Genomic DNA, 106935 nt, shown 5'->3' with positions numbered 1-106935 from the left:
AGACTCACTAGTCTGTGAAAAGTAAATATTGTTTGTTTATTGAACATGTAGCTAAATAACCGATCCTGGACTCCGGTCCTGGAGGGCCGCAGTCCTGTAGGTTTTGGAGGTTTTCCCTCTTCCAATCAGCAGGATCCTTATTAGGCTTATACAGAGCTTGCTGATGAGCTAATCGTATATCAGCTGTGTTGGAGAAGGGAAACATCCAAAGGCCGCAGGACTCCGACCCTCCAGGACCGGAGTTTGACACCTATGAGATAGACCGTATAGAGGATCATCATTGACATGTTCAAAAGAGAATATGAAGAAGTCAAAAAGTTATTCAGTACTACTCGGCGGTCCTCGTATATTTGGACTATTGTGTGCAACGTGGTCTGCTTTGACGAGCCCCTTTTTGGTCTTGGATGACGCATCGGCCTTGCCATTGGCAGATATGAGCTTCTCTTCTTTCAAAGTGGTGACAACTTGCTGCAGATCTGTTACTTTTCTTCTCAACCTGCGTGACTGTTGCTGCAACATCTTGACTTTTTTCTGCAAGTTCTGGATTTGTCCGAAAGCTACGTCAAGTTTCCTTTTGACCGTTCCGGGGCTGTCGGGTGTCGCGTAGCAGTGATCATCAAGGATGACGGATGGCTTGGGCGTATTTTGGGCGGCTGCGCTGCTCTTTGCTGCCTCCTCATCACGTTTATCGAATGTTGCTTGTGCAGACGTCTGTTCCTTTGGTGCTTTTTGGGAGGCTTTTGTTTTCTAGACAGCAAAGAAAGGAGGGGAAGGGGAAAGGGTATGGTTATTTATGGTGGTGGAGGGGTTAATGTTCAAGATTTGATGGCGTCAAGAAAAACTCTTTGCTACATTTATCGGACCGTGGATAAATGTTGAAAAAGGTTCAGGTAGGGGTGGATACCTTTCGCATTTGAACCGGTTTGGTTCCAGTTGTCGGTGCTCGATACCGGTACTGGACAATACCAATTTTCATTACTTTTCTTCTGTTTTTTTTTGTGGTAATTAATGTTCATTTATTTAACAATAAAATAATGATAATTAAAAAAACATTGACTTTAACAGTCACTTTTCATTAAATAAAATCAAAGTCAGATTCATGATGTTTTACTTCATGTCAGATTTTCTGACGAATAATAAAACATAATGAATTTAAAACGCATGAGCCAGAGAAGATGGAATAAAAAAAACAACAACATATAAGATTCATGAAGGTGAACATTATGAATGAATGAACATTAACTCTTTGACCGCCAGACGTTTTCAGAAACGGGTTGTTCCCAGTGCCAGCCGATTTAAGCATTTTGAGTGATCTTTCAAGGTCCACAGAAAATGTTGTGTTTGGACTATGGAAACACACATCCGACCAAATGAAAGATTGGACTCTCATCTTTCATCAGAAAAAAAAGTTTGTTTCTACCTTATTCCGTTCTTCAGTAATCAACAATAGAAAATGGTTACTTTCACCGAAATGCTGTTTTGAAACAAAAAGCGGAGAAAAAGAGCTTTTTGTGAAACAATGTTATTTCATGCACTCTAGTGAATTGTACACTTCTTTTTGTCCATGAATGATGCCACAAACACCTAAATAGTGCTTTACTTCTGTAAAACGCTTTCACCAACAATGAAAAAGTGTTTTTAGTTTGCAAAATACGTTTATTTCCATTCAACAGTGTAACAATTTGACAAAACAATTTCACAAACTATTTACAAATGTGTGCAACTGTGGTACTACTTACAATTATGTGGATGTTTCAAATACAGTTTTTCTTTTTGTAACGCTCTCCTGCGTGCAAGGAGACGCTGGACTCGCACAACAGATTACTTTCACTTTCGATTGTCCGTTTCGCGTGCAGACGTTCCACTTTCTTGACGGCCTTTTTTTCCGGGGAATAAATAGCAAGTAGCAGACTGTACACACTTCCTCCGATGAATATGCATTGGACTCGGGGCACTCTCCGTCGTCCGATCGAACGTCCGCCTGAATGTGCTCGGTTGTGCTTTGCGTTATGACGTCGTCATAGCCGCCGCGTCAACGCTTCCAACTTCGCCGTCAACCTCGGATTCACCATCATCATCATCGATGATGATCATCGTCGTCATCAATGTGCTCTTTTAGCGTTGGTCGATGCCTTTCGTCTTGTAAGTGTAGAGCTGCTTGCAAACGGTCACCACTTCCTCCTCAGCCATCTAGCTCCCCCCACGTCTCCTACTGCCTACTGTCAATGCTTTCCAACCACGGAGTCATCATCATCATCGATGATGATCATCGTTGTCATCAATGTGCTCTTTAGCGTTGGTCGATGCTTTTGATCTTTGAAAAAAAACGGCTCGGGCGTAAGCTGCTCGGAACCGGTCGCCATTTTTCCTTTGTCTTCCATTCTCATCTCCTGCTCGACGCTCTAGCTCCGCCTCTACTGACGCCCACCCGATCTTGTCAAAAGAGAGTCATCGCTGCCCTCTAGGGGCCAAAAATAGTCATTAGGCACAACAGACCTATTTGAAACTTTCAACACAGCTCCGGAAGGCTTGCCAGCACCCGTTTAAAAAAAAATAAAAATAAAAATTGGATGACGTCATTTAACGTCATTGGCAGCCCTCCGTATGTTTTTACTTGACGTCTTTTAACGTCAGTGGCAGTGAAAGAGTTAATGAAACATTAATAATACCATAAATTAATATTACAAATAAAGTGAGAAGCAAAGGTCTTTACAATGAACAACATAAAGAACAAAATTAAGCAATAATACAATAACAGACGATAAATAAATGTTTTAGTCTTATTTTGGTTCCTTGTGCAGTTGTTTTTCAAGAACGTGCATGCGCAATAAATTCGATCCCAACTTGGAGTGAAATCTTGCACACAAAAAATGACCGTTGGAAAAAGACATGAACGACAATGAAGAGAATAATTGGGACTCGGGAGCAAACTCAACGTAGCCTGTATCCAACTCTGCCCCCCCCACCAAAAAAAAAATTCTCATCGGATATGCGCGATTCGCGTAGGTGACCTATTTTGGATTCAACACATTTTCGCCGAAAGGTGAGGGATTTTCATGCCTGAACATATCGCCAATTTAACGTAATATTATCTCAATTATTTGCTTCCATACGGCAGACATATCCTGCAATTGTCATGAAAATCTATTGTTGAGTTATTCCGATTTAAAACAAAATGACCCGTTTTGGATTTTTGTTACGAAATTTAACCAGATGATCAATTCAAAAGTCAGAAAAGCTAAAGATGGAGTTCCCAACGAGCGAGATGAGTGTAATGCTTACCTTTTGCAAATGCTTGGGAAACTGGAAGATGGTGGGAACGGCATCTTCCCTGAGACGTGTTGTTTGGCCAGTTCGGTCGAAGCTTTTCGCATCAAAGTGGTCACTGCAAAGAACTGACCTACGTGTTGGTGTCCACTTATCTCGCCTCATGTTGACCATCCATAATGTAAGTTTCTGTGGACGGCTTAACGGGAATCTGCGCAGGTACAGAGTGAAAAAAAGAACAAGGAAAAATGATGACAACACATTTATTCATAGGTTCAACAAACAAGTATTAACCCCTGGGCGTTATTTGACCATTTTCTGGCTTTTTTCTGTTTTTCATCAAAGAAAAAGCATTTGAAAAAAATACACTAGGGACCTGACATTTTACCAGGATTGTTTAAAAATGTAGAAGTTCAAATTGGCGCCATGCTGTAACTTATAATTATTACCAAACAGGAGGGAGAGATTCACACGGAGTTGTTGTAATAATGCCCGATTTTGGCTCATTGATTCCCATTATAAATCACAGTTTTTGATATGCTGTAAACCTGATGTGTTATAATGCATTTTCCGTGATTACTGATGCAATCGCTTCTTTGACGAGTTATAAACATGAAAATAGAGGAATTTGTGTGTTGAGAGTGTTAACACAAAAATCCACTAGGTGGCGCCAAAGGCTAATGAATACAAAATGCATGCATAAAAAAATTATATTGTTATAACTTATGGACTTGTTTGAGCATCTAACTATGTCATATGAAATATATAAATTTGTATTTTATTTTTTATATATATATATATATATACACCATAGTTAGTCTTGCTATTAGCATAATACTGCTATTGTTGTCTATAGGGAGCATTAAAAAAATATATAAAAATAAAACTATATATGTGTAGATAGGTCTGATGCCATTGAACATTTTGAGTGGTTGAAAGTGAAAAAAATATTCATAAATGACTAAGTTATCTCACTTCAAAGGAAATGCCAGATTTTGGCAAAATTACAAGAGTTTTGTGCTATTCGGAAAAATGCCATTGTGTGAAAACTGGGCATGCAGAAAAAATTCTATTGTTATGACTTATGGACTTATTCAAGCCTCTAAATATGTCATATGAAATATTCAAATTAGTCTTTTATTTTATAGATATATATACAGCATAGTTAGTCTTGCTATTAGCATAACACCGCTATTATTGTCCATAGGGGGCATTAAAAAAATTTAATTAAATAAAAACTATATATGTATAGATAGGTCTGATGCCACTGAACATTTTGAGCATTTGAAAGTGAAAAAAATATTCATAAATGACAAAGTTATCTCACTTCAAAGGAAATGACTGATTTTAGCAAAATTACAAGAGTTTTGTGCTATTCAGAAAAATGCCATTGTGAAAAACTGGGCATGCATAAAAAAATTATATTGTTATGACTTATGGACTTATTCAAGCCTCTAAATATGTCATATGAAAGATTCAAATTAGACCTTTATTTTTTCCTTTATACAGCATAGTTATTTTTGCTGTTAGCATAATACTGCTATTATTGTCCATAGAGGGCATTTAAAAAAAACTTCTTCTTTTTTAAACTATATATGAATAGATAGGTCTGATGCCAGTGAACATTTATCACACTTCAAATGAAATGAAGATTTGTGGGGAAATGCCAGATTTTGGCAAAAAATACAAGAATTTAATCAAACTATAATAACGCCCAGGGGTTAAAAATGAATTTTATATCCAATGAATGAAAATGATTAACATTGACATACACTCTAAAAAGAGAATTGTTGAACCATTTTAAGATTTCAGATTGAATTGTTGACTTATTTAAACAAATTGCTTCAATTGGTAACACGATTGAAGTTGATCCAAAGTTAAAGCCAAACTTTACTGTCAATTTCTTTATATGCACTAGACATAGAAAGCAATCAAAATTTCGTTTCTTGCAAATATATTAAGTTTAATTAATTATGAGTTCAATAAACTTAATGCATTCACTTTGGATGAACTTAATTAAATTGTATTCTTAAATTGGTTCAACAATTCTCTTTTTAGAGGGTTTATACAGAATGCAAAGTCATATTTCAATTTTGATCTTATGAAATGAAAACGGTTTATAAACTCTAAAATAAATCACAGACCGAAGTAGTACTTATACTTGTACCTCAAAATCACTTCTAGTGGTATATTCTGCATTCTGTGTATTGACCTTAAACTGTAGGAAACAATGTGTACACTGTACATATAAGGAGCACTTTATTCATGAAGATAAAAACAAAAACAAGACTTGTTGTCCGGGGGCCAGTTGTCGATAGATTTGCAATTTTTTACAGAGGTAATTTACATTTACAGCTGAGGCGAGGCCGACCCACCCCCTAGCACAGGGGTGTCAAACATACGGCTCGCGGGCCGGATCAGGCCCACGGAGAGGTTTAATCCGGCCCGCGAGACCATTTTGGAAAGTAGGAAAAAAATGGTAACGTCGGACCATTTCATCAGCCGGCCACAATCAAAACATACAAATTTGTAATTTCACAAGCAGTCCTCAACTGAGCAATGCAACTTGCACACAGAATTGCGTTGGATGTCATTATTTTACACACAACCTGAAGCCACGGTTTGTTTACAAATGTTTTTTTTTTTAATCATTGAGCGACATAAACGTGTTAAATATGACACAAATTCAATTACTGGGAGCACAAATACGTACATATGACAAGGATTAACATCCTTATAACTTCATTAACTGCGTCCCACAATTCATTCTGAGAACAATATATATGCAAAACAGGTAGATTAAACACATCCGGAACTCAAACAGGCAAAGTGTTGCCGCGTTTTATTTGCATTTGTGTTATTTTAATTTAGGACTGGCCCACAAATAACAAAAATCTGCGTATAAGTGACGGCAATTGTTCTTAAATTATATACCATTTTTTTACCGATCCGGCCCACTTTGTAATATATTTTCCTCCATACGGCCCCTGAGCTAATATGAGTTTGACACCCGTGCCCTAGTTGGACCGACTCAAATTCATAAATAATGATAGAGGTCTCCACAAACTCTGTTTAAACAGTCTTGGTATAAACACAATCAACATTGTTGAAAAAAAATACATCTTCAAGGTTTATTTCACCTCTTGATTTAAATGATCTATACAAACAGTATTTATCCATTCATCCATTTTGCGAACCGCTTATTCCTCACAAGGGTCGCGAGCGTGCTGGAGCCTATCCCAGCTGGCTTCAAGCAGTAGGCGGGGTACACCCTCAACTGGTTGACAGCCAATCCATTTATTCTCACTTAATTCTAACTCGATTATCTAATAGATAATTTGCAGAAGCCTGATGACAATCTTAATCAAGAATCAGGTGTGTTAGTGGAGAGAATCATGCAAACCAGGCTGGATTGGGGCTCTCGAGGACCCAACTTGGCCACCCCCTGAACTAGAGTCACGAAGCAGGCAATAATGAACTTGTCAACAACTTTAGGAAATGAACCATTATTAACACAAAATGCAATATTTGGGCGCACACAATAATGGCAAAAAAAGCTATCTAATATTCGATATAAATCCACTCCACTCTCCTAAAATGGAATTCTTACATCTTTCAATTTATTTCCATTTCAATCATACTTACTGGTGAAATGTTCGTCCACAGCCTTTGAACTGGCGATTTTTGCAGTTTACCGCTACACATGCAGGCATTTTGCAGCCAATTTTGTGTCAAATGTTCTCCAATCTCGATACTGTAACGTGTCTTGCGAGTGCTAATATGGCGGCCAGTGACGAAAGCTCAGAGCTCAACTTTGACCCGGACAAAGAACGTAAGCAGTGCGCAGGTTTTCAAAATAAAGCGTAAACGAAAGAAGAAGAAAAAGTCATAATGAGCAAATCATGGAGTAGTGGAGGAAAGAAAGTCAAGTTGACAAAAAAAGCTGCCATGCCTGCATTTGTCGCCGCTTCGTTGCGCGATCAACTCATACGCAATGTTCATGTGCAGGCCGTCACGGCACGTCACGCTCTTGTTGTGAAGTGCTTCCGGTCAGTTCAGTCACCTTCCCGGAAGTCGGACGTGAAGCAAAATCTGCTCGGCCATCGACCTCAACGTTCATCTGCTGCGATGGACTCCTCTACTGTTATGGAAAGTTCCCATTCGGAACCAAAACTCATTTTGGTTTTCAGCGGCAAACGGAAGTCGGGAAAAGATTACGTCACCGATGTCCTCGTCGATCGGTAAAGTTTACTGTGGCGGGTCTCCAGGTGGCGGAGTGGCACCGTCACCTGACTGTGATGCAGCTTGGCGCGGGTTCGCTTCCCCGCCTGGCTGACCATGTTTGTTTGTTTGTATGTGTGTGGAAAAAAATAAAAAGTTCACCGTGGCCGTTTCTCAACATTAAGAACACAGCGTACGTTCTTGCGACGCAACGAGTCGGGGCTCGGTAAGCCCGGTCTCAAGAACGTACTTCCCACGCACGCGTATTTCCATAATTCATCGCAGTTTTATCATGTGACGAGCTTTCAATGAATGTATACTACTATTTTGGTTAAAAACCTTACTTAGGTCTTTGTGATTTTGTGAGACGTCATCAGTGGCGGCCCAATGGAAAGTATGCATAAAGCAAGAGCACACGGAGTTCCCGGATGTCGTTCTTTTTAGGTCGCTTCAACCAAGGATGCATCAGTTGTTGCTTGGTGAAGGCTTGGCTGGGAAAATATCCTTTTGCTCTTCTTTCATTTCCGGCAGACTAAGCACGACATGTGCTTTGCTGCCTCCCACCAGCATCACGTTTGTAAGTATTCCTCCCCTTTTATGAGTGTAAATAATAATAAATTATTAACGTGTAAAGTACAACTTTATTAAATCTAGTCCTTTTCTACCCAATTTAGTGTATGTAACAACTGCAATTTAAAATATTATATATGAATATATCTTCAATATGATTTAATATATACTGTACTATACACGCATTCAAAGTTATTTTTTATAGAAGTACCACAGTTTTAGGAGAATCAGAACAAAACCTGAAACTCACATCGGTTTATTTCCAGACCCTCCCCTCCCCCCAATATAACATCTAGTCACGTGGTACACAGTTACGGCAACGCGTCAGAACCAGGAAGCTCGCAGTAAGAATAGCATCCGGGTATTCCGTCCGTTCTTTGCGACCCTTATGGCTTTTTGTGTACTTTTTTTTTTTTTTTTTTAATGAAGCAGTAAGACATACAAACTTGCAATTAGCAATCAACTTTTTCATACAAATCAACAATAACTGCTAAAGGAACGGTAGGTCACAGAAAAACAACAACATACATGCAATTGGAATAGTATTTGGACCCTGACTAATGACGTTTCAAGACATCACAAGGATGTAAGGACGGACAAGAATGCATATTGACAAACGGCCCTGTTCCCTCTATCGATTACCCATCGAGACGCTCATCGATCATGTGTTGTTGTGCCGCAGTTTAGGAGAAGACGTCTGCGGCGTCGTTCGTCTTTCTGCGCCGCTCAAACAAGCCTACGCTCAGGTCAGTGACATCACTACGCTAAGCATAGGCTAGAAGTGAATCTTATTAAGTAATAAATATTAGTTAACGATTGAAGTCATGCGATTAATTACAATTAAAAAATGTAATCGTCTGACGCCCCCCAAATTTTTTATATTTTCTTTTTTGTTTGATTACTTATTTAAACTCAAGATTAATCACAAATTTGGTATCTGTTCTATATGTACAATACATTTTTTCTAGGTTTTCATACTCTTGTTAACAAAAGTGGAAAAAACTAATCGAAATAGTTCAAATGAATTTTTGACGTCTATAGCCGTCAATGGCAGTGAATGAGTTAAGAAGCACGCTCACGCCCGAGCTTCAGCGTTCCCCTCCGATATGGTGCGACCGCTCAGCCTCCGCCTCCCCAAGCCCATCGCGCGCTTATGTTGTCGTCAAATGCGCTGTGCAGGAACACGGCCTGGACGCGGAGCAGCTGGCGGGTTCCGGCGCTTACAAGGAGATCTACCGGGCCGACATGATCAGCTGGGGCCAAGCTCGGAGACGGGGAGATCCCGGGTTCTTCTGCCGCCTGGCCACCAGAGGGACGCGCCAACCCGTTTGGGTACGTCACTTATCTGCTCCGGTGTAGCCATAGCAACCGGCTGTGCTCTGCGACGGCGCAGGTGGTGAGCGACGCGCGGCGGATGTCGGACCTTCGCTGGTTTTGGGCCGAATTTCCTCGGCAGACTCGCTGCATCCGCGTGGAAAGTGGAGAAGAAACACGCAAGCAGAGGGGCTGGATCTTCACCCCGGGTACGAGCGGCCACTTGCCCGTTTCGTGCCCTGGCTGTCCGCTGACCTTTGACCTCCGTTTTTGTGTGCGCGCATCAGGCGTGGACGACGCAGAGTCTGAGTGCGGCTTGGACACCGGGGTGGACTTCCATTGGACCATCACGAACGAGGCCGACGCCCCCTCGTTAGATGAGCAGCTGCGGCCAATCATAGCGCTGGCGGCCGAAGCTGCCCGTCGCTGATCGTGCGAGGCCAGCCAAGCCGCATTCAAGGAAGCCTGGACGGCGACGGGGGCCGCATTGTTACCCGCCAATTTGAACGCTTCCAAATGTTTGCACTTCATCCGAGATCCGCCTCGGTCTATTTTCCAAAAATACCATCTTTGAAATCAAATAGTCTTCATGTCATGAAGTCAAATAGGGGGGTCGCCGACCTGGGGCAGTGGCGCCGCTCATTGCCAGACATGCACGAGGAGGATTCGCTCCTTTGTCCAGGTGTACTTAAAAAATATTTTGAGTCGTAGTGGTGAGTTTGGGAGAGTAAAAATAATATATAAATATTTTCCAGGGTTCCTAACTTTAAGGAAAATGACATATAAGACTTAATTCCATTTGAAAATGAAAGCTACTCAACACCATATCATTTTTTAAAATTGCCAATAAATTGAATAAATGGTTGTACATGTTCTGCTCATTGTTTAGACATTTTATTTTGAATGTTTGTTGAAAGTTTGAATTTGGGGCAAAAAGCGTGTGTGTGACGCCATCTTCAGGTTAAACTTTGGGATCGACGCCATTTGGCTGTTTGTCCCGCCCCTTCCCTTGAAACTGAGCTCCCACCGGCTCAATCTTGTACACGCCTTGTAAGCAAGTTGGAATTGGAGCGTTTCCAAACATCTTGATATCAATTTCCAGGGTTACGGATTTATTAGCATGTGATTTGGTTGGTTTATTGAACATAGCTTGTTGTACCGAAATGATTTACTGCTGCTGTCAATCACAGCCAGAACCCGCCCATCCTCCAGGCAGAGCACCGTTTTCAAATATTAGTGAGGGGCGGAGCAAGAGTCTGCTTGGGCTGGGGGTGAGTGGCACTTGCCGTCCCCATCGGTTCTTAATAAGCGCATCATTCATATACATTTTGATATCGTTATCCATCAATCCCAGGATTATGTCATTTCTTCGCTCAATAAAATGAAAAAAAAAAATCACATTATTTGCAGTCACAAGACAATCTTCATCCACAACAGCCTTGCGTGTTACATCAAATGTCCAAACAGAATTTAAGCCAGGCAAAGTTTACATTGCGGAACAGCATGTTATCAATGCAGATGTCGAAACAAGAGTTTACGTTGGCAGCATCAGCAAGTAATCATATCGGTGTTTACATTATTCACATAACGCTACTCCAGTTTTGAGTTAATTAGTAATATGTTACAATGATTTGATTTTTGTAAAATAAAACATAATCCACAATTTAATGATGTGCCGTGAATACTGACTTAGTGATTTGAGTCCATTTTATCTCTCAAACGCCGCCAATTCTTCCACTCTCTTGACGAGTTTCCCTTAGTTTTGATGAAAACTCGACAGTGTTTTGTCCACGTGTTCTCAAAAGGTCTAAATGCCACGGAGGAGAAGGGACTTCCGACTTCCAGGTTTTTACCCATCAACTTTGCTTCCGTTTCCGGTTATGACGTAATTGGCCGCGTCCCAATACGCGCACGAATGGTTTGATGTCGCCTTTTCTACCGCAATGACATTTGTGCCGACGGGCGGGTGAAATTATTGTCGGCGCATTTGTTGCGCGGCGCAATGATGTGCGTGCAGTAATTGTCCCCATTAGTTGTCATGAATATGATTTATTGCATGAGGCTTTTTCAAGAGAGAAAACGAGCGTTTAAAATGTTTAATTGAATAGTTTGGAAGATGACGTGGTTGAATGTGCTTTTATTATTTGACTTGCGTCTGCTATATGTAATATAGCTAGTAAAGTACTGGCATTAGCTAGTAGAAAACATTTGATTCAGTATATATGATTTGATATATGCAATATTTGTACTTTTGGCCAGTTTTGTCATCTTTGGATGTCACAATTTCCTGCAGCAAAGTTTGGATGCAACATTTACCTTCCAATAAAGGTTCGTGATGACACGCCATTGAAGTTGGACTTGAGCACACTTCTTTTAGTGCTCAAAAGTACAAATGTATTGCAAAATATTTTTAAAACACACACAAAAAGACCACAGACCACACATGTTCGAACATGGCCATACTGTACATGCAGTTGAAACAGGTAACCTTCAAGAAAACATTTGATTTTAATATCACATACTAATCATTATGTCATTGAGAAGAAGTTTTGTTGCTGTTAAATTTTGGGTTCTGGGGGGCTCCATGCAAGATATCACCTCGTGGGGTCTCAATGAATACGAAAAAGAGCGAGATCAGCGAACGACGACACGGGAGGAGCTGGCTAATGATCTCCCTCAACAAAATGCCCCCCCCCCCCCCATGCCATTCTTTCCATTTTTTCTGATATTTTGTCTATCACTGTTAAAATAAAGATGCCATAAAAAATTGACATTGAACATTTTTTAAATAAGCGGGATCACTATTTTATTCAAAATTATTTACACTTTTACAGCGCACCAGACTCACTCCCTTCATTTTTAAGCCCCAAAGATCATTGCTATTCTCACCAGCACACTTGTGTCTGTCAGCAAGATTTTTACAAGATATTTTTTTTAGAACAAACACTGCAACTGAATGGTTGCTTCCCAGAGTGTGTTCTTGTGTGTCTTCTTAAATCTGCCTTATTAGAGAAGATTTTCCCACAGTCTGGGCAGGAATACAGTTTCTCTCCCGTGTGTTCTTGTGTGTCTTGTTAAATCGGACTTATTCGAGAAGCTTTTGCCACAGTTTCAGCAGGAAAAAGGTTTCCCTACAATGTGTGTTCTTTTGTGTTTTGTTAAATCTGACTTATTCGAGAAGCTTTTGCCACAGTCTGGGCAGGAATACGGTTTCTCTCCCGTGTGTGTTCTTGCATGCACTGTTAAATGTGACTTCCGAGAGAAGCTTTTTCCACAATCAGAGCAAGAAAAATGTTTCTCTCCAGTATGAGTTATTGTGTGCCTTGTTAAAGTTGATTTTTCAGAGAAAAACGTTTTTCTCCAGAGTGTGTCCTCATGTGGATTGTTGCGCGTGACTTCTGAGAGAAGCGTTTTCCACAGTCTGGGCAGGAATACGGTTTCTCTCCAGTGTGTGTTCTCATGTGGATTTTTAAATCTGACTTCCATGAGAAGCTTTTTCCACAATCTGAGCAAGAAAAACGTTTCTCGCCACGGTGTATTCTTGTATGTGTTGCTAATCGTGATTTCTGAGAGTAGCTTTTGCCGCAGTCTGTACAGGGAAAAGGTTTCTCTCCAGTGTGTATTCTTGTATGTGTTCCTAAATCTGACTTGTTCTAGAAGCTTTTGCCACAATCTAAGCAGGAATACGGTTTCTCTCCAGTGTGTGTTCTCATGTGGATTGTTAAATCTAACTTCCAAGAAAAGCTTTTTCCACAATCTGAGCAAGAAAAAGGTTTCTCCCCAGTGTGTTCTTGTATGTGTTGTTAAATTTGACTTCTGAGAGAAGCTTTTGCCACACTCTAAGCAGGAAAAAGGTTTCTCCCCAGTGTGCGTTCTTGTATGTTTTTTTAAACGTGAATTCTGAGAAAAGCTTTTGCCACATTCTGAGCAGGCAAAAGGTTTCTCTCCAGTGTGTGTTCTTTTGTGCATTGCTAAATGTGACTTTTGAAAAAAGCTTTTTCCACAATCTGAGCAGGAAAACGTTTTTTCTCCAGTGTGTGTTCTTTTGTGGCTTGTTAAATCTGACTTCTTAGAGAAGTTTTTCCCACAGTCTGAGCAGGAAAAAGGTTTATCTCCAGTGTGTGTTCTTTCATGTGATGCTAAAGAGAACTTGTGAGAGAAGCTTTTGCCACAGTTTGTACAGGAAAAAGGTTTCTCCCCAGTGTGTTTTCTAAAGTGAACTTTCAAATTCCCTTTTGAACTGAATGTTTTCCCACACTGAGAACATTCCCAGCATTTGTTGTCGGTATGACACGAGCTATCACCCTCAGTGTGTTCATCATTTCCATCTAGATTATCATCATCATGAGAAGAATGGGCCCTTATGTCATCACTTTGTGCTGGTGATGGTTCCCATTGGTCTGCATCACTTTCTGTCATGTTTTGAGGAGTTGAGCTGCTGTTTGGAGGCTCCGCCCCTCTGTCCTCCTCGCTCTCACCCTTGACTTCATTTTTACTTTTTAAAGGGGCCAAGATCAGTGGTGACTTGGTGACATCATCCTCAAACTCCTCCTCTTTGACGAAAAGGGGCTTTTCCTTTGTAAGGATGCTCTTCTTCCTCCTGTTTCACATGAGGAGACTTCACCACCTGTTCCTCAGGACGAAGATATTTCTCACAGACATCTGCAGGACACAAGAAGACAGGAAAAGGGGTTTTCCCCAATGTGTTGTATGCGCTTTCAAACTCCATCTTGAGCTCAATGTTTTCCCACACTGAGAACATTCCAAACAGTTGTTGTTAGAATGACATGCCCTATCACCGTTAGCATATTCATTATCATCATCATCATCATCATTATGGTTAGGGTTACCCTAACCCTATGTGTTTTTGTTTGACATCAAAACAAATACCCCTCTGTGAGTAATTACCTTATCATGCTGGAAGGGTTGGTGTGCCGAAAAGATCCTAGAAGCTATGTTGTCTGGGGCTTCATGCCCCTGGCAGGGTCACCCATGGCAAACAGGTCTTAGGTGAGGGACCAGACAAAACATGGCTCACTGACTTCTTATGATGAGTACAAATATTGGATCGTGGTTTCCTTTGCCCAGACGCGGGTCACCGGGGCCCCCCCTCTGGAGCCAGGCCTGGAGGTGGGGCTCGAAGGCGAGCGTCTGGTGGCCGGGCCTTCACTCATGGGGCCCGGCTGGGCATAGCCCGAGAAGGCAAGTGGGTCCCCCTTCCTATGGGCTTACCACCTGCAGGAGGGGCCAAAGAGGTCGGGTGCGTAGTGAGGAGGAATAATTGAATTTTGTCCTCTTTGCGTGTTCCAAAAATGAAGATAGATTTAATGTAAGAAAAATACACCTTTGCAAAAATGATTTTTAATCAATCAGAGATCTCTGGACAGATAACAGCCTCTATCATCACTTAAACATCGTGGGATTCAGAGCGTCAAATGTGTCTCTTCCGGGTGTCGAACGGCTTTTATAATTTTAGGACCTCCTCTTTTATTTGTAGACAAAACATATCTCTGAGTACTTTTCCATGAGCAGATGGCGTAAACAAGGTCAGTTGGGTGTTTTTGAGACAAATTCTAGTTCAAGGGCTAAATGTGTTTTCGCACAAAATGCTGAGAAGGAACTTTTTTAGACTAAATAGTATGTCCCAGCTTAAGGTCAAATTATACCGAGATCAACACCTTCTGCTCTACTAAGGACACAAAACATTTCGACAAGGTTAATATAAAGAATTGGAATGTTAATAATGGTTAATAAAATAAAATGAAGTATTAAAAATGATATAATATCTAACAGTAGCGAGCTGGGTGGCAGCCAAAGGCGGGAACTTTGGCGGTCCGATGCTCGGCTACAGAAGCTCTTGGGACGTGGAATGTCACCTCTCTGGCGGGGAAGGAGCCCGAGCTGGTGTGCGAGGCTGAGAAGTTCCAACTAGATATAGTGGGACTCTCCTCCACACACGGCTTGGGTTCTGGTACCAATCCTCTTGAGAGGGGCTGGACTCTCTTCCACTATGGAGTTGCCCACGGTGAGAGGCGCAGAGCAGGCGTGGGCATACTGATTCCCCCCCGGCTTGGTGCTTGTACGTTGGGGTTCACCCCGGTAGACGTGAGGGTAGCCTCCCTCCGCCTTCGGGTATGGGGGACGGGTCCTGACTGTTGTTTGTACATATGCACCAAACAGCACCCATCCTTTTTGGAGTCCTCGGAGGGTGTACTGGAGAGCGCTCCCTATGGAGACTCCCTCGTTCTGCTGGGGGACATCAACGCTCACGTGGGCAATGACAGTGAGACCAGGAGGTGCGTGATTGGGAGGAACGCCCCCCCCCCCCCCCCAAATCAGAACCCGGAGTGGTGTTTTGTTATTGGACTTCTGTGCTCGTCCATAACGAACCAAACACCACGTTCAAACATAGGGGTATCCATATGTGCATTTGGCACTAGGTCACCCTAGGCCGCAGTCCGATGATCGACTTTGTAGTCATGTCATCGGATTTGCGGCCGCAATTCTGGTCCACCATCCGGTGTCTCAGGAGAGGAAAGCAGTACACCATGTTTTGAAGAGATGGGTGCTGCTGACTTCCACTTGGGACATCGTGAGTCGGTGGAGAGAATACTTCGAAGTCCTCCTCAATTCAACTGACACGTCTTGCTTTGAGGAAGCAGAGTCTGGAGACTCTGAGGTGGGCTCCACTATCTTTGGGGGTCGAAGTCACTGAGATAGTTGGAAAGCTTCTCGGTGGCAGGGTGCCGGGGGTGGATGAGAGTTCCTAAAGGCTTTGGATGTTGTGGGGCTGTCGTGGTTGACCCGCCTCTACAACATGACGTGGACATCGGGGGCAGTGCCCCTGGATTGGCAGACCGGGGTGGTGGTCCCCCTTTTTAAGAAGGGGGACCGGAGGGTGTGTTCCAATTATAGAGGGATCACACTCCTCAGCCACCCTGGCAAGGTTTATTCAGGGGTGCTGGAGAGGAGGGTCCGTCTGGAAGTTGAATATCGGATTCAGGAGGAGCAGTGTGGTTTTCGTCCCGGCTATGGAACTGTAGAACCAGCTCTACACCCTCGGCAGAGTCCTTGAGGGTGCATGGGAGTTCTTCCAACCAGTCTACATGTTTTTTTAAGGATTTTGAGTCCGCCGGGGCTGCCCATTATCACCAATTCTGTTCATAACTTTTCGAGACAGAATTTCAAGGCGCAGCAGTGGCGTTGAGGGGGTCCAGTTTGGTGGCCTCAGCATTGCATTTCTGCTTTTTGCAGATGATGTGGTGCTGTTGGCTTCATCAAACTGTGATCTCCAACTTTCACTGGAGCGGTTTGCAGCCGAGTGTGAAGCAGTTAGGATGAAGCTCAGCTCTGTTAAAACACAATTAACTACTTCTAAAAGTGTACTTGGAACGGGGCAAAAAAACCTAAAAAACACCTAACGTATATTTACCATGAAAAATATAAGGCACCAATGTGGCTTTGAAATCAGCAAGGAGGATACATCCAACTATATTCAAAAACAGGACGTGTTTTGTCTAATTAAAAAATTAAATCCTTACAAAATGTTACCTGAAATGATCCTTCAATATGACCAGAGAAATGCAAAGTGTCCAAGGACAAAATGTGGATGGCATGAGATCATCAGTGTCCAGCGCCAAAGTTCTCTTCAATCTCCCTTGAAGATCTTCGCCTCCTCCAGTGTGTTGGATGTAGTTGCCATCGGTAACCCGAAGACGAGCAGGGTAGATAAAAAAAACATCCCATTACCTGCAGCCTTCAATTTCTTCCTTGTGTCCTCGAAAAGTTGACGACGTCTCACGATCTCAACAGGGAAATCCGTGAAAATGTGAATTTGGTGTCCCTTGTACATGAACCCATTAAGGCCTAAAGCGCCTGACAAAACATGCATCTAAAACCTAAGGTTGACTTTTGAGTCACTCCCGAAAACCTGAAGTTTTCCTGGAAATTCAACAATATTAAAAAAGAAGCAGATAGAAACATAATTCCCCCAAAATGTCAGAGCTTACACCTGTGGCGTTCACACAAACATAAGTTTATTATTAAAAATATTTTAAAAAAATCAACAAACAAATGTCACATCTGCGTGTATATAACTCCAAATATATTTATTTACCTTCCACACTGGAGCGCAGTTGTAATAACATCGCTAGATCAAGTGGTAATTATTTGTCGTCCATTCCGTTACAAAGCCGTCAACATTTTCAACATCCTCATTTTATACAAACATATTTCTTAACATTAAGTCACCGTCACCTCGTTACACTGATTCGAATTCCTCCCACGCCGTCTTCAATCGCGTGACTTATTTAATAATTCCCGCAAATCTGCATCAACCATAAAGGCTCAAATAAAATTCCAGGACGTGCTACGAGGCACACGTCACCCTCTCGTGTATATTCCGATACATTTAATCGGCTAATAGACCAAGAACTGGTCAAAACAAAAATAAAATGACATATCCGCTCTCCCGGCTTTAACAGGAGAAGCGCAGTCACGCGCTCCCGACCTTAATGGGTTAAAGGAAGGTGTTCCATTGCCAAGCGCAAAATGAGGTCCTTGACGCGGTATCTGTGCATCCTCGCTATCAAAACACAAGGCTTGTTAGCAGACGTAGCTGGCTGGCTACCTATCCTGTAAGCTCGATCCACTTCAACAGGCTTCGGAAAGACCAAAAAGTGAGGGCATCAACTTTGACGCAAAGTCCACTGGATTCCCAGATTCGGTATTTTCTGGCAGATTCACAAATTGAATGTTCTGTCGTCTGGAACGAGCCTCCAAGCCGGTGACTTTTTCCTGCAAGGCCTTGCTAGCTTCTTCCAGCCGCGCAGCCTGTTGCACCAGTTTAGCCAACCTGCAGTCATGATCACTGGTTGCTTCTTCCGCCGCTGACAAACATGGCCTTCATGTTTTCCTCCAGAGACGACAGCAAAGCATTAACTCTTTGACTGCCAAAAACGTTAAATAACGTTTAGTAAAATCCTATGGAGGAGTGCCAAAGACGTTAAAAGACGTTTTTTTCAAAACAGAGATGAAACTAACCATTTTCTATTGTTGATTACTGAAAAACGGAATACGGTAGAAACAAACTTTTTTTTCTGATGAAAGATGAGAGTCCAATCTTTCATTTGGTATTATGTGTGTTTCCATAGTCCAAACACGTAATTTTCTGTGAACCTTGAAAGATCAGTCAAAATGCTTAAATCGGCTGGCACCCACGGCATCCCTTTTCTGAAAACGTCTGGCAGTCAAAGAGTTAAATCTCTCGTCCATTTTCCGGCTCATTTCCCCGATAGCGGCGAGCACGGCCGCGGTATCGGCTGAGGGCCCAACAGTTAGCCCGGTTAGCATAGCGTGCCCTTCATCGGCATCTTCCGTGGGTTTTTTAGTTGGACACTGTTTCTTCAGTAGCCAAACTTTTAATCCACGTTAAGCATTAAATGCCTTCACATTTAAGGTGTTTTAAGCATATAAAACTCACATTTCCAGAAGAGCACACTACAAACACGTCTAGTCACACATGCGCGTCGTGTCGACCCGCTCACACTCACCCTGGTCTTCATCTTCACTCTTTAAAGGGGCAAAGGTCAGCGGTGACTTGGTGACATCATCCTCAACCTCCTCCTTTTTGAAACAAAGGGGCTTTTCCTCTTCTTTAATGTAAGGATGCTCTTCCTCCTCCTTTTCAACATGAGGAAATTTCAGCTCCTGTTCGTCGGGACGAAGATATTTCTCATCGACGTCTGCAGGACACAAGAAGACAAACACACATTTGGTTTGTCAAGTCAAAATTCAAGCGTGCGTTGATGTGTATTATTGTTTCTGCAGCGGCACCTTGACTCGGGCCCATCGCACACGGTGCGTCAAAAACCAAACTTGGATCGGGCCATTGGGTAAAAGAAAAAAAAGGATGGTTGGCAAATCAACCCCGCACGTGGCGTGATTAGATCTATGGACACCCTCCGAGCTGAATCGGCTTTTAAGGCGCGCCAATCTCATCTCTCCAAGCCCAGCGAGTCAATTTGCTTCCGCAACGTCAAGCCTGCGCTACGGACGCCACTGCAATTGGTCGCCAGTTGGGTATATTGCATCTCCTAACGGCGCACAATCCCGCTCACACTTCTTTTGTATGGAGGACCAAAACTGACAAAATTAAAATAAATAAATAAATGAATACACAAATAAATAAATGCATAAAAGCAAAAATAAGAACAGATAAAAAATATTTAACATTTCAAAAATTTATTACAAAAGATAAATATAAATGGAAATAAAAACAGAAATATATCCATTACATAATTTAAAATCAGCATCCAAAAAGACAAGTATTTAAACTTTAGCTGCAGCTGTCTGGGTGCTGTCCCATGTGGGCCGGGTGAAGGTTGGGCCTTCCATCCATACCTCCGCCCTAGTGGTTATGAGTGGTGTGCTGCTCTCGGTCCCCTAGTGATGTCTCCTCTCCTGATCTGAAGCCAGCCATTTATGCATTCATATATTCTATTGTGTGTGCGTGTGTTATAAATAAAGTTTTGATTGATTGATCGATATATCATATTCTGTATATAACAAATGTAACTTTCAGGCACGAAATGTGTGGTGCATTAACATGGCTTTGTGGCTACAAGATTCTACTTTTAAACTTAGCACATAGAGTCAAGTTAACGTATTCAAATTTTATTTAATTTATTTTGTTTGTAAAACTCACCTCAAAGAGTTATTCACCTTTGATCATATGTTAACAATTGAAAACGTATTGATGTGTGAAAACGTAGTATGCACTTAAGTTACAATAACATAATGGCTGGAATTATTTTACTGTATACAGTAATGAGGACTGCATTTTGATATTTTTAACGCTATATAGTAGTACTAGTGCTAAGCAAGGGAGAGTAAGAAGTGTACAAACCTGCTGTGTGTAGCACAACTCGAGGCTCCTCGCAAACATCGTCCAGCTTTTGAAAATGTTGCTCGTTCTCTTCTTTTACTCCAAAGAATTCCTCCTCGTACTTTGGTGTCGTTCTTGCAAACATTTTAGCACAATAACGCCAACAAAGTCACACTTGATCTCTTGTTGACGACGTGTTACGTGCTTCTCTTTGCTAGCGAGCTAAGCTAAGCTAAGCTAATTAGGCCGAGAAACAACAACGCGCACCGAGACGAATTTATCCACACGCTGATATTTAATAAATTATGTTGCAGTCCTTCAAAGTAGTGATAGACGTCCTGAGTGGAGGCTGCATTTAGTTCAGCACCAAATCGGGAAGAATGATTTAGTGGAGGATGCCTGATTACGTGAAAAAGCAAAAGTAGTAGACGAGCGTCTGAAGTCAGGCAAGACACGCCCCCGCTGCAACATGATTGGCTGCTGGAAATTGTGGCTTCAGCGCAAGCACTGTCATCAAATCAATCGACAGATGTCGCCATTTTCGCTGCAGTTGAAGTAAAACTGTTAGGGGATCTCATCATTCTCATTTTCAGTGTTTTATTTCCGATATGTAAAGTTTAAATGCCTGTTTAAATTGGACTTATTGAAAAGAGCTCCAGTTTATTGTGGTAAATGTGCAGTTTAAAAAAATGCCATTAAGATGAACAAGCATTTTGAGGTCAAATAAAGTTTATTATCAGGGATGAGATTTAGATCCGCACACTATCATACACATGAAAACTAGTAAAAACTGACTATAAAAATGAAAAAAAAAAAAAAAAAAACAACGTCAATAAAATAGTAAAATACAATATGTAAAATAAAGAATTAAATACATTAAAATAATTTTAAAAACAAATAAAATAACAAAAACTCCAAAACACGCAGGGGACCACACAATTCATGCTGAACTAAAAGCCAAGGAATAAAAGTGGGATTAGTTCGAACATGGCCATACTGTACATGCAGTTGAAACAGGTAGCCTTCAATAAAACATTTGATTTTAATACCACATACTAATCATTATGTCCTTGAGAAGATCATTTTTTTGAGGGAGGGAAGGTGGGGTAGTACACGATTCTGAGCTTATGTCACAAGTCAAAAGGACTCAGTAAAAACAAGCTCTCCGCTCATGGACGTTGGACTCTGGATCATTGCAATTTGTGAGGATTATTTTCAATTCAAAATGTGATGAAACGTCATTTGACTACTATAACAAACTGCCTGCAGAGGCAAAAGTGCCATATGAACAGTAATTGGATGTGAAGGGGTAGATGCCTTGGACTTCCGGGTTTCACACATCAGCGCCATTTCCGGCCACTGCTGGCCGCGGTGCAACACTCACACCCTCACCCTCACCCCTGCGGCCCCCGACCGCGTGCTCCCGACGGCGCAGGGCGTCTCAGCTCTCACTCTAAAAACGGTTTAGTCAAATTCCCCCTTAAGACAACCACTCTAGAATGGCAGGTGTTTTCAACCAATATATATATTGGTGATTGGACCAACCGATACAAATTGGTCATTCTGACCAAGATATTGGTTGATTTGTGTTAGACGCTGACATTTTTTGACAAAAAAAAATGATTGTCACACCCACCTAAGTGGGGCAAAATTCATTCTCCACATTTGACCCATTCCCTGAGGGAGCGGTGAGAAGCAGCAAGGGCCGCGGCAAACGGGAACCGGAAACAGTGCTAATGTGTGAAACCCGGAAGTCGGAAGTCCCGCCTCCTCTGTGGCAAAAACCCCATTGATCTAACATTAGATGAATGTCCTTACAAGCAGCCAAGAGGCACTTGTACATTATTACATGAAAAATGAAAGAATCCAAACCAGGTATGGATACAATTTAGTTCTTATGTCATCGGAATATTGTACATCACGCTAATAATGTAAAAACGGTTACATAGAAAATTTGAATGTGTGAAAATCACATGTCCAAAGACTAGCATATTATGCACGTTAGCTAGTACGCAGCTGTGGTGGTTTGATTTCGGGTTGAGTTAGCCTGGCCAGCCAGTCGACACTCTTTTAATATTGTATACAAAAGAGTAGGACATTTGCGTCAATCATTTCCGTGACGACTGTTCAACAGCCAATTTCAATCCCAGATGGCTTTGTGTGTCCCTGAAGGTATCTTTCACGCTGATTTGGGAAAATGGCAAGGCAAAGCAAGGTGGCTTTTTTCTACATTTAATTTAATTAATCAATTTATTTCATACACAAGGCAACTCAATGTGCTCCACACAAGCAAATACGTAACACCAAAAACATCAACAAACACAAGCGACATTCGGAAGCAAAGCAGAGAAAACAAAAGTAGCTTACAATATTACTAAAAGAACACACGCTGACCAACTTTTAAACACATTGACAGAAAACTTTAAAAAACATTTAATATTTATAGTTAGAGTAGTTTTTAAAGCATTACATTTACAGTTTTAAGTAAAAAGCTGGAGTTGATTCTTAAGTCTTCTGAAATCCTAATTTCTATACTTTTACTTGAATAATGAACGTGAATACTTTTGAAAAGGCCAGGCAGCTTTGAATAGTGTTTGGTCTTTAAAAAATAAAATCTCCACCAAAAAATAACTGCATTGTATGTTTTATTTGTTAGATGATTTTAACTCATTCACTGCCGTTGACAGCTATAGACGAAAAAAAAAAAATAAAAATCATTTCAACTATTTTATTGGTTTAACTTTATTTGTTCATTTTTGTTAACAAGAGTATGAAAACCTATAAAAATGTTTTTGTATATTTAGAACAGATATAAAATTTGTGATTAATCGTGAGTTAAGGAAGTCATGCGGTTAATTACAATTACAAATTGTAATCACCTGATGCCTGATGAATTTTTAATTATCTTTTTTTTTTAAAAAACACACAAAAAAAACAAATAATTCTAAAAAATATATATATATTAAAAAAAAAAAGATACAAAATTAGGGGCGTCGGCCGATTACAATTTTTAACCGTTATTAATGGCATGACCTCACTAGTTAACTCACGATTAATCTGTTCTACTACAATAAAATAAAATAAAAATCTAGGTTTTCATACTCTTGTTAACAAAAGTGGGAACAAATTTTTAATGAATAGAAATAGTTCAAATGAATTTTTGTCGTCTATAGCCATCAATGGCAGTGAATGAATTAAACATTCAAGTGGGCAAACTGTCCAATAAAAGTGAGAATTTGAGGAGGGGATGGAAATACTTTTTCACAACACTGTACACGGCAGCAGATATCAGAGGTCGTAGCCGCTGACACCTGAATGCCGTCTTTAGACTAGTGGAGGCACATACAACATATTGTTAAGAACATTTTGGGTTGACTTCCCCTTTAAGTTTTGTTGCTGCTAAATTTTGGGTTCTGGGGGGCTCCATGCAAGATATCAGCTCGTGGGGTCTCAATCAATATGAAAAAGGTCGAGATCAGCGAAGGACTACACGAGAGGAGCTGGTTAATGATCTCCCTCAACAAAATGCAAATTAATTTAGATTTTTTATTTCACGTCAGACTTTCCATTTTTCTGATATTCTGTCTATCACTGTTAAAATAAAGCTGCCATAAAAATCAGAGACTCTTCATTATTTTCTTAGTATGAAACCTTTCAAAATCAGCAGGGATCAAATACTTATTTCCTCCCTCTCTATTTTATTCAAAATAATTCACACTTTTACAGCACACCAGACTCACTCCCTTCCTTTTTTAAGCTTCAAAGATGGCTGCTTTTCTCACCAGCACACTCGTGTGTCTCAACAAGCTTTTTACTAGAGAATCTTTTAGCACAAACACTGCAACTAAATGGTTTCTTCCCAGCGTGTGTTCTTGTGTGTCTTGTTAAATCTGACTTATTAGAGAAGCTTTTGCCACAGTCTGAGCAGGCAAATGGTTTCTCTCCAGTGTGTGTTCTTGTGTGTCTTGTTAAAGCCGACTTGTTCGAGAAACTTTTGCCACAATTTGAGCAGGAAAAGGGTTTCTCTCCAGTGTGTTTTCTTTTGTGGACTGCTAAAGTTATCTTTTGATTGAAGCTTTTTCCACAGACTGAGCAAGAAAAAGGTGTTTCTCCAGTGTGTGTTCTTATATGTGTTGTTAAGCTTGATTTTTCAGAGAAACTTTTGCCACAGTCTGAGCAGGCAAAAAGTTTTTCTCCAGTGTGTGTTCTTGTGTGTCTTGTTAAATGTGATTTTTCAGAGAACCTTTTGCCACAGCCTGAGCAGGCAAAAAGTTTTTCTCCAGTGTGTGTTCTTATATGTGTTGTTAAGCTTGATTTTTCAGAGAAGCTCTTGCCACAGTCTGAACAGGCAAATTTTTCTCCTGTGTGTGTTCTTGTGTGTCTTGTTAAATGTGATTTTTCAGAGAAGCTTTTGCTGCAGTATGAGCAGGAAAAAGGTTTCTCTCCAGTGTGTGTTCTTGTGTGTTTTGTTAAATGTGATTTTTCAGAGAAGCTTTTTCCACAGTCTGAGCAGGAAAAAGGTTTTTCTCCAGTGTGCGTTCTTGTGTGTTTTGTTAAACATGACTTCTGAGCGAAGCCTTTGCCACAGTCTGTACAGGCAAAAGGTTTCTCCCCAGTGTGTTTTCTCAAGTGAACTTTCAAATTTTGTTTTGAACACAATGTTTTCCCACACTGAGAACATTTCCAGCATTTGTTGTCAGTGTGACACGACTTTTCACCATCAGCGTGTTCATCATCACCACCATCATCCTCATCGTCGTCAGAATGGAACCATATGTCATCACTCTGTGCTTGTGGGGGGCCCCAGTGGTCTACATCACTTTCTGTCATCATGTTTTGAGGAGTTGAGCTGCTGTTTGGAAGCTCTGCCCCTCTTTCCTCCTCACTCTCACCCTTGGCTTCATCTTCACTCTTGAAAGGGGCAAAGGTCATTGGTGACTTGGTGATATCATCCTCAGCCTCCTCCTTTTTTACACGAGGGGGCTTTTTCTCTTCTTTAAAATAAGAATGTTTATCTTCTTCCTCCTTTTTCACATGAAGAGACTTCACCTCCTGTCGCTCAGGACGAAGATATTTCTCACTGACGTCTGCAGGAAACAAAAAGACAAACACACATTTGGTTTGGTCAACTTAAAATCTCAAGCGTGACCCAGCCTATAAACCGACTAAAGCCGCGTTTCCACCGCAGGAACTTCGGGGTAAATTTACGAGGCCAGCCGCGTATGTGCACTGGGAGTGTTCCCAACCGGGCAATATTTACAGGAACTTACGGGGACGAGCGACGGTCCTACTCGAGGGTAGGTACTCCGCCGGCACGATAAACTCCCGATCGAGCTTTCGTGCTGATTGGCTAAAAAATATTTTGTATAAAAAATGATCTTGTCTTCATGCGCAACGATGATGCATTCTCGGCTTAAGTCTCTTCCACCAAAACAATTCTCTTAATCCTTTGCCTGTTTTTGTTCCACTCTATTGTTAGCCTTTTCAAATTCTTCATCTAAACGCCGTCTCCTCACACCATCCAGCCATGCCAAGTAGATAAAAAAAAAAGCAGAAAAAAACAGCAACCGCCACAAGTTTTTCTCTTTCCTCGTTTTCGTCGCGCGGTGCTTGGGTGACGTCACGGGAGGAAGCGTCGCACGGCGTTTACGTGTCGATCGAAACTCGTGACGTCGCCAAATGGATTGTCCTCCGCAGTGGAGAGACAGCCACAAGCGGGGCCGGCTGAGAGGACGTTTCCTGTGAAAGTCCCCCCCCTTACCCGAACGTGCTGCGGTGGAAACGCGGCTTAAGCAGCTGCTTAGGGCCCCTGGCTACAAGGGGGCCCCCAATCTGGCAACCCCATTTTATATCTTGTTGGCGGTGTTGTTGAGAATCGATTGGAATCGGATCTAACATTCTGATTATCCTGGTGTAGTGATAATTGAGTGGTCGTTTGCGACTGATTGATAATTGGAACGGCACTTGAGGAAGTCATAATTCCCTCAGTCGCCTGTAGGGGCACCAGACAAAATCCAAATCCTCATTTACTTACTCATAATCTGAAGTCACAAAACTCAATGTTGATGGTTCGTTGAATTAATAAAAGCATTAACCCTGGAGAACCCACTGGGTCAAATTTCACCCCTGTTAATTCTGCTACCCAAATAACAAACATACACTGGCGTGCTCAGGTAGACCCCTAATGGTGCTCACACCCTTGCCCCTCTGCCCTTCAAAAAAAAGTGCCCTTTGGAAAGTTATTTTTTTTTAAATAAACTCTACTGAGGACAGGTCAACGTTGACACAACCTTTTAGAAAAGCTGCATGATTAATCGCGTGTGAAACCCCCCCCAATATGCGTCCCCTGCTCGCGCGCACCCGACCTAGCTCTCTCGCTCGCTCGGTCACGTGAACGCTAATTACCCACGGTCGCGGTGTGGGACACACACACACACACACACACACACGCACGCATCTCCTTCCCCTGCTGCTCCACCCCAGCCAGGTAACTGTGTTATGAATCCAGTGAAATTGTATTGTTTGTTTGCCCTCTATTCCCGAACTATAATCATTTTGTTGTGAAGTAGCATAGTATGCAGTAGTAAAATCTCTGTCACGCCACTGCAAACATTTTTTTTGGGGGGGCAAATTTACCTTTAAAAGTCCAGAGTGTCACTTCTGATGCCCGATTCACACCGACTGCGGGAAGGACGCGGTACGTTTTCCGTAAGGCATCCGTGCGGACCTCGCAAGAATAGAAAGTATTCGAGTCTGCGTGTCAATTCACACCAGCTTCAGTGCGGTGCGGTTTGGATGCCACGCAATTATTACCAGGGATGTGATTTGACCAAAGTGAAATTATCTGAAAATTTAGCCGGGGGTCTGGGGGCCGCTGGCACCCAGCTAGGTCCAGGGGTCCGTGTTTTTAAGTACTTTCAATGCACTCACATGACAAAGAAATAGACAAAACAACAGCATAAATTTTCAATGTATATTGAACTATCCCATATAAAATGGCAGTTTTAGTCAACTCAAAATCAGTCACATTCAAAAACATTGGACTGCCTTTGCTTTTAAAAACTATCACTGAGAATATCATCATATCTAACTAATGTGATTACTAAGTTAACACATAAATAATGTTGAAGAGTTCAAATTTCATGAACAAATAATTGTATCATGACCAAATGAAAAGTAACTCATATTAGAGCATACCACAAATGTCTTTGTTATAGCAGAATATGTTATCTGTCGGAGTCATGTGCATACACAATGAACTACTAAAAAAAAAAAAAAATAAAATAAATAAAAAAAAAAATCGGATTTTTTTTTGGGGGGGGGAGATAAAAAAAAAGCGGAATTCCGCGAATTAGCGGAAAAATCACATCCCTGTATTACGTATAAAAAAATTAAGCAAGTATTCTGCAAATTCTTGCTAGACATCCAGCCATTACCACACCATGTTAATACTTGGGCGCCCAAGTAAACTGGCCGACGCCCAAAAAGTTTTCAAGAAAATTTAATGCGGGCGCTTCGAGCCAGTCGTGCCGCGGTTGATGGCTCAGAGCGCTGTCCGTCACCTTCATTTGTCTTACGGCTCCCACGGGTCCGCGCCTCCCACAAGTGCTCGAATAAAGTTCCGGGGGGGGGGGGGGGGGGGTGCCGTGAGGCCGGCGCCGATTAAGACTACAAGAGAGACAGTTTGAGGATAAATGGGAAAAATGGATGGACTATAAGAAGAAAACAAACAAGGAGGACACCACCACTGGACAATAAGGACTCGATGTATGGACATTGTTTATTTGCATTTGTATCATCTGCCCTAACAATGTAATGTTAAAATGTTTTGTTGTTTGTCGTTTAAACGAAAAAGGGAATTAAAAAAAAACACAATAAAATGCAAGTTACAAAAAAAATAAAAAACTTTGTCTGAGTCGGACAACGTTCGTATGTGCAGTGATCACTTTGTGAAAGGTAAGGCAGTAATGAAACTACTTACATAGCTGAATAAAACACTAAACAGGCCGGTGTGATATTACTGGAAACATACAGTGCTGCTCAAAAGTTTGGGAACCTCTTGAGCAAATTGGATTTTCCAATTGTTTCAACCTGATTTTGTTGTTCATTGGGATCCATTCAATTTTATATGAAAGGACGGATGGGTGTTGGTTTAGCATTTGAATGCATTGTTCTTTTAAAAAAAATCAATTGTGCAGTCAAAACTAAATTAAAAAGATTTTTTGGTCAATTCGTTTAGGTGCAAAAGTAAGTGAACCCTGAGCTGCATTGCTTAAAACAAGCAGTCAAGTAAAATCAGGTAAGACAAATTGGTAACTTAAACTAAGCCCTGAAATGGACCAATGAAATGAGAAGCAATGAAATGAGAAGCGAAGAAATTGTGCGTCACTGACTGAAACGGAGACAACACTTTAGTCTTACCCAGGTGAACCCATACAGGTCAGTCATGCTGAGAGGAAGAGAAATCTCATCTACTTAGTGACAACACATCTGTCTGGGAAAAGCTATTAAGTCGTCTAAAAAAATTGAGCTTCATCATTCCACTGTGAAGCAGATCATATGCAACTAAAAATGACTACAATCCTGCCTAGAAGTGGACGACCTTCCAAAATATCAGCAAGAACCACAAGACAAATGATCATTCGGGTAAAAAGCCAACTCAAACATCACAAGGAGGGATTTGCAGACCTCTTTTGCTGCATCTGGGACACGTGCATGCTTCAACAATCGGAAGAAAAGTCAATCGACAAGGCTTGCTCACAAAAAAGATCAAAGCTGCCCATCTCAACTTTGCCAGAGAGTACCTGGACAAACCTGAAGCTTTTTGGAAGTCCCGTCTGTGGACAGATGAGTCCGAAATGGAACTGTTTGGTGAAAAGTCAACACTGCATAGCAGCAAGAGAACCTTCACCCTAGAGTGAAGCATGACGGTGAGAATGTTAAGTTCTGGGCTGGCTTTTCATCCTCAGGACCTGGACAACTCCACATAGTCCAGGGAATCGTGAATTCAGAGGAATATCGTGAAATCCTGGACCATAACCTGAAGCCGTCCTTTGTGAAGTTACAGCCTGGTAGAAAATGGATCATGCAACATAACAATAATCCAAAGCATTCCAGCAATACAACCAAGGAATGTCTGAAGAAGAACAAGATTCATGTTCCGGATGTGCCCAGTTGAAATCCTGACTTCAATTCTTTCCAAATACTGTGGCGGGACCTGAAGCGGGCAGTTGATTTCTAGACGCCCATCCAACATCGCTCAACTTTTGCAAGGAAGAGTGGCAAAACGAAGATAAGTCGCTAAAGAAAGTGTTTGGATGAAGTTCTCACCGCAAAAGGAGGTGCGATGTCCGATTAAGTGAGAGCTTCACATACTTATGCACCCATAAAATGCAACACAGTCAGTGTGAATTGCAGTCCGTACGGATGCCGTGTGGAAAACGCACAGCGTCAATTCCGCAGTCAGTGTGACTTGGGCGTGAGTCGCGCGCCGCAGCGTCCTTCCACTCCCAACCCTCGGCGCCCCAGCCGATGAAGTGCAAAGGAATACACGCGTGGGGGTGGCGCCGGCCTCACGGCACCCCCCGGGAACTTTATTCGAGCACTTGTGGGAGGCGCGGACCCGCGGGAGCCGTAAGACAAATGAAGGTGACGGACAGCGCTCTGAGCCATCAACCGCGGCACGACTGGCTCGAAGCACCCGCAGCAGTCGGTCGCGGCCACCCACCCCACTCATAACGTGAGATAATCTTTATCGGGAGCATGCTATCGCATATCGTATCATATCGTGAGGGACCTAGAGGTTCCCACCCCTAGTCACCAGCAACATTGGTTGATGATTTAAAAAAAAGTTCATTTAGAACCTTAATTGTTTATTATAGTTTGCTTGACTTTAAAACAACTTATTTTGTGAGTTTCAACACAATTACAAGCTTAAAACAAATACAGTACAAATTCTTTCTTTTCATTTTTTCAAATGAGGTTTGGCAGCATATACGACAAGTACTAACAAACAGTTGGGATGAGAAGTTTAAATTACAAAATGTCGACGCCAATACCCCCCCCACCCCTTTTTTTTTTTTACTGAAAATGAATATCAGCTTCTAATATTGGTTATCACTCAACTAATAATCGGTATCGACCCTTTAGACCTTATGTCATTACTTTGTCAGTGGTTTGCATCACCTTCTGTCTCCGTGTGTTGCGGACTTGAGCTGCTTGGAGGCTCCGCCCCTCTGTCCTCCTCACACTCACCCTTGACTTCATCTTCACTCTTTAAAGGGGCGAAGACCAGTGGTGACTTGGTGACATCATACTCAAACGCCTCCTCTTTGACAAAAAGGGGCTTTTCCTCTTTTTTGATGTAAGGATGCTCCTCCTCCTTTTTAACATGAGGAGACTTCACCTCCTGTTCGTCAGGACGAAGATATTCCTCACCGACGTCTGCAAGACAAGAAGACAAGCGTCAGTTGATGTGTATTATTGTTTCGACAGCAGCACCTTGACTTGGGGCTTATCGCACACCGTACGATGCATCAGAAACCCAAATCGAACCGAACCATTTGGGGGGGGGATTGGGTCTATGTTTTTTGTGTAATATAATATATCCATCCATCCATTTTCTTAACTGTTTTTCCTCACAAGGTTTGCTGGAGCCTATCCCAGCTGGCTTCGGGCAGTAGGCAACTTCACTCGACAGATCCACCTGGGAAAGCAGTGACTTGCTGTACGATACTTCGAGCTGATTGGACGATGATGCATCTTTGTACGTTTGTTTGAAACAATCAAGGCAACGGATGAAAATGTCGTCTTCCGTCTCATCTTAGGGAGGGGGCGGGAGAAGCACAAACATCTTTACCAGATAAAAAATGCACAAAGCCTCTCTCGCTGTTCAAATTCAACAAGGAAACGGTGAGTAATGCTGCGAGAACAGAATTAATTGCAGCGTCCATTTATAGGTTGGGTTTGTCCCCCCCCCCCCCCCGCCACCCGCACTTATTGGTTTTATCCTGCTCTAAACAGCACCGGATTGATCCGACCTAAAAAATGTTGGCTGCAAGCCTGCAAACGTATCAGCGGGCGCAGTACAAGATGCATTCTCCGGAGTCTGTGAACTCACAAATACCGCGAGAATTCAGCTTGCTGGCAAGGTTTCTCTGCCCTGGTAGCATTGGTTAGCTGCAGCTGTCTGGGTGCTGTCCCATGTGGGCCGGGTGAAGGTTGGGCCTTCCATCCATACCTCCGCCCTAGTGGTTATCAGTGGTGTCTCATCTCCTGATCTGAAGCCAGCCATTTATGCATTCATATATTCTATTGTGTGTGTGTGTTATAAATAAAGTTTTGATTGATTGATCGATATATCATATTCTATATATAACAAATGTAACTTTCAGGCACGATATGTGTGGTGCATTAACATGGCTTTGTGGCTACAATATTCTACTTTTAAACTTAGCACATAGAGTCAAGTTAACGTATTCAAATTTTATTTCATTTTGTTTGTTTGTAAAACTCACCTCAAAGAGTTACTCACCTTTGATCATATGTTAACAATTGAAAACGTATTGATGTGTGAAAACGTAGTATGCACTTAAGTTACAATAACATAATGGCTGGAATTATTTTACTGTATACAGTAATGAGGACTGCATTTTGATATTTTTAACGCTATATAGTAGTACTAGTGCTAAGCAAGGGAGAGTAAGAAGTGTACAAACCTGCTGTGTGTAGCACAACTCGAGGCTCCTCGCAAACATCGTCCAGCTTTTGAAAATGTTGCTCGTTCTCTTCTTTTACTCCAAAGAATTCCTCCTCGTACTTTGGTGTCGTTCTTGCAAACATTTTAGCACAATAATGCCAACAAAGTCTCACTTGACCTCTTCTTGACGACGTGTTAAGTGCTTCTCTTTGCTAGCGGCTAGCGAACTAAGCTAAGCTAAGCCAAGTAGGGCGAGAAGCATCAACGCGCACCGAAACGAGTTTATTCACACGCTGAGATTAGATCAATGGTGTCGTAGACCTTCAAAGTAGTGATTAACGTCCTGTTTGGAGGTTGTAGTCGGTTCAGCACGGAATCGAAAAGAATGGTTTAGCGGAGGGCGTCTGGTTACGTGAGGAAACGAAAGTGGATGTGCGTCGGAACTCGGAAGTCAGGCAGGACACGCCCCCGCTGCGATATGATTGGCTGCTGGAGATTGGCGGCTTCAGAGCAAGCACTGTCATCAAGTAATCGGCAGATGTCGCCATTTTTGCTGCAGTTAGAAAGACACAAAACTGCGAGGTCTCATTATTCCCCTTTTCAGTGTGTTGTTCCCGATATGTAAAGTTTAAATGCCTGTTTAAATTGGATTTATTGTGGTGAATGTGCAGATTAAAAATTTGCCATCAAAATGAACAAACATCTTGACGTACCGTGAACTGAACGTTTATTATCAGGGATGCGATTTAACCATCAAATGTTATGAGTTTAATTTATTGCTCTATGTAATAGCTAGTAATGTACTGGCATTAGCTAGTAGCAAACATTTGATGCAGTATCTGATATATTACTGATATATGCAATATTTGTACTTTTGGCCACTTTTGTCATCTGTGGCTTTCACAAATTCCTGCTGCAAGGTTTGAATGCAACACTTCCCTTCTAATAAAGGTTAGTGATGACACGCCATTGCACTTCGAGTCGAGCACACTTATCATATCTTACGCTCCGCTAATGCTCAGAAGTACAAATTTATTTGCATTTGCATTGTACTGCCGGTTTACGTAACGTGATCACTTTTAATCTAATCCAATCCACTTTTGTCTATAGCACATTTTATAAACGAGTGTTTACAAAGTGCTGCACATTGAGATCCACATACTATCATACATACACATGAAATCTAGTAAAAACCAACAATAATATAAATTACTAAAATACAATAAGTAAAATAAAGGAATAAATACAATAAAAATATATTTACCCCAACCCCCCAAAAAAATTTATAAAAATGAAATAATAAAATAATAATACCACGCGGACCACACAATTCATGCTGAACTAAAAGCCAAGGAGTAAAAGTGGGTCTTAAGCCGAGACTTAAAACACTCCGAACGTGGCCATACTGTACATCTGGCTTTGTGTGTCCCTGAAGGTATTTTCCACGCTAATTTGGGGGAAAAGGCAAGGTGGCTTTTTCTTCTATATTTTATTTCTATTTCATACACAAGGCAACTCAATGTGCTTCACATAAGCAAATACACAACACCTACAAACGTCAACAAACACAACCGTTAACGACATTCGGAAGCAAAGCAGAGAAAACAAAAGTAGCTTACAATATTACTCAAGCATACATTGGCGTTTAAACACATTACATAACACTGGAGCAATGTTCAAGATAAACGCAATATTAACCTGAATGCCGTCTTTAGACTAGTGGAGGCACATACAACATATTGTTAAGAACATTTTGGGTTGACTTCCCCTTTAAGTTTTGTTGCTGCTAAATTTTGGGTTCTGGGGGGCTCCATGCAAGATATCAGCTCGTGGGGTCTCAATCAATATGAAAAAGGTCGAGATCAGCGAAGGACTACACGAGAGGAGCTGGTTAAAATAAAGTTGCCATAAAAATCAAAGACTTATTCATTTCTAAGTCTGAACATTTTTTAAATAAGCGGGATCACTTATTTCCTCCCTCTCTATTTTATTCAAAATCATTGACGCTTTTGCCACAGTCTGAGAAGGGAAAAAGGTTTTGCTCCAGTGTGTGTCCTTTTGTGTATTGTTAAATATGACTTGGTCTTGAAGCTTTTGCCGCAGTCTGAGCAGGAAAAAGGTTTCTCTCCAGTGTGTGTACTTGTATGTCTTATTAAATTTCTTTGGACAGAGAAGCTCTTGCCGCAGTCTGAGCAGGCAAAAGGTTTCTCTCCAGTGTGTGTTCTTGTGTGTTTTGTTAAATCTGACTTATCAGAGAAGCTTTTTCCGCAGTCTGAGCAGGAAAAAGGTTTCTCTCCAGTGTGTGTCCTTTTGTGTATTGTTAAATATGACTTGGTCTTGGAAGCTTTTTCCGCAGTCTGAGCAGGAAAAAGGTTTCTCTCCGGTGTGTGTACTTGTATGTCTTATTAAATTTCTTTTGACAGAGAAGCTTTTGCCGCAGTCTGAACAGGAAAACGGTTTTGCTCCAGTGTGTTTTCTCAGGTGAACTTTTAAACTCCCTTTCAAACTGAATGTTTTCGCACACTGAGAACATTTGCAGCGGTTGTTGTCAGCATGATCACCTTTAGCGCATTCATCATCGTCAGTGTCAGTCGACTGTGACCTTACGTCATCACTTTGTGCTAGTGATGATCCCCATTGGTCTGAATCACCTTCTGTCTCCATGTGTTGCGGAGTTGAGCTGCTTGGAGGCTCCGCCCCTCTGTCCACCTCACTCTCACCCATGACTTCATCTTTACTCTTAAAAGGGGCAAAGGTCAGTGGTGTCTTGGTGACATCATCCTCAAACGCCTCCTCTTTGACGAAAAGGGGCTTTTCTTCCTCTTTGATGTAAGGATGCTCTTCTTCCTCCTGTTTCACAAGAGGAGACTTCACCACCTGCTCCTCAGGACGAAGATATTTCTCACCAACGTCTGCGGGACGCAAGAAGGCAAACATACATTTGGTTTAGTGAAGTCAAATCTCAAGCGCGACTTGATGTTGTGTATTATTGTTTCTAACCAGCCGCTAAGTGGTCTCGACGAAACGGCTTGCTCATTGCGAGCGCGCTAAATGTGCACATTTGCTTGATTCATAACCGCTTGTAAATGTCTACAAGCATTCACGGTCAATCGGAGACATTGCACGGCAAAATAACGCTTGTGGGAGATTTGTCGGTTACGGCAAAAATAACCGTTGCCTAAACAATCACAAACTAACGCTACAACATCGTCTCTGTAGTAACGTTATGCGACTTTTTGTTATGGTAAAACATTTTGCCACTTTTCCACATATTTAAATAGTTCTCAAATGTGTAAGAGACATGTCCGTATTTTTCTTTTCTTCTGCTGCCATGGCCAGTCGCTTCCATTCACAACATTAGCACATGGCTACCATGACCAAAATCACTGCCCCTTCGAGAGAGAAGGGTGTGACCTAGACGTGGCCTGGTGCAGCTATTTACGTAAAAGTGACACACCCCTAAAACAGGCTGTTTTGAACAGAGCGGTTTTTTTTGGGCTGATTTAGGGACAGCCAAAATATTAGATCCAAAGTAAATTTTGATGAGTCTTTTACACATTTGAGAAGTATTTTAGAATGTTGAAAGAATAATATGAGACCCTTAAAAGCAACCCTCCCAACCCTGGTTATAAGTCTGCACTTCTTCACGTAATCATGACATGTCGCTAGCAGACAATGCTAGTAGTAGCACGAAAACAAAACAATCAATCCTGACTAAGGGTTCTAATGGCATTCAAACGCTAATGCTATACCTACTAAACTGATGTGCCGCTGACATAAAACAACATGTAGCCAATTCCATTCCAGAAGCTCGCCGAGTAGCACAAGAAATTGTTTCGGATTATATTGATTGATTGTTCTAATAACTGTTGTTGCAGAGCTACCAACTGTTACGGGTTGTCCGTATTTTTTTGCACTCTTGATTAGATGCACTCCTTATAGAAAGGGAAAAAAAGCAGACGGTGGTTAGATCATACTGAAGCGGCCGCGTATTGTTTGGCCAAGATGAACAATCTGCGGTGGTTATTTTCCCGTGACCGGTAACTCACCGCCTAGTTGATGTAAGTTTGCGATGCTAACCGACCGCTAAGCTGTGGCGGGTGGGTCGTGACTGAAGTTAATTGATTATTGACTTTAAATGGTTTTTTTGTACATTGTGAAAAAAAAAACAGCACATTATGTGCAAAAATCTCCTGTGTGCTTAACATGTACTTAAATAATTTCAACATTAAGAGACACCGATTGAAATTAAGTGTTTATTAAACAAATTATCTTTGGATAAGCTGAAAAGTCTGACTCCGGTCAAATGCTTCAAGCCACTGAACCATTTCAACAAAATGACTTCAGATTGATTCAGTGGTTCAGGACGCTTTTGGTTTCTCCATTTTTACTCAACTTTATTTTGAACATTTAAAAAAATTATAATAAAACAAAAAAAGCAGAATGTCACAATTGTGTCAAAAACAAACAAGACATTTAAGTTATTCCACAAAACAAGGATGAAATATAACTGTTTATTTATTAACTTATTTTTGTATATCTTATATTTCTTTTCTGCTTCTCCAGTTCTTAATTTTAAGAATTTCCTGTATAATGTTTTCTTTTTTTTTTTGCATGCATGCATTTTGTAGCCCTTTCGTGATCCATGGTTTTTCTTTGTATTTTATTGGACAATGCTTATCAAATAATGCTTTAAATATTCGCAGGAATGTTTCATATGCTTTGTTAACTCTTTGACTGCCAGACGTTTTCAGAAACGGGTTGTCGCCAGTGCCAGCCGATTTAAGCATTTTGAGTGATCTTTCAAGGTCCACAGAAAATGTTGTGTTTGGACTATGGAAACACACATACTACCAAATGAAAGATTGGACTCTCATCTTTCATCAGAAAAAAAAGTTTGTTTCTACCTTATTCCGTTCTTCAGTAATCAACAATAGAAAATGGTTACTTTCACCGAAATTCTGTTTTGAAACAAAAAGCGGAGAAAAAGAGCTTTTTGTGAAACGATGTTATTTCATGCACTCTAGTGAATTGTACACTTCTTTTTGTCCATGAATGATGCCACAAACACCTAAATAGTGCTTTACTTCTGTAATCCACCACCAACAATGAAAAAGTGTTTTTAGTTTGCAAAATACGTTTATTTCCATTCAACAGTGTAACAATTTGACAAAACAATTTCACAAACTATTTACAAATATGTGCAACTGTGGTACTACTTACAATTATGTGGATGTTTCAAATACAGTTTTTCCTTTTGTAACGCTCTCCTGCGTGCAAGGAGACGCCAGGACTCGCACAACAGTTTACTTTCACTTTCGCATTGGTCCGTTTTGCGTGCAAACGTTACACTTTCTTGACGGCCTTTTTTTCCGGGGAATAAAAAGCAAGTAGCAGACTGTACACACTTCCTCCGATGAATATGCATTAAACTCGGGGCACTCTCCGTCGTCCGATCGAACGTCCGCCTGTGCGTGCTCGGTTGCGCTCCGCGTTACGACACCGTCATAGCCGCCGCGTCAGCGGTTCCAATTTCGCCGTCAAGCTCGGATTCACCTTCATCATCATCGATGATGACCATCATCGTCATCAATGTACTCTTTTAGCGTTGGTCGATGCCTTTCGTCTTGTAAGTGTAGAGCTGCTTGCAAACGCTCGCCATTGCCCGTTCCCTCCTCCATCTAGCTCCATCTAACGTCTTCTACTGCCGCGTCAATGCTTCCCAACCACGGAGTCACCACCCTCATCTTCATCATCGATGATGATCATCGTCGTCAAGAATGTGCTCTTTCAGCGATGCTTTTGGTCTTTGAAAAAAACGTCTCGGGCGTGAGCTCCTCGCGACCGGCCGCCATTTTTCCTTTGTCTTCCATTCTCATCTCCTGCTCGACGCTCTAGCTCCGCCTCTACTGACGCCCACCCGATCATGTCAAAAGAAAGTCATCGCTGCCCTCTAGGGGCCAAAAATAGTCATTAGTCATAGGCTGGAAACTTTCACCACAGCTCCGGAAGCCTTGCCCGCACCCGTTTCAAAAAAAAAAAAAAAAAAATTGGATGACGTCTTTAGACGTCATTGGCAGTGCTCCGTAGGTTTTTACTTGACGTCTATAAACGTCAATGGCAGTGAAAGAGTTAATGTCAGTCACCTTGTATAGTATTCTCTCTGTTAGTAATTCATTTCTTAAACTGTCAATGGATTCTTCTGTTCTTATTCTTTTATAGTTAAACACATTAAGATTCATAGACAATTACAAAATTCCAATCATACCTCACAAACAGTGGCAGATGATCACTGATGTCATTCAGAAGTAAGCCACAAATCGAGATATTATCCATACAGTGAGTAAATATATTGTCAATTAGATGTTCCGGAATAAGATGTTACACTGCTTGGTTTTGTGATTAAAGGAAATAAACTCATACTAAACATTACATCGATAAAGTCATCAGTTAGTTCATGCTTATTAGGATTTAAAAGATCCAAATTGAAATCCCTGCAAATTAACACGTCCTTGTTTTTTTTCCCCCACTGGAAAACATTCTTTCCCTACAATTATTAAATAATTCAATATCAGACCCCGGAGGTCTTTATACACAACTAACCAATATATTCTTCCTTTTTTTCCATGCAAATTTCCAGAATAATGGCATTCATCATCACTAGCCTTTGAGGCTCTGTAGGATTCTATTCAACTACAAACACATGAATATTATTTTAACGATAGAAACAAGTTCTTCACGAAGTAGGCGAGCTAAGAAGTGTACAAACCTGCTCTGCGTAGCACAACACGAGGCTGCGTGCAAACATTGCCCAGCAGTTGAAGTCGAAGATGTTGCTCCTTCTCTTCTTTTACTCCAAAAAGTTCCTCCTCGTACTTCGGTGTCGTTCTTGCACACATGTTGGCACAATAACGCCCAAAAAGTCACACTTGATGTCTAGTTGTCGCGGTTACCAAACGCGTCTCCTTGTTAGCGGCTAGCAAGCTAAAATAAGCTAAGCTAACTAAGCCGCGAATCTTCAAAGCGCACCGAGAAGCGTTGATCCGGCCACAAAGACTTAATAAATGTTGTAGTCCTTCAAAGTAGTGATGGGCGTCCTGTGTGGAGGCTGCAGTCAGTTCAACGCCAAATCGGAAAGAATAATTTAGCGGAGGGCGTCTGGTTACGTGAAGAAGCAAAGGAAAGTAGACGTGCGAGAAGTCGAGGACACGCCCACGCTGCGATATGATTGGCTGCTGGAATCTTGGGTCGTGTATGGGGCGCTGTCATCAAGTCACCGACAGATGTCGCCATCTTTACTGCAAATTGAACCGCGCATTTTTATTTAGAAACACGATTTGTCCGCACTCTCTCTTACAGCCGAGCTGCCCCTAATGTACAGCCATGCACATAAAATGATATTACTTTCAAATAAATTGAAAAAAGTATTTGCTTTTGTAAACATTAGTTTGCTCAATGCAGAGGGGCCAACTCTTAATCTGGCCTTCAACACTACTTTGGATTAGGTTGTTTGATGCAGTGTTTCCCAACCAGGAGTTTTGCAGCACTGCTAACGGAGATCCTGACGTTGACGTCACGCGTCCCAAAATGGTCTTAGTGCAGCCATTTTGGCATGATAGAAAACGTATCTGCCACTTTTGAGTAAACGGCAAACTTGAACAATGATCGACAGCTGTTGTGGACCAGCTGCCACAACCAGAAGAGGCCAAAATAAATAAATCAATAAAATTAAAAAGATCAGCATGCTCTAAGCTACCAAAAGGATAATGAATGCGTAGCCAATATTGCACTTTGTACATGGTGGCCCACCTCAATGAATTACTCACCCTCCACAACGCCTAACGACACCTTATATAAACTCTATAAACTCATATAAAATTACAGCATACATACATTTTTAACAGCTCATGACAGATGTAAGTAATTTTTTTGAACTTTGCTTTTAAATTTTTTTTTTTTAATTCAGCAAGTGACTGACATCTTTTCAGGTCAGTTCCAAAATCATTCCACAAATGAACACTTTTGCTTAATATTTGTTCTTGTTTTCATTTTTTTTGTAGACACTTGTTATGTTATGTTTTAAGGACTATCTCTCATTTCAAACAGCTTCCGATTACTGTGGCAGAGTAGACGGTTGTGTACTTCATACATTATTTGTACTATTTTAAATTCAACTAAGTCGTAAAATTTCATTGTATTTGATTTAATAAATAGAGAACTGAGAGAAAAGAGAGTTGGTTCTGTATATTTTGATCGATTTATAATTCTTATGGCTCTTTTTTGCAATTTGAAAACAGGATGGGTATTTGTTTTACATGCGTTTCCCAGATTTCCACACAATAGGTCAGATATGGTAATAATAATGAACAATATCATGTGTAGAATGATTTCTTATCAGTTTTAGAGAGTATCCCAATCATTTTGGACATTTTCTATGTGTGACTCCCAACATCATTTTTCATCAATAATTACTCCCCAAAATTTACTTTCATACACTCTTTCGATTTCAATTGAATTTACCATAATTTTGACCTGCTGTGTGGTTTGTCTAGTACCAAAAACTATACACTTAGTTTTATTTAAGTTTAATGAGAATTTATTTAAGTCAAACCAGTTTTTTAATGTGTTCAATTTATTCTCCACGGCAGTCAGAAGCTGCTTCAGGTTCTCTCCTGAACAGTAGAGAGTTGTGTCTTGGCAAATAGGACACTTTGGAATATTTTTGAGACACAACAGATATCATCTTTATAAAATATAAATAATTTGGGGCCTAGCACAGACCCTTGGGCGACTCCATGAGAACTCTGCAAGTGTTTTGATTGTGTATTGTTAAACTGTAAGTACTGATATCTATTATCCAAATAACTTTTAATTCATTTATATGCCAAACCTCTTATGCCAGATCTTTCTAATTCATTCATTAGTATCAAATGCTTTTTTTTTTTTTTTTTTTTAAATCTATAAAAATTCCAACAGTAAATGTTTTATTATCTATGTTAGTAGATATTGCTTCTGCGAGTTCCATGACCGGTGGTCCGTTTTTCTCTGAACTCATTTTGATTTTCACTTAAAAGCTGACGTTTCTCAATAAAATCGTCCAGTCAATATGAAAATAATTTTTGGGAGAATTTTTGAGAACTGTGGCAGCAGTGATATTGCTCTATGATTAGTGAATATGTGTCTTTCTCCATTTTTATGAATAGGAATAACTTTTGCTATTTTCATTTTTGATTGAAATATACCGGCTTTAAACGACAAATTACATATAAATGTGAAAGGTTGCACAACATATTCTATAATACTTTTTACTAATTTAATCCTTCTGTATCATTAACAGCATTAAGCCACAGAGTGGATGAATTATTTTTAATGTGCTATTTGACATTTGTTTCGTGGCTCAGGGAATTCTTCTGCCAAATTACTGCCAACATTAACAAAATTCTCATTTAAATCATTAGCTATGTCTGAAATTTTTTCAAACACAATATTTTTTTATCTTTTATAAAATATTCTGGATAATCTATTTTTTTAAGCTATTTTTAACTCATTTACTGCCATTGACGGCTATAAAACGTCAAAAATTCATTTGAATTATTTCTATTAGTAAAATATATATATATTTATATCCCCTTTTGCTAACAAGACTATGAAAACCTAGAAAAACAAATATTGTAAATTTAGAACAGATATAAAGTTTGTGATTAATCGTTAGTTGACTAGTGAAGTCATGTGATTAATTACAATTTTAAAAAAATGTATCGCCTGACAAACCTAATTAAAAAAAATAAGGGCCGTTTAATCGTAATTAATCGCATTATAATTTTATATCTGTTATTAATGTACAATAAAAAAAATTGGTTTTCATATAAAATGAAATTAAATGAAAAATTGTTAAACTAATAGAAATAGTTTACATTCATTTTTGACGTCTATAGTCGTCAATGGCAGTGAATGAGTTAATTACATGATTTAGTATTTTCCATATTTATTGTGTGTTGCTTTTATTCAGCTCTAATGCATGGTAATGATCTTTCTTACTTGTTATTCAAACGTTTATTTTTGTAGGTCTTGTACTTTATTTCAGCTTTCATAGTTCTCAATTCAATAAATCTTTTGTATAAAATGTTTTTCTTTTTACTTGCATTCTCGATCCCCTTCGTCATGCATGGCTTATTTAGACCTTTATATTTTCTTGTGACTTTTATTAATGGACAATGTTTATTGTATAAAGAGATGATGGTGGACTGAATTGCACTGTATGCGATATTGGGATTATCGTCTGAATAGACCTCAGACCAGTTAGGTTTTTCTAAATCCAGCTTAAAGGCAGACATGGAGCGTTGTGTTCTTAGTCTTGTTTCTGATGTGTTTGAAGTTATTGTTGATTTAAAAAAAAAAAAATCAAAATAGTCTTGGAAAATTGCAAAGACCGGAAGATGATCACTGATATCATTGCTAAGAAGTCCACTTTCTATTTTATGGTTCATTTTTATTTATAAAGTGCAGGGATGAATGAGCATGACGCTGTGACGACACTTTTGAGTAGTTGAGCTTTAGTGGTTGAATAAATATTACGTTTTGAAATGACAAATCAGGCATGAAAACGGGTCAGGGGTAAAAAAAAAAAAAAAAAAAAAAAGGTGAGCAGTGGGACCAAAGAAGTATCTTTTAAAATCATTCACAGATTCTACCCATGTAAAACATTTCTACAAAATGGCTTAGCGGTTTTAGTATATTATATATTTACTTACATAATATACATTTTCCCCACTGTATTTTAAGCAAAATCATTTACACTTTTACAGCATACCAGACTCACTCCCTTCATTTTTTAAACTTTAAAGATCGCTGCTATTCTCATCAGCACACTCGTGTCTCTCAATAAGCTTTTTACAAGAGAATCTTTTAGCACAAACACTGCAACTGAATGGTTGCTTCCCAGCGTGTGATTTTGTGTGTTTTGTTAAATCTGACTTATTCGAGAAGTTTTTGCCACAGTCTGAGCAGGGAAAAGGTTTCTCTCCAGTGTGTGTTCTTTTGTGTATCGTTAAATATGACTTGGCCTTGAAGCTTTTGCCACAGTCCGAGCAGGAAAAAGGTTTCTCTCCAGTGTGTGTTCTTGTGTGACTTGTCAAATGTGCGTTCTGAGAGAAGCTTCTGCCACAGTCTGTACAGGCAAAAGGTTTCTCTCCAGTGTGTGTACTTGCATGTCGTGTTAAACTTCCCTTGCTAGAGAAGCTTTTGCCACAGTCTGAGCAAGAAAAAGTTTTCTCCCCAGTGTGTTTTCTCAAGTGAACTTCCAAACTTCCTTTGGAACTGAATGTGTTGCCACACAGAGAACATTCCCATCGGTTGTTGTCAGCGTGACACGCCCTGTGACCGCATTCATCATCGTCGTCGTCATCAGTGTCAACAGACCGTGACCTTACGTCGTCACTTTGTGCTGGTGATGGTGCCCATTGGTCTGCATCGCCTTCTGTCTCCATGTGTTGCGGAGTTGAGCTGCTGCTTGGAGGCTCCGCCCCTCTGCCCTCCTCACTCTCACCCTTGACTTCATCTTCACTCTTTAAAGGGGCAAAGGTCATGAGTGACTTGGTGACATCCTCCTCAACCGCCTCCTCTTTGACACGAAGGGGCTTTTCCTCCTCTTTAACGTAAGGATGCTCCTCCTCCTTTTTTACACGAGGAGACTTCACCTCCTGCTGTTCAGGACGAAGACATTTTTCACCAACGTCTGCAGGGCACAAGAAGACAAACATGTTTTTTTTTTTTGTTCTTTTCCTTGCCCTCTTTTGGTTTGATCAGGAGATGTTGTTCATTTTTGTCAACTGTGAGCATGTGAAGCCCTTTTAGACTAAGACTAAATAAACTTGGTTCAGTTAAGTCAAAATCTCAAGCGGGACTTGATGTCGTGTATTATTGTTTCTTGAGTGGCACCTTGAATTGGGCCCACTGCACACGGTGCGATGCGTCAGAAACCGAGTTGAAACGGACCGTTGCGGGGGGAAAAAAAAGGCTTGGCGACTCAACCAAGCACATGATTAGTGATGAGATCTAAAATGGACACCCTCCGACATGCAAATGAGGGTGCCGCAAAAATTGGCTGACAGTCGGCTACATTTATTTATTTATTTATTTTTTACAGTTATGTACCTATTTTGTAAAAATTTATGAAGGTTTGAACATTGAAAATGCTTAAACAAGATAGAAATTCAGGGATGTGATTTGACCAAAGTGAAATTATCTGAAAATTTAGCCGGGGGTCCAGGGCAGTGCCCAGTGTGGGGGGGGAGCATGAACAAATAATTATATCATGACCAAATGAAAAGTAACTCATATTAGAGCATACCACAAATGTCTTTGTTATAGCAGAAGATGTTATCTGTCGGAGTCATGTGCATACACAATCAACTACTAAAAAAAAAAAAAAAAAAAAAAAAAAATCTATTTTTTTTGGGGGGGGGGGGAAGAAAAAAAGCGTAATTCCGCGAATTAGCGGAAAAATCACATCCCTGTAGAAATTTGAGAAAATGTAAATGCCTCTATGCGAAAAGTGTATAAACTGTGTGGCGAGAAAATTTATAATAAACGTAAAACATAACGCTAACTACTTTGCGGATTTCCTTTATTGCGGTTATTTTTCGGAACTTAACTTCACCGGAAAACGAGGGGAACGCTGTAATCGTCTGGAGCCATTTTGTAATTTAAAACGGTCCAAATCCTCTGATTTCAGCATATCAACAATTGTTGTTGACTGATTTCTGCAGCCCTTCATGAAACAAGACTTCTGTGTTTAATCAAAATAAGACATTTACAAATATCGGTTTTTACTTTGGAAAACAATGACCCAACCGGTACATCAATCCCCCTTTTTTTAAATCACTATACAAAAAGGGGGGGAAATGCTTGTGTAATACACTTTAAAGCAAAATTCAAATAAATCCGATAAGTCAATTGAATAATCGATAGATTCATTGATTCAAAAAATATTCGATAGTGACAGCACTAAGCACGTACTAAATATGTGCATAGGTGGGCTTTTCTTTCTTTTGGTCAGTTGGTTGTAATCGTTTTCAACTGAGCTGTAAATTGTCACATATGCAGCACAAATGTGCTGCAGTGATTAACAGTACAGGCCAAAAGTTTGGACACACTTTCTTATTCAAGGCATTTGCTTTATTTTCATGACTGGTTACTTCCCAAAACAGAGATCAAAACTATGTATGAACTGATGTTGAGTCATGTACTTGACAAAAAACAAACAAACAAAAAAAAAAAGGTAAAATAACTGTAAACATGTTTTATAATTTAGATTCTTCAAAATAGCCGTCCTTTGCTCTGGTTACTTTTTTTTTTTTGCATACTCTTGGCATTCTTACCTCTGGGAAAACCCTTTTTTGGGTGACTACCTTTTTGAAGCTCATCGAGAGAATGTCAAGAATGTGCAAAAACGTAATCAGCGAAAAAGGCGGCTTTGTATTTATTTAATGATTTTCACCTTTTTTTTGTTAGGAAAATAACTTCACATGTGTTCATTAGTTGTCATAAGGCATTCAGTGAGAATCTACAATGTGCATAGTCACGAAAATAAAGCAATGTATCGAATGAGAAGTTGTGTCCAAACTTTTGGCCTGTATTGTAAATGTTTTTTGTTAGCCTTTAGCAATGTTGAGAGGAATTTGTCCTAAAACCCTCGATCAGGCTTGATGGTTTTGCTGTCATGCTACATTCTCTGCTAGCGGAATGTCGTCATGATTATGTGAAGATGTGCAGTAGGCCTCATGTACGTGTAACTGAAGTCACAAATGTGCAACTAGTAATTAATGTTGTTCCGATACCGGTATTAAAACAGTGGTATCGGTGAGTACTAACAAGTAACATACCGATACCATTAATTCTGACACTAATATATGCACTTTGGATGCAGCATCTTGTGTCTTGCTCATGCACGACATTCACTGATGTGTGACATGTTCACTGCATGCCTAGCTAACATATCCAATTGGCCCTTGAATGCTCTGAACCAATGGCAGGACAGCTTTTTCATGTTGAGAAAAAAAAACGTAGGTATCGGTATCGGCCGATACGGCAAAGCTGGGTATCGGAATCGGGGGCCAAAAAACGGTATGGGAACAACACTAACAGGAATCCACAAATGTGTAACTAAAGTCACAAATGCGTAACGAGAATCTACAAATGTGTACACTGATTTGTATGCGTAAACGCATAGTTGTGTGTGTTTATATACCTGACTTGTAAACACCGGTCCTCTTGATTGGCTGTATTTTTACATGTGACTTTTGTCACAGTCCTGCCCGTGCAGGAGTCACAAACGCATGTGTGGATTTGCAAATGCGTATATGGAGACTTGTGTGTAGCTCCGACCACCAGGGGAAGCTAGCTTCAATAATAGTTCACATCCGCACAATAACACACAAACGTGGTCTCCCGGGCGGGAAGTGGATTCGTGTCACCTGCGCTTACAAACACAGCACATCACGGAAACCATCCGGGCCCGGGGGGAGGGGGGGGGGGGGGAAAGCCAATCACGAGTGATGTTACAAACTGCCATCTACGGCGTACAAGATTTGGAGACGTGTGCCCAGAGCTATGGCGCGCCTCTCTTTAATGACTGACGTAGATCACATGATGTACGCTGGTCATTAACGCAAGAGCAAACAGAAGTATAAACCAGGCTGAAGGCTCCCGAGAGCAAGGTGAGCTATGCTAATGCTACACCTACTCGTTGCTACATAACAGAATCTGCTGTGCCTCGTTAAGACACCGACGTAAAACAGCATGTAATCAAATTCTATTCCAGAAGCTAACAAGATCTTACACACGTGCTAGCTGCTAATGCTACGCAAGAAAAATGGTGCATTCAGGGTACTTTCACAACGTCAGAAACTTCGGTTTTCTTTGATAACGTTGTTCAATTGGCCGATTGAATTTGGCCGATGTTTGAAGGCCAAAAATCGGCCGATTATAATCGGCAGCTGATTAATCGGTCGGGCCATAGTAAAGAGTTAACGTAAAGATGGAATGTGTTTTTTATTGTAAATTACCTAATTTTACAGTACACTAATGTAACCTCATTTTTAAAAAATGCAGTCCAGACACTCATTTTAATCTAAAAAAAACAACAACAAATGTATTTGTTAATAAAAGTAGCAACATGTACAATTATTCAAAACACAAATTTACAGTCATTGGAATTAATTTGCCAGCATTGAAATCCATTTCATTTGAACATTTTGTGGAGAATATTATTTCTTTGTCTTTTCTTGTTCAAACAATGCAGAAAAATTAACTCGCTGTGGCCCAGTACCACATTGCTAAAGTGTGTGTGTGTGTGTGTGTGTCAACCAGTTGTGTTGCCGGCAAAGGCGAGCTGCAGCTCTTTCAATCGGCAATTTCTCCTACGATGCACACAGACAAACAGATAACATTGAAAACATTCATTTGAGGAATACAAAGGTTTGCATTTAATCCGATGAAGGAACAACTTTCATTGCGAGCAAATCAGTTCAGAAATTGAATACAGAACCACAAATGTACAATTTGGCTGAGGCGCTCGGCCAAGTCGCCAACGTTCACTGTGAATTTCAGAACCAAATTAGAACGTAATTTAAAAGTTATAAATACAACCATCATACAACAATATAGCCTCCAATTGCAACATATTCCCTCTACAACCCGCTTGGCGTCGGAGGGATATTTTTCTGGTCCAAGACAATTGACCCAATCCAAGTTCCTCCATTCAAATTCAGTCGGAAGAAGACGACACTGCTGTTGACAGCCTTCACCTTCTTCTTCACCACTGCTCCGCCCTTACATTACGACTTTTGCTGACTATTGAAGAGCACTTTGTTCCCCCCTCTGGGTTCAACAATCTTTTTTTTTTTTTTTTTTTTGGTGTCTGGTCGGTGCTGGATTTCACTTTCCTTTCTTTGGTCCTTTCTCGGGTTTCCTGACGGCCTCACGACTCTGGCTGGAAGTGTTCGGTTTAGGGAAACGGTATGGGATTTTTTTATATTTTTTTTTATAGGTTTTAGGTGAACTAATGAATGCACGCACGCACGCACACAACGCACATACACATATTCACCCACATACAAAAAATATAAAAATACAAAAAAAAAATATATATATATATATATATATATATATATATATATATATATATATATATATATATATATATATATATATATATAAAAAAAAGAGAGAGCAATGATGATGATGACATGTCAAATCGGTAAAATTACCGAATGAACAATACTGAGCTCTCCAAAAAAAAAAAAAATTCCACAATCTTTCTGAAAAATAAAAATATATTATCCGTCAATATACAATACAAAACATCTATAGTACATCTTTGATGCAACAGCATCAGATTTTGAATTGATGGAGAAGCGTGAAAAAACAAGAGACTATTACTGTTCGATAAATGTATATTAGTTATCCCATATTTAGTCTTTTATTAATTACAAAGTATTTATTCAAGATTGTGACCTCTGTTTGAACTGTGTGAGTTGGCGTCGTCTGCAGTCACAAGACAGGAACCGTGCCTTCATCCCAAGACTCGTGCCTGGAACATTTTTATGGTTGAGAAACTTGAACGTGTTAAAGAATGTCTGCATTGTTGCCCGTGTAATGACTCATTTCTGTCAATGATTGTCACATGGCTGCTACGTATTTCCCAAAGCCCTCCGATTCATTGATTCATAAGATGCGAGGATTTCTTTTTGGCTTTCTAAATATCCCCGACTTAATTCTCTTCATTGGTGGAGACTTTAAATGATGCTATAGACAGATGGCCTCCTACACTGTATCATAGAACACATTCTAGAATATTGGACTGAATGGATGGACAAAACCTTTGGAAAGTATAAACAACATCACAGCCCTCCTCACCTTGTGTGGTTGTTGTTGCCTTCCCTGCATTCGCTCACCGCTCGACCGGCTCATCGCGACTGCCGTAGCGCCCACAAATTCCAAATTGGCGGATGTGTATCCGTTGCTCGCTCCTCAACCAGAGCTGGAGGATGACGACGTCATTGTTCAAATCTTTGAGGGAGTATATGGGCCAATTCTAAATCCTACTTCTGGACCCCCTCGTGTTTTTTTTTTCTTTCACCTAAAACCTATAAAAAAAATACCATACCGTTTCCCTAAACCGAACACTTCCAGTCAGAGTCGTGAGGCCGTCAGGAGACCCGAGGAAGGACCAAAGAAAAGAAAGGAAAGTGAAATCCAGCACCGACCAGACACCACCCACCAGGCCACCAACCAGAGTCCTTCACCAACCCCAGAGACATCTAAATTTCAACAAATCAGGGAGACCTCAAGAGACTGAGGAAAGGAAGGAAGGAGAGACGAAGCAGAGTGAGATCCACAGACGCCAGCCTCCACCCATTTAATGACCTGAGGAAGATTGTGTCTGAGTTTCGATAGATGCTGGTGTGGTGGATCTGGCGTGCATGAAAATCTCCACCAAAGAGGGGAGCCGTCGACCCCCGCCAGGACAGAGCAAGCGCAACACCTTCAGGCCCCCCCAGGCCACGGCAGCGCCAAAAGGACGACCCCCGGGCCCCGCGGGGGCCACCGGCCGGAGAGCAAACCCAGGAGCAGGAGCGCCCCCCACCCCAACGCGGCCCGCGCCCCCAACCCAACGCAGCAGGACGGGGCACTGCAGGCCCGCCAGGAACCCTGCAGGCCCGCCAGGAACCCCGCCGGCCCACAGCCCCCGCAGGGACAGGGAGGCGGAGGCCTCGTGTTTTATTGAGAACTACAATGGTCAACCAGTAAATGAATTGACTGGATAAAAAGCCTTACGGGAATTCCTTTTGATGATGTTTCTGGAGACAAATGTAGAATACAAATCATAAAAAGGGGGGGAAATGTAGGAATAATGTTTGGAACAGATGATTTTATTATGATTTAACTGATTGATTGTTTTATGATACATTTAATGATTGCTGTGAAAGTGTTGTTGTTGTGCAAAGGTCAGAATCAGGAGAACTGAAATCTGCTCCTCTCTACTTGGCCTCAACTGACCTCCGGCTGGAGATCAGAGGTATGAGGAAACAGCGTTAGACGACCTTTCTGCTATTAAACGATATGCTGAATTGACGTGTTAAAAGTGTTCATCAAGATATATGTATTTGGTAAATCCCACGAATATGCAAAAACATTTCTACGAGTAAGCAAGAAATGTAAACAAGCACAAGGTTAATGCCTGCTTGCTTAATGACCCCACCCCCTTTTTAGAGGCATCACCTCATGTAACCTAGGAACCTCAAGTTTCAATAAAAAGAGGTTTATAGGAGGGCTGTTTTAGAATCGATGAGATTTGTACGCAGCCTCTCCGATTCTCCTTGCAAGTAAACTGGAACTGGAACGTCTTCTCTCCTCGTTGTTTGTAGGTTTACATTTGTCGTTTGAAGCTGACAAGTCGTTACACAGGAAACATGGCGGACATCCTGTAAGCCATCTGTTTTCTGTTGGAGCTCGTGATTGCACATTTCCTGTTTTCTGTCAACGTTTCGTGACTGATTGTGGCTGCACAACTCACACGGTTCAAACAGAGGTCGTCACAAGGTTGAAGAAATGCTTTACAATTAATAAAAGACTAAATATGGGATAACTAAGATACATTCATCTGACAGAAATTCCTGGAAGAAGTTGCATTTACCTGTAGTAACCCATCTGGTTCAAGGAAATCACGTATTGATTACTGGTTAATTTCAAACAGTCTATCTAAGGACAATGTAACGGTTAATATCCTTACAACGGCCTCACTGACCACAGAGCAATATATATTAACTCTTTGACTGCCAAAAACGTTAAATAACGTTTAGTAAAATCCTATGGAGGAGTGCCAAAGACGTTAAAAGACGTTTGTTTCAAAACAGAGGTGAAACTAACCATTTTCTATTGTTGATTACTCAAAAACGGAATAAGGGAGAAACAAACTTTTTTTCTGATGAAAGATGAGAGTCCAATCTTTCATTTGGTAGTATGTGTGTTTCCATAGTCCAAACACATAATTTTCTGTGGACCTTGAAAGATCAGTCAAAAGATCAGTCAAAATGCTTAAATCGGCTGGCACCCACGGCATCCCTTTTCTGAAAACGTCTGGCAGTCAAAGAGTTAATTTGCAACTTTCTGCAACAAATAATACCAATAGATCATCATATTGGAAATTGAATAAATCGCTCTTGAACCATACTCCTGTGAAACCAGATTTTTTTTGCGTTTAACCCCTGGGCGTTATTTGACCATTTTTTTTGGCTTTTTGTTGGTTCTGACCAAGCCATTTCAAAATAAAATAACGCCCAGGGGTTAATAAAGACGTTTAGGGGAAAGGCAAATAAAGAAAAGTCTTCTCGAACAAACTGGGAACGTTTTAAATTTGAGACAGGTCAATTCTTGAGACAGTATGGCTAAAGCTAAAGTGGCTAAGGCGGCAGAAGAAGAAAAACTGATCATGCAAATATCAATACATCAAATGCCACCTGATGAAGTTTCGGAGGAGGATCAGTTGCAAATTAGGACCTATCAACTTAAAATAGAGAAGCTATACCGCCAAAAAGCTGAAAGAGCTTTTGTTTGTTCAAGAAAAAGATGGATAGAGGAAGGAGAGCAGAATTCTGCTGACTTTTACCGCTTGGAGAAACACAAGGCTAAAACTAATATGATTCAGCAATTGACCATAAATGGTTAAGTTGGAGCCCGGCGGCCGACAACCCCGGAAGGGATTCCTATTGAAATTGACTTCCAGAACAATTTGTCTCACTGCCATTATTACTCATCGCTGATATGACTAGCATCGATCGGGGTTAGTCTCGAGACGTTAGCTTTCGGCTAACGTGGCTAGCTTCTACTGTTCATTCCATAACAGTCGGCAGCTCTGCTTTACACAAATTCCAAGACAACACGCTTTTCCAAAATGATTGTAATCGCACCTACTTTTTTGCAAATCCTTTATCATAAGCACACCGGTTGAGGAAGTAGGCATCTTGTAACAGAGAACACTTCCCGACGATAGCGTGAAATTCATCCGCTTCATGTGAACGAAAGTGGTCCGTTTACGTGCCCTGTCATCTTTTGGTCACTCATTCAACTTTTCTTTAGCTTGGGAACGATACATCTCCACACATCGCCGTGTCATCTTACAGAGAAGCAATGCAACAATAGTGTACAATGGCTGACTGCCCTTGCAACTCCCCGGTGTGACGTCATTTCCGAAGATTTATGAAAATTGTTGACGAAAAGCATTTTTGTTGTCAAGGGTGTTGCTATGGCTTAAACCAAGAACCTGGAAGGGTTGCGTTCAAAAAACGAAAATATGCTTAAAATGGTTTAGCCATTGGTATTAATCAAAAACATTGCTGGCCAACCTTACTTCACATTTTGTCTTTATGGTTGTAACATTCTCTCGCGAGAATGTTACATTGTTATGTTAGGAGGTTGTGATCTGTACACATCTCTGCACAGCTAAATCACTTGTGTTAGATTAATGCGGAGTAGTGTCAAATCTAAAACTAGAAAAGTGTTTATGTGTTGTTAGACATTATTACTATTTTAATTCTTTATTTCATATATTAACCATGTTGAAATGTTTTATAGATGTGTAAAGTAAGTGAAATAGTGTTGAACTCAGTATAATTTGACCTTAACCTAAGCCATATACCTTGTTTGGTCTAAAATTCCTTCTCAGTGTGCGAAAACACATTCTGTTTGTGAGAACAGAATCTGCCTCGAACACACACACACACACACACACACACACACACACACACACACACACACACACACACACACACACACACACACACACACACACACACACACACACACACACACACACACACACACACACTCTGTTCGCGCCATCGCTCACGGCCACTCTAAATCTGATTCATCTTGTTTGTGAGATATTGTTTTGAGAAAAAGTACCCGGGGAGTGTATTTTGTCTGGAGATCGGCACAAATCTGTTGTGTTTTAAAAGGCGTTTCACTTTCCAAGCTCGATACTATAAGAAGCCCTCTCTCCCAAGGGAGGGGACATTTGGCACTCTTTAATTCCACCTTTTTACGTGATGTAAACTGTTGCCGGTGACCAGAGAATTCTCTGTAAAATAAATCATCCTTGCAAGGTGTTTTTTTCTTACAAGAAGTCTGTCTCCAAATTTTTGGAACACGCAAAAGAGGACATTATATTTAGCCTCTTTCAAAATGGTGACCCTCGACGAAAAACGACTTTTTGCGAGCGGAGCGTTCACGGACGAATAGAATTCCCGGCCATATTAATCACGGTAAGTGGACACTTTATCCACGTTTTAGGAATTCTGTCTGTCTGGGAGCGCTTCGGCTGGTATATTCGTCTTGTAAAATTATATTGGGAGATGGAATTTATGTAAGAAAAATAGTGATACATTTTGAAGTCGTTTGGTTGGACGCGAAGTCCCAGATTTCGGATTTTACCACGGTATTTGAACTGTACACGTACGTTGTGGCGGAAGCATTGTCTACGGAAATGCCGTCACGTTGTTGGGTATTGCGCTGAAACGAGAACAGGCAAAAAATAAAAGCCGAGAGATTCTTGGATGGAATTAGGATCGTAATAAGTTCCTTGAATAATGGATTATTTTTCTCAGCGCAGATGAGGATTCTGCACAATTGAATCAAATAATTGTGAACAGACAGGCTGGCGTAGACGTATGAATTTGAGAAAGTTACGTTACAAAGGAGCCGAGAGACTGCTTCATGATTGACTTAAAGCAGTATTTATTATTTTGAGAGGAGATACGGTATTTGAAGCTGAATAGTAAAACAGTTTGTTCACGCAAACGAGAGGCACTTGGATAATTTGTCTTAAAAATCCTTATGCGCAGCTGTCAATGTAAGGGCGCAGCTGCAACGAAAACAGTTTTGTTCACGCAAACGAGAGGTTCTGGGATAAAATTTCGGAGAGACTACTGATGGACACAGGGATAGTGCTGGCCTGTTGAGATATCGTAAAGATCCTTGAACATTTATTCACCGTTAGTAGTCAGGTTGACAGAAGCGGATTTGATACGCCGCTTTGAGATCAATCGGGAGGTCTTTGGATAACTGATTATTAATATTCTTAGACAAGACTGTTCAGCTGAAAGGAAAAACAGTTATCCGGATTTTTTATATGTTTTTGTATGTCGTAAAAGCGACATTTCATGTCTGTATGTCTGTGTGTACAAAAATCTGACGTCACGATTATTTTTAAAGGGACCGCGATGAGATATTTTGTTGACTAATTCTGTTATAAGTGAGACGTCACTGCATTTATAAATATTAATACCACTTAACTACAATATAATATAATATAATATAATGCGCTGTAGAGTGCGGAAGTCGGTAGTTGATAGAGGTTGTGGAGGCTCTGCTTGGGCCGGGTGCGCCTCCGCGTCATGAGACGACATGGAGTTGCGGGCGCATGCGCAGTTGCTATCGGAGTTTTACCCACATAACAGACCCGTGAATTGAAGAACTAATAAAAAATGGGTGCACAATTGCTGTGGAAAAAGTATTTTAGCGCCATTATAATATACGGTATATTTAAATCTTATTGATGAAAGCGTGAACTTGCACCGTCAGGCGTTCGACGAAAATATAAGATATATCTGTAATTTCTTCGAGTGGAATAAAAGCGAGACATAATCGTGGATTCGTGGATAAAATGATGAATAATGCTAGAATGCTAGCTTTAGGTATTTCTGTGAAGTTATAACCATTTATATAACTTTAAGATGGTAATAATGTTTAATATAAATTACGGGTGCGCTTTTATTCTGAAGGACTAAATGATTTTACCTGATAGTACTTCCGCTAGACGTAACTAAAGCTTCCAGGTAATCTACCGTCAAATAATAGAGTAAAATGTATTTAATATTGAACGATGGGACTTCAATTTATTGTGGAAAAGGTTAGTTTACTCTAATAAGATTTGGAATTTGTTCGATGGTTTTAAAGGCGGCAGTTTAACTGTGGATGTGCGTAAACGGCGACGGCAAAAAAAAAAGAAAAAAAAAAGTATTAGAGCTATATGTATTTTTATATAGTGGAAAATCCCAGACGTAACTTTAAGAAAAGTGTATTAAATGTTGATGTGTTTAAGTAAATAACATTCTATTTTCAATTTTTCGCTTTGCAAATAAAAACAACTGTAGATTACGAATTACGTAATAAAATAAATGAAACCGTTTAGTAAACGCTGAACGGGATGAATTGATTAGGACGGTAATATTACTAATAAAAATCTCCAACGCGACTCTGTTGTACAGGCCGCGAACGTCAGTGCCTACGTTGAATAATTAGACGACATTACATAAATTGTGGCCGTAACTGATTTTCTAAGGCCCTCAATAACATCTCCAAACGATTAATGTTGATGATCTGGCATCACAGCACATGCGATAATATAGCGACATAATACAAATCGAACGAATAACAACACATAAAATGGAGGAGACATTTGATTTTAATGTGCAGGATATTGTGAAAAGGTGGTTTGCGTAATGTTGAAATAGAAGGGAAGAGTAGGTCTTAATGAAAAAAAGGTTAAAATGGAGGAGAACAGATAAGATAGGATGTATATGAATGGTATTCAGGAGGGACAGAGTAAGTTTTCTATAAAGGTGTGCATATTTTGAGAGTGGAGGAGACTTAATATAATTGTTATGACTCTAGCTGACCGCCAGATGTCACCCTTTTTCCAAATTAAATTGCCAGCAGCCTTAAGGCTTTTCCTCCCTTTGATAATTACAATTTAAAAAGGGGCCTTTCCCATGCTTGTAAGTAGAAAAATAATTTTTAATTATTCCTGTATATATTTAACCTGTAAATTTCTGCCTGAAGTCCCATTTCAGAATTTGGAGTCGGCCATTTTGCATGCGAGTCCTGGAAGACTGGACAGACCATTCCATGGGGGAGCCATCTGGGAGAATCACATTTTTGACATAATTTGAGGTGCTATGTAATTAAAAAATAATTTCTGCCTTGATGTTTGACCAAAAGCTGACTAGGCGGGCTGCGGCCTTCATTTCTTGAGAAATATTAATTGAAAACTACACACTTGTTAATTGACTCTGTATTATATTTGTAAATTTTTAGAGCAAAGCTATCCTTTCTCATCTTAACTCTTTGACTGCCAGACGTTTTCAAAAACGGGTTGTCGCCAGTGCCAGCCGATTTAAGCATTTTGAGTGATCTTTCAAGGTCCACAGAAAATGTTGTGTTTGGACTATAGAAACACAAAAAAAGTTTGTTTCTACCTTATTCCGTTCTTCAGTAATCAACAATAGAAAATGGTTACTTTCACCGAAATTCTCTCTTTTGAAACAAAAAACGGAGAAAAAGAGCTTTTTGTGAAACGATGTTATTTCATGCACTCTAGTGAATTGTACACTTCTTTTTGTCCATGAATGATGCCACAAACACCTAAATAGTGCTTTACTTCTGTAAAACGCTTTCACCAACAATGATAAAGTGTTTTTTGATTGCAAAATACGTTTATTTCCATTCAACAGTGTAACAATTTGACAAAACAATTTCGCAAACTATTTACAAATGTGTGCAACTGTGGTACTACTTACAATTATGTGGATGTTTCAAATACAGTTTTTCCTTTTGTAACGCTCTCCTGCGTGCAAGGAGACGCCAGGACTCGCACAACAGTTTTCTTTCACTTTCGCATTGGTCCGTTTTGCGTGCAAACGTTACACTTTCTTGACGGCCTTTTTTTCCGGGGAATGAAAAGCAAGTAGCAGACTGTACACACTTCCTCCGATGAATATGCATTGGACTCGGGGCACTCTCCGTCGTCCGATCGAACGTCCGCCTGTGCGTGCTCGGTTGCGCTCCGCGTTACGACACCGTCATAGCCGCCGCGTCAGCGGTTCCAATTTCGCCGTCAAGCTCGGATTCACCTTCATCATCATCGATATCAATGTACTATTTTAGCGTTGGTCGATGCCTTTCGTCTTGTAAGTGTAGAGCTGCTTGCAAACGCTCGCCATTGCCCGTTCCCTCCTCCATCTAGCTCCATCTAACGTCTTCTACTGCCGCGTCAATGCTTTCCAACCACGGAGTCACCATCATCTTCATCATCGTCATCAACAATGTGCTTTTTTAGCGATGCTTTTGGTCTTTGAAAAAAACGGCTCTGGCGTTAGCTCCTCGCGACCGGCCGCCATTTTTCCTTTGTTTTCCATTCTGATCTCCTGCTCAACGCTCTAGCTCCGCCTCTACTGACGCCCACCCGATCTTGTCAAAAGAGAGTCATCGCTGCCCTCTAGGGGCCAAATATAGTCATTAGGCTCAAAAAACCTGCTTAAAACTTTCAGGAGAGCTCCGCAAGCCTTCCCAGCACCCGTTTCAAAAAAAAAAATAAAAAATGGGAGGACGTCTTTTAACGTCTTTGGCGCTCCTCCGTAGGTTTTTGCAGAACGTCATTTAACGTCTTTGGCAGTAAAAGAGTTAAGTATTATTTATGAAGGTATGCAAAACATATTAAATTAAATATTGTAAAACATAACAATACTGAATTATAATTAGCAATTATTTAATTGTAAACTTTTATTGTTTTAATTACTTTTTATTTTTAATTAATTAATTATTTTTATTTTATTTTTACATTTTTTATTATTTTTTAATTTTTTTAATTTTTTAATTTTTTTAAATAAAGGAGGATTTTGTTCTTCCGACTATTTACCGACATGTTATTACCTAATACTGTTGGGGCAGATTTTAATGATTCAGTCGAGTAAGGTTCATTGGTCGGGGTCATTATTTCAAAATAAGGTCAACTGGACCGATGCAAGCAGGACACAGGTGTCATCAAAACAAAACCTGCGGACAACAAAGAAACCGCAGCTGCTACCACCATCAGAGGGGGTGTGATGCGGCCATCATCACAAAAATCCCCCGATCAGCACTACCTGCCGCCACCTGCTGGGCCTGCCACCATCTGATGAACAGCAGAGGTTCCTGGTGCCACCTGGTGAAAAGTTTCCACAATGACTGTGCCGTGATATACAAATGTGATAAATGAAAAAACTGCTCCAATGCACACAATGCGCCGCACAAACTTCCTTAAAGCATTCCTGCGTCCCGAACTGTCCTGTGAAAAAACGGCTCCACTACGCTGGTGACTCCGCCTCCACCAACAATGTTTCCTTGAGTTAATGATACCAGACCATATGATGTGATATCTGACTGTTTACACTACACTCTATATTTTTGACAGACATAAGGTGATAACATTTATAGTAAAACATTACGTAAATAGAACGAACTGATTGGCAACACTCTATACACACAGATTTATTATATTCTAATACTCTTGATGCCTATTTTTTTTTTTGGAACTGATTTGTTTATCTCTGTCTATTTTAAAACAGTCAGCTGTGGGACTAACATCAACAAAGGAAACTAGCAAGCGTAATAATGACATGTTAAAACTAAGGGCAACTTTATGATATTTCTATTTTATTGTACAAAAGATAATACTGGTAAATTTTGTGTGGTTGCGGAAATTGAAAATTCACTTATATGAATAAGGATAGGATAAAATTTATTTCGATCTTAACTCTTTCACTGCTATTGACGTTTATAGACGTCAAGTAAAAACCTACGGAGCACTGCCAATGATGTCTAAAGACGTCATCCAATTTTTTAAAAAATTTTTTTTTGAAACGGGTGCGGGCAAGGCTTCCGGAGCTGTGGTGAAGGTTTCCAGCCGGTCTGTTGTGCCTAATGATTATTTTTGGCCCCTAGAGGGCAGCGATGACTCTCTTTTGACAAGATCGGGTGGGCGTCAGTAGAGGCGGAGCTAGAGCGTCGAGCAGGAGATGAGAATGGAAGACAAAGGAAAAATGGCGGCCGGTCGCGAGGAGCTCACGCCCGAGCCGTTTTTTTCAAAAAGCCGAGCTTGACGGCGAAATTGGAACCGCTGATGCGGCGGCTATGACGGTGTCGTAACGCGGGGCGCAACCGAGCACGCACAGGCGGACGTTCGATCGGACGACGGAGAGTGCCCCGAGTCCAATGCATATTCATCGGAGGAAGTGTGTACAGTCTGCTACTTGCTTTTTATTCCCCGGAAAAAAAGGCCGTCAAGAAAGTTTTAGTTCTTTATTTCATATATTAACCATGTTGAAATATTTTATAGATGTGAAATTAAAAGTAAGTGAAATAGTGTTGAACTCAGTATAATTTGACCTTAACCTAAGCCATACACCTTGTTTGGTCTAAAATTCCTTCTCAGTGTGCGAAAACACATTCTGTTCGTGAGAACAGAATCTGCCTCGAACACACACACACACACACACACACACACACACACTCACTCACTCACTCACTCACTCACTCACTCACTCACTCACTCACTCACTCACTCACTCACTCACTCACTCACTCACTCACTCACTCACTCACTCACTCACTCACTCACTCACTCACTCACTCACTCACTCACTCACACTCACACTCACACTCACACTCACACTCACACTCACACTCACACTCACACTCACACTCACACTCACACTCACTCACTCACTCACTCACTCACACTCACACTCACACTCACACTCACACTCACACTCACACTCACACTCTGTTTGCGCCATCGCTCACGGCCACTCTAAATCTGATTCATCTTGTTTGTGAGATATTGTTTTGAGAAAAAGTACCCGGGGAGTGTATTTTGTCTGGAGATCGGCACAAATCTGTTGTATAACGTGTTTTAAAAGGCGTTTCACTTTCCAAGCTCGATACTATAAGAAGCCCTCTCTCCCAAGGGAGGGGACATTTGGCACTCTTTAATTCCACCTTTTTACGTGATGTAAACTGTTGCCGGTGACCAGAGAATTCTCTGTAAAATAAATCATCCTTGCAAGGTGTTTTTTCTTACAAGAAGTCTGTCTCCAAATTTTTGGAACACGCAAAAGAGGACATTATATTTAGCCTCTTTCAGTGTCCACACCCGTGAGTGTAAATCTGACACTTTTCAAAATGTTATTATTATTATTTTTTTTTACACTTAACCAGTGTTGCTCAAACACCGTATAGTGTTAGAAATCTACACTGGTAAACACTGGGGTGTGAATTGCCTAGTACCTGGCGATTCAATTCGTATCACGATTCATAGGTCATGATTCGATTCGATATCGATAAATCCCAATGCGAATCTATGAATTGATTATTGTAATTAAAAAAAAAAAAAATCAAATTTAGATAATCTACTAATCAGCAAATTTGTACATGTACACTGTAAGATTTGTATGAAAATGTATTTATTTATCTGAAACTTCAGGCTTATAACTGAGCCGCTGCATTTAACAAACAATCTGTTGCAGTCTGTTTCATGTTTGAACAGCATTGAAATAAAATATTAAGGCTTAATGTTCCATTAATAGGACATTCTTCCATGCTTAACGTGTGAACCCCATAAGCCTAAGTAAGACGTTTTGTTGAATATTTCCATCAAAAATTGATGTTTAAAAATCGATATTGTATCGATTCGAGAATTGCGTGCTGTAATATCGCGATATATTGCCGAATCGATTTTTTCTAACACCCCTAGTAAACACTGAGTAGTGTTGAAAGTACTTTACACTAGTGTCAATAGTGTCAAAAATTACTCAAACTAACACTTCACTCTGGTAAAAGGTACTTCATTTAAATAACATTTTTCCTCCTTACAAGGCCCTCACAGCGCTTTTGACTACTGATGACATGGCATCAGGAGCAACTTGGGGGTTCAGTATAATGTTGCTCAAGGATACTTTGACATAGCTGCACTGGCCTGGGATCGAACCCACCCTCTCAGGGTTGGGAGACGCCAATTCTACCACTGAGCCACACTGACAACAACAAGAACAGGATGTATCGCTGTTGAAATGACGACAGCAAGCTGGCAATTTGGAAAGTTTGTCCATCACAGGAAATGAGGGTGTGGTCAATTTGCGTGAGGTCCAGGGTTAGGGTTTAACGGCTGTAATGTATATGCCAAGTCTGGAGTGGCGCTGTAGCGCAGTCACAGGGAGTTAATGGAAAGCGTAGAAGAAGAATCAGCCAAAAAGACAAACCCTTTTTTTCTAACTTTATTGCAATCTACAGAACAAACACGCCTTTGCATGTATGGAAACACTGGAAATCCAACACCGACAGGTTTGCGGTGTGTCCGTTTTTCCTCGTGAGTGAAAAGAATATATATTTCTTGTCTTCCCTTAATGTCTGTTTATTGAATGAATGAATATAAATGATTTTAGATCGGTCATAAAAGAAAAAAAATACAACACACAGGTCAGTCATAAAAAGAAACACACAGACCGAAAAGCGATAAACGATAATATTGCGGTTTTCATATAATTTCGCAACTAATATAATGATAATAGTATAATAAATAAATCCAAAGAATTCCCACACATGAGCAGTTGCGTTGGGCTTAAAAACCAGCTCCATTTGTCCGCGTTCTTTCCAAATGATGGCTGTCCCTACTACTCAGGGGCCCTCACGCTGAATGGAATGCGCCAAATGTGCCGCCGTTGTTGCCCCCGGGGCGGTTTGTATCCCCTGCATGCCGCGGATCTTATGACTTTTACCACATAAAAGTGGCAATTTTTCCGAAAATGTTCCTTGTTCCTAACCGTAAACCTCCAAGAGTGCGTGGCAAGATGAAAGATGTAAATGGTAAAAATATGATTATAAATTGTGTGTATAAAGCTCCTGTATGTGAAATTGACATTTTGAAGGAACTAATGTTTGAATAGTATGAAAAATAATGAATAAGAAGATTGTAATTGTATGTGGGGATTTCAACATTGACCTACTAAACCCAGAGGGACAACTGACTTTATTAACACCATTTACAGAGTTGGTTTATTTCCTAGTATCACTAAACCAAGTAGAATTACTAGTTCTTCTGCAACCTTAATTGACAACATTTATTCTAACATCATGGAACCAAGTGTGGGGGCTTTGTTTATCAATACATAAGTGATCATTTGCCTATTTTTATAACTCCTTGACTGCCAAAAATGTTTAATAACGTTTCGTAAAATCCAAATGAGGGCTGCCAACGACGTTAACTATGTTTTTTTGTTTTTGTTTTGAAAAGGGTGGAGGAAAGCCTTGGCCAGCTGTGCTGAAAGTATCAAGCAGATCGAGTTAGTATAATGACTATTTTTGGGCACTAGATGGCGGCGATGACTCTCTTTGGACAAGTGTCAAATTCACAAGAGTGCATAAAATAATATCGTTTCACAAAAAGCTTGATTTTTCCATATTTTGGTCCAAAACAGAGCCTTTGGGTGAAACTAACCATTTTCTATTGTTGATTACTGAAAAACGGAATAAGGTAGAAACAAACTTTTTTTTTCTTCTGAAAGATGAGAGTTCAATCTTTCATTTAGTAGTATGTGTGTTTCCATAGTCCAAACACAAAATTTTCCGTGGACCTTGAAAGATCAGTCAAAATGCTTAAATCAGCTGGCAAACACAGCATCCCTTTTCTGAAAACGGTTGGCAGTCAAATAGTTAACCTTTCATTGTAAATTAAGCAGAAAATGTGTTGGAAAAAATGTTCAGAACATTCAGACGGAGAAATCACAAAACAGCGGCGTTATTAAGAACGGACCTAATGAGGCAAACTTGGGATCCTGTTCATGTTGCTGATGTAGATAAAGCCTCGAATTCATTTTTGAAGATATTAAAAAAAAAAAAAAAATGTCCACTAAAGACATATAGTGTTAGGAAGAAAGAAAACAAGCCACAGCTTTCTAAACCCCTACAGATTGCATTCTTTATATAAAAAAATGTGTACGTAATAGAACAGAAGAAACAGAGAAGAGAGAGAACTCGGCATCCTTCTGCCAATATACTCACTATCTCAGTCTGGCCTCTCTGACTTGATCTCCAAACCCTCTAACATCTGAGCTGTCCCTCTGATGTACTCCTTCCTGATTCTATCCATCCTGGTCATTCCCAAAGAGAACCTCAGCATCTTCATCTCTGCCACCTCCAGCTCTGCCTCCTGTCTTTTCCTCAGTGGCGCCGTCTCCAGACCAAACAACATGGCTGGTCTCACCACAGTTTCAATACAAATTAATCCAGATACGAACCTATAAGCGGATTTTTTTCTAACACCCCTACTTTCCAGGGCAAACCTCCACATTCTCCTCCACCTGTTCCCTGCTCTCACTACAGATCACAATGTCGTCCCGTCGCTTCCCATTTTCTCTGCTATCAGTGACAACACAATCACTAGCATAGATGTAATGAAAACTTTAGATTACTGAGTATAGGTTATCTCATACTGACTCTTTTATTATTTGCAAAACATTTATTCAACATTGTGACCTATGTTTGAACTGTGTGGGCTGAGAGTCGTGTGGAGAAAAAGAAGATGCAAGCTGCAACACAGGAAATGAAACCTGACAAGATGGTGGTTAAACTGTGAACTTTTGACTGTTGAACCCTTTAGCGCCGAAGAAAAACACGTTTGCATTATTGTGATTGTGACCTGTTTTATAACCGTGATAGTTGCAGCCTTTAAGTAACTAGCGGTATAGAGGAAATTCGGCGGAGTGTGCTCCAGAACGGATAGTATATTGTACGGAGCACGTTCTCTGTCCGTTCTCCTCGCGACAGTCGCGAGTAAAAAAAGAATTCAAATCTTTTGTCTTCCTTCCTGGTCTGTTGTTTATCAAATGTTCTAGGTTGGCTTAACCTGACAAAAACAAAAATAAAAGAAAACTACAGGTGCAGAAATCTTGAACGAATTTCCCCCTCTCAACTTCATCTGGCCATCATTACCATGCAGTAATGATGACTGCATTGATAGTGCTAAATGAGATTATAAGAAGTGTACAGACCTGTTGTGTGTAGCACAACTCGAGGCTGCTCGCAAACATCGCCCAGCAATTGAAGATGTTGATCGTCCTCTTGTTTTACTCCCAAAATTTCCTCCTCGTACTTTGGTGTCGTTCTTGCACACATTTTCACACGATAATCCCACAAAAATCCACTTTTGATCTTTGCTCGACTACGTGTTGTGTGCGTCTCTTTGCTAGCGGCTAGCGGGCTAAACTAAGATAACTAGACCGAGAAGCATCAACGCGCCCCGAGACGAGTTAATCCAAAAACGGAAAAATAATAAATGGTGTTGTCGTCCTTCAAATTATTGATGGGCGTCCTGTGTGGAGGCTGCAGTCCGTTCATCGTAAAGAAGTCTTTTCGGAGGGCGTTTGTTTGGTAACGTGAAGAAAGTCGTGAACGGAAGTAGACGAGAGGCGGAAATCAGGTAGGACACGCCCCCGCTGCGATATGATTGGCTACTGGAAGGCTTTGAAGCAAGCTCGTACTGTGATCAAATCACCGGCAGATGTCACCATTTTTTTCTGGAAATCGAACCGCGCGACAGTGTATTTGATTTCAGCACACGATTTGATATAATAACCCCCCTCATCTCTAAAAACATATCGTGGTTTTGCGGGTTTTAAATGAATTATTTTAACACATCAAAATGAACCCGCGGCCGTCCGGCTCCCTGTCGGCACTCTTTGCTGTTGCTGCCACTTGAACGGCGGATGTGCAGGGGGCTGTGAGGCTCCGGTGCCCCGGAGGAGTCCAGGATGGGCAGCACGACCTCCTGCTGCGTCCCCGCCACCCCAAAACCCCACTCTCGCCTGCAAGAGGACTGCGCCGAACCGGAACCGAATCTGCGGCAGGAGGAGACGCTCCTAAAAAGGAACAACAATCTGCAACACATCAGTGACATCGAGAACATGGACGGTAAGGTGAACGCTTGGGACACAACTGTGGGGGGGGGGGGGGGGGGATGTATGTAGGCCAGGGGGACTATTTAAAAATGATTATACACATTTGGTCTAATAAACTTTCAGCTTTATACACCTTCAAACAGTTTACTTCAAAATAATGCTTCAGAGTCATTTGTTGAGTATAGCAGAAGCCTGAAAGTTGTGTGCACTCCAAAAATATCAATTTGTTTAATAATGATGAACTGCTATGTACTTAAATTGAACTCTAGGACTTTTAAAATAAAATGACATGGAAAACACTGAAAGACAATGTTTTTTTGTAAAGAGTAGGAAGAAGAAAAATGTCAAGGAAAGCCTACTAGAACAACTGAGCTAACACTCTGTGAAAGCTCTATGCAGACCATGATTACAAAAAAAAAAAAAGTCAGGAAAAGCCTACTAGAACATCTGAAATGCATCTGGGGTTAATGGGAGGAACCTCTGTTGGGCAGATCCAGCATCAATTGCTCCTAAACTCGGGTTCGACAAGGCAATGTGATGGCTCACATTTTGACATTTCCTGTGTGAGTGTTTTCTTGTCAGGGCCAGCTGCTTCTCGTTAGCATTTTGGACCCGTGAAGACAAAAACAAACAAACAAACAAACAAACAAACAAACAAACAAAACAGACACAAGCCCGAGCGGGAACACAATCGTCTTCCGAGGAGGCCCGCAGGGTGTTGAGTTTGTTCATGGATTATTCACCAGCGTCTCCTCTTTCGAGTTTACTGGAGGAGGAAGCACGCAAACATCCCAGCAAATCCGTAACGTTGAGAATCTGCTCGCTCACTGCACAATAATTCATGCTCTCATTTACATGTCTTCTTTGAAATGTATTTATTCATCTTCATTCAGCTCTTTTAAATAATCAGCTTTATTGTAAATGATAAAAGTAACATAAAATACCTTTATTTATTTATTTTTACTGGCAAACGATTGTTTTTCCCCATTAAAAGTAAATAAAGGAATTTGTATAATAAATAACTTGAAAAGCAAACACAATTCACATATATACGACAGCGTATTTAGGGTCACGTATAAATATATATTTTTTAGAAGGGGGGTACTATTCCCAGAAACAAACTTTTTTTCTCGCAAATTTGTCACTTAATTAACTCATTGACTCCCAGCCATTTTCACTGAAGCAATCCCCTTCACTCCTGGCTGTTTTACTGGATTTGGACTGATTTGCAAGGTCCACAGAATATTGTGTTCTATTGCTATAAAAACACGGAACCAAAGATTAGAGTCTCTTCTCTCATCGCGAAAAAAGGTATATATCCATCTGTTTCCGTTTTGCAGCAATTAGCCTTAGAATATAGATAAGTTTCATCATTATGCACAAATCTGTTTAGAATTGTGGGTAAATCAGCTTGTTTTAAACTTGGTCCTGGTTGATCACTTATACTCTGCTGCCACCTGCTGCCGTTTTTGTAATAACTACCATTGCTTCAACCGTTCTGTGCAGTTGAGAGGCTGCATCAAAGCCTTCTGTATGCTCTAGCATAAAAAAAAAAGTATAAATACGTCTTTGGGACACTTAAAACATGTAAAATAGAACGTATTTATACGTTCTTGGGAGCACATGAGTTAAATGACAAATTTGGAAGTTTTTCCTCAGAATATTACCCCCCCCCCCTAAAAATATATATTTATACGTGGCCCTAATATTAGCAATAACAAAATATAATTTTGTCCTATTTAAAATAACCATTTTCCATGCATTATATATATACGTATACATTTGTATACATGTGTGTATATATATATATATATATATATATATATATATATATTTCTAACGCTATGGTGTGTCTCCAGAGTCGGACATGATGTTGAGTCCGGCAGATCATCCTCAAAGCTGCACGATGTTCCTCAGCAAATCCATAAACAACGGTGAGGTCATTTACTCTAAAAAATCTCATGCATACTTTACATGTCAAATAACGCAAAATAATATGGCAACATAATGCACCGCAACATGTGAAATGTAACACACAACTCAATGTAGCACGACTATGTAAAGTTGAAAAAAAAAAACGTACTGTTTACTACTGTAGGACGCTAACATCAGAAGCTAACGAGTCAAATTTGAGTGCTAACATTGAAAGCGAAGTTCAGAAGCTACGTTGAACCGTTGGAAGCAAACGTTTGAGTTAATCTTTAGCCTAACATTGAAGCTAATGTACGAAATGTAACGTTCTTCCTGAGCTGCAAGATCAGAGATAATGTTGGAAGCTAACTGGAAACGCAAGCAATATAAGCTAACACAATTGAGCATGGTGATCTCTTGATTAGAGCGCAAATTCTGAAAGGAGCCCTGTGAGAATATGTACCCACCTCCCATTTTTAAAAGGTGTACCCTAGCCATCATGTTACTTTTTTTCCCCCCTGTGTGTTCCTATGATAATTTTCAGCAAGTGTAGCAAATTTGAGGTGGCTCCCGTTTAAAAAAGAAAAAAAAGTTCCTGCAGTACAATGTCCCCAAAGGTCAAGTGGTGCAGGGCTATTAACTCTTTTTGTGTGTGTTTTGCAGTGGGAGAAAGACAGAAGATCCACTTTATCCGCTACGTGAGTTAGCGCTATCCTCCCCGCTAGCTGTCGATTACTTTTTTCACACCGTCCAATGACAGGCCCTCTGTGTCTGTGTTGTGTGTGTTAGCGTGGTCCGACCAGCAGGTGGAAGTACAGCTCCTGCTCCACCATCTTTCTTGATGAGAACACCGTCAGCAGGCCTCACCTCAAATACACCATCAAATGGTAAAATCATCACAAAAAAATGAATAAACATAGCGTAATAAGTTTTAGGTGCGATTTTTTGTGGAAATTGTAAGTGAATATTGAAGAGCTGCCACAGCACTGAAATGCTGCAAATTCATTCATTCAAAATATATGAATATGAGGACTTCAATGGCGGCGGTACATTTGTAAAATATTTGCATGAATTTATTTAGTAATGGAAAACTATGGAATGACGAAAATGTAGGAATATGAAGAATGTGGCTAAGAGTTTCCTAGTTTCATATTTTAAAGTTGGAATGGAGAATAATATGTTCAAATTATTATTATCTTAATTCACAGTGTAGCATTGGCGATTTACTACCACATAAAAAACAGGTGAGAGGCTCAATGTTGTCTTTGACGTCTTTGATTGATTGATTGATTGATTAAACATTTCCTTGCAGGGACGACAACGAAACACCACTTCTGGATATTTTTGATGAAAGGCTTCATCCTCTCTCGGTGCGACTTCCTCACCACCCCCCCCCCCCCCTACATTCCGCTTCAATTAATCTTTTGCCCCGCAGAGATCGCAGCAGGTGCCCGCCGACATGGACCGTCGGGACCCAGAACAGAGGCAGGTTTACCGCTTTGTCCGTACGCTCTTCTGTGCTGCGCAGCTCAGGTCCGAGTGCGCCATTGTCATGCTGGTGAGGCGGCAAGGCGACTTTTGCACCTTTACATTTGAATTTGTTTTACCGTAACAAAAGTACAAGTAATAAGTCCCAGGACCAACATAACATGTCACGTTCTAGCATAGTTCATTGTCTTCTTAACTCATTCACTGCCATTGACGGCTATAGACGTCAAAAATTCATTTGAACTATTTCTATTAGTTTAACAGTTTTTTCCACTTCAGTTAACAAGAGTATGAAAACCTAAAAAAAAAAATACATTTAGAACAGATATAAAATTTGTGATTAATCGTGAGTGAACTAGTAAAGTCATGCGATTAATTACGAAAAAATTATATCTGATGCCCCTAATTTTTAATAATCTTTTCTTTTCTTTAACTGTAATTTTATTTTTTGTTTTTAATAACCTTTTCTTTCTTTAAAAAAAGAAAAGAAAAGATGATTAAAAACTAGGGGTGTCAGGCCATTCATTTTTAAAATCATAATTAATTGCATGACTTCACTGGTTAACTCACAATTAATCACAAATTTTATATCTGTTCTAAATGTACAATAAAAAAATTCTAGGTTTTTATACTCTTGTTAACAAAAATGGGAAAAAACAATAAACTAATAGAAATAGTTCAAATAAATTTTTGACGTCTATAGCAATCAATGGCAGTGAATGAGTTAATATAAAAACAAAAACATCTCTAAATATCAACAAACCAGAATGTACTGTATTGACTAAAAGATGCAACCATATTTGTATTTAACATTTGTTTCCACTTTTATGTTAAGAGTATGAAAACTTATTGTACATTGTTCATTTAGAACGGATATAAAAATTTCCTATTAATCTATTAAAGTCATGTGATTAACTACGATAAAAAAAATCGAATCGCCATAATATCACGTATACCAACAAGTATCGTCACACATTGGACCATAATTGAAGGTACTGTAACATATGACACAACTAATGTATGGTAACGCAACACAATGTAAACAAGCATGCCGTATCATAACATTTAATATCAAATCGTATCATAAAGCCCGATACCATAACACAATGTAGGTACTAATGACAAGAGTTGCCTATTTTGCGTGTCAGGTGTACCTGGAGAGGCTTCTGACGTACGCTGAGGTGTCCATGAGTCCCGCTACGTGGAGACGAATGGTGCTGGGCGCCGTCCTGCTGGCGTCCAAAGTGTGGGACGACCAGGCCGTGTGGAACGTGGACTACTGTCACATCCTCAAAGACGTGAGCGTGGCCGACATGTACGTACGTCGTCAGCAGCTTGAACATCGTGGCCGCGTTCGCAATCGACTCCCCTGCCGCGAGCTTGTTCCTTGCATGCTGAGTGTACAATATCTCACAATGCAAACAGCAGTCAGTCAGCGTTAGTAGAAAAGCGATTTGATGCTTCGTGCCGATACTAACAAATTATGTCCATTAAAGCCATGTGTAGTTTGAACATTGTTTGCCTAATAGCATAGTTGCCAATGCCCTTTTTTTTTTTAAACCTACTGTTATCAAATCATTAAAAAACATGTTCTAGCTCAAAATTGTTTTTGCTCGTTTTCCAACATTCAAATACGACACAAAATAATACATATTAAATTGTTAGCCAACTACGCTAATAGAAGGGCTGGGTTTAAAAAACAAACCGATATCGAATCCATTTTCCTTTTTGAGCCTGTATCGGCTCATTAAAAAAAATGAATCGTCCGTCCGTCCGTCCGTCTTCTTTCGCTTATCCGGGGTCGGGTCGCGGGGGCAGCAGCTTTAGCAGGGAAGCCCAGACTTCCCTCTCCCCAGCCACTTCAGCCAGCTCCTCCGACGGGATCCCAAGGCGTTCCCAGGCCAGCCTAGAGACGTAGTCTCTCCAGCGTGTCCTGGGTGCCTCCCGCCGGTAGGACATGCCCGAAACACCTCCCCAGGGAGGCGTCCAAGGGGAATCCAAACCAGATGCCCGAGCCACCTCAACTGGTTCCTCTCAACGTGGAGGAGTAGCGGCTCGACGCTGAGTCCCTCCCGGATGCCCGAGCTTCTCACCCTATCTCTAAGGGAGAGCCCGGCTACCCTGCGGAGGAAACTCATTTCGGCCGCTTGTATCCGAGATCTTGTTCTTTCGGTCACGACCCACAGCTCGTGACCATAGGTGAGGGCAGGAACGTAGATCGACCGGTAAATCGAGAGATTTGCCTTTCGGCTCAGCTCCTTCTTCACGACAACGGACCGATACAGCGTCCGCATCACTGCAGACGCTGCACCGATCCGCCTGTCGACCGAAAAAAAAATGAATCGATTAATATAATATCTCTTTTCCCCCCCATAAATTCATAAGAAAATATAATTTTAAAGACAATTTTTTTGGTAACTTGTTTTCTTGAACTTTATTGTGCACATGAATTTCAAAGTATGTTCTTACATTAATGAAATCATTTTTATTTACAATTATTGAATTATTTAACCTGTTACTGCTCCCGCAAAATGTAATTTGGAATTTGTTTGTGGAATTTTTTAATCATGCCCTTGATCTTTAAGAAGAATTGATTTTGCCATAATTAATAAATATCGATTGAATTGAAGCGGACCGATTCGGGAAATATAGAAAAAAAAATCAAACAGAAACCTTTGTGAATCGAAATTTAATCGACTGAGGAAATTAGAATCTATACGCGGCCCTAGCTAATAGTGCAACAAAAATTACTCTAACGCCATCTGGTGGTAAAATATTTCTTACAGTTTCCCGACATTCAAGTATGACATGAGCTGATAAAATTAAAATATTAGCCAACTATGCTACCAGGCTAACGAAATATTACTTCACCTCCATCTGGTGACAAAAAAGATCTTTGCACTTGTTTTCCGTCATTCAAATGATAGTAATATTTATGAATAGCCCACTCTGCTATTAGGAAAACAAAATATTGCTTTGCCACCATCTTGTGCTAGTAGGAGAGCAGGGAATATATGAACGATTCTCTAAGCAACGGATGCTGATTCACTCATTCCCCAATCACAATCTTTTCAGACTTTGCTGTTGTGAATGACACGATATTCACTATATAAAAATAAAAAAAATCCTATAATGTGATGGCCGTCTTTTCTGACAGGAACGATCTGGAGCGTCACTTCCTGGAGCTTGTGCAGTTTAACATCAACGTGCCCTCGAGTGTTTACGTCAAGTATTACTTTGACCTGCGCTCGCTCTCCGAGGCCAACGACCTCAGCATCCCACTGGAGGCCCTCAGCCACCACAAGGCCCAAAAGCTGGAGGTACATCCTTCGCACTTGCCTTAACCTGCTATCATCTATGTCCAAAATGTGTCAACATGATCATGAGACATTAATAACATATTGACAAGCTCACTTGGAACTAACACTGGAGTTCAAACTCAGAAGCTAATTTCCTTAGCTGTAAGATTAAATGCAACTGTGTTGCTAACTTTAGAACTAAGCTAACATTGGTCTTTAATGCTAACATTGAAAGTTAGCTAACTTCCGAACCGAAAGTGGAAGATAACTTTGGACGCTAATGTTGAAGCAAAGATTGAAGATAACATTGGGAATGTAGCCATCTTCCTCAGCGCTATTGCCAGAAGTTAAGTTATAAGCTATCATTGAAAGCTAACTCCCCAAAATAATGGTCTTTATTAGCTCAAACTTTGGTTCGAGAAATGTTGAAAACTAGCTTAACTAAGCTAACTTCATATGCTGACAATGGAAGCTAAATTTAGATGCTAAGACTAAAAGATAAGCTCCAATGTTAGCTTCCGAAGTTATGTTCAAAATCGAACTTTGGTCCTTTTTAGCGCTAACATCGGCGGTCATTTGGAAGATAACTTCAGACGCTAGCAGTTCCTAAAGATAAAATTTGAGATCATATTCTGAATCTACATTGGTCTTCCTTGGCTTTAGCATGGGAGTTGGAGGTAACGCTGGAAGCTAACTTTGCCTGCTAAAACTGAAAGCTAATGTTGGAAATTAATGTTGATGTGGCCTTTTAGAACCTCTTCTATTTCATGCTAATGTTCACTGTCAAGTTGTCCGGTTATATTTGGATCTATATTTGATATATATCGGTTGTATCCGGTTATTTATTGAAGGACAAGTTTCTGTCTTCAGGCTATTTCCAGACTGAGTGACGACGCGTTCAAGGACGCGAGGCGAGCCTCCAGGAAGCGCTCGGCTAGCGTGGACCACCTGGACGGAGACGCGTGGGTTCCCGCCATCCTCTCGTAAAACCGCCATTTTGGTGGACATGCTGTTGTTCCTTTTTTTGTATTAAACGATTTCCACTGTTTGTGGAATACAGGAAAGCTCAACTTTCTACTTGCTTCTTTTCCACTATCACTTGAATAAAAACACAAGAGTCATCAGTTTGAGTGTTTCTTCTCTGTTACCTCTGCCAAGGAATTAAGTGTTATTGTTCACCTATGTGACCTTGTTCCCAAATTTGTTTGTACAAAACTTTCACTACTCTGTCAGTCCCAACAATTTTTTCTGCATTTACAGTAATTGTAATTTCTTGATCGAGTTGTTAGGAATTAGATCGCATGTTTCTGACCGTGGATATTTTATTGAATTTATATGTGACAAAAGCCAGTTTTTGACCATTTAGGAAAGGTAAAAAATAATAATAAAAAATGTATTACATGCAGCGTCAAAGACAATTTTTTTGCAAAAGTAGCCAATACCTTCATGAAGTCAACGTTTAGATTCTCGTTGAGTGCGACATGGACTTCATGACAGTTTCAAACATTGATGAGCTTGGGATGTGTGGGGGGGGGGGGTTGCCTTTACAGGAGGTGGGTCTCAGTCCTGTTACGTCTCCTCTAGCCTCACGATCCCCAAGTGAGTGACGGCAAACTAATGTTACATGCAGTATATCCTGTCACGAAATTTTCCTTGAAAACTTCTGGGGTGGTGGCCAATTTATTTGAGTGGCCCGCCCAAGTATAGCTGGCTGAATTCGGACATGAGCATAGAGGAGCAAAGCAGCATCGTCATGGCAACGGTACAAACAGACAGGCTCCTTGTGCTGAGGACGTGTCCCCGCGGGAGGTCCAAGAACGGCCACCAAGATAGTCTGTGGTTTTCTATTCCAACATGATAATTTATTCGTCTTGTCGCATAAATATGTACAGAATGTTTTCACATACGGTTTATTTCACCACCCACGATGGATCTTTCTTGATGCCATCGTTCTCCGGGCCTAAGATGGCAACGCCGGACGTCTTGTTTCCGATGCTCAGGTACCTGCACCAAACACAAATATTTGGGGATTATTTTAGTTTTTGTAGATAAACCTTTCTACAAATAAACAATACTCAAAGGCAAATATTCTTAATTCTTTGTAAAAAATGACTCATTTTACTTAAGCTTATTGAGGAGTTGTGGCGCATGTCAATTTGTAATATACTGCCACCAGGTGGCCAAGGTGCACACAACAGAAGGAGCCGCACATGTCCATTGTAGCAGAATGGAATGTCAAAAACTAGGGCTGCTAGATTATGGGAAAAATAATAACGATTATTTTGGCACTAATTGAAATCACGATTATTCAAACGATTTTTTGGTACAAAACGAGAAAATGTGCCCTGCGATTGGCTGGTAACCAGTTCAGGGTGTACCCCGCCTACTGCCCGAAGCCAGCTGGGATAGGCTCCAGCAACCCCTGCGACCCTTGTGAGGACAAGCGGTAAAGAATGGATGGATGGATGGACGAGAAAATGTTTAAGTATTTAAAAATATTAAGACCAATAAAAAAAAAAAATAGGAACACTATAATTATGTTTGTTCCTTTTGGACCAAACAGAATTTATAATATAATATATAATAATATATACATATATATAAATATATATATATAAATAAATTATACACACACTTCAATTCATTGCACAGCCCTATCAAAAACTATTCAATTTACATTTCATTTCATTATGTCCTCAAAGTGCTATTTTTATTGTTTAAAAAAAAAACTGTACAAAATGTTTTGTTGTTTATTTTGGGAGGCTGGAAGAGATAAATGGCAAACTTGAGAATTAAGTTCAAGTGACATATTGAGTTCAAACCTCTCAGCCACGTCCAACAGGTTTTCCCGGGTGACGGCAAAGAGTCGTTCGCGGTGTTGCTGCTTCATTTCGTCTGTGAGTCCGCTTAGGAATAAGGTCATTCCTGCATCAAAAAACAAAAACATCAGGTACTCGGCTTGGGTCTTTTGGTACCCTGCTACGACGTTTTTCAACGCCAGAAGGGCGTTCCTGACCTTTGCCCGAGGGCGCCACAGGCGAGTCGACGGCGGAGAAGACGGAGAGCTTGGCTTCGTCGATGTCCTGCTGGTTGAACTTGGCCGACTTTGCCCAGTCGACACCTTTGCTGAAGGCGGAGAGCGTCTGGACCGAGTTTGGATCCCTTTGGCACGCACGCAAAGAAGGAGAATAAATGCAAGCTGAACCACTCAAATGTTTCGACACACTTTGTGTTTTATTGTTTATTGTATTGACGCTTTTGGTGTCTTATTAATATGTTTGTATTTTATTTTGTAATAATAGTTTTCTTGCAAAGTGTTACTTTAGTCAGATCTTTTAAAATTATTTCTTTTTTTTTTTTTAATTCCTTTTAACAAATATTTTTGCATTGTTACTTTGTTTCATTGTAGTGTATGTTTTTTTTTTAAATGTTTTTTTTCATTTCATTTAGTACTGTTTTTCTCTGGCAAAAAACAAAATTCCAAAATTGATTTGTACCTATTTATTTAACCTACAATATTTTCAATATTTGTAATTTTTTTGTTTGTTTGTTTTAGATATATTATGGTAGTTTAATCTCAATTTACAACACTTTGTGTATTTTCTTCAAATGTTTTTGGTATTTTCTATTTTTATTTTATTTTTACCATTCTCATTCATGTAAATTCTCAAAGTGTGTCTATAACCATTCAAGTAAATAAAGCATCTAGGCACCTGTAAGAGTAAAATGAGAAAAGGCCGCCCCCGCCCATCTTGGCTCCACCACCGTAGGCCCCGCCCTTCTCGCGAATCTCTCCGTGGAGAAACTTGGCTGTCATCATCCTTCCCAAAATGCAAAGACTGGCGACAGAGACAGGAAGTTGCTCAATAGTCATGTTCCTCATATTGCGGCAGCATAACCAATTAAAAAAAAAAAGAAGTAATTCTAAACAAAACCTGGCATAGTCTTGGTGTCTGTAGGGGACGGTGCGGATGGACTCGCTGACAAAGTTGACAGGAAACGGCAGCTGGAAGAAAGTCTTCATGTGACAGGGCTGGAAATGTGGATCCTTGGAAAAAGAAAGTAAGGCCTGTCAAGTGTTTAGAAGCTACATTTCAGGATCTTGGTCAAGAAAAAACATCAACCAAAGATAACCACAGGCCCTCGATGCGAGTGTCTATCGACTTTGAAAGAAGTTGAAGCTCAGTTATTACATGAAGGGGAACTTATGACTCTCTTCAGGCTATGATCTCAAATTGAAAACTCAAATTCTGGGCAATCTTAGCATCGTCCATCTGTCGAGGATAGTTGGTTTTAATTTGCAGAGAATCAGACAAAATACACCTTTGAAGGGCCCTCTGGGAAAATGACTGTAAAATGGCCACTTGAAATCAAAATGGTCGTTTTGAGCAAGGCTTCTGGTCAACTCGTGATAGACATGCATACCAAATTTTATGTTTATAAGCAAAACTGGCTCAGACTCCTGGAAATGGTCTAAATGATGGCCATTTCAAACCAAGGTGGTGGATTTCCTGTGTCATTTCAAGCGTAGCTTTTCTCGACTTTTGTTCTACTTCTCCTATGGGACAAGTCTACCAAAATTCATAAAGCTAAGTGAAACTGGTTTTGGGGGGCTGAATTTCCAAAGTCCTACCAATTGGTGTTTTATGGTGTGTCATCAAACTTAACTTCCAAAATGGCAGACCTCCTGTAAATTTTAAAGTACGGCTTTTCTTGACTTTTTTGTGTGTCTACTGATGACAGACATTAGGGATAGAGCGATTATCGGCGGAACCGATTATCGGCTGAACCGATTATCAGCGGCAATGTTCAGCATTTTGACGAATATCGGCATTGGCCATTTTGAAGAATCATACGCCCAATAATAGTTCAATTCAAAAAAGTGTTAAAAAAAAGATGTCTATTCACAGTTTTTTTTAAACTCCCAATATTTAAAGAACCCTATAAGTTGTTCGATAAACAACTTCTTAAAAATTCAAAAATTTGAAAAGCTGGAGGTTGTATTTTTTCAAATTTTGATGCCAATATTTTCCCTTTTAGAAAATGAATATCGGCTCCAAATATCAGCTCTCGGCATCCCTTACAACTAATAATTGGTATCGGGTATTGGATCGAGCAGATTCACCTCCAATGGGCACTAAGGGCTAATATTCGGATTCACTGCATGCCAGGGGACTAACTCTACAGGTGCTGTCCCCCTCTGGCTGGGCGTGGGCGGGTCCGCCCCTCTATTGGCTGCTGGGTGGCGGCTGCGTCTTGGTCGTTCCCTGAGTCTCGTGGGGGGTGCTGTGTTGCAGGGCTCTCCCTGGTGTTCGGGGCGGCGCCGCCCCGGCGCAGTCCGTCGCTCTGGGCCCGGCGACGCGGTTCGGGGCCTGTGGGCCGCCGGGGTGCCCCGTGGTTCCCTCTCCCCTCCCCCTTCCTCCCCCTTGCTTCCTCTCCCTCTTCGCCTCTCCCCGCCCGTCCTCCGCCTCCCTGTCCCTTCTCCCTCGTCGCCCTTCCTCCTCCTCTCCTCCTCTCCCCCTCTCTCTGCGGCCCTGCCGCTGCCTCCTGCCCTTCCTGTCGTCTCCTCCCCCTCCCCTGTCCGCCCTCCTCCCCCTCCCCTGGGTCTTGGCGCTCCGGGGGCCGGGTGGGGTGGGTGGGGTTGGTGTTGTGCCCGCCCCGCTCCGGTGGGCCTCCGGGCACTTCGGGCGGGCCCCAGTATCCGGGGAGCGAGCCGGGGTCCCGGTGGGGTGGGTGGGGGTTTGGTGGTCGGGTGCGCCTCCCGCCCCCGCCCGGTTGGGGGGGGCCCAGCTGGTCGCCCCTCTTAACTCACTGCACTAGTTTTGCACAATACATTTTAGACATAGAGGGCACATAACACACTTTGGGGGGGAGTGGGGTAGGGTGTAGACACCGTCTCCGCCCTGCAGCTCCCCTCCAATTTTAATGCACCACACAACTGGGGGGGGGGGGCATCGGTTGGGGCAGGCCGCAGTATGGAGCAGTGCTGCGGTCCCCTGTCCGTGTGCATCATTTCCCTCTGCTCCGGTTCACCTGCCCCCAATTTTAATGCACCACACATTCACACTTATGTAGATACACTGGGTGGGGTCACACTCACGGTTTAGGGGTAGAGTTCGCCAGTCGGCGAGCTGGCAAACACTCAGTAACAGGGTTAGTTTTTCACTTAGATCGTTGGGGTGACGACCAGGGCCTCTCCCCGCTTGGCCTGGGGTTCGGGGGTGCCGCCCGTCCTCCGGTGCCCCCATCTCCCCTTCTGTCCCTGGTGTTCCGTCCCTCCGAGTGGTGGGGGGTGGGGTTGGCGCGGATGCCCTCTCCGCTCCGCTGCCCGGCCCCTCTTCGGCGCCGATGCCTGGGTGCGGTGTGTCCCCGGGGTCTGGGACTGGGGGGCTGTCGGTTGGTGGGGGCGGGGGACGGGGGTGCTGGGGTGGGGGGTGTCTGGGGATTTGGGGACCTGGGGGCGGTTGGGGCTGGGTTGGGGTGGATGGGGGGCGGGGGGGGGGGGGGGTCGTCGGGGGAGCGGGGGTTGGGGGCCGGTGGGGTGCCTGGTGGGCATGCAGTGCCCCGTTCTGCTGCGTTGGGTTGGGGGCGCGGGCCGCGTTGGGGTGGGGGGGCGCTCCTGCTCCTGGGTTTGCTCTCCGGTCGGTGGCCCCTGCGGGGCCCGGGGGTCGTCCTTTGGCGCTGCCGCGGCCTGGGGGGCCCTGAGGTGTTGCGCTTGCTCTGTCCTGGCGGGGGTCGACGGCTCCCCTCTTTGGTGGAGATTTTCATGCATGCCAGATCCACCACACCAGCATCTATCGAAACTCAGACACAATCTGTTTCTCCCTCAGGTCATTGAATCGGTGGAGGCTGGTGTCTGTGGATCTCACTCTGCTTCGTCTGTCCTTTCTACCTTTCCACAGTTTCTCCTTTGGGCCCTTGAGGTCTCCCTGATTTGTTGGAATTTAGATGTCTCTGGGGTTGGTGAAGGACTCTGGTTAGTGGCCCGGTGGGTGGTGTCTGGTCGGTGCTGGGCTTCGCTTTTCTTTCTTTTCTTTGGTCCCTCTTCGGGTCTCCTGGCGGCCCCACGACTCTGGCTGGATTTTGAATTGTTCGGTTTAGGTGAACGGTATGGGATTTTTTTTTTTACACGCACGCACGCACACACACGCACAAACACACATCCACATACAAAAAAAAAAGGGAGAACAATGATGATGACATGTCAAATGATCAATACTGAGCTCTCCCAAAAAAATAAAAAATAATAATAATAATAAATAAATAAATTTAAAAAAATTGGTATCGGCCGTGAAAAAAACATATCGGCCTATCTCTAACAGACATGTCTACCAAATTTCATGTTGCTGAGCAACACTAGCTTCTAGGGCAGAATTTTCCCAAAAAAAGCCAGGGGAGGATGGATTACTGGAAGGAAGTAATTTTAAGACAAGATGAAAACAAAGACCTACAGCCACAAGCTTCCTGCTGGCTCCAGACACGTTGAGGACATCCAGCGGACTCTAGTGGAGAAACAAGGCAGCGCATCAACATGAGATGAGGTGAAGTGCTCTGTCCGTCACTTTCATACCTCGACGACATTTGGTCGCGCGGCTTTGAACTGCTTCCTGTTGCCAGCCACATCCTTCATGAAGCTCTCCAGGTGGGCCACCGACTCGGACGCCCGCTGAGGTGTGGCATTGATGGCACACCTGTAGGAAAGTCCAAAATTAGCTTCGCTCCCCCCCGCCATGAGTGGGAAGGTTGGGAAATGAGAGACACCTCATATTGTTTGGGTTGAGGAGGTGCTTCTTGATCCTGGGCAGCATGCGGACGATCGGGGTCAGGTCCAACATCTCCGCTATCCTCTTCATGAACTTCACCTGAGGATCATAACAGCAAATGGAGAATGTGTTTCCATTTCTTCAAATGTCTGCCCTACAAGCGAAGTGCGCATTACGTTTGCGCATGCTTGAAAATCAAGTAAAAAAAAAAAAAAAAACTTGCTACCAAACAAAGACGTCATTTGAATGGCGCCGGATGGAGTGCTGAAAGTGTTTGCGTAACTGCACGCCTTAAAGCTTGCAAGAATTGTTTAAACGACTTTCAGCCTTAAGTGAAAAAAACGACACGTGCCCTTGGTGCCATTCTTAACTGGCCTAATGGAGTTTACCGGCAAAAAAAACACCATTGCAATGCTCGAGAAGGCAGAAGTGTACACTTGTAAACCTCCGTTCACCCAATTTTCAGATAGAAAAGAAAGATCCAAACGGACGTATAAGAGGCTAAAATTGATTTTTTTTAACACATTTATTTTGTCAATATCCTGAAAGCGAGGAAACAGACTGAAGCATCACGAGGCTTGCTAGCGGACGTACGTGTAACCAAACTAATGGAGTGACAGTCATTTAAGAACCTGCTTCTAGCCCCAATTGACCCTTTCAGTGAAGAAAGCTCCTATCCGTCTCTTGATCGCGTCCCGGTATTGTGTCGGTCCAACTTCCGGTAAAGTGCACACATTCAGTCAAATAATAAGCACTTAAATAGACTAAACTGTCATGTGCCGGCAGAGGGTAGTCAGTAATGACATGCTATTCATGTTTAAAATAGATAACAATAATAAATAATAATAATAATAAACATCAACTTTCCAACAGTTGAAATGGTCCAAATCAGCGCTTCCCCCGTTAGACTCCATTAGTTTTTAATGACAAGTAGGTGGCAGGCTACCAGCCGGCATACCCATAAAACACCGCGCTGCTGACATGCACACTTCGCTTATTCCGCTACCTGGTCCATCCCATCAAAGGTTTCTAGGAGTTCTCCGGCCGGCGTCAGGAGGTGACCGGCCCGTGTCATAGCGTATACGTGGCCAGAGTAGGAGATCCCGTTGGCCAGTTCCTGCGCCGACATCATCACCAGCACCCGCAAGCGCTCCTGGTCGTCAAAGCGGGGGCTGTTGAAGACGTCCCCCCAGAGCCGGAACATGTCAGGGAGGTTCCTCTCCAAGCATGAGGAGGACAGGAGGACACCCTGGAAGAGGGAATGAGGGCACAACATCATGTTTTTGCGTTATTTCGGGTCCGGGCAGCCTAGTGAAGCTAACCTGCTCAAACATGTCCATGTGGGTGCAGTCAGGGATGACTTGGGGGGACACAGACATGCCGCCAGTCCTCAGCTCCATCTGCTGGGCCTGCTGACGGTAGTCAAGAGAGCCACAACCCAGCCTGAAAACACACAAATACACAAGTAAACACAAACATGTTGTTCAAGAGCTATTAAGTGCATGTGGCCTTAAAATAAAATCTAAGACTTTTTTTCTCCACAGAAATCCACTTACATATATCCGCTTGATTTTTATTTAATTCTAAAAATAGAATAATGCGTTTAAAAAAACGGTAGGCAAATGTACAAGTACATGTCAAAAAATATGGATTGTTTTTTTAAAGGTTTGCTCTAATAAAAAAATTATCAGTAAAATACATTCCGCTCCAAAATTATAATATATATATATATATATATATATATATATATATATATATATATATATATATATATATATATACTGTATATATAATATATATATATACTTACTTACTTTTCTCTGAAAAAATGTATTTTATAAGACTTCACAAAAAAAGATTAAAAAAAAAACACAACCTTTAAAATAAAGACTTAATAAAAAAATTATTTGAAAAAGTATTGTTTTAATCAATTTATTTTATTTTCCAAAATAAATACTGTCCTAATATGAACTTAATTTAATACAAACAATCAATGACTAGCCCAGCTTGGCTGAGAATAAGCACAGAGTAGTGTGTGTGTATGTGTGTGAGGTGGACTGACTTGGTGATGACGCTGCAGAAGAGCGGCACATAAAGCTTCAGGTCCTCAGGCAGCGTGTTGAGGCTGCACATGGCCCGAAAGTACACCAAGCCGTTGGTGGGCTGCTCGCACAGCTGGAGCGGAACACCGCCTGCGCATCAGAAGACAAAAAAATGCACCGAGATAACAATTGAAAAACTAACATTTTTTAGGCTAATTAACTCTTTGATTGCCAGACGTTTTCAGAAACGGGTTGTCCCCACTGCCAGCCGATTTAAGCATTTTGAGTGATCTTTCAAGGTCCACAGAAAATGTTGTGTTTGGACTATGGAAACACACATACTACCAAATGAAAGATTGGACTCTCAGCTTTCATCAGAAAAAAAAGTTTGTTTCTACCTTATTCCGTTCTTCAGTAATCAACAATAGAAAATGGTTACTTTCACCGAAATTCTCTCTTTTGAAACAAAAAACGGAGAAAAAGAGCTTTTTGTGAAACGATGTTATTTCATGCACTCTAGTGAATTGTACACTTCTTTGTGTCCATGAATGATGCCACAAACACCTAAATAGTGCTTTACTTCTGTAAAACGCTTTCACCAACAATGAAAAAGTGTTTTTTGATTGCAAAATACGTTTATTTCCATTCAACAGTGTAACAATTTGACAAAACAATTTCGCAAACTATTTACAAATGTGTGCAACTGTGGTACTACTTACAATTATGTGGATGTTTCAAATACAGTTTTTCCTTTTGTAACGCTCTCCTGCGTGCAAGGAGACGCCAGGACTCGCACAACAGTTTACTTTCACTTTCACATTGGTCCGTTTTGCGTGCAAACGTTACACTTTCTTGACGGGCTTTTTTTCCGGGGAATAAAAAGCAAGTAGCAGACTGTACACACTTCCTCCGATGAATATGCATTGGACTCGGGGCACTCTCCGTCGTCTGATCGAACGTCCGCCTGTGCGTGCTCGGTTGCGTTCCGCGTTACGACACCGTCATAGCCGCCGCGTCAGCCGTTCCAATTTCGCCGTCAAGCTCGGATTCACCTTCATCATCATCGAGGATGATCACCGTCGTCATCAATGTACTCTTTTAGCGTTGGTCGATGCCTTTCGTCTTGTAAGTGTAGAGCTGCTTGCAAACGCTCGCCATTGCCCGTTCCCTCCTCCATCTAGCTCCATCTAACGTCTTCTACTGCCGCGTCAATGCTTCTTAACCACGGAGTCACCACCCTCATCTTCATCATCGATGATGATCATCGTTGTCAACAATGTGCTTTTTCAGCGATGCTTTTGGTCTTTGAAAAAAACGTCTCGGGCGTGAGCTCCTCGCGACCGGCCGCCATTTTTCCTTTGTCTTCCATTCTCATCTCCTGCTCGACGCTCTAGCTCCGCCTCTACTGACGCCCACCCGATCTTGTCAAAAGAGAGTCATCGCTGCCCTCTAGGGGCCAAAAATAGTCATTAGGCACAACAGACAGACTGAAAACTTTCACCAGACATGCGGAAGGGTTTCCTCTACCCGTTTCAAAAAAAAAAAAAAAATCATTGGATGACGTCTTTTGACGTCATTGGCAGTGAAGCGTAGGTTTTTACTTGACGTCTTTAAACGTCAGTGGCAGTGAAAGAGTTAAAGGGGACTTCAGCCAATCAGAACCTCAAAGAAAGTCATTGCTAGAAATGTGTGAGTGGCACAATGAGACAGAAGCCAGATGGGGTAAAATATACAACAAATGTGGTGGTATGGTACCTGCGTTGGTCATATGTACAGGAGTGACGGGTATGGTGGGCACGATGTCGGACACTTTGAGTGCAGGCAGACATGAAGCATCCTGCGTTTTACTTTGAGCATCCAGCAGCTGAAGACCTGAACACAGAAGTAACAAAGCTAGTAAATGGAAAGGTTCAAAAGCTGTGGCATTTGTAAGTCAAAGTATGACGGCACTTCGGGTGCCTCAGGAATCCCATTTGTGAGTAATCATCAGCACCTTTCTCATAAATGTCCTTCTTGTTGCTGTCAGATAGAGCGCTGATCTTCTCCTGGAGCTTGCGCTGCTCGGCCGAGGCCTGCTTGTCCAGGTAGGAGGAGTCAGGACTCATGGAGAGGGTCAGTCTGTGGGTGTTGTCCTGGATGACAGAAAGAAATGCAGTGAGGTGAAGGAATCGGATTTAATACTGTACCGTAATTAGGGTTGGCTGATTAATTGACGTTACGGATTTATTCATTTATTTCTCAGGCTGAAAAATAAATACCAGAAATGGGACAAAAATCTGGTCATGTTTTGCAATTGTACTTAACTGGCAGCCAATGCAGGTGACCAGCTCAGTGGCCTTGTGGTAGAGTGTCCGCCCTGAGCTGGGAGGTTGTGGGTTCAATCCCCGGCCAGGTCATACCAAAGACTATAAAAATGGGACCCATTTGCCTCCCTGCTTGACACTCAGTATAAAGGGTTGGAATTGGGGGGTTAGATCACCATATGATTCCCGAGCGCAATCCCTGCTGCTTACCGCTCCCTCAGGGGATGGGTCAAATGCGCAGAACGAATTTCGCCCCACTTAGTTGGGTGTGACAATTAGTGGTACATTAACTTGAATTTTCACTGAAGTAACCCCCTTTGCTCTCAGCTGTTTTACTGAATTTTGACGGATTTTGCAAGGCCCACAGAATATTGTGTTCTATTGCCATAAAAACATGGAACCTACTAAAAGAAAGATTAGTGTCTCTTCTTTTATCAGGAAAAAAAGTACCGTATTTTCCGCACTATAAAAGGTGCACCTAAAAGTCTTTCATTTTCTCAAAAACCGACAGTGCACCTAATAATCCGAGGAGCTTTATATGTGGATCAATATTGGTTAAGTAAGCTCCATTTAGTGGATGCTTAACGCAACCCCAGCCACTACAGTAGCTTCTATTCTATGCGCCTTATAATGTGGTGCACCTTATATATGGAAGAAGTTTTTAAATAGGCCATTCATTAAATAGTGCGAAAAATACGGTATATTTCTATCTGTTTCCGTTTTGCAGCAATTAGCATTAGAATATAGTTAAGTTTCATTATTATTCACAAATCTGTTTAAACTGTGTGGAAATTAGCTTGTTTGCAAATGGCCCTGGTTGATCTCTTATACTCTGCTGCCACCTTCTGGTCATTTTTGTAATAACTACCATTGCTTCAACCGTTCTCTGCAGTTGAGAGGCTGCATCAAAGCCTTCTGTATGCTCTAGCATAAAAAAACGTATCAATACGTCTTTGGGACACTTAAAACATTAGTAGTCAAGGAGGCCGATAACCGATATTTGAAGCCCATAATCATTTTCAGTATAAAAAAAAAAGGAGTGGGTGGGAATATTGGCGTCAAAATTGTTTAAAATATAACTGCCAAACTTACAAATATATATACAGTGGTACCTTGGCTGACGAACTTAATTGGTTCCCACAGAGAGTATGTGAGCCGAAAAGTTTGTCTTCCAAACAAGTATTTCCCATAGGAAACCATTGAAATGAGAATAATCCGTTCCCAGGTCCCCATAAAACACAATTTTCTACTAAAAGAGCCTTAAAACTACACAAAATATACCTTATTTTATGTATAATAAATGTGCTATTGTATTGTAATTAAAGAAATACACTGTACTGTATAATAAAGTGTTTTTATTTGCAAAACTTGCAACTTGCCTTTGTGATGGTACAGTAGTTGAAGGCTTGATGGAATGGAGTGGGAGGAGGAGGGAGGGAGGGAGTTACTGTTTGGAAGGAGAGTCCTCCGGTGTGGCTTCTCTTCTTTGCTTCTTAGGAGACTCTTTATCCTTGTTGCTGACTAAAAACCTCTTAATTGACACCTGTTGCTTTCTGAGTTGTAAGGTCTTACGAAACTGAGGCATCACATTATCATTCATCATGTTGATGATTCTCATAGACACAGTCTTTTCTGAATGGTACTGTTCGATAAAAGCCTGCACATCACTCCACTTAGTTAACATGGTCTTGATGCTCTCACTTGATGCTGCAGCCATCTCCTCCTCCTCGTCCTCACATGACAACTCCTGAATGGCTTCCTTCTGCTTGTCCTCTTGAAGGCGAATCAAATCCTCTGTGTTGAGGACCTCATTATGAACTTCCAGGTTGCCTCTTGATGATATCCGAGTGAAGTTGCCGTGCTTTCTCGGCGATAATACCCGGGACGCTAAGTCACACAAACGCACACCTCGTTCGTGTTTTTCGATGATCTCCTTCTTCTGCTCGACCGTAATTTTCTTTAATGTCTTCTTAGGCTTAACACTAGCCTGTGGTGGGGTCTTTTTCGGTCCCATGATAGCAAAAGCACACTCCAAAATGGTCCAAAATGTCTACCAAACACAAATCGCGTCCGCACTCAAAGAAAGGGGGTGACGAACTGGACGCCGTGAGCGTGCATCAGCTTCTCGTGATTTCTCGTGTCGCGTGATTTGGTTCGTCCGCCGAAAACTAGTTCGTCAGCTGAGACTATATGCTCGCGAATTTAATGTTCGTGAGGCGAAAAGTTCGTGAGCTGAAGCGTTCGTGAGCCGAGGTACCACTGTATAGGTCTTAAAATGTTATATGGAAACCTTAAGAAGTAAATACCCAAACATCTTTTCTTTTCCAAAATAAAAAAAAAACTGAAATCTTTAACTTTCACATTTCTTTGTATTAATGTCGAACAAAAACAAAAGTTTCAGATTGTTCCCAGGGTCAGCAGGATCTCTTATAAAGTTAAGTGAGAATTTAAATAAATAGTTCCCTGAGATTAAAATGGTTTTAGACTTACCTTTTACCGGCTGTCAGATTTAAAAAAAAAAAAAAAAAAAAAAAGGCTGATACCTATGTTCGTCAAAATGCCCAATAGCGGCATTATTATTAGTGTTGTTCCGATACTGATACTGGTATCGGCAGAGGCCCCGATACTGCATTAAAACAGTGGTATCAGTATCGGTGAGTACTAACAAGTAACATGCCGATACCATTCATTCTGAGGCTAATATAGGACTTTGGATGCAGCATCTTGTGTCTTGCTCATGCACGACATTCACTGATGTGTGACATGTTCACTGCATGCCGAGCTAAGATATCTTATTGGCCCTTGAATGCTCTGAACCAATGGGAGGACAGCTTTTTCATGTTGAGATAAAAAAAACAAAACGTAGGTATCGGTATGGTATCAGCATTGGCCGATACTGCAAAGCTGGGTATCGGAATCGGTATCGGGGGACAAAAAACGGTATCGGAACAACACTAATTATTATCTATTATCCCTACTAAATATCATTTTTCATTTCATGCTATATCATCCAGCCCTATTAGTAATCTGCAGTGCCCTCACACAAACCTTAAAGTAGTGCTGGACTTTGTCCTGGAGGAAACGCGGGTTCTCCTCCAGGGCTCTTCTGAACTTCAGGACGTTGTCGTTGATCTGCAGAAGCTCCACCGGGTCGCCGTCGTGGTTCCACAAAGATGCGACGTACTACACAAGCAGAATCCAGCTAAACAAAAACAAACTCAAACCCGGCTCTGAAAACGTGCGCGTCAGCATGCGCTCACCGAGGCCAAGGAGAGGCCAAAGTTGGTGGACTGGTGCTTCATCTGGATCTCAATCTTGTGCAGGAGTGCCTCGATCCTCTCGTCCTCGAAGCCAGTCCTGATGAGAGAAAGAAATATATTGACAAAAAGTAAAAAGCCAAGGTGTCTTTTACATGGGGAAAAAGGCAGGGAAAAATGCAACATGATCTCCTTATAATTAAAAAAGTCCCCGAATTGGTAAATCAGAGTTGCGACAAATGACTTATCAACTTTACCCACCCCACATTTTTTTGGTGGCTGAATAATGAAAGACAAAGTGTGCCTATGAAATTAGTTTTTTTCATTTAGGCAGAAAATCTTACACAATCTTTGTGCAGTTTGTCACTTTTTTTTTTTTTTTTTACATTTTTTTTTTTTACTCGCGACTGCCACCTCTGGGCCAAAGCGTAACTGCAGCATCTGTGTCAGGCTCTTTCACGGTCCGCGTGCGAGTTCGTGCACATGACGTCACCCTCCACCACTCCGCGCCTCCCCACACAAAAGAAAATGTGGAGTGTACGGGGTCCACACACTAATATAAACAGAAGATATAAGCTGAAAGATGCAGTCAGAGTAAAACAGTCAGGGCTCTTCATACTCCTCTGGGTATCGGTGGCGCATGCATGATGTAGAAAAAGCTTTATTATGACCTTTTGAAACGGTACGGTGCGCCTTTACCAGAAGTTTCAGCATTCCTCAATTTTGGTACAATTTTGATCACGTGATCAGAAATTGGGGTAGATTGTGTAATTTTCAGATGATGGCTATCAGGTGAACATTAGGGCCATGTATAAAGGTTTATTTTTTTCTAGAGAGGGGGGTAGTAATACCCCAAGAAAAAAAACGCACAAATTTACAAGAAAAAAACTCTAATATTTGCAACATTATTAAGTAACAAATTTGTGAAAAAGAAATCACAAATTTGAGAGAAATAAAGCTGGATATTTGTAGCCTGGAAATCCAGACTCACTCGCGGCTTTGACGGAGAGTGAGTTTGGTCAACCGCCCAATCAGTCACATTTCTGAGGCGGGGGAAAACCTGAGCTAACAGACAGTGGAATGAACCAATGAGCAAAGAGCGGACGTGACGTCGTTTAAGTTGATTTTTTTTACGGAGAGTGAGTAAAAATCCAACATGGTTACTAGCCGAAGAGAGACAGGAGCGAATGAGTTATGTCGTTGTTGCGGGAAACAGTGGATTCATGATGTCATGAGTCCTTCTGTTTTCATATTCGAACAGCGTGACGTTGCTCACGAAGACGACGTCACGCGAATAAACGAATTTGATTGGCCGGCCTGTTTTCGGCTGGTGCCGCCGAATCACTGTCTATGGATGCCTGTCTAGAACCACTTCTTTTTTTTTCAAGACAGTGGGTGTGGCTTTCCAGGCTAGGATATTTGTACCATTAAAAATTGCAAATTTGTGAGATGATGACGCAGTGTGAGCTGAGGTCACATCACAGACCGCAATCTTGAGCAACGCACAAACAACACCACCCTATATAATAGAATACATGGAAAATTTGTGTCCGATATTTTTGGGACTATAAGTCGCACCAGTCAAAAAAACTGTCTATTATACTATAGTACATATTTATAGTACATTATAAGTACTACATATTGCTGTGGGTAAATTCATTTTACAAAAACTGAGACCAAGAACAGTAGCGCTCTGGCCCCCGTCCCCTAATTGTGTCGATGTACTCGAGTTGGTGCACCATAATATGATGCGAGGGGGTGATGAGAGTTGAGATCCATTTGTATAATTGTCACATTCAGACAAAGAAAATGAACATTTGAAAATGGACATGAAAACAGGGTACAAACTAACCCCAGATCCATCCCCGCTCCGACTTACTCGATGATGTCGGCGATAGTTTGGTGTATGATGTTCTTGACTTTCTCCGCATCCTCCTCGGCCATCCCCTGCAGGCCGATGCTGAACGATGCCTCCTTTGTGCTGCCGTCGTATCTGCGGAACACAAAACGACATCGCGTTCGCCACGCTGAAAGGTTTAACTCCTAATCCAAACTTTCTCCTCTTCCTGCTCGTCTCACCCGACCACCGAGGAGAAGTCCGTTCCAATTTTGGGTTCGATGAGAGCTTTGTAGAAGGGAGCGTTGGGACCGGATGTCATCAGAGAAGACAGCAGGCTGAGGGTGAAGGCTTCGAAGGTATCGGTGATGCTGCGGAGGAAAACGCCGGGCTAAGTTTAACATCTTAAAGTTGCTCTATGAAACAATTTGTCTAAAAATACAGTACTGCATCTTCAAAATAGCATTTTTATTTTGACCATTTATGACAGTAGATTAAAACCTTAGATGTTCACAATGGGTACTCCTGGTATTGGATTTGGGTTGAAATTTCTCACTGTCTGCAGATGTGATGTCATGTGCGCATTTTGTCCGTGAAAGGGCTACTTGACTCATTGAGCCTTTTTTCAGCAGTAAATAAAATAGTAGTGTGTCCAGAATGAATTTGATAACTACATTATTTTTTGTATACAATTAACTCATTCACTGCCAGCCATTTTCACTGAAGCAACCCCCTTCGCTCCCGGTTGTTTGACTGGATTTTGACAGATTTTGCAAGGCCTACAGAACATTGTGTTCTATTGCTATAAAAACATGGAACCTATCAAAAGAGTAAGATTCGAGTCTCTTCTTTCATTCATCCGTTTCCGTTTTACAGCAATTAGCATTAGAATATAGCAAAGTTTCAACATTATTCACAAATCTGTTTAAAACAGTGGGGAAAGAGCTTTTTGCAACATGGCTCTGGTTGATCTCTTATTCGCAGCTGCCACCTGCTGGCCATTTTTGTAATTAATATCACTGCTTCACCAGTTCTCTGCAGTTCAGAGGCTGCATCCAAGCCTTGCTCTATCTTAAAAAAAAAACATTTTAAAAACATATAAATACGTTTTTGGCACCATGGTAATGTTCAAAATAGAACGTATTTATAGGTTTTTGAACGCAAATGAGTTAATACCTTAAAAACAAATTTCCAACTGAAGATGACATCACCTGTTCTGAGGAAGTAGGTAACGAGTCGACCAATCATTGCTCACCTGTTTTCTGGGTTTGGTCAGCAAACTGAGCCATGATTGGTCGTTAAACTCGTTACCTACCTCTTCAGTCGATAGCAAGTGGAAACATTTGTTTTTAAGGGTATTAATTGTACACGAAAAATAATAAAGTTACTAAATTTATTCTGGACAAAGTATTAACTTTTTACTGTTGAAAATGGCTCAATGAGTCAAGTATCACCTAAAGGGAGTGTGTAGCGATTTGAAATGGAATTTTCTGCGTTTAGTAGCTTTAAGCTTCAGAATTCATCGCAACCAACAGAATACGCATTTAAAATAGCACATGTTTTTCTATGCAAATGGATTTGTGTGACTAATCTATTAATTTAAAAAAAAAATAGTGGCCATACTACACAAAAAGAATATAATTTGCTCCACCAGAGACACAAGGATTGGAAATAAACTCACCATTTTCCCCCTACTGACTAATGACTCAAAATGAACATGCTGTATAAAACACATGAAGCCACAGAATAATTGTTGTTTTACTCTCCCAGCAGGAAACTGACACACAGCGTGTTCTGTCGCGTGGCGTCGGGAGCCATCGCGTCGGGACTGCAGATCACGTGCTCTTCTCTCTGAACATGACAATTAATACATCAAAACACATTATTTACATTTAGCGTCCTTGAGACTTTTAGAGCGCTCACGGGGCTGGTCCAGTGCGGCTGAGACGGAACTTCCGTGTCGGGATGGATGCGTTGAAACTTGGACAGCGCCTCCTGGTCAATCTGCTTCAGGTGTTGCTCCAGAGGAAGGTCTCCATATGTGAAGAACCTGAAGAGCAAATGCGGACATGTGAGGAGACATAATACATACAATTTTAGACACAAATATGGGCCACGTTGTGGATTGCTAGCAAATTGCCAAGCTTTCTAACGCTTTTTCACACAGCAATTTGAAGCCAGACACTTTCCAAGGTGGCTGTCCCACGTGTATGGAAAAGATGGTGGAAGTAAACAATTTCTAACATACAGCAGTATCACAGGTGCTTGTGTGTAAGGGGACAGTACTTTGCACTCCAATCCCAGAATGGTGCTATTAATACAGAACAGCCAGACGGAAAAAAAAGGTGGAAAATGCTGTCAGTAGTACTGTCACTATCGAATATTATTATAATTGATTAATCTATGATTATTCAATCGATTTATTATATGCTATTTTACTTCAATTTTATTTTATAACTATATTTTTTTACTCTTTTCTTATTCCACTGGCAACGGGAACCCTCCACAATTTCGTTGTACCTGTGTACAATGACAATAAAGGCACCCTAATCCTAATCCTAGATTAATCGACAAATCAGAGTGTATTAGTGTTTCCCCTGATTACTGTTTATTAACCAGTGATTGGCTGTTATTTCATACTTTGTATTCGTATAGTGATTTTAAAAAAAAGGGGGGGGGGGTGATTGATGTGCTATGTTTCCAGTTCAGTCATTGTTTTCCAAAGTAAAAACACATGTTTGCAAATGCAAATTTTGATTCAACACAGAAGCTAATCAGTCTTCATTCATGAAGGACTACAGAAATCAGTCAACAATTACTGTTGATATACTGATATCTGAGGATTTGTGTAATTTTAAATTATAAATGGCTCAATACAATTACTCGATTATTAAAATAGTTGTGGATCAATTTGATAATTGATTACTTGTTGATTAATCGATTGATTTTGACAGCTCTAGTGCCATTAATACAGAACAGCCAGATGGAAAAAAGGTGGAAAATGCTATCAGTCAATCCGCCAGTGCCGTTTACACAAAAATAAAAACATAATAATAATAATAATAATAGAAGGCAGAAAAATGCTGCATAGCTGCTACAGTCTCGGAAACAAAGGTGAGAAAAATTACATCCAAGCCCCTTTCATGCAGATTTTTGTGACTTTACATTAATCTACCTGTGCCTTTTTCCACACAGAGGAAGTGGAAATCACAGCATTATTCTCTTTTACATGGAGTTTGTGCAAACGTTTTTAAGTCTTGGCCATAATAGATGGAGTATTTGTGTATGCACAAAAGTTATGCCCATTTCACACTGACAAAATGATACATAAAACTCATGATGAGACTTTTACCCGCCTTTTCCACAGCAAGGCATAGAGTCAAAACTGTGTGCGCTTTCACATTTGCTTTCAAGGCAATAGGGTGGGAGGAGTGAGTGTAAATGTTAAACTTCACATCCTGCTCCTTGTTCCCAACTTGGCACTCCGATTAGTGCTGATCAATTATGAAGAATATATTAATCACGATTAATTTGTGTAATCATTGAACTCACGATTTGATTTTTTGCTACAAAACAAGAAAAAAAATTTTCTTTGAAAAAGTTCCTTTTGGACAAAACAACATGTATTAAATTAGTCATTTTAAAAGAAAAAAATGCAAATACAGACGCTCCCCACCTTACGAACGAGTTACGTTCCGGACGATCGTTCGTAAGGTGAATTTGTTCGTAAGTTGCTTCAGTGCTATATTTTGTATTATAATTTATGTTTAAAGCCTATATAAGTATATTGAAGGTTTATATAAGTATGTTTAAGGCTTGTACAAGTAACCTGCATTGGTTTGTACTGAAAAAAACTTTTAATAAAATGGAGAGAATACGTACAGTACTGTACTGTACTACGTATGTTAGAGAGAGAGAGCGAAAGACACACACACAGTATGTACATGTACGTAATAAGAGAAATAAAATGAAGTTTAACTTACTTTTGGAAGATGTACTCGATGCTTAAGGAGATGATGGAGGAGGAGGAAGAGGAGGATTTTATATCATGAGAGATTCTTCGTCGTCGCTGGAATCGGCTTCAAAAGTTATTTCCTGCTTCATGGGGACCGGCGTTTCCTCCTCCTCCTCCTCCTCCTCGCCACCTTGCTCAGCCTCCAATGAGCTCTCACGGCGCCAATCGTCGGTATTAGCGGCGGAAAGAAGCACTACGCGCAATACAAAATCTAACTTACAGCATTTCTTTCCGAACATTTTTCGACATACTGTACGCGCCGAAATGTTCGTATGTACTGTTGTTCGTAACTCGAATGTTCGTAAGTAGGGGAGCGTCTGTATATAAATTTAGACAACAAAAAATTTGCATTAATAATCTTTTATTTTTGTTTACGATTATGCTGATTTTGTAATTGTGAAGTGTATTAATTGAACTTGTACTCAAATTTCGAATAATTGCACTCCGATATAGCGACGTGTGTGGGTGCGTTACCTGGCATTGCTGGGGTGGTAGTGCGTGGCGTGGAACTGCTTGAGCTGCTCCCAGGTGAGGTCGGGGATGGCCAGCGGCTCGCCACCAGACACCACCGAATACGTGTGGTCGGGATAAAGTTTGTTCTGGAGGTGCTGAGCATACAGGCGCTCGTTGTCTGACTGTCAGGAAGCAAAAACGAGCCGTCACGAGTCAGGATTCGTGTCCTTTCAGTTTCAGGTGAGGATTCGGACTCACAAAGGCTCCTTTCATCTCGTTGAAGACCACTCCTTTGAAGACCAGAGGCGAGCTGGCGTCGGTGGCGTCTTCGTTCTCCAGCCTCCAGCCCTCCTGCCTGGAAAGTTTTCGATCGTGATCGTGAAGCAAAAAAACAACAACCAGAAAGTTCCAAACACTCACCAGAAGTCCTGCTCCCGTAAGCACGGGAAGAACACGGCGTCCAGGTAGACGGACAGAAGATTCTGGAAGTCTTTTGCGTTCTGCGTGGAGAATGGATACATGGTGTAGTCGCTCGCTGTTGACAAGGAAAACCACACTTAGTCACTTTAAAGGTTAGCTTTATTAAAAGGGGTGGAGTCATCACTTGTTATCATATTTGTTCAAATTCTAAGAAGTACATTATGATTAGGGCCCGACCGATATGGATTTTTTTTGGCCGAAACTGATAACGATTTTTGGCAGAAAAAAAAAATACCAATTAACTTTCGCTATTTAGATTCTCTGCTTTGAATGGCAAGTCCATAGTATGACCTTATCAACAAATTTTAATTAAGTATACAAGGTTATTGTATAGATTTATGGGTCAATAAATAATAAAACCATTCTTACTTGTTTACAACTGCTTTAAAGCATTAACCTTTTAATTTATATATTTTTATCTTGTATTATTTTCACAAGTCTTGGGACTTATTGTGCTAACCTGGGACCTTGAGGATTGTATTTCCTGCCATGTCACGTTCAAATGTGTATTAAGACCAAAAAGAAAAAATTCTTGGAGGTTTGCATCCTAGAATTTTGAGAAAATAAAGTCTTTGAATTCTTGTAATATCAACTTTAAATAGAATTTGGAAGGACAATGACAAAAGAAAACAATAAGAAAGTGAAATAAGAACAGAATAAACTAAAATAATAGAAACTGAAAAAAACAGTAAGAACAAATAGTTAAAAGTTACTGGACTGGACTCCGATTGAATTGTATTAAAATAACTTAATTTCTCACACATTGGGAAGAATTTGTGCCTTTGCGTAGTGTTATCTTACTTGTGAGTGTGTGTTCCCACACCATTTGTATGTGCATATTTGTTATTTGACTTCCGAAGTCAATGCTAACTTCTTGCTAGCATTTGAATGGGATCCTCCCTTCGCTTTTAGCATTAGTGCGAGGCTAGCGATGTTTTAAAAACAAAGCACGTTTTGTATTTAAATATACAGTCAATGTTGTTCTTATGGTCGTGTGTTTAGTTTTACAGTTAACGCCAACTGGGGTGTCATTAAACAGCTTAAAGGATGTTTAGGGACAACAGAATAACATACGCTACACACTCGCTAGTTCCTAATGCTACGAAAGCAAAATGGTGCATTCAGGGTACTTTCACAGTCAGAAAATTTGTTTTTCAACGACGATAACGTTTTAAGGGGAAAATAATCTGCCATTTGGCCCAATTGGCCGATTGTTTTCGCTGGTGTTTGAAGGGCAATAATAGGCCAATTATAATGGGCGGCTGATTAATCGGTCGGGTCCTAATTGTAATCTATGAAAAATCCGCCCTCAATAAAATTGATTATCAGTGTTTCAGTATGTACCTGTGAAGGCGTTCATGAATGTGGACAGCGACCTATTGAGCATTTTGAAGAAAGGATCTCTGCACGGATACTTTTGGGACCCGCACAGCACCGTGTGCTCCAGGATGTGAGGGACCCCCGTGCTGTCCATGGGGGTGGTCCGGAACTGCACGCTGAAAACACAGAAAGACCAGAGTGGAGTCTTAGCGTGGCAACAGCTAGTACAGCACATAGGCTACATTTGTTTGTTTGTTTTTAAGCAACCTGAAGAGATTGTTAGGATCATCCCTGGCCGTGTGCAGGTACTGAGCTCCTGTTTTATCATGAGTCAACTTGATGGCAGTGAGGAACAAGTCAGGGACGGCCACGACCTGCATGAAAAAGACAATGACATTTAATTATAGTCAATATTCCATACATGAGCCATTCGTCATGTCTATCAATCAATTTGTCTGAAATGACAGTTTTGTCCTCTATGATTGAGTGATTGTACCAAAAAAGACCCATTGTACCTCTTTAACTGTAAATCCATGGATTTGTTGGCCTGCTGTGTATGGAAGAGCCTTCTCTCCTGCTGCTGCAGTGCTCCTCTGTCTCCATGACAGATGTGGGACCTTTAAACTAGGTTAAGGGGAAACATTTATATACATTTTAGTTTATTCTCAATCAAACAGTATGCAGACTATTGTACACTGATTCAAAAATGCTTAAAATATGCTAAACCTGCTTATAATGGAAACGTACTTTTATCAAGTCTGGTGTTGACTTAAATTGAGTTTTCACTCCCACAATTGCATCAAGTGTCCTCAAAATCAACCAAACAACGCATCAATCAATCGAGTGTCGGCTTTAGTGACTATCTTAAATTACACTTTTTCCTCCAAACATATAAGTAATTGCTTGCTTAATTGCTTGCTTCTAATTTCCCTATATGTTTACTTTATACTATTTTTTCTACTAAATCACACAGTAAGATTCCCCTCCATAACAAATGACTGTCAGTACCAAAATGCGCTCAAATATCCAGTTCATTTCTGTATCAAACTTTTTAAAACCTTGGTCACGATGCTGCGAAGCTAAAACAGTGTCACTGTCATTACACGTTAGTTCATTGGAGTCATTATTATGACACGACGATGCTAGGTGGGTAGCTAGCCAATGCTAGCTAACTTACCGTATATGTCGAAGTTTCTCGAGCACCGCCTTCGTCTGGCGAAACATGGCAAGCTAAATTATCTTGAGCTCATAAACTACTACGTTCAATAAGTTAGGCTCCAATATTCACACTTCTTACGACATAATACGACAATGCCAAGTTGCATCACTGCATCCTGTGCCCTCTCATGTCTTAGGACTTCATATACGGAGCGGCCATGCTGGGTATCTGAACGCAGATCTCACAACATGTGTCAACGCCGGCATTGAAATGTTTACGTGTATCGGATCCATCCAGTACTAATAGAACTCTACGGTGCCACTATTTGACGTCCGTGAAAGACCCAACACCATCCTCGCTTGTGATTGGTGAATTGAAAGGACGGCAGCTCGTGATTGGCTAAATCTCGCTAAACGCCAAATTACTGTATCAGTCGGCATGATTTTTTTCTCTGTGTTCAAGTTTGAATGAGTGAAAGTGCACGGATAAATACTTTTTTTACGCTTGTAATACATTATGAGTTGTGTCAACGGCGACGCTATCCTGTTCTTGAGTAGACTTTACCTATCTATCTATCTATCTATCTATCTATCTATCTATCTATCTATCTATCTATCTATCTATCTATCTATCTATCTATCTATCTATCTATCTATCTATCTATCTATCTATCTATCTATCTATCTCTAAAGTCTAGAGGTCAGTCAATTTGTTATTGTGGTATTAATGATTTATTATTGATTAAACAATTATTATTTAGCAAGAGTAACTAAGGGATCTGTTGATGTAAATGTAGTTTTATCATTTCCCTGCAGATGTCCCTGTATAACCGTTTTATTTCCTCCTTTCGCAGTCCTTTCCCTGAATAATTTCTTTAGTTGTCATGACATCTTCACATGTATGGAGACAAGTTTAAATAATTCAAATTAAATAGGCTTTTACATATTGCATGACTTAAACAAAGATTTTACATCACATTGCATTCTGGGATGTGTACTACTCCAATTACACTACTAATGGCTTGAGAAATGAAATGGGGGGGTTCTGAATTGCATTGAAGTATATTATGCAAAGTAACTACTGAATGAGCCCACATGGACACATTTGAATCATAGGACTCAATACAGCTCAGTTACACATCAGTGAATACACACCAAAACAACAACCACTAACCCATACTAGGAGTATTCTTTCTAAAATAAAATGTAATGTATGGTATTTTAGTCCACCTTGAAGGAGGCTACAATATTCCCCCTCGTGGTGCACATGTGTACTGTAGTTATTAATCATTTAGCAGCAAGCTAATTGCTAACCTGCTCTCCTTGGAGATGATATTAGAGCTGCACACTCATTCCAAGCGAGTTCCCCGTCTACACGGAGCCTCCAGTAAACACGTGAGAGTGCTGACAAGAAGTTCCACGCTCGCCCTCGCTCTCTCTCTTTGGATGTCTTCCTTGTGTTTTCTCTGACAGCGAGTGGGAGAGTTTTTCCCGGCGGCGTGAATAGGAAGCTGGAGATTTTGCCTCTTTGCTGCCTGCAGTCTGTCGGGTCATTATCAGCCAAAAGTCACTTTCGAATAATAGGAGAGAAAAAAAGTGAAATTCAGGCTGGAAATGTCATGCTTTTCAGGGATTTTCCACTCCAATCTGATGTCATCATTACACTACACTTAACATTACTTGAAGCTATTTTCAAGTCTGTCTAAATGACATTTTTATTTCCTTTAAATGAGACATACAAAAGGTGATTTTAATAACATGTCTGTGGTAGGCTTTTGCAAAAATGGTCCAATGATAAAGAATGATGGACACCAGTTTTGCAGCACATTATGCGAAATTGGCTCGTTTTAGGGGCGGACCTGTCTTGTGCAGTGAGCATGTTCTCAACCCGCATGCAGGCGTCGTGGGTTCGCTTCCAAACCCGGGAGACCGTGTTTGTATGTGTTTGTGTGAGTGAGTGTACTTAAAAAAAAAAAAAAAGTTCTCAGCCTGCCCTAAGTACTTCCTGGTAGTGTTAATTTCGTCAACGAAAATTAAACAAAAATAATTTCATCAATGCAGATTTTTCACCGGACTTAAACTAGACTAGACTAAAACACTAATTAATAAACAATAAGTGGGACTAATAATTAGTATGCGATGAGATGAAAATGTACTTCACTTAATAAAAACTGGACTAAAATCTATGGACATTTTAGTTCATGAACAAAAACGAGGCGAAAATTACATGATCTTGTAAAATCTTGTCTCTGCTAATCTGTTACCGTGACACTGTTATGTGACACGCAGTGACACACGCCCTTTCAAATCTGCAGCTAGCGAGTGCAACATACACAAACACATGGGACTGATAGGAGGTAAAAGGTTAAAAAAAAAGAAGTTAATTATAGTTATAAATTATGTAACAGTAATCCAACGGCTAAAACGTTCCAACAATAATGTCAATCTGACCGCTAACTAATGCTGGCTAATTTACTAGCTCATAGCATGGAGCTATGCATAGTAGCCACTTGTTGATATACTGTAATTGTGTGTCAAATAGTTTTTCATCAAAAAGATGAGAGAACATTTTATATGAAAAAGTTTTAGATCCGAAATGTTCAACATAATCTGCTGACGTAATAAAATACAGGGGTAAAAGGATTGCCCTGACTAAAACTAGACTAAAACGTTGACAATTTTTGTTGACTAAAACTAGACTAGTTTTCTTGTACTAAAATAAAGACTAAAATAGTAGATTTATAGTTGACTAAAAATGGAATGAGGTTGACTAAATATGATTAAAAACTAACAAGCATGATTGAAACTGAACTAAAACTGAGACTAAATTTAAAATTTGTGGATAAAATGAACACTACTTCCGGGCCAATGGCAAGCTTGGCTTTCGTTTGGATGACAACAAGCCAGGTGGATATCATTCCTTGTTTCTTTTCACCAAAACAGAATGATTATCTGTGCTAATATTGCAGCTCTCCTTACCTTTCGGCTTTGCCGTCCAGGCTAGATGATCATGTTTTTGGTGTAGACACTAAGGGCCTTATTTTTGTTATCAGCGCAAGTCTAAGTCTGTGAGTGGGTGGTGTTTTCTTTCTTTTGCTATTTTGCTTGACTAGCTCAGATAGAATAACACATTTTGCGTGGTCGAGAGATGGAACTCAGCTGACTTCCGGCTAATCGAAGAGGCTCCCCTCATTCTCTTTAATATCAGGAGAGTTGAAATCGGATGCAGAAATTGAACCACGCTGCACTCTGAAAACCGTTGGGTCAAAAGTAACCCAATTATGGATTTTTAAAAAATCGACTGATCCACTTTGTGGGTCAATTTAACTCAACTTTCAGTGTTGTTTTATACAAAATGACCCATTGTTTCCCCCTAAAGTTGATCCAAGTAGAGGATCTGACCCAACTTTAGGGTTGTTTTACATAATATGACCCAATTTTTTACCCAAAGTTGGGTCAAATTAAACCAAGTAGAGGATCTGACCAAAACGTTAAGGGTTGTTTTATACAGAATTACCCTTGTTTTTTGTTTTTGGTGCCCCCCATGCCCCTGCAGAAAGTTGGGTCAAATTGACCCAAGTTGTTTTATAGAAAATGACCCAATTTTTGACCCAAAGGCAGGTTAAAGTGACCCAAATAGATGATCTGACCCAACTTCTGGGTTGTTTTATACAAAATGACCACAGTTTTGACTCAAAGTTGGGTCAAATTGACCCAAGTAGAGGATCAGTCCATTTTTGACCCATAGTTGGATTATTTTTGGCCCAATTGTTTTTAGAGTGGGAGGTCCGTGCATGAGATTGCACAAAGGGCGTTGATACAGGTAAACTACAGGATCTTCCCTCGCGGATGATGTCAAATCTGGTTTACTTTTACTCTGCACTTACTTTAGCACCCGTTTTTACGCCGAGTCTCTGTCTACGAAAATAGAGTCCCAAGTGTGGAGTTATATACTGTAATTTGCAGGACTGTGTCATCCCAGTGGGGCAAATTTCAGAAAGGTTCACTCACAACACACCTTCAAAATCACAGATACTACAGTTTAGAACATGAGGATGGAGCCACCAAATAAATGTAAGCAATATCACATGCATTTTGTATTGGTATTCTTGATAAAGAAATCTATTGCAGCTACTTGTTGTACACTCTAAAAACAGTTGGGTCAAAAATAATCCAACTATGGGTCAAAAATGGACCGATCATCTACTGGGTCTATTTGGCCCAACTTTGAGTCAAGAAATGGGTCTTTTAGTGTAAAACAACTCAAATATTGATCAGATCCTTTACTTGAAAACTACACAGAAAGTTGGGTCAAATTGACCCATAAAGTGGATCGGTGCATTTTTGATCCATAATTGGGTTACTTTTGACCCAACTCTTTTTAGAGTGTATGTTTGACTACTATACGAGGGGCAAGTATATTTTGATACAGCCATTTGAACGTCACTTTCCCCTTTTAATACGTGCCAGTCTTTTATTTTGTGTAGTGTATATGACAGCCTCCAGATGTATCGGCCACTAGGGTGGGTCAAGTATTGTTGTGCTTTAAGAGCCATTTCCTGCAGGTAAATCCAAGGGATTTTATAAAGGTCTGCACTGTCCACACACAGGCATAGGCCATCCATCAGTGCCGGACGGAAAACAAAACCCTGCATTGCCTTTGCTTCGTTTTTTAACAGCTTTTTTTTTTTTTTACGGGGTGACTGACAGTTGGCTGGGCGCTGACGTTCCAACCCCCTTCCCCCTCCGCCCCCACAGCTGAAACCACTCCTCGCGTATTTCATGCTGAGATATTGTAGATGACAGTGGCCGACCCGGTGGAAAAGGGTTCGGAGAACACAGTTTTCCAGAGGCTGGAGGCACTTAAAATGCCAGTTGAACAAAAGATTTTACGGTAAAATCAATGAAAGCGCAGAGAGGAATACAAGCAGAGTTAATGAGACGAGACGCAGATTGGACAAGACAAGGGAAGGCAAATAGATGATTGACTAGATAGACATGAAGGTGAAGAGGACACGGCCAATCTAAGGTCACGAGATCACATGATATACTGTATGCGTTTTGTCAAATGATATACTGTATGTGTATGCCACATGGTGTATGCACATCACTTGGTGTAAACATGTCACATGGTGTATGCACACGTTACATGATCTGTGCACGTCGCATGGAGTATTACGGTTTTTCTCCATAGGTTTGGCACATGACTTGAAACTGAGGCTCATCTGCATTAATTTAGTGCTTTTGCCAAAAGTAACTTGCATGATTTTGCACAACACCTCGGATCATCTGCAAAAGCTCATATCTCGCCCAAAACAGCTTACATATGTGTCAAAATCACATTTAAATGTCAAACATCTAGTAAGTGCCCCCAAAATGCACCGTCCCTTTGGCATTCTCTGAGCACTGCAAGTCAAAATCATTAGATGTTTTGTCACAACAGCAGAAGTGCCGCTAACAAAATACAATTATATATAAAAGTGAGGGGGGGGGGGGGCAAGAGCAGCTTTCAAAGTTTGCGGTTTGACATACTCCACTCACAGTCAAGGAAATTGCAACACTTTTTATTGACACAAAGTTACGTACACATTAGAGTGCAACAAAAGAAAGTGTAAGCCCAAATCTGTATATTCATGAAAAACTAATAACTAAAATTATACCTAGCGCACAGCGTAAATAAAGAACCAACTACTGTAACACTTTCACTACACAGTAAATTCTGTCGAGTAAATTTGACTCTATTTAGAGTGGGACCAAATAGACTCAGTTTTAGAGTAATATTTACACTCGGAAGAGTGTAAAATAAAGAAGTGAAAAATAAATAGCTTGGGAGCCAATCGCCTCCTGAGCAACAGAGCTCCTGATGTGTGTTGTTACGGTAGTAAGCATATCGCTCGTGTCAGCTGGAATCTTCATAACGCCGAGACCAAAAACCTCTTGCAGCTAAGCAAACAGTAGATGTCAAGTTATTTGATTTAAGTGCAGTTTCTCCAACTTGAAAGAGAGACAAGCATTCACTTGAAGATTCCAACAAGTTTTTCTTTTCTTCCTTTTATTTTTTTCAAGTTTCGTTGACCATTAGGTGAAAAACCTTCCAAACAATAAAACACAATATGTACAAAATATTACAAACAAGCACAATGAAAAAATCTGGATTTAGCAAAATTCATCAATATTCCATATTCAACGCAAACTATTTTTTATATCAATACAACCCATTCAATAAAGATACATTAAATTTGGTTTTACAAAAAAAGGAGAGCAATGATGACATGTCAAATCGGTAAAATTACCGAATGAACAATACTGAGCTCTCCAGAATTATTATTATTTTTTTTAAATAAGAAGAATTGATGCGCTATAATTAATCGATATCGGATTGAATGGAAGTGAGTCGAATCGAATCGTAATCGAATCAATTGATGATATTCCAATCGATACCCAGCCTTACACGTTACATGGTCTGTGCATATTTCACGCGGATTATGAATTTGCCGCATAGTTTATGCACTTGCCACATGGTACAAACACGTCACATCTCTTACAGGTCACAGGGTGTATACATATGAGATGGTGTATGCGCGTCGCAAGGTGTCTATACGTCACATGGTATATGCACTTGTCACATGGTACATACACGTCACATCACATACAGGTCACAGAGTGTATTCATATCACGTGGTGTATTCACATGTCACATGGTGTTTGAATGCAGGTTTATCAGGTGTACATAAAGCGGCTCGCCACTCCTTTATCAACGTGCCCACAAAGGGCAAGCAAAGGTTGGCAATGTGATGAAAGGGAAGCAATGTAGTCTGGCTGTTGTGGCATGACAGCTTTCTGCCTCCTCCTCCTCCTCCTCTTCTCTCCCCCCTCATTGAGTGAGCGCAAATATTTGTGAACGTGAAAACTCCACGTTTGAGTGCGCGGATGTGGAGGGATTATTTGACTTGGGCTTTAAGGGAGGCTCTTGTGTTACAACATGACTCCATTACAGCTACACAGCGGTATAATAATGTGAACAATCATGATGATAAATGTGGAATTGCTGTTTGGATATATTTCATGCTAAAATGTGTTATTAGGAGTCTAATTAATACCTTTATGATATTAAATATTCATTTGCTTGGAGGCTTGAAGTCCCAGTAGGCACTTAGATCAGCTAATAGCGCAGCTATTAGCTCATCGGAGCGACCGGAATTTTTCTTTTCATTAGTGCACATTGTGTATGGAAATTTGGTCTGGCGGCATCCCATCTTGCCGCCGACCCTCCTCGCCCCCCCGCACCCGCGGGGCCAATTAGGGCGTGGAAACTAAACGAAGCGTGGTGGCAAAGTGTGTTTACTTCAAAAACTGGTTGTTAATTTGGAGAGCCGGCTCGTATTGGGAGGGCGTCTGGTTTGGGAACGTGGAGGATTTTCATTTTGAACCCGCATGTTTTGTTGTTTTTTTTGTTGATTGTGTGACGCGTTCACAACTTCACACAAACACACACAAACACGTGCGCGGGTGCCGCCGCTTCTCCGATGTCAGAACGATTTAAGAGTTCAGCAAACGTCAGATCCTTCACTCCGCTTTTTCCTTGGATTTTTTAGGAATGTACGTACGGATTGTCAATGTTGTTTGAAAAAAGTTGAGCTGTTTTATTTTACGATGGTACATGTCTTCTTTTTACAATTACAAATTAAAATGTTAGATAACAGTGAGCAATTGACTAACACATTGGGCAAATGACTAACTTACTAATTAAAAAGGAATACAGTAACTAAATAGTTAACTGACTCACCACTAAATAACTACCTGACTAACTGAGTGACTCATTGACTAACTAACTAACTAATGACCTAAAATAATGACTGACAACTGTCTACTTAACTCACTGTGATGACTTAATGACGAACTGACTGATATACTAAAAAAAAGCGACCTGACTGACTAACCGACCAACTAACTAACTTACTAATTAAAAAACTAACACAGTAACTAAATCCTTTACTGACTCACCCCTGACTAACTACCTGGCTATTGAACTGAGTAACTCACTGACTAATAGGGGTGTGAATTGTATAGTACCTGGCGATTCGATTCGTATCACGATTCATAGGTCACGATACGAATCGATAAATTGATTATCGCGATTTTTTTTCAAACTCAAATTTTGAAAATACTTATCAGTAAACTTGTACATGTACACTGTAAGATTTGCATGAAAATTTATTTATTTATCTGAAAATTCAGGTTTCTAACTGTGAGCCACTGCATTTAACAAACAGGTTGCAGTTTGTTTCATGTTTGAACAGCACTGAAATAAAATATTAAGGCTTAGTGTGCCATTAATAGAACATTCTTCCATGCTCAATGTGTGAATCCTAACCCTAAGTAAGACGTTTTGTTGAATATTCCCATAAAAATTTGATGTTAAAAAATCGATTCGGCCGCATATTAAATCGATTCGAGAATTGCGCACTGTAACATTGCGATATATTGCCGAATCAATTTTTTCTAACACCCCTACTGACTAACTAACTGACATACTATTTAACTCACTAAGTAGTTAAATGACTGAATGACAAACTGACTACTTAACTACCTGACCAACAAACTGACTTACTAAGTAATTAACTAATAGTCACGAATCAACTAGATCACTGACTCAATAATTACCCGACAGACTATTTAACTGACTGAGTCACTGAGTAGGTAACTAACTAACTCACAGAATAAATGACTAACAAACATTCTACTTAGCTGACCAACTGATTAATTAACTGTCAGATTAACTGTCTGACAGGCCCACTAACTAACCCACAAACTTACGGACTTGGTGACTAATTAATTAGCTCTGTGGTTGGTGAAGGTAATAAAACAGACCCCACAGCGCCATCCGCTGGATCTGGTGAGTCATTGCGCTCACGTGGGCACAAAACTAGCCAATCTAATGGCTAAAAACAAAGTCAACAAAACCACAATGAAAAATAAAACAAAACAAAAGAAAAAGCAAAATTGAAAAGCCGTATTCAGACCCGGAACTGACTTGTATGTAAATGCCGCCTCATGTCCATATATGGACAAGAGGGGGTGAGAATGTCTTTGAAATGAAAGGTGTCCATAGCAAGACATGGTGCTGAATGCTGAGAGGCGTCCTTGTGCGACCGAAGCTTTTCCCTTTGGCAAAATTGCACTTGTGCCCGCGACGCCTTCGCACCTGCTGCATCTCGCCCGTAACCTTGTTGCATATTTCATACGGCCCACATGTTTCTGTGTCGACTTCCACAAAGCCGAGGAGGAAGAGGAGGAGGAGGAGGAGGAGGAGGAGGAGGGATGTTCTGGCACATTCTTTTTTTTTTCTTTCCTTTTATTGTTTTGCATCAACACGCGTGCACAACAAAGTCAATTAAGGATGTGCGGCTCATCAAAGCAGCGAAAGCGGCGGCACGTCTGCCAGCTTCGGCGCTCTCTCGTTCAATTATTCACCGAGGTTTTAATAGACGCCAATATTATTGTATGCTTTGACAATGATGATAATGAGGAGGGGAATGGGGAGTGAGGAGAGATGGGGGTGGGGGGTGGCCGATACCTTCTCCCCCCAAAAGCTGCATTTTTCATGAGCACACAGCAGTAAAAATCATGAAAGTTAGCACCCATGATTGTGTTCACACGCTGCTACAATCATTTGTTTTTATGTCATATAAAAAATAAAAAACTTCTTGCGCCTTCAGGCAAATTTTAAATTATGAATGAATTACATGAATGATAAATAAGTACTTAACATACAGTACAATTAATTTTTAATCGACAAATTAACTAATTACTAAATTACTAACTAAATAATTATTAAGTAACTAGTTGACCAATTGACAACCTACCTACCTACCTAGTAGGGTAACGATTCCAATTTCCTCAATCGATTCGATTTCGATTCAAAAGAGTTCAGCTCGTTTCGATTTAAATTTTTTCTGGTTCAATTTGATTCATTTCAGTTCAATCCAATATTGATTCATTACGGAACGTCAATCTTTTCTTAAATATTGATAAAAAAAAAACACTTCACAAACATTAAATTCCAAATTAAATTTTGCAGAGGCAGTAACTGGTTAAATGATTATTTATTAATGAAAATAACTCATTCTAGTCACTTAAGTGTTACACAAACATTGACATCACCATGGATGAGATGATAATGTTTTCATATTTCTAGTTCAATAATTGTAAACATAAATAAAAAAAGATTCTGTATTGTCATAAAGTGCAATAAGTCAGATCTTTCATAAGTCTACGAAAATACTTTTAAATTCATGTGAAGAGTAAATTATTCGATTTTTTTTTGTAAACTCAGCCCTACCTACCTTGATCATACATTAGCACAACTTAACTGACTTAAGCCGCTATCCCACTGAGCAGCGAACATTTGCAACGCTAGCGAATGTTGCACGCGGGTTCGTTTAAGGTTGCGGCGTTTCCTAAACGTTCTCTAAACAGTCTTGTGGGTTCTTTAAAAAGTCTTAAAGGTCTTTCTTGTCGAACATGAACATGTTCAAAAATGTTGAGAACACTTCAGACTGTTTAGAGAAACTTTGGGAAATGCTGCGACCTTGAACGAACCCTGACGTGAAATTAACATTCACTAGCATCGCAAACGTTCATTTTTTTTTTTTTAAATACAAATGCCAATCTTGACTCTGTTGTGATGTCTTTGAACAATTGTTCAGACTTTTTTTTTTAATCTTTGACAATTGACATCCTTTTAAATTTATTATTTTTTTTTTTTCTGGAGAGCTCAATATTGTTCATTCGGTAATTTTACCGATTTGACATGTCATCATCAT

General features: G+C 40.7%; 4 protein-coding genes, 1 long non-coding RNA gene and 2 pseudogenes across 12 annotated transcripts; 2 read left to right on the top strand and 5 right to left on the bottom strand.

The window, feature by feature from the left end:
- Positions 1–267: 267 nt before the first annotated feature.
- LOC144042786 (uncharacterized) lies at positions 268–7371 on the bottom strand. The gene is made up of 3 exons (XR_013290976.1): positions 6913–7371; positions 3283–3478; positions 268–747 (listed from the first exon to the last, which is right to left on the bottom strand). It is a non-coding gene; the product is annotated as an uncharacterized LOC144042786 (long non-coding RNA).
- Positions 7332–10245, top strand: pmvk (phosphomevalonate kinase). 3 transcript variants are annotated; one of them, XM_077555763.1, is made up of 5 exons: positions 7332–7508; positions 8741–8804; positions 9238–9390; positions 9452–9581; positions 9660–10245. In XM_077555763.1, exons 1-5 carry the CDS (start codon positions 7396–7398, stop codon positions 9800–9802), a joined length of 603 nt encoding a protein of 200 aa, XP_077411889.1. In that variant the 5' UTR covers positions 7332–7395; the 3' UTR covers positions 9803–10245. The 3 variants fall into 3 exon arrangements, with proteins under 3 accessions (XP_077411889.1, XP_077411891.1, XP_077411890.1); XM_077555765.1 differs by having other exon boundaries at positions 7348–7508; positions 8746–8804; XM_077555764.1 differs by lacking the exon at positions 7332–7508 and adding an exon at positions 8084–8644.
- A 1811-nt stretch (positions 10246–12056) lies between these two features.
- On the bottom strand, positions 12057–20703 carry LOC144042781 (uncharacterized; annotated as a pseudogene). The gene is made up of 3 exons (XR_013290975.1): positions 20279–20703; positions 14281–19115; positions 12057–14034 (listed from the first exon to the last, which is right to left on the bottom strand). The product of XR_013290975.1 is annotated as an uncharacterized LOC144042781 (transcript).
- Positions 20704–20968: 265 nt separating this feature from the next.
- On the bottom strand, positions 20969–39176 carry LOC144044894 (uncharacterized; annotated as a pseudogene). Its single transcript, XR_013291383.1, has 5 exons — positions 38725–39176; positions 33961–34867; positions 31975–32167; positions 30443–30700; positions 20969–25344 (listed from the first exon to the last, which is right to left on the bottom strand). The product of XR_013291383.1 is annotated as an uncharacterized LOC144044894 (transcript).
- Positions 39177–42673: 3497 nt separating this feature from the next.
- LOC144042784 (uncharacterized) lies at positions 42674–64283 on the bottom strand. The gene is made up of 2 exons (XM_077555762.1): positions 63878–64283; positions 42674–43689 (listed from the first exon to the last, which is right to left on the bottom strand). The coding sequence occupies exons 1-2, from the start codon at positions 63999–64001 to the stop codon at positions 42794–42796; spliced, it is 1020 nt and encodes a 339-aa protein (XP_077411888.1). The 5' UTR covers positions 64002–64283; the 3' UTR covers positions 42674–42793.
- Positions 64284–64413: 130 nt separating this feature from the next.
- LOC144042783 (cyclin-Y-like) lies at positions 64414–72602 on the top strand. 3 transcript variants are annotated; one of them, XM_077555758.1, is made up of 10 exons: positions 64414–64796; positions 66643–66717; positions 67358–67392; positions 67484–67581; positions 67903–67938; positions 68007–68064; positions 68130–68252; positions 69331–69497; positions 71340–71502; positions 72352–72602. In XM_077555758.1, the coding sequence occupies exons 1-10, from the start codon at positions 64637–64639 to the stop codon at positions 72466–72468; spliced, it is 1032 nt and encodes a 343-aa protein (XP_077411884.1). In that variant the 5' UTR covers positions 64414–64636; the 3' UTR covers positions 72469–72602. The 3 variants fall into 3 exon arrangements, with proteins under 3 accessions (XP_077411884.1, XP_077411885.1, XP_077411887.1); XM_077555761.1 differs by lacking the exon at positions 64414–64796 and adding an exon at positions 65450–65585; XM_077555759.1 differs by lacking the exon at positions 67903–67938.
- Positions 72603–73318: 716 nt separating this feature from the next.
- Positions 73319–96358, bottom strand: pitrm1 (pitrilysin metallopeptidase 1). Of its 2 annotated transcripts, XM_077555753.1 has the most exons (26): positions 96129–96356; positions 95467–95575; positions 95219–95325; positions 94976–95127; positions 93572–93686; positions 93410–93506; positions 93173–93333; positions 90607–90733; positions 90446–90534; positions 88926–89054; positions 88726–88839; positions 86850–86946; positions 86638–86772; positions 83280–83418; positions 83042–83158; positions 81307–81436; positions 80567–80687; positions 80251–80493; positions 79243–79343; positions 79052–79172; positions 78933–78983; positions 75417–75529; positions 75195–75320; positions 74498–74643; positions 74304–74406; positions 73319–73485 (listed from the first exon to the last, which is right to left on the bottom strand). In XM_077555753.1, exons 1-26 carry the CDS (start codon positions 96173–96175, stop codon positions 73392–73394), a joined length of 3084 nt encoding a protein of 1027 aa, XP_077411879.1. In that variant the 5' UTR covers positions 96176–96356; the 3' UTR covers positions 73319–73391. The 2 variants fall into 2 exon arrangements, with proteins under 2 accessions (XP_077411879.1, XP_077411880.1); XM_077555754.1 differs by lacking the exons at positions 73319–73485; positions 74304–74406; positions 74498–74643; positions 75195–75320; positions 75417–75529 and adding an exon at positions 78148–78557 and having other exon boundaries at positions 96129–96358.
- Between the last annotated feature and the right edge of the window lie 10577 nt (positions 96359–106935).

The sequence above is a fragment of the Vanacampus margaritifer genome, chromosome 2 (genome assembly GCF_051991255.1).
Source record: "Vanacampus margaritifer isolate UIUO_Vmar chromosome 2, RoL_Vmar_1.0, whole genome shotgun sequence".
Classification (NCBI taxonomy): Eukaryota; Metazoa; Chordata; class Actinopteri; order Syngnathiformes; family Syngnathidae; genus Vanacampus; species Vanacampus margaritifer.
This window is presented reverse-complemented; position numbering and strand designations above follow the sequence as displayed.

Bases quoted from the DNA above. Each gene is read 5' to 3' on its own strand.
- pmvk (XM_077555763.1), top strand. From the start codon at position 7,396: ATGGACTCCTCTACTGTTATGGAAAGTTCCCATTCGGAACCAAAACTC. The intron at 8,805-9,237 runs GTCAGTGACATC...TGCGCTGTGCAG, and splicing joins TCAAACAAGCCTACGCTCAG to GAACACGGCCTGGACGCGGA. The intron at 9,391-9,451 runs GTACGTCACTTA...GCGACGGCGCAG, and splicing joins GGACGCGCCAACCCGTTTGG to GTGGTGAGCGACGCGCGGCG.
- LOC144042784 (XM_077555762.1), bottom strand. From the start codon at position 64,001: ATGTGTGCAAGAACGACACCAAAGTACGAGGAGGAAATTTTGGGAGTA. The intron at 43,690-63,877 runs GTCTGTACACTT...TGTGCCCTGCAG, and splicing joins AGTTGTGCTACACACAACAG to ACGTTGGTGAAAAATGTCTT.
- LOC144042783 (XM_077555758.1), top strand. From the start codon at position 64,637: ATGGGCAGCACGACCTCCTGCTGCGTCCCCGCCACCCCAAAACCCCAC. The intron at 66,718-67,357 runs GTGAGGTCATTT...TGTGTTTTGCAG, and splicing joins CAGCAAATCCATAAACAACG to TGGGAGAAAGACAGAAGATC. The intron at 67,393-67,483 runs GTGAGTTAGCGC...TGTGTGTGTTAG, and splicing joins AGATCCACTTTATCCGCTAC to CGTGGTCCGACCAGCAGGTG.
- pitrm1 (XM_077555753.1), bottom strand. From the start codon at position 96,175: ATGTTTCGCCAGACGAAGGCGGTGCTCGAGAAACTTCGACATATACG. The intron at 86,947-88,725 runs GTAAGTCGGAGC...TTCTCTCATCAG, and splicing joins ACTATCGCCGACATCATCGA to GACTGGCTTCGAGGACGAGA. The intron at 78,984-79,051 runs GTATGAAAGTGA...TTTCTCCACTAG, and splicing joins CGCGACCAAATGTCGTCGAG to AGTCCGCTGGATGTCCTCAA.